Source organism: Conger conger, chromosome 9, assembly GCF_963514075.1.
Source record: "Conger conger chromosome 9, fConCon1.1, whole genome shotgun sequence".
In the NCBI taxonomy this organism is placed as follows: Eukaryota; Metazoa; Chordata; class Actinopteri; order Anguilliformes; family Congridae; genus Conger; species Conger conger.
Genome location: NC_083768.1, coordinates 55,499,169 through 55,643,347, shown reverse-complemented (window position 1 = coordinate 55,643,347; position 144,179 = coordinate 55,499,169). Strand labels below are relative to the sequence as shown.

The following is a 144,179-nucleotide window of genomic DNA, read 5'->3' as shown; positions in this document are numbered from 1 at the left end:
CTCCCTCAGTAACAAAGGCCCACTCATTTCTGATTTCATCACTGACAATAACATGGACTTTCTCTGTCTGACTGAGACCTGGCAGCAGCCCCAGGATTACTACCACCTAAATCTGGCTACTCCAGCTGGGTTGTCCTACTTGGACCAGCCTCGTCTCAGTGGCCATGGGGGTGGGATTGCTGTACTTTACCATTCCACTCTCAATTTCACTACTGTAACTCTACCTCAGCACACCTCCTTTGAACACCTTGTTGTTAAACTGCCTAGTTCTTGTCCATTAATGATTGTGTCAATCTATCGCCCACCCAAACCTCCTGTATTTCTCCCTGAGCTTTCTGAACTCCTGTCCACAGTCTGCACCATGTCTCCCAACGTGCTTGTCATAGGTGATTTTAACATTCCTATTAACCCCCGCCCGATCCACCTTCGCCACTGATTTCCTATCTCTACTGGACTGTCTAGACATTAAGCAACATGTTACCTTCCCCACCCATAACAAAGGCAACACACTCAACCTAGTCTGTTCCACCAGCCAAACTCCCATCAATCTCACTGACCTACTGCTCCCCACCTCTGGTCATGAAGCTGTCATGTTTGAGGTCCCTGCTCAGCTATATAGGAAAAAACCTCAATGCACCATCACATTTAGAAATATTAAAAACATTAACAATGCTGATCTCATCAGTCTGATCACCTCGCACCCCACCCCTGACCCACTCTCATCTACTGACGAACTGGTCACCCATTACAATGCCTGTCTCTCCTCCTCACTGGACACTTTAGCCCCTCTTAAGGCACGTACTGTCTCTTTTAACCACTCTGCGCCCTGGTTTACCCCTCAACTCCGCCTTCTAAAAACTGCAGGGCGCCATCTAGAGAGACTATCCAAGAGAACTGGTTTAACCGTCCACTCCCAAGCGTACTCTGACCATATTAACTTCTACAGAAATGCCCTCACAGTGGCCAAAAGCTCCTACTACTCCAATATCATCAACATCCATCCATCCATCCATTATCTGAACCCGCTTATCCTGATCAGGGTCGCAGGGGAGCTGGAGCCTATCCCAGCATACATTGGGCGAAAGGCAGGAATACACCCTGGACAGGTCGCCAGTCCATCGCAGGGCACACACACCATTCACTCACACACTCATACCTACGGGCAATTTAGACTCTCCAATCAGCCTAACGTGCATGTCTTTGGACTGTGGGAGGAAACCGGAGTACCCGGAGGAAACCCACGCAGACACGGGGAGAACATGCAAACTCCGCACAGAGAGGCCCCGGCCGACGGGGATTCGAACCCAGGACCTCCTTGCTGTGAGGCGGCAGTGCTACCCACTGCACCATCCGTGCCGCCATATCATCAACAGTGAGAGCCAATTCCAAAACCCTCTTCTCTACAGTGAAACACCTCCTTCAACCACCTGATAACTCCCCTGACAACACCTCCACTGACCTGTGCAATAAATTCCTGAGCTTCTTTCAAACTAAAATTGATGACATCCATAAACAGCTGTGCCTGTCAACCCCACCCACTGCCCTGCCCTCCTGGATGTCCACTCCCATGGACCCCCTATATCAAAGCTGTCTCTCCACCTTCACTCCAGTCACTGAGGAGACTATAACCAAAATGATTACCACAGCCAAGTCCTCCACCTGCCAGTTGGACCCTCTGGTTAAAGCTGCACTCCCTGCCCTCTCCCCACTGCTCACCCAGATTATAAACTCATCCCTGGTTTCTGGCTCTGTTCCTCCCTCACAACAATTGGCTGCCATTACACCAATACCCAAAACATCTGGTGTCGATTTTAACAATCTAAACAATTTCTGTCCCATTTCCAACCTCCCATTTGTGTCAAAAGTACTTCAACGTGTTGTGGCTGCCCAACTTCAAACTCACCTGGATTCAAATAACCTCCTTGAACCCTTCCATTCTGGCTTCCGACCTAAACATAGTATAGAGACTGCCCTTGTCAAGATCACAAACGACCTCCTCCGTGCTACAGACTCTGGACTTCTCACCATCCTCATCCTCCTCGACCTCAGCACTGCTTTTGACACCATCTCCCACCCACTCCTTCTGGAGCGCCTAGCAACCCTGGGGGTCACCGGTACTGTGCTAGCCTGGCTAACATCCTACCTGACGGGGAGACAACAGTTTGTCAAGCTAAAACACCATAGGTCCAGGTCAGCTGCGGTTACCCATGGTGTCCCTCAGGGGTCAGTGCTTGGTCCATTATTGTTCATCATTTACCTCCTCCCCCTTGGCCGTATCATGCGTTATCATCACCTCAACTTTCACTGTTATGCAGACGATACGCAACTCTATATCTCAACCAGGCCCTCTGTCCCCTTGCCCCCCCCCGTCCCTCCTCAGCTGTCTTCATGACATTAAAACCTGGATGACTACAAACCTCTTTCAACTCAATGGCAATAAAACTGAAATCATGCTCATTGGTTCAAAATCCACATTGTCCAAAACACTCAGCCAACCATTGATGGTTTCCCTGTCCCCCTGTCAACACACGTCATCCTGGACAATACTTTATCCTTTGGTCCCCACATAAAAAACATCTCAAGGACTGCCTTTGTTCACCTCTGCAATATCTTCCGACTCCGCCCCTCACTCTCCCACAGCTGTGCTTTGTCACCTCCCGGCTGGATTACTGCAACAGCATCCTCTCAGGACTCCCCACCAAACTCACCAACAAATTTCAAATTATACAAAATTCTGCTGCCCGAATCCCGACCCGCACAAAATCTCATGAACACATCACACCCATCCTCACTCAGCTACACTGGTTACCAGTTCAACAGCGCATTGATTTCAAGATCCTCCTACTCACATACAAGGCTTTGAACACCCTTGCACCCCCCTATCTCTCTGACCATCTTCACAACTACACCCCAACTTGCACTCTCCGCTCCTCCTCAGCTGGCCTCCTGTCTATCCCCACCACCTGACTCTCTACTATGGGTGCTCGAGCATTCAGCTCTACAGCACCCAGGCTCTGGAACTCTCTACCCATACACATGCTCCATGCAGAGTCACTGTCATCTTTCAAAAAACTTCTCAAAACTCATTTGTTTACTCTTGCATACCCCTGACTGTTTCCTTCCCTTTACATGTTGTTGTGTCTATCTCTGTCTGCTGTCTGTTTGTTTGATATTAATTGTATGTTCATTGTAAACTATTTTTAATTGGATATATTTTATCATGTTTTCTTTTTTGTTGATGATTTTAAATGGGATATTTCGTATCATGTTTTTACCATGTTTATTTTGTATTTTGCACAATGTAAGGTGACCTTGAGTGTCCAGAAAGGCACCACTTCAAATAAAATGTATTATTATTATTATTATTATTACGGGCAGATGTGAGCCCTCAGCGCCTAAAGCACGGCAGACAGGGGAAGTGAAATGAATTTAACAATGTATATCTAATCAGCTAACCTAAAAATGTGGTAGTACTTTGTGTTTGGTTGGTTTGGCTTTCTGTCCTTCAGGATGCAGTCCTTCTCAGGATAAGACCAGAATGTTTGATTATATCAAGTTTTAGCAATAATGCAAGCATTGGGCAGAATTTTAGGAAAATGTTCATAATTCCTGGGGGGCAAATAATTTTTGCCTCAACTGTATATGATCATTTATGTGTCATTTTAAGCCATTTTGGCCAGGACTCCCTTGCAAAAGAGATGTAAATCTAAATAAGACTATTCCCTGGTAAAATATAGGTTAAATAAAAAATGTAATTTAACCAACTGCGTTGATAAACTATGTTGATAAACATTCATTTGTCTCTATTGTCCCTTTCAATGCATTCAGAATAACAAAAAAAAGCATGCTGCTCTACCACACAGAACACATATCCAAGCCTACCTGACATCCTGCAGAATTCTTGTACAGGGTAAAAACCAGCTCCCAGACTGTCTGATGGCAAAATAGGCTTCTTGTATCCCAATTCACTCACCCTTGGCTTTATAGCCTCGAGTTTGAAAGTGAAAAACAACGGAGAGGAAATTACATCATTTAGCCACTTTGACAAGAAACCAGGATAATTCTTGTAAACTGAAACGAAAACCAAAATCAAAAAAGTGAGACCGCTTGTTACCCTGAAACTAGCAGTCTCACTTTTAAAACCAAATAGGACTACAACCAAAATTCATGAAACATTAGTAAATCTATGTGCAGATTTGCACATGGATGTCCACGCTACTAAAAACCTACTCCGGATTCATGAACGCCGCGGGAAACTCAGATTTGATCGTAAGTACATGTGTATGATCATGAATGCCAATCCATGATAAAGTGAAAGCGCGCTCCCGGTAATCAGCAATTAGCATTAATCTCCGCCCATGAATAGACAATGATTGCCATATAAGGAGGTGTAGACGCATCCAGTCGACCTGTCAGTCATCATGGCGCAAACAAGGAAAGAGAGAGAAAGAAAAAAAAAAACTTTTCCGAAGCGGAGATCGATATCATCTGGGGTGAAATATATTTTATTGGGTAAAAAATATTTTATTTTCTTCTATCAGTAGTGGTGTTGTGACAGGGACAGGCAAAGCGAAGGCCTGGGAGGAGGTGACAGATACTGTTAATGTTGCCTCTGTAGACAATAGCACCATATCCGAGGTTAAACGTAAATGGTTTGACATGAAACTGGAGGCAAAGAAACGCATAAGAACAAAAAAAACATGCATCAGCCACAGGAGGAGGAGGCTCACGGGCACAAATATCACCTGCTGACGAGCGCATCGCTGGCATTATTGGGGAGACCTCTCTGTCAGGAATTATACCTGGAGACAACATCAAACCCAGATGGTAAGGTGATAATTGTTGTATCATAATACATTCTGAAAACCATCACTGATAGCTTAGTGGTTAGTATAGTTTAACCTAGGTCGTACAGTCCCACCAAACAAACCGAACATTTGTGGGGGTTTCTCTTCGGATTGAATGAAGTGGAAACGGGAAACCAGTAATGTTATATTGTGCGATATGGTGCGTAATGGATATCAGTGTCGGAATGTAGAGCTATTTAACATTCATTTCAAGAAAGGATACGGATAACATATAGCCCACTGCAGTTTTGTATGCATCGTCTTCAAATTATTTGAATCTTAATTGCCTAAAGTTCTGTTTTATACTGCACAGCTCCAAACAACTCTTCAAGGGTTCTGAATTTCTGTATGTTTACACTAGGACTCGGAACTGTACTGTCCTCTCAGGTCCACTTTTGCACGTGTTCTTGTGTTTGATCTGCACTTTGTTGTACGTCGCTCTGGATAAGAGCGTCTGCTAAATGCCACGTAATGTAATGTAATGTAAAAATAAGTCAGTCTGCAGCCAACGTAAATTAAACATTTTTCAAATAAGATTTATTTAATGTTTCTTTCAAATGAAAAAAGAGCCACACATAAAACAAAAAAAAACAAACGTTGTCTCATATTTCTAGCTGGCGAGTGCTCCTCCCATGATGTGGCTCCACCACCTGCTGCCGCCGCTGCTGCTCCTGCTGCACCCAGGTACCGAGGCCGAAGAGGTGATCCGGCTGTCCTTACGGATGAGGTCCTGAGGAATCAAGAAAGTCTACTTACAGCAGTCAACCAAATCAACACGTCCCTCCAAGAAATTAACACCAGCTTGAAGGAAATCTGCAAGGCACTTTTGCGTCCAATAAAGTGTTATGTTGTCAGTATTGTGTGATGTCTGTGTTCATCCTGGGAAAACACTTATTTACTACAAGATAATCAAGCTACTCTCTTTTACTCTGATAATTAAATCTAGCCTATTTGTATACATTTTAAAGAGCATGAACTGAAAATGAACTGAGGTAGCCTACTGAAACAGGATGTTGTATATAAATATGAAACTAACTTTTTGCAAAGCTTGTCGGCCTAAAATGTGCGCAGCTTATTCAGTCTTAGCAACACTTACCTTAAAATTGCTCTACAAGTCGCTGGCGTGTCTGTATAGCAGCCGCATTTCGAGGCCCAAGAGCTGGTTCCAGAGGCAGTCGTTCCTCTGGATTGGGGACTTCAGGCAGGGGAAGGCCCTGTTTAATCGCCACATTGTGCAGGACACAGCAGGCTAATATTATTTTGCACACCTTCCCAGGTGCATAAAGAAGGGTACCACCTTTATTGTCCAGGCAGATCCATCTTGCCTTCAAGACCCCATTTGTGCGCTCCACAACGGCCTGAGTAGCAGCGTGTGCCTCACAGATCAGTTGCACATTAACGGAATGAAAGTTTTTCCGGTTTATGTAAGCAAATGCATCACAAAGAATTAAAGAACTAATTTAACTAAATGTGTTATATTTTTAATTGTTTGTCATGTTCATATCACGTGTTTCAAAGGCATCTGCGTATTGTTTACATAACAGAGCGTAATATGAATTAAAATGTAAATTTCCAATAGAGACAAGCATTATTTATGTGCATTCTTGAATTTACACAAGCACTACGCGTGGTCAGCAGCAGGTGTAGATTTTGTTAGTAGCTACGAAAAGATCGGAGCTACTAAAATATTGATGAATGCCAAAAACCCGTAAATTTCCCTCTACTCACATTTTACACACAAATTCGTTCTGCTCACGTTTCATGAATGAGACCCATTGTCTTTTTGACAATTTATGTGCAAGGGAAGGATGCAGGAATAGATTCCATGCATTTTGAAATATGGCAGGTGGTCTCTTATTTATGTTAACAATTGTACATTATAAACACCAGTACTTACCAAGATATTAAAATAAAACAATGCACCCAACCCCCCTTACAAGCTTACAAGATTTCCATTTTCATTTTAAAATTTTACTTTTGAATGCAATTCACTTATGATTATCTGCTTATATAAGTACGCAAGTCACATAATTAAGTGTTTATAGACAGGTTTGTACAGTTCAAAGCATTTTTAATCATGAAATAACAGGTTTAAGCAGGAGGTTTTAAAGTTGTGGCTCATCGGTGTATAAGGTAAAAATAAAGGATGCGCGTGCATCATTGGCTCTGTTACGACCCACTCAGCAGAAATAGCACAAGACAATGCAAATGCAATATTTACGTAAAAATGCAGATAGACGTTCACTCTGTTGACTGCTGGTCTCCATTCAGTGAGTGCTAAAAAGAACAGACTGAAGCCATGGGGACAGCTGATACTGCTGACAGAGTTCACTGATGATCCACGGACTTCAAACAGACAAGGCTGCCACGGCCTGTCTCAATCGTGTCTGAGTCAGCAGTTCACTGGTTGTCCTCTCTCCTGCCCCCCACGATGCTGAGTTTATTACTTTATGGCTTGAGAAGATTAGCTATAATCTCCGGGGGCCCACACCTCGGGCACAAGCCACATGAGACGCCCCAGGGGAAGTTAATTTTTGGAAGTTACTGGGCAAGGAAATGTGTTACTGGGCAAAAACCAACTACAGAAGTGCCTATGATGTCAGCCGTACAGTGTTGTGTGTGTGTGTGTGTGTGTGTATGTAATGTAATGTGTGTATGTGTATGTGTGTGTATGTATTGTGTGTATTGTGTGCAGGGCGGCCTGTAGCGTAGTGGTTAAGGTACATGATTGGGACACGCAAGGTCAGTGGTTCTAATCCCGGTGTAGCCACAATAAGATCTGCACAGCCGTTGGGCCCTTGAGCAAGGCCCTTAACCCTGCATTGCTCCAGGGGAGGATTGTCTCCTGCTTAGTCTAATCAACTGTATGTCGCTCTGGATAAGAGCGTCTGCCAAATGCCTGTAATGTTGTGTGTGTGTGTGTGTGTGTGTGTGTGTGTGTGTGTGTGTGTGTGTGTGTGTGTGTGTGTGTGTGTGTGTGTGTGTGTGTGTGTGTGTGTGTGTATTACATTATTGGCATTTGGCAGACGCTCTTATCCAGAGCGACGTACAACAAAGTGCATACCCATAACCAGGGATAAGTTCGCTGAAAGACCATAGAGGGAAGTACAACTGCTACCTGTACAGCAAAGATAAGATAAGGACCAGGGCCTATTTGATTTTTTTATTATTATTTATTTATTTTATTTTTTAAATCAACAAATAAACAAACAACAAAGCAAAAGTGACCAAACTTAACTATCCAAATACTGCTTACCTAGCCAACTAAAAATACCAAAACACTACGTAAATCACAAAGACAACAATTAAGGTTCACAGGGAGGTAGGGAGGGATGGGGAGAGGTGCTGCTTGAAGAGGTGCGTCTTCAGTTTGCGCTTGAAGGTGGGGAGAGATTCTACAGTTCTGACCTCAACGGGGAGTTCGTTCCACCACCGTGGAGCCAGAACAGACAGTAGTTGTGAGCGTGATGTGGAGGTTCGGAGAGGGGGAGGTGCCAAGCGGCCTGTAGAGGCTGAACGAGGTCTGGCAGGGGTGTAGGGTCTGATGATTTTTTGTAGGTAAGCTGGGGAAGACCCCTTAACTGCTTGGAAGGCTAGCACCAATGTTTTGAATTTGATGCAAGCCATGACAGGCAGCCAGTGGAGGGAAGTAAGCAGGGGGGTGACGTGTGAGTATTTGAGAAGGTTGAAGACCAGACGAGCTGCTGCGTTCTGGATAAGTTGGAGGGGTCTGATGGCGGACGCTGGGAGGCCAGCCAAGAGGGAATTGCGGTCGTCCAGGCGGGACAGAACCATTGCTTGGACCAGGAGCTGAGTCGAGTAGGGGGTGAGAAAGGGGCGGATTCTCCGTATGTTGTATAGGAAGAACCTGCATGACCTGGTCACCGCCGCAATGTTCTCGGAAAGGGACAGTCTGCTGTCCATCACCACGCACTGGGTGATGGCGTGAGTGTGGTATCCCCGAGGGAAGTGGAGAGATCCAGATGGGGAGAGGTATTGGCAGGGATGAATATCATTTCAGTCTTGCCTGGGTTGAGCTTTAGATGGTGGTTGTCCATCCAGCTCTGGATGTCACTCAGGCAAGCAGAGATACGGGCTGAAACCTGTGTATCAGACGGTGGGAACGAGAGGAAGAGTTGGGTATCATCCGCATAGCAGTGGTAGGATAGCCCATGTGCAGTGATCACAGGGCCAAGGGAACGAGTGTAAAGAGAAAAAAGAAGCGGGCCTAGGACTGAGCCCTGGGGAACTCCTGTGGCAAGGGGCCGAGGTGTCGATACCGTACCAGCCCAGGCAACCTGGAAGGAGTGACCAGAGAGGTAGGACTCAATCCAGTCCAGGGCTGTGCCACAGATGCCCGTTGCTGACAGGGCGGACAGGAGGATGGAGTGATCCACAGTGTCGAAGGCAGCAGAGAGATCTAGAAGAATGAGGACAGAGGAGAGGGAGGCTGCTCATGCGGCATGGAGTGACTCACTGACAGAGAGGAGTGCGGTGTCTGTCGAGTGGCCCGATCTGAAGCCAGACTGATGGGGGTCTAGCAGGTTGTTGTCAGAAAAGAAAGAAGAAAGTTGAGTAGAAGCGGCTTGTTCTATGGTTTTAGAGAGAAAAGGAAGAGGAGATACCGGGCGGTAGTTGTGGATGATGTATGTCTGTGTATGTGTATGCAATGTAATGTGTGTGTACATGTATGAGTGTGTGTGTGTGTGTGTGTGTGTGTTTGTGTGTATGTAATGTAATGTGTGTGTGTGTGTGTGTATGCATGCAGGTGTGTGTGTACTGTAATGTGTGTATATGTATGTGTGTGTATGTATTGTGTGTGTGTATGTAATGTAATGTGTGTGTATATGTATGAGTGTGTGTGTGTATATGTATATATGTGTGTGTGTATGCAATATAATGTAATGTGTGTGTATATGTATGTGTGTGCATGTAATGTGTGTGTGTGTGTGTTTATGTAATGTAATGTAATGTGTGTGTGTGTATATGTATGTGTGTATATGTATATGTATGTGTGTGTGTGTGTATGTGTTTGTATATGTGTGTATGTGTGTGTATATGTGTGTGTATAATGTGTATGTGTGTGTGTGTGTGCATGTAGTGTGTGTGTGTGTATATGTATATGTATGTGTGTGTATGTGTGTATGTGTGTGTATATGTTTGTGTGTGTAATGTGTATGTGTGTATGTGTGTGTGTGTGCATGTAATGTGTGTGTGTGTGTGTGTGTAATGTGTATGTGTGTGTGTGCATGTAATGTGTGTATATGTGTGTGTGTGTGTAATGTGTATGTGTGTGTGTATATGTGTGTGTGTATGTGTGTGTGTGTGTGTGTATATGTATATATGTGTGTGTGTGTAATGTGTATGTGTGTGTGTGCATGTAATGTGTGTATGTGTGTGTGTGTGTGTGTGTGTGTGTAATGTGTATGTGTGTGTGTGTATATGTGTGTGTGTATATGTATATATGTGTGTGTGTGTGTATGTGTCTCTCTACAGGATGGGACGTGGAGAAGGGCAGCTCAGGCTCTGATGGGATCCAGCCTGACCTGCTGGTCTCCCTGACCGCCCTTAAGAAGGCGGCTGTGCACTTCCGCGGGCGGTACCACTACCGGGGGTCCACTTTGTGCCCCCAGCCCTGGAGAAGAAGTACCAGCTCAACCTGCCTCCGTACCCAGGCACCGACTGCGTCTACCAGCTGCCCTAGGGCCTGAACCAGACCTCCATTACTGGGCCTTACCAGAGCAGAGCTGGCTTCAAATAGTATCTGCTTTGGATTCAAATACTAATACTACTACTAATAATTTGCTATTTAGCTGATGCTTTTATTCAAAGCAACTTACAGTTGATGTGTAGTGTGGGGTGAAGGCCCTTGCTCAATAGCTGTGTGGATAATATTGTGGCCACACCGAGGCTTGAACCTCCAACCTCCTGTGCCACATACCTTAGATTTACATCAGGATTATTTAATTAACACAGAAAAGCATTTGAATCCGGAACAAATACTGTTTTTAACCCAGCTATGCACCGTGACTGTTGGAGTGACTGTTGGAGCACCTATTTATGATGTCACAACCATTTGATCATGGGGACCCCATTACACCAGAGATGGGTGGACCTACCATACATTTTCATTTTCAGTGGCGGACTGCTTTGAGCCAATCACTGTATTCTGCTTTAACGAACAGTCTTGTAATTGGTTGAGATCAGTGATTGACAGCTGATTGTAGCTCCATTCATTACGGGTTCAGAACAAGCATATTCTTCAGTCAGCTTGCTGGGTTAATGTCTCTCTGATCTGTGGGGCTTGCAGTGGTTCTACAGTGCGTGGGTTAATGTCTCTCTGATCTGTGGGGCTTGCAGTGGTTCTATAGTGCGTGGGTTAATGTCTCTCTGATCTGTGGGGCTTGCAGTGGTTCTACAGTGTGTGGGTTAATGTCTCTCTGATCTGTGGGGCTTGCAGTGGTTCTACAGTGTGTGGGTTAATGTCTCTGCTCTGTGGGGCTTGCAGTGGTTCTATAGTTTGTCTGAAAGGGTGGAGAGAAGCGATCAGAAGATGCTAAAATGATAATAAAAAGGTGATTTAAAAAACTAGAGCTGCGACTTCTGGGAGGTTTATCGTCTCTATGGTTACTGAGTCGCAATCCCATTGGTCAGACTGCAGGTGTTCCACCCGTCATTCTGAATGTACTTATGGATGTTTATTTTCAAAGAGAATTTTCATGCAATAAAAGCAAAATATTAATATGCTAAATAATGTGATGAGGCAATGCATTGCCCTCCACAAAATGTCCTGACCCACAGCATGACAACATGAGTTAAATAAGTAACTAGGCTGTGTCCTTAAAAACTGTGTTTATGCATTACTTCAGTACGAAAGTTCAGCTTAGTAGGCTTTTGTTGAAACTTTGCCCTTAACAAACAGTAAAACTAGAACTGAAACTAAAACTAAGCATTTCCAAGAAGCAACATGATTTCTGAAAACCACTGGTGCCAAAATTATTGGCACCCCTAACAATTATTGTAGATGAAATCAAACAAATAAATACATATATTATTTTTTATTTATTTATTTTTTTGAAAAATCTATTTCCAAATATTCATTTTCCAAAAGATTTAAGTTTACAGAGACATTTTTGTATTTAATAAAAAATAACATTACTTATGCAATTGATTACTTTTTACATAAAAACTTGATCATGGCTGTCTGAGATCAGAAGCAACGAGTCAACCAAAGTCTGCAGAAGAACTATGGCAAGTTCTCCAACATTTTATTTAGCTAAAGCTTTTATCCAAAGTTACTTACAGTTGATTAGACTAAGCCGGGGACAATCCCCCCTGCAGCAATGCAGGGCTAAGGGGCCTTGCTCAAGGGCCCAACAGCTGTGCGGATCTTATGGTGGCTACACTGGGGATATAACCACCAACCTTCTAGGTCCCACTCATGCACCTTAACGACTAGGCTACAGGCTGCCCCGCATATTTGTGCTATATAAAAGTAGATTAAAAAATTTTTTTTTTATGAAATAGGAAATGCACTTACAATTTTTATTTCTGTAATTAAAAAGTTACAAAAAGCTACAAAAAGCAGAAGACAGCAGAAATGAAATAACATGAAGGACCACACGATGTGATGTCAGAAAGATGTGTGTCGTTCTTATAAGGACAGTCACATAATGGAGCATTCTACCTCAGATCCCAGCAGGGATATTGCAGGCTTTGGTCCAATTCTTACACCGGTGCCTAGAAACTTCGCCTCCACTCCATCCACACCAGCACTCACTCCAGTGTCGACCCCCAGGCCAGCCTTCACCTTCAGTGGGCCAGCGGTCGCCGAAGCGCTGGCCAACTCAGCTCTGGCCATTGCGTTTACCCCAGTCACAGATGCGCCAGCCCCCGCTGAAGCGTTTGGCCCATTCGCTTCCGCCTCGAACACGCTATACTCAGCCTTCGCGTGCCCCACTCCCGCATAAGCATAGACTCCAGCTTTCGGGATCCGTTGCATCGGCTTGTCGGTGAAACCTCCTTCTTCATAGCTGCCGGCTGAGGCATATAGACCTTCAGCTCTGGCATCCTCTGGTCTGTCAAATGTATCAATCATGTTTATGAGTCCTGATGGCGTTAGATCACCGTTTATCTTGGCTGTGGAAACAAAACGATTGATTTAATGGCATTATAGCATGGGGAGAAATCATCATTTCACCATAGGATGACAACAGTCGTAGTTTTGTGTCACTGAACAGGGCACACTTTTCACTCTTTGCTGTATTTCTCTGGCATAATTTGTGTTGGAATATTCTACCCGTTAGCAAATGAAAGGTTACATTTCTCAGTTATAAATACATGTGTGTGAATGTCCATGAATGTTTTACAAAAGTAGGTGATTAATGATTGAATTCATGTCATGTTGCGGAGGGTTGGTTGGCATATTTTATATACTGTGGAAAGAAGCACACATTTTAAAAGCCTGGAATAATTCACACTGTAGTCCAGGTGTGAGCCTACTTACCCTGTAAGGGTGGTTTTTTGGTCTTTGTGACTTTCTGCCAGTTGCCCCCTTGCCACACAAGAGAAACCATTTTCAACATTTAATTCAAATAAGAACCAGAAAGTACTGAATGGGATGATATAAATATATATAAATATATACAATATAGAATATAAAATAGTTTAATTTAAACAGTATTTTAACCACTAGAAATGCCATACATTACATTACATTATTGGCATTTGGCAGACGCTCTTATCCAGAGCAACGTACAGTTGATTAGACTAAGCAGGAGACAATCCTCCTCTGGAGCAATGCAGGGTAAGGGCCTTGCTCAAGGGACCAACAACTGTGCAGATCTTGTTGTGGCTACACTGGGATTAGAACCAACGACCTTGCGGGTCCCAGTCATTTACCTTAACCACTACGCTACAGGCCTACTAGTCTCTCCTTTTATCTTTCTCTCTTTCATAATTCAGATATGGTTTTTTTGTGTGTGTGTGTGTTAGTATAAAATAACACATTTGAGATTTCCAAATATTCATTTTCCAAAAGATTTAAGTTTACAGAGACATGTTTGTATTTAGTAAAAAAGTAACATATTACTGTAAGCAATTGATTGATTTTTACATAAAAACTTGATCAAGGCTGTCTGAGATCAGAAGAAATGAGCCAACCAAAGTCTGCAGAAGAACTGTGGCAAGTAATCTAACATGCTTGGTGTCTGTGGTTGAGGGACGGTTTCCCCGGTAACTGTATTTTGGTTTGCGTGTTTCTCCTGAGCTGCGACTCAAGGTTTTATTTTCGTGCCTAGTCTTTTGCTAGGTTGTACTTTTATTTTATCCCCGGTCCGGGGATTTCGGTGCTCAACTTAAGCACTTTTTTTGGTTGGGTAGTCGCCCTGTTTTTTTAAGGGTCGTTTTATTTTCTCATAGCCGTTTTGGGCTTTATATTCTGATTCGAACGGAGTTTTCATCCTTATTATTTTCTGTTCCTCTCTCTGTTCCGGGAGTATTCCCCATTTGTATTTGTATATCCCAGTTCCTTCTCTTCCAGGATTTTGTGGCGAACACGCCAGCGTTCCCTTCTAGGGGTTTATCTTCAGTCGCGTCTGGCTCTCCGCCCATCCTCGACATTACAGCCTGAGGGCAGCACAGGTGCCTGGGGGCAGCACAGCTTGGGCCCTAGGAGCTGTAGGGAATGTGGTGGGGACACAAAAAGTGATAATACAATCGTGAAACTGTTAAACGATTCGACTTTGAAAAAATGTGCTTATTGGGTGAAGGCATTGAATACGTGCACAGTGAACCCCGCATCACTCCTAGTGGAGGACACGCACACCTGTTTGTGGTAATCGATCAGTACATGAGGCACAGTTGATTAGACTAAGCAGGAGATAATCCTCCCCTGGAGCAATGCCGGGTTAAGGGCCTTGCTCAAGGGCCCAACGGCTGTGTGGATCTGGCTACACCAGGGATCGAACCACCGACCTTCCGGGTCCCAGTCATGTACCTTAACCACTACGCTACACTACAGGGAAAGTGATGAAGGAAGCAATGAAGACATGCCGTATCATCCCCAATCCGCCGGGGTGGTGGAACAAATGAACCAGACAATAAAAACAAAACTCACAGCTGCAATCAGAAGCACAGGAAAAGGATTCCATGGATTGCTTCCTGCCATCCTGTGGGGGACTGAGGGGCTGTGAATAAAGGACTTATCAAAAAGCGCTGAGCCGAGTGTCATAAGTAGCCAAAACATATTAATCTTTTGAGCTAATCAAAATGTACCTTTTGAGTGATCAAAATATGTAACCAATAAAGAAAGCTGTATGATTTAATTGTTTCTTTATTTTTCCTTTAAGATGGACATAAGTTATTTCACAAAAATGACCTCTGACCTGGAAACAGAGCAAGCCTGCACAGGCTGCATGCTCGGGCGAAGTGCTGAGCCAAGCGGACAAGGAGGGGGAATTGGTGCTTAATCTAGAGATGAGCCTCTGTTTGAACTTCTGCTTTTGTAAATTCGAATTTGTGCTTTGACAGGCCCTAGTATAAAAGATTGTTTTGGAAGAAGTACCGTGTGAACCGGAACCACTGTCAAATGTGAAGCGTACGTACATCAAAGGAAGAGATTGTCCTATGATTGAAACATGTATACCAAATAATAAGAATGTATTAACAGCAATTTGTGTTGACAATGATTTATATTATGGTTTATTGTACTAATGAATGATAGTATATAGCTAACATTACTGGACCAGAATATTATTGCAATAAAAACATATTATTCACCAGCCCTGGACTCTGACCCTTTTCACGAGAACCGACCTGTCATAGAACTTATAGATATAACTTACGAATGACATAGCGTTAAGAAGGCTTCAGAAAATGCAGCCCTGATATGTCTACCTCATTAAAAAGTTAGTAATTTTTCAGATGGTTAAACATAATAGATGAGTACAGTTCAAGAAAACAACCATTTTTGTGTTGATGACCTTCAAAGGACCAGAAAATAGCAGCCCCGGCCTCCCCTACTTTACAACCCTGAGGGCCGGCTGCATAGACGCAGATTAAGCCCATCCCAGTAAGTGCATCATTCTGACCAGGTGTTTAGTATCGCTGCGGACTTTCCTCTAGACGCGGTAACGTTGATTTTTAAATTGCTCATTTGAACAGCAAGGGTTAGGGCTTGAGCCAGTTTGTTTGTCTGTTACCTGTTAATCACTTCTACTGGTTGCATACCTATAGAGTGATTGAACATTTGTCTTAAATAGCTTAGATAGCTGTGGAATTTATCAGTAGATTACCTTTGATTTGGTATTGCTTGTGAGCAATTGTAGGCCATTCAAATAGGTGTGTCAGAGCGACGCTAGCATCGCTCCGTCCCAGTTTGTGATGTTATGTTTCACCCCATCCCAGTCTGCTCTCTCCCTCGAAGACGTGGGCGACGTGGGCCTCCACGGCGTCGGAACCCCTCCAACCTCAGATACCCCCCGCTGACCCCTTGTGAGGACTTTGGTGTCACAGGGGGGACTATGGAACTGCCAGTCTGCCACTCGGAAGGCTGACTTCATCCCTGCATATGCCTCCCTCCAGTCCCTACAATTCCTTGCCCTCACGGAGACCTGGATCACACCTGACAACACCGCCACTCCCGCTGCCCTCTCATCCTCCTTCTCGCACACTCCCCGGCCTTCCGGCCGTGGCGGTGGTACTGGTCTTTTAATTTCCCCCTCGTGGAAATTCTCTGTTCTCCCCCTCTCTGACCTGTCCATATCCACTTTTGAATTCCATTCTGTTGCAGTATCCTACCCTACTAACCTTTTCATTGCAGTTATCTACCGTCCTCCAGGGCCCCTGGGAAACTTCCTTGATGAGCTAGACACCCTTCTCAGCTCCTTCCCTGAGGATGGCACCCCACTGATTCTCCTTGGAGACTTCAACATCCACCTAGAAGCCTCCCAGGCTGCTGCCTTCCTACCGCTAATCCACTCCTTCGGCCTCTCCCTGCAACACTCTCCTCCAAACCACAAGGTGGGCAATGTCCTAGACCTTGTCTTTGTGAGGAACTGCTCATGCTCCGATTTCACGGTTACCCCTCTGCACACATCTGATCACCACTTCATCTCATTCCCCCTCCCTCTTCCTCCCCATCCTCCTCCCCCTCCTCCCACCCACACTTCCTCAGCCCGCCGTAACCTCCGCTCCCTCTCACCCTCTTCCTTCGCCAGCACCGTCATCGCCTCACTCCCCCCTCTTGAATCCTTCTTCAAACTCCCCACTGACTCTGCATCTGCCACCCTCCTTTCATCTCTCTCCTCTGCCTTTGACTCTCTCTGTCCGCCTGCCTCGCACATCCCCTCCCAGTCCTTGGATATCTGACACCCTCCGTACCTCCAGGGCCAGCCTCCGCGCAGCGGAGAGGAAGTGGGGAAAATCCAGAGACGCTTCAGAGCTCACGACTTACCAGTCTCTCCTGGCAGCATTCTCTTCCGCTGTCACTGCCGCCAAAGCAAAATACTTTCAAACACAAATTCAGAACTCCGGTTCTAACCCCCGGAAACTTTTCTCTATTTTCTCCTCTCTCCTCAATGCACCGCCTCCTCCTCCTCAGTCCTCCTTTGCTGCTGATGACTTTGCTGATTTCTTCGATGAGGTCACAGTCATCCATAGATCCTTTACAAGCACCGCCCCCCTCACTGTGCCCTTCCCCCCCTCTAGGCCCATCCCTTCCTTTTCCATTTTCTCCCCCCTTACAGACTCTGATGTTTCTCAACTCCTGCTCTGCCACCGCCCTACAACCTGTGCCCTTGACCCTATCCCCTCTTCTCTTCTCCAAACTATCACACCTGACATTCTCCCATTTGTCACCTCCCTTGTCAACTCCTCCCTGTCTTCCGGCTGTTTTCCGGCATCCTCCAAGAGGGCCCACATCACTCCGCTGCTAAAAAAGCCTACTCTGGATCCCTCCATCATCCAGAACTACCGCCTGGTATCTCTTCTTCCTTTCCTTTCTAAAACTATAGAATGAGCCGCTTCTACTCAACTTTCTTCTTTCTTTTCTAACAACAACCTGCTAGACCCCCATCTGTCTGGCTTCAGATCGGGCCACTCGACAGAGACTGCGCTCCTCTCCATCAGTGAGTCACTCCATGCCGCACGAGCAGCCTCCCTCTCCTCTGTCCTCATTCTTCTAGATCTCTCTGCTGCCTTCGATACTGTGGATCACTCCATCCTCCTGTCTGCCCTGTCAGCAACGGGCATCTGTGGCACAGCCCTGGACTGGATTGAGTCCTACCTCTCTGGTCGCTCCTTCCAGGTTGCCTGGGCTGGTTCGGTATCGACACCTCGGCCCCTCGCCACAGGAGTTCCCCAGGGCTCAGTCCTAGGCCCGCTTCTTTTTTCTCTTTACACTCGCTCCCTTGGCCCTGTGATCACTGCACATGGGCTATCCTACCACTGCTATGCGGACGATACCCAACTCTTCGTCTCGTTCCCGCCGTCTGATACGCAGGTTTCGGCCCGTATCTCTGCTTGCCTGAGGGACATCCAGAGCTGGATGGACAACCACCATCTAAAGCTCAACCCAGGCAAGACTGAAATGATATTCATCCCTGCTAAAACCTCAAAACATTGGTGCTAGCCTTCCAAGCAGTTAAAGGGTCTTCCCCAGCTTATCTACAAAAAATCATCAGACCCTACACCCCTGCCAGACCTCTTCGTTCAGCCTCCACAGGCCGCTTGGCACCTCCCCCTCTCCGAACCTCCACATCACGCTCACGACTACTGTCTGTTCTGGCTCCACGGTGGTGGAACGAACTCCCCGTTGAGGTCAGAACTGTAGAATCTCTCCCCACCTTCAAGCGCAAGCTGAAGACACACCTCTTCAAGCAGCACCTCTCCCCATCCCTCCCTACCTCCCTGTGAACCTTAATTGTTGTCTCTGTGACTTGCTTTGTGTATCGGTATTTTTAGTTGGCTAGGTAAGCAGTGTTTGGATAGTTAACTTTGGTCACTTTTGCTGTTTGTTTGTTTCTTTGTTCTCAAAAAAAAAAAAAAAAAAAAAAAAAAAAAAAAGGCCCTCGTCCTTATCTTTGTTGTACAGGTAGCAGTTGAAATTGTACTTCCCTCTAGGGTCTTTCAGCGAACTTATCCCTGGTTATGGGTATGCACTTTGTTGTACGTCGCTCTGGATAAGAGCGTCTGCCAAATGCCAAAAATGTAATGTAATGTAATGTAATCCCAGACTCAATTCAATTCAATTCTGAATGGAGAGCCTCCAGACTCTCCATTTAACTACAGCCTTAACTACAGCATCATTTATGTGTGTCATTCTAAGCCATTTTGGCCAGGACTCCCTTGCAAAAGAAATGTAAATCGAAATGGGACTATTCCCTGGTAAAATATAGGTGAAATAAAAAATGTAATTTAACCAACTGTGTTGATAAACTATGTTGATAGACATATTAATTTGTCTCTATTGTCCCTTTCAATGCATTCAGAGTAACAAAAAAAGCATGCTGCTCTACCACACAGAACACATATCCAAGCCTACCTGCCATCCTGCAGAATCCTGACTACTTGTACAGGGTAAAAACCAGCTCCCAGACTGTCTGATGGCAAAATGCGCTTCTTGTATTCCAATTCACTCCCCCTTGGCTTTATAGCCTCGAGTTTGAAAGTAATAAATAATTCATTTATAATGGAGAGGAAATTACTTGCCACTTTTGAATCTATGACAAGAAACCAAGGTCATTCTTGTAAACTGAAACTAAAACCAAAAAACCTAATGACAAATTGAAAAACAAATAAGAACTACCCTGAAACTAGCAGTCTCACTTTTAAAACCAACTAAAACAAGGGAAGGGTGTAGGAAAAGATCCCATGCATTTTGAAATATGGCAGGTGGTCTTTATTTATTTTTCATGTTAAAAATTGTCCTGGTGATCATAAACACCAGTACTTACCAAGATATTGAAATAAAACAATGCACCCAAACCACCTTACAAGATTTCCATTTTCATTTTAAAATGTTACTTTTGAATGCAATTCACTTATGATTATCTGCTTATATAAGTACACATGTCACATAATTAAGAGTGTATAGACAGGTTTAAACAGTTTCAAGCATTTTTAATCATGAAAAACATTGTGTTGTGTGTTAGAGACACTTAATTTCAGAATCTCTCATGAAAAGCTTAGCATAGTTAGATGCCATAGTACTATCCACTGCAGTCCCCTTAACTTGTAAAAATAAATCATTTTAGAATTCAAAGTAATTGTTCTGCAGTCCTGGGGCTAAATCTTTAAAAGAGCTGCAGTACTTGTTAAAAACCCTACTCACTGAGAAAGTAGACAGGAGTATAATGTACAGACCTCGCACATCAAGGGATACCAATAACCATTATTTGTCATTTTGCATTTGAATTAAGCTTGATTAAATATGGTAACAAGCCCAAAGCAATAGCATTATGAGGGATTTCAAATCACAAGATCAGATGGCAGAATTCATTTGGAACTAGAAAAAAAGAGGCTATGTCTCTATTTTGCAACGCCAAACAAACTGGCCGGAACATTTTACTTATTCAGTGCAACACAGTAGGCCTGTGTGTCCGTCTAGCTAAACTTGCTTCTTCCAAACTGGCGTACTGCACCTCCTGTGGAAAACAAAATGTCCGGTTAGGATAGGCTTTTCAACATTTGAGTGGGGTGCGTGGGGGGTTAGAGCCAAAATGCACGACTCAGACAGAGATGTCAAAGTCCTATCAGGGCTTTATTCAGGGAATGTCCAGTGAGCGTAGTCGAAAAACAAGCAAAGTTCATACACGTGAAATACAGCCAAAACCAAAGTAAGGTCCCGAGGGAGAAGGCAGTCTCGAAATCGGTAAACCATGCAAAAAATCCAGTAACCAGGAAAGCGGTCAGCGGGGCAGTAGTGCAGACAGACGGTAGGCAGGCTTGGGGGTCGATGATGGCGCAAGAATCAAAACCGAAGTCCGCTCCGCATAGCAAAAGCACAAAGTTTATGGTACAGGCTGGCAATGGCCAACAAAAGAGGAGTCAATAACAATGGTCAATAAGTAGGCATGGATCTTAACAGGTAGACACCAGCTTCTCAAAAAAGCTTAACCGTGCACTGACGAACAGGAGGCAATAATTTTGCCAAAGCATGACGTGGAACTGAGCTTATATGCAGGTGTAGACAGGTGCAGACAATTAGCTTGAGAGCAGCATGAGAATGGAAATCAGGTGTGGAGGATTGACAAGATAACGAGATAATTAGTAATCGTTACTAATAAACCTATCCTGCCTAGCGTTTGTGAATTAGTACATGACATGCACAAGAAACGTAAGGTAAACATGAACACATGGTTGCAATGTTACTATTACCCAATCCTGATCTAGCGTTAGTAGATTAGTAAATAGACAAGGGAAATAGGGGAATTAGGGAAGCGTGAGTGACAGAAAGGGAGAGCGAGAAAGCATGAAGGCAAGGTTTGCAGAAGGGAAGGTTTGCAGGAAGACACGAAAAAGTGTATGCTAAACAATGAACGGAACAACATAACATGAAACAACATAAATCGTGACATAAGTTTGCGAACTGCGACATGAATAAACTACATAACGTGACATGACAAGACTAACAATTAAATCGTAACAACTAAACATGAAACGTAACATGACATGAAAATGAAACGTAACAAGAAATACAACATAAAAACGTGGTCAGACTAGACTAATATAATACGTGACATGACAATAATATAACTCAGACAATAACTAAACATAAAACATGACGTGACAAGCATGACAATTTTATTTCCACTCATGTAACTCTCTACTTTGACAAGTCCAGTTAAAATACTACCAAAGGCCTACGTATGATTACCGAAAGGGAGTGTCAGTGGTTTTGGTAGAGTTAAAATATAGCCTGAGACCGTGCCGTAAGTTTTGGCAGTAAAGGACGCCTATACTTGCGTATACATACCGACATAGTCTGATCAATCGGCGATCCCCTTCGTTGCTTCCCTATGAATTTCAATAGTTAAGGTAAGACGTTTTTAAAAAGTTTTATTTTCGACATATCAAGAGACCATGAGAGAGAGAAAAAAACACATTAAACACAATGAAAAGTGTGTAGTTGCCACTTCAAAAAACTTAAAAAAATAAAATAAAATAAAACATTTCACCCTATCCATTCCTTCACGGGTCTTCCGCAACTTGTATGGCAAATGTTTGGCAATTTGAAAAGGTTTGCGACAAATAACCCTCACTAAAGGATGCCTTCGGTGATTCCACTAAATGTAAACAACATATCGGACGGAGGAACCTAATCAAAACAATACCTTCGCCGCCAGAATGATCTATTCGGACTAGTTTCACGTGGGGACTGTTTTTCCATGGCAAATTACTGTAGCTTAAAGAGGCCGCATTTCTTTACTGGCGCGGGCGCGCGCAGTCTGTAAAAGTCTGTAAAAACGGTGTCTTGGGACGGGACTAGAATTGTGTACTTTCTCTGGTAATGAAGTAGCCTACATGACTCTGTCTCCCGCTGTAAAACGAATTCCGTCCGAATAGGGCTTTGAAGTTAAAAAGTACATTATCAGAGATGACTTTACACCAAAAATTCGCACTGGACCACTATGCGATGGTTGTCTGTGGCTGTGATTTCATCCGGCACGAATTTTCCATGTCTGTAAATTTGTAAAGTAAAAATTCTACCGAAATTTAATTTGTCACGCGAGGTGCTGATGTAATAGGCTACTGGTCCAGTGCGATTATGGCATACGCATCCGTGCGTTTCGGAACATTTTTACAAACACGTCATTGGAATCTGATCATTTTATTGTAAATAACATTAAACAACCGCACTTACCAGAACGGTGTCTGGGCTCCAAGTTCGTGGTTCTTCTCTGTTCCCTGAAGTTGAGATAGAAAGCATATTACGCATTTTAACTTACTTGCATCGCTAGTTTTACGCGTTAAACACAAAAATAAAGGTCAAGAATCGAATACGAACCGTGAGTCTCCATCGCTTCTCACAGAACGACCTGAAAGATCAACAGAAAAGCGATAATAAGAGCCTATCTGGTTACATCCACATGCAATGCAATCAGAAATGGGCATCCTATGCTTTTTGAATTACACGACACATATTATATTATGCAGTGGTAAAATGAATCTCAAGTGGCGTTAATATTTAATATAGTTTACTGTAGTTTATTGTTTAAACTTGGAAACAATCCTCTCAGAGCCAAATGGAACCCTCCGATCAATACCACCGCTTATCACCCAAGCATGAGATCAGATCAGATTTTATATTAGATTTGATTTTCATCAAAGGGATACCTTTTCGGCTCTTTCGTCTTAAGGCCAAACCGCATTGCGTTCTAAACGCAGGCTCACTTATTAAAAGTATAAAGTTCTGCACGTTTAGACGCAAAGATGTATGAGCACGGCTGTTTACAGCTGTGTAATGTAATTTAAAGAGGCAATTAACAGTAGGCTGAGTGTGGAATCCAGGTGTCCTTAGTTACCGCGAAGTAAGGAGACAGAGATGCAGATCGCCACGATGACGGTGAGGGCCGCTCCAGCGAGAGCTCCGTAGAGGAGCACCGCGCATGCGTCAGGGTTCCCTGTAACGCAGACCTCAGAAAGTCAAATTTACCTGTGCCTTTGGGCTGGAAAGGGGCACTGCGTATTGGTCTTTTTAGAAAATGCAAAATACATACATTTCACAACAATTTAGCCTTTATTTAAATAAATAGTATGCAACGTATAGCCTGTATTTATCAATATATTGTCAAGTGTTTCAATATCGCTACTGTATATTGTGTCCCATAGGATTACCTTTGAGTCAGGCTTTATTGAGCTGGATCTTTCACTGCATGTTATCATGTTCATCTCAATTCCAGTATAACCAATATACGTTACAGTATGTGGTTGCCATTTCCCAATAAAAGGGGAACTCTTTTTTGTGCTATAACGATATGTTTTTTATAGATACCATATCATATCATGCCTATCTGAAAGATTAGGTTTTTCATGTTAATCTTATTATATTTTTTTAAAAACTGCATTTAGGCAAAATTACCTTAAAAACTAAAATGCTATTTAAAATTTGACCCTGAACTGAAATGTATTTTAAACCGATAGCAGATTAAATCTGTGGGCTGTCAAATAAAAGTATTATTATTATTATTATTATTATTATTATTATTATTATTATTATATAAATATTTATGTAAAGTTTTTTTTATTAATTTCGACTAAAAAATATTTGATATTATTCTAAGTTGCGTAAGAGTTTTTATTTTTTTACCCTTTCCTATGAAGAGTTATAGCAATTAAGATAAGTGACTGACATAGATCACTCAAACCACACAAACTCTTAAAAATAACAATTTAATGCATGCTTATCTCCTTATATTATTGTCAATGTTAATAGATATTATTATTATTGTTATTATTATTATTGTTATTGTTATTGTTATTGTTATTATTATTATTATTATTATTATTATTATTATTATTATTATTATGTGTGAAATTAACAATAAATATTAATCTAATAATAAAAATGTAATCAGATTTTAATGTTATATCCTGTGATTTCTGAAGAAATATTATTATTCAAAATCAGTTTTATATATTTTCATCAAACACAACATGAAAGGCTTGAATTGGTTTGGAACATGAAAACACCAAGCATTGTGTCTGTTTCAAAAATAAATGAACCTCACAGAAATAATTGGCCAATAACAATCAGGAATGTTGTTTTAATGTGCATGACAGATAGATTGGAAGGTATTTCTACTGTATACATTTCATACGTGTAAAATATTTATTTACTCATTTATTTGTTTGTTATATGTCCTGCAATGATATTGGAGTTTCATTTCATTCGTTTTTACAAACAAAAACACAAGCACGCACACACACACGTACACGCACACACACTCCAATATGGCAAACTCCATATTCTATTTTTCTCATTTTGCAGTACTGACCCGGGGAATCAATCTGGGTAGGGAATGAAAGGGATTGTGTAGCCAATCAGAGACAGTTTCATGGGTTTACACATCTATGTGATCTTTCGTCAAAGTCTCTTTTAAATTTAAGGTGACAGTGCTATTCCTAAAGATAGCCAAACTCACAAACTACAACCGAAGGTTCTTGTTCTCTTATATAACTAATACCGAAGCAATTCTTCAAATATATACACTCACTGAACAGTTTATTAAGCATTTATTAGACTTTTTTCTTTTCCTTTTTTTTACTTATTGGTCTTCTGCTGCTGTAGCCTACGTAAGCAAGCGATATTGAAAATGGATAGATGCTTGGGAATTTTGCCATGCTGTGTTTGAGCCAACTTTAAAACCACAATGTAATCAGTTGGATGAGTCCTACATGTGCTACATTGAGGTAATGCACAAATACAGGTACGGCGGTGACAAGTTCGGATCACTGTCCAATAAACGGGTCAATCAGACCTAATTCATAAAAAAAGCAATTATACCCCGCGCGGTGAAGCAACAGCGAAGATTGTGGAAAAAAAACTGATTTACCTTCATTTTGCAACGATGTTTGTCAAATATTTACCTCCATTTTGGACGCTTTTTGAAAAGTTCTTCCCGGCATACTCCACCACGCACGTGCACACGACTCCTCTCTCCCACTCCTCCGCAGGAACCAGAACCCGGTTTTGGGCGGACTCTACCACCTCCCCGCCGTCTTTTGTCCAAAACGACTCGGTAAACCCGCTGTCCTCTTCCCCATCTATGACCCAGAACACGCGAACTTCAGACGGGACGACTCCGGAGACCACACACAGGAGAGGGATGCGGGGTTGGGCGCTACGCGGCCAGAGAATGTCGACTGGAGGGGGCTCGGTTCTCTTTGCTGTGGCGAAAAGTCGTCAAACAGAGAAGCACACGGTTACAGTATAACTGAACGGCCGGTGTACAGATCATGTGCTCACCCACTTGTGTATATCGTATTAAGATATGTAACCCTAAGCGGTTTTGAAAAGCATTTATTAACACCCTTTCCAAATGTAAAACACCGATTCAGCAAGAAAATACGGAAGCCCCCATATCAGCAGCTAGCATTTAATTCATTCATTCATGTATTCATTCATGTATTTACTGATTCATTAATTTCCGTTGATTTATTTATTTACTCCGAGACTCGTTAGTAATGATATTGTCACCTTGTGTCACTATTACAATTGACCCGTTGCCGACGAAGGGCATCTTTTGCAATTCCACGGAGCAGTAGTAAGTCCCGGAGTCATTCACGTTTGCGTTTCTAATGACCTTAACCAATTCAGTCGCTTGTCCGTCACTGACGCAAGTATCGTTGGTATCATTTATCATGGTAATAAGCTTCTTGGTCCTGGGGTCTATTTTCGTCCAAACAAAGTTGTTGCAAAGTATAGTTTCCGTACGGCACAGTAACCTGACGGTACCACCATCCTCCACGTTCACCCACCCTGGATACTGGAAAACCTGGCCTGGAAAGAAATGTGAAATGAATGAATCAAAACACGCTTTTGAAAAGAGCCGTTTCCAAACTTTTACGATGGTAGGCCTCATATAGCCAATATATCCATTTAGAGGCAATACAGCGTAGTACAACTTTTTTAACTGGACGATAAGATATCTTTTTGTAATCTTGAAAAGAATGCATATAGTTTGACGTAGATTTCACAATATGTTTAATGCTTTATGAGAGTGGAATGACAATTTATTGAATGTGTTCAGATATTTTACAGATATGCAGGATATACATCATTATTATTATTGTTATTATTGTTATTATTGTTATTATTGTTATTATTGTTATATAATAATAATAATAATAATAATAATAATAATAATAATTATTATTATTATTATTATTATTATTATTATTATTATAATAATCATTATACAGGCTTTTGTGAAATGTATTATTGTTTCGCAGACGCAGATTAAGCCTAGTCCTAGACTAAATTCAATATTGAGTGGTGATTCTCCATACAAAACTCAATTTAATCTGTGTCCTTGAAACTGGCCCAGTAATTGTGGAGGTGGCATATTTTGAATGTGATCACGACAAGATGTTTTCTCAAAATGTTAACGGCTATTATGCACTTTAATGCATCCCATTTGCCCAGCTCTTGCAGGGTATTGTTTGTAATTATTGATATGATTACACTAATAATTTATACGTTACTGTATTTTACAGTTACCAATAGATTGCTTTCACGGAGTAAATTAAAAACGGAATCATAGACTGTAATGTAAATGCCTTCAGTAACTTTTCACGTACTCAATGAGTCTATGAAACTATTCCAAAGAGTTTTTTTCACGCGGAACCTAAATGTAGGCCTTTTAGCGAGGCTACTTTTCATTTACAAAGTAATCTCATCGACCCATTGAGTTACAGGACAATAATCTATGCATTGCATTGGGGAAAATGAACAGCTTCAACTGGAGTGATAATAAAGAATACATTTAATATAAAATATCGCCCGCGTCAAAGCATAAACGTAACAGAGCAGAAGTAACGTGACGCGCATTTTGAGAGTGTCTCTGAATTTGTTCCAGCCCATGTCCCCTGCCTGGAAACATTCCGTCAGAAAAAAACATTCTCTGAATATAGGCGCGAGCGTCTTGCCAGACCACAACAGCTAGACAGGAAATGAGGTGACCGACTCTAGCCTAGATTCAATATGCGTAAACACAGGTAAAGATGTTGGTTATTTTTCCAGCCATAGTTGCAATCGCAGAATTTTAAGAATTTATTCATTTTTCATCAATTAGGTGCTTTTCATATTTCGAGGAATTGTTTACCCTCGTAAGCCATTATGTCAGAAATAGACCCGTATTCATTTCCTATGGAATTTGGTACATAGCTGAGGGTCTCTTTGTTACCTCTTTTGAATGAACGAATCTACTCATTTGATATTCAAGGAATTTATTATTTATCGTGTTTGTGATGATCACAAGTCATCATATGTATTTTTCCTTTCTTAGGTTTCGAATAAAAATCATTTTTGTATTGCTACCGCAACCCGCAACCCGTATTGAATGTTACTTGATGTACACTCAGTGAGCACTTTATTAGGTATTTGGTAGACTTATTTTTTAGACTTCTACTGCTGTAGCCTGTCCACTTAGAGTTATAATGCGTGTTCAGATATGCTCTTATGCCTACCCCTGTTTTAATGTGTGGTTATAATTATTATTTTTTTAATGATCAAATCGGACCTGGACCTTATCTTTGTTGTGCAGGTAGCAGTTGAAATTGTACTTCCCTCTAGGGTCTTTCAGCGGTTCCACAGCTTCACAGCAAACGAAATGGAGATATTGTTAGAGGTGGCGCTGAAAAAAGAAACATTATTTTCCAGTTTTAGGACTACGGTGTCCAACAAAACCATGGTTAAATATCGCTCCAGCACACAGAGAGAGTGGGAAATCGTCAGTTTATGAATATCATTTAAAAGGCAATTAGGCAACATGTTCAATCAAGTGCAACATGCATCCTTCGCAATTTACAATTTTATTATTTGCATGAAAACTGTGCCATTAATGTGGTATTTTAGCAATATTATTGAGACGTAACAAAGAGCAACAGCTGATTTCAGAGGCTTACGGTCGTAACAGTGGTGGCCACTTGCGGAGTGAGCTGACAACATGGCTAAGGTATAGCTAAGGGTGGTCCAGACTAACCTTACGAATGTACGACGTACAGAAGGTATACTTAGCGAAGAACGCTTCGGGAAACACACTGAAACGTTAAGGTAGAGCTTAAGGTACAACTTACGAACGACGTAGCGTTAAGAAGGCTTCGGGAAACGTACCCCTGGCTTATTTGACGTCTCTCATTAACAAGGCTTTTCTGTCTGCAGAAATGCTGCTCACTTTTGCACAATTCTTTGCAAACTCTTGAAACTAGTGTGCCTGATAATCCCAGGAAATCAACAGTTTCTGAGATACTCAAACCACCCTGTCTGCCACCAACTATCATTCCACGATCAAAGTCACTTAGATCACATTTCTTTTCCAATTCTGATGGTTGAAGTGAACATTAACTGAAGCTCCTGACCCATATCTACATGATTGTATGCATTGCACTGCTGCCACACAATCGACTGATTAGAAAATCACATGAATAAGTAGGTGTAATAAAGTGCTTGGTGAGTGTATGGGTGAGTGGCTCTTTACTATATCTCTGAGAAAAATGATTTTCATGTAATTATACAGAAATTAATTGAATATCTTGTTTTGATCATTAAAAGTACTCTCGCCCAACAAAACAGCTCCTCAGCAGCTGTAACTGCACACAAGAGAATGGGACTGACCATCAACACCAAAAACACGGAGATAAGGCCTTCAAATACTGAGCTTTTCAAAGCATAATATCTGACTAAAAACTGCATAATGGATGATGAGTGCCAAGACCGCCTCAAACAAGCCTCAGCGTCTTTTGGTCGTCTTAGGAGAAGAGTTTTCCTGAACAGCAACCGCAAAATTCCGTAGGAAATTAATACGGGTTCATTTTGACCCATGTCGTACGGCCTAGGGGTTGTCATACGAAAACACTTCTAAAACTAAACAAACAAAAAATATATATATTTAAATATATATAATGTATAAATAAATATAATGTATTTCATGATATATATGCAAAAAGAAAAAAGAAAAAGAAGAGCTTTGAAAATTACAAATAAACTCGCCCGGGTCTATTTGGACCCATGTTGTGCATTCTAGATTTAAACACTGCGACTTAATTCTACGGGCTCGTGGTTACAAGACGCCTGACAGGAAGTGGTCTCGCGGATGCGCACAACCTCCGCAGATGGCTGGAACGCGCCACGCCGTGACATTTCGCTGAAGTCAAAGGTCCGGAAACTGCGCCCATATTTTCCACGCCAAGACTTCAAAACGGCACCTGGGAGGTAGGCCTAAAAGGCCCCTGAAAGGTCTATGACACTTCCTCGTACGTCTCTGGATAAGAGCGTCTGCCTAAATGCCTGTAATGTAATGCAATGCCAGGCTGAGCAGTTCTGAAATTGACAAAGACTCTTCTCCGACATTACACAACTTTAACAAATGACCTTTATCGGATGTTGTGTTTAGACAACAATGCCTGCATGCACATTTTCTGTATAAGAACACATTGTCAGTCTTGGTCATTGTAGATAGACAGACAGACAGACAGACAGACAGACACACACAATATTTACATGACATTTTTGTCATTTGGCAGACGCTTTTAATCCAAAGCGACAAACAAGTGCATAGGTTCTTCCACAAGTTAAAGCACACAATTTAATGATTTGATGATTTTGTTATACGTCTAACCTGCAAATGTGTTTTACCGCCACAAGTCGTGATTATTATTATTATTTTTTAGCAAAGTCTTATTTGTGAGCCTGCCAGTGATTTTCTTGCTTTTTCACGGCTCTCCAAACCGCTGTACTTGATGCATCCAGTCCTGTGGAGTCTTCATTTTACAGATGAGTTATTTCTCAGCCGTAGTCAGTCTTCTGGTCTTCACAGTGGTCCATGCCTACGTACTCCAAATCCAATCGCCACACATAAGGCTGGACCCAAGACTAGACACACACTGCTCTTTTCTGTGTGAACAATTCATGCGAAAGGGAACACTTGGGAAAGAGTTAACACCTGTCAGTCATCCGTCATCTTACAGTGCCCTGAAAAAGTATTCGCCCCTCTTACGGATTTCCTCTGTTGCATATTTGCCACACTGAATGGTTTCTGATCTTTAGACAAAATGTAATATTAGGCATATGAGAACCTGAGTAAACACAAGACACATTTTAAAGGTTATTAGTTTGTTTATTTAATGAGATGTAAAAAAAAAAAAAAAAAGCAATTGCCCCCTTACACTAGTTGCAGCACATTTAGCAGCAAGAACTGCCACCATGCACCTATAATTTTATATCACACCTTCTAAGCCCTGTGGTTGGATTTTAGCCAACTGTTCTTATTTTTTTCAGTCAGAGAAATTGATTGGTTTTCGAGCACAAACTTCCCATTGCAGGTCCTGCCACAGCATTTCTATTGGGTTCGTGTCAGGCCAAGTAAGTGTTGGAATTACTGAGATGTGCAATTGCTGTTGTGTTCTTTATCATTGTCTTGCAGCAACGCGGAGTGAAGTGAGTCGACTGACATTTACGTTGTATGTGGAGACTATTGCGCATATCCCCACTAGAGGGAGCAATTGCCTATTTTTTGACTGTCAGCGTTGACAAAAAAAAACCGAGCGGTGGCTGAAATATCTGAAAACGAGAGCAAATGTATGAATTATTTTGTATAATAGCCTTTAGTCATTTCGTCTTATGTCATTTTCATAAAGAAAAAAAGCATCAGCGGTTGTTTTTTTTTTTGTTTGTTTTTCAAGAAGTTCCAAACAGTTCTTGAACAGGAGATGATCGTGTTCCTTGGTGATTTATCATAAGTCATTTCAGCAGTCAATGGAAAGGAAGCAGAATTTTGAATGAAAGAAAGAGCGCCGTACCTCGTGGTTTTAGGTGTCTAATCTGTCATAAATATGTGTCATATTCATACTTGGCTGCTAAACTCGCCTGCTGATATCCATTATATCGTAACGCTAGACAGATAGATGTTCGTTCTGTTGACTGCTGGTCTCCATTCAGTGAGTGCTAAAAAGAACAGACTGAAGCCACGGGGAACAGCTGATACTGCTGACAGAGTTCACTGATGATCCACGGACTTCAAACAGACAAGGCTGCCACGGCCTGTCTCAGTCGTGTCTGAGGCAGCTCATTTCGTCAGACAAATTAAGACCTGGGTTTACAGTAACATCGCTGTGCAACACACGTGAAGACATAACCCATATCACAACAGGAATATTACTTTGAATACAATTTTTACGTGTATGAATACACTTGTAAATGTATCTCAATATAGATGTATAATAATTGAAACACGCACAGTTACCACGAAAGCATGACAGAATAATCAGCAAAATCCAGAAACAATTAAAGTGAGACAAAAGCGTGGAATGATACTAATGACTTCCAGCGGCACAGACTGCATTGGCACCTTAATACCGTTATACATACAGGCTAATTAAAACACACAAACACTACAACCATTTGCCGTACGTTTGTGTGTGCCTGTCTTTGCCTGATCCTGTTGGGCCCGGGTACACTATTGAGGACTATAAACGTGATTTTCATTCAGATTATTGATGTACTACTGAAAAAGACAAGAAACTCTGTGCCTGTCTGGATACGAAAAAAAAGGAATCACGGTATGTTCACCAGATAGTTCTGTGCGGGAGGCTGAGGCAAACATTGTGTTGTGTGTTAGACACACTTATTTTCAGAATCTCTCATGAAAAGCTTAGCGTAGTTAGATGCCATAGTACTATCCACTGCAGTCCCCTTAACTTGTAAAAAGAAATCATTTTAGAATTCTTTAAAAGAGCTGCAGTACTTGTTAAAAACCCCGAGAGGGCGCTGCTACTCACTGAGAAAGTAGACAGAGTATAATGTACAGACCTTCCACATCAAGGGATACCAATAATCGTTACTTTGTTATTTCGGATTTGAATTTGGGTTGATTAAATGTTGTAACAAGCCCTTATAAATAACATTATGTGGGCTTCATCAAAAGATCAGACGGCAGAATTCATTTGGAACTGGAAAAAATAGGCTGTAACCCATTTTCCAATGCCCGCCCCAAACCACTGTGGTGCTGCCAGATATGCAGGAGATACTACAAGAATTGTTTCTCATTGAGTTCAACAGGAAAATGCGTGAAGAGAAACCATTATTGTTGCATCTACTGCATATCTGGCAGCAGCGTGATGGTTTGAGGCTCATTTGTTAAAATCGAACCGGGTGGCCTGTAGCGTAGTGGTTACGGTACATGACTGGGACACGCAAGGTCGCTGGTTCTAATCCCAGTATAGCCACAATAAGATCCGCACAGCCGTTGGGCCCTTGAGCAAGGCCCTTAACCCTGCATTGCTCCAGGAGGATTGTCTCCTGCTTAGTCTAATCAACTGTACGTCGCTCTGGATGAGAGCGTCTGCCAAAATGCCAATAATGTAATGTAATGAACCCTTGATGACTCAAAGCCAACAAATGTGTCCCGTACTGTATCAACATAATTTGCATCTGAATCTAGTCCCAACCCCCAATTCCCATAGAGATCCGTTCACATGCAAAGAGTATCTACAGACAGATCCCATAATGACTAACCTCTTCCGTAAAGCCATACGGGAGGGGATGTCACAAGAAGTGGGGCGCCGCCTCGATGACATAACATTACATTATTGGCATTTGGCAGATGCTCTTATCCAGAGCGACATTTGATTAGACTAAGCAGGGGACAATCCCTCCTGCAGCAATGCAGGGTTAAGGGGCCTTGCTCAAGGGCCCAACGGCTGTGCGGATCTTATTGTGGCTACACTGGGGATATAACCACCAACCTTCCAGGTCCCACTCATGCACCTTAACCACTAGGCTACAGGCTGCCCCGCATATTTAAAAAAAAATAAATGCAATGCACTTGCCATTTTTATTTCTGTAATACATGGAATGTACATGGAGTTTTTTTTAAAAGAGTTAAAAAAGAGTGGAAAAAGTTACAAAAAGCAGAAGACAGCAGAAATGAAACCGCACACGATGTGATGTTGTCGTGTCTAGGAAACGACAGTCCAAATCTTCAATTTGTCAAAAAACATCTTCACGAGGGAAAAGACGACACCAGCAGCAAGTTCTTCAGGAAAATCAGACTTTATTAGCAGAAGCGCATAAAGCCGGATCAGTTCTGGTGAAACTGAACCCCCATTTTTACACCCATTTTATACACAGTTACGTGTATAAATGACATCATGTAGCCACTTTTGAATCTAAACAAGGTTATACGTGAACTGCTTGGTCCCTCATCTATGAGCACAACTTCTTGCTTCACAAATGTTTCATCTGGAATAACAGAAATATATTATATAAAAATAAGTCCTTATTTTATAATAAATGGTTCACACATAATATTTACTTGGTGAGTAAGTTGTTTAATAATGAGGGACATTTTGTTAGCTACTCAGAATTCCTTACTAAATTTGGTATACCTGTAAAAAAAATACGCAGTGGTCATGGATGCAATCCCTTCTGGGGTCATAACGCTAATAAAAGATGTAACGGAACTAGGACCTGTATTACCAATTCCGAATCCAGTCAATACTCCTGTGGGTCAGATATGCCTCTTGTCTACTAAAAACAACAACAAAGGTATACGCAGTTTATTTCAAAATGTTATTTCCATTCCCTATGTTGTTACATACTGGAACAGCTTTGTAAATGACTTTAACAGGAAAAGTGTTTGGAATTGACCCTATTTATGGACTAATAAAATAAGGGAAGTCTCCTTTAAAATTATACACAGATATTACCCAGCAAATCATTATCTTGTAAAGTTGAAAAAGGTCATCAATATAAATTGTCCATTTTGTGAAGTGCTCCCAGAAAATCCTTCCTCATCTGTTCTGGCATTGTACTCATACCAAAAGACTATGGAAGGACATAAGTAGATTTATTAGAATATTGACTCTGATTTCACAGTATGCCGAGAAAACATTTTGTTTGGTTTCAATAAAAGTAAAAAAAATAAAATAAAATAATGTTATGTTATTAACCTAATCATTATCTTAGCGAAATTTCATCATCATCCACAATTCCAGTTTGTACAGTTTAAAGCATTTTAAATCATGAAAAACAGGTTTGAGGTTTTAATGTTGTGGCTCATCGGTGTACAAGGTAAAAATAAAGGATGCGTGGGCGTCATCGGCTCCGTTCCGACCCACTCAGCAGAAATTGTGAATTGTACATCTGTCGAGGACCTGGCCCTAGGCCCGCCTGATGAGAGATTGACAGAAGATGGGTTAGGCAGAAATGCGTTATTAACCCCTAGCACACGCCATTGAGGTGGCAGTAAGAACGCCCGTAAGAGGAGGAATATGTGGCTCAGAGCAAATGTACAACCGTTTATAGACACTGAGGAGTCTGAGGCCAGGCAGAGAATGTGTTCCAGCATGGAGGAGGTTCAACATGCTGAGCGAGCAGTCGGGGAATACCCCAACCCTACAGGGGAGGAGCATAAGGCCTGGTTAGAGCAGAGAGAAGAGGTCAGGGAGAATGGCGCAAGTTTCTTATCAATATAGGTACAAACTGTCCCAGTTTCTTGTCAATATATGTACAAACTGCACCAGATTCTCATCAGTATAGGTACGACTTGTGTCAGTTTCTTGTCAATATATGTACAATGTGTACCAGCACAGCCACAGTGATGCTGGGCAGAGGTGGGCTCCCTGTCGTCGTCCTCAGGTGGAAAGTGGAAAGGTGTGTCTTCCCCAGGTGTCCGAGCAGGGGCGCAACTGCCTACTTTCTGAGGGGTATGCAGCCACATTATTTAAAAAAATTAAAATAAATTTATTTATTTTTTTATGTGCACTTTATGTAACAATGTTGCCACTAAATTGTTACATGTCGTGCCTTTGCACTCGCCCATTTGTCAAGAATGGCATCAAATGAAATAAACCGTGCCACACTGGCTAAAAAAAACGTCAATGGACATCAGCAGCAGAATTGATAGCACTCACTAAGGCATGTCAGCTGGCTAAAGGTCAGCGAGCAAACATCTACACTGACTCTCAATATGCACATTCCACTTGTCATGTTTTTGCTGGGCAGTGGCGTAACAGGGGCATGGTGCAGCTACTGCAAGCACTTCAATTGCCTAAAGAATTGGCCATTATCAAAGTGCAGGCTCATACAAAAAATGTTGATCCTATCAGTTTGGCTAATGCCTTTGCAGACAAAGAAGCCAAGGCGGCATCCAAACGCACTCTTGTATCACTCCAATCTGATGACTCAATTTCACAGAATTTGCTGCGAGCGGAGTAGGATGCCACTCCCCCACAAGAAAAACGATACACTGATGATGGGTGGATTGGTCTCGATAATAAGCCTATCTTGCCGAAATCTCTTTTCCATATTGCTGCTACAAATGCAATTACAGTAGCTAAATGTCTGAGTAGAGAAATCATTCCTAGGTGGGGTATTCCAAAGGCATTATATAGTGATAATGGGCCAGAATTTAGGAATGAAGTCTTGACCCGCCTAGGAGCAAAACTGGGAATAGAGTTAAAAGAACATTGCGCATAACATCCACAGTCAGCAGGACTGGTGGAAAGAACTAATGGGACTACATGTCTACCACTGGCATTAACTAGCATGAGAATAACACCACAGCGTGGATTGGGGTTGTCACCTTATGAAATAATACATGGGAAATCATTTGAATTACCACATTTATTGCAGAGAACACAAGTGGAAATACTCCTGGCAGAATATATGAATAGAATGTTAACTAATAAAAATGAGATTCGAAATGTGCTTCCTCCCAGATTGCCAGCGGAGCTGCCACCAGGAGAGATTAAGCCTGGAGATTGGATCCTGGTGCGAAGTGTTGGTAAAAAGAAAAAGTGGAGTGAACCGACGTGGAAGGGTCCATATCAAGTGTTCCTGACCACACCTACTGCAGTGAGAATCCAGGAGAGAGAGACGTGGATACATCAGTCACACTGTAAGGTAGTATCGCCTCCAGTTGCTGGTGTGTAGGTGCATCTCAATATTATTAAAAGGTCAGGATAGACTTGGAGGGAGTCCAGCTACAAAGGGGGGCGTGGCATATAGAGCTTGTCTGTCTCAAACCTGGTGAAGAACTTATTTACGCTCCAAGTCAGGAGAGACTCCAGACCGGTTCCCAGAGATGCCTCTCTCCTCCCTGTTTCTGTTGATCACAGGGACATGCATGGTAAGTGCAAGGTCATATGCCAACCTCGCCTAAGGCTAGAAGATATCTGGGGGCGAATGATTACCTAGCTGAACCAGGAAATCCTGCACACATATATGCTACTAACTCATGGTGGAGATATGCAAATAGATCAGCACATTCTGCAAACCGCACTGAATGTTATGTGTGCACACAATTGCCGGCCTCTATATCTACACCCAGGGTAGAGGTGATACAAGTCGCAGCGCCTACGCTAAGTGTGAATGATACAGTAAAGTGCGCTATTGCGGTATCCACTGCTCGTAGTACATTAACATCAATGGATCCCAGTACACCCCCACTCGACCTGATAATGGATTCTGGTTTAAAATATTGTACCGATAAATATAGATAACTGAAATTGGGGAATATGACTTCTAACATTCCACTCATGGTAGTCCAGTATAAATCGGGGCAGATGTTTTGGCGTTGTGTCAAGGGAAATGGCACTGAATTTGTGGGAGTAACCCAGGGGTGAAATTACTGATTTTCTGTGGATATCCGCTCGTAACCGAACAGTCCTTTTTCACCGGTAAAGAGAACAGTCCAAATGGCACGCTATGTAACCCATCGGCACCACATTGGAATGGGACGAGAGCTGTGGACAGTTGGTATTGGTTGTGTGGACATCGGATATATGTGGCATTACCACCGAACTGGGGAGGGATATGTATAGATCAGGCTTTGCAGCGCTTGAAAGACCTGTCGGATGCACAACAAAACGACTATGTATATGATAACTCCTGGTGGCAGTGGCTCATTTCTGGGGGGAGGAAAGCAGCAATAACATCTGTACTGACCCTCATAGTAACAGGATTTGCAGTACTGTTCTTCTGCAGCTGCTGTGGGGTTCCCATAATTAAAGGATTGATATCAAAAATGTTGAGTGCTAACCCGCAATATCAGATGTTTGTGTTACAGGACGTCAATTAAGTGACCGCTCCGTCTGACACGTCGGAGAAATCATACCAAGATGTGACCTGTTTCAACAATAAAGTTTTCCTGTGAATGAAACACATGTAGAAAATCGAGAGAAGTGGCATGTTAGCGGATAATCAATTAAAAAGAGAAGGGAAATGTTGTTGAAATTATATATTCATGTGATTATTTCATTATTAATTGCTTATCATATTATGAATTGCTTATCCTTCACTAATTGCTTATACTATTATTGGTTGCTTATGCTGGAGTGATCCAGAGCATACACACTTATTGAAGTATCGTAACTTGCTTTGTGCTAATGAATATTATTTTCTGTAACTGTGTGAGTTGAGATGTCTCTCCCTTTCTGTACTGTGGGCCTCCAAGGCTACGGCAAAACTGTGTGTTCTGCATTATCTCGTCTTGGTGCCTGAGAGCCTACGGTAGGAAAAAAAAAGTCCTCGCCATGGAGGCTACCGTGGAGATTGTCCTCCCCCTAGACATCGGGAGTTAAAACAAGATAAGATACATTTCTCACGTGTAGGGAATGCGCAGGTGCGCAGGCCCCTGCGTATCCATCGTGGGCACGTTTTTGAGGACACATATCTGCATAAGCAGTACCTTGAAGGGGGGAGATATGAATAAACTAACTGTTGTAAGGAGAAGAGTGGTGGATTGTCTTTGAATATTGATTATTGGAAATACTCAATGAATACTAATGAAGGGTGTACATTTGCTGCGCTCTGAGCATACATATATCCAGACAAAGGTCCTGGAACCTTTGTCCTTGTTTTTGCATGTAACTTGGACCCTATGCGCATAGTAAAGAGTGTTTTCTTACAGGAATAAATTAAAATTCCCACCACACACTGTGAATGTTTAATGGATGGGTCCAATAAAGACATGAAATATTATAATTGTTTGTGTGGTATTTGGTTAAGCACATTGAGTTTGTCTATACTTGGGACTTAGATGTAGATCAGATCACATTTTATGACCAATTAATGCAGAAAACCAAGTAATTCCAAAGGGTTCACATACTTTTTCTTGCCACTGTATATTGAGATACATTTAGCTGTCATGTTACAAGTGTTTTCATACATGTAAAAATTGTATTCAAAGTAATATTCCTGTTGTGATATGGGTTATGTCTTCACATTTGTTGCACAGCGATGTTACTGTAAACCCAGGTGTTAATTTGTCTGAAGAAGTGAGCTGACTCAGACACGTGGCAGCCTTGTCTGTTTGAAGTCCGTGGATCATCAGTGAACTCTGTCAGCAGTATCAGCTGTCCCCGTGGCTTCAGTCTGTTCTTTGTAGCACTCACTGAACGGAGACCAACAGTCAACAGAACAGTGTGTCGGAACGGAGCCAATGATGCACGAGCATCCTTTATTTTTACCTTATACACCGATGAGCCACAACTATCAGGGTGGGGTTTGAGCGGAGGACCAAGTGCGACAGAATAAAAACCCTCCTAGATCCCAGGGGCAGTGTACAGGGATAAGTGGGACAAAAAATGAGAATAACTCCCGTAACAGGGGGGAGAAAGAAAAACAAACCTGAAGGCGATTCTTAATAGGGAAAACAGAAAAGGAGCCCAAAATGGCTGAAGAAAATAAAACGACCCTTTGAAAACAGGGCGAGTGTACCGACCAGTAACTAGCACAGAGAGTGCCCAATCAGGGGCAATGAAATAAAAATACAACCTAGCCAAAAACAGCGTAGGCTAAACAAAAACCATGAGGCGCAGCTCAGGAATAAACACAAACCAAAATACATTTACCGGGGACAACGTCCCTCACACGAGCCCAAAATAAAAGATGAAAATAAACCCTTAGGGAAGAAGTCGGTGAAACCACACCAAACGCCTTCCTACCTTTTCGAATAACTTGTTAGAAAGTTTGGATAAGTGAACACACACCTGCACAGTACCTGACTCAAACCTCGAGTCTACCGTGTGCATATACCGGCTTGGTGTTAGAGCGAACAGTAACACAAAAGCACTGAGGCTCATACAAACTGGCCTTAAATACTCTGCTGGGAGGTCATTTCCCTAATGCAAATGAGGAACAGGTGATGACAATGATCCTAGGCCCTCTAGCGGTCACCACGGGAATAACCTCCCACCATGACAGGACCCCCCCACTAAGGAGCGGCCCCAGACGCTCCCTCAGCCCCCTGCCTGTGGAACTCCTGAATCAGTTCCAGGTCCAAGATGTCCCTAGAGGAGACCCAACAGCGCTCCTCCGGACCGAAACCCTCCCAGTCAATGAGGTACTGCCTGCCTCTGCCTCTGCGGCGCTCTGCCAAAATGCGGCGCACGGTGTAGACTGGGCCCCCGTCGATCAGCCGTGGAGGTGGTGGAGGAACCTCCGCCGGGGCCAGCACACTAGTACACACCGGTTTGAGGCGAGAGACATGGAAGGTGGGGTGGATCTTCATGGACCTGGGTAACTGGAGGCGCACCGTGACCGGGTTGATTCTCCTAATGATCTTAAAAGGCCCCACATAGCGAGGAGCGAGCTTACGTGATTCGACCCGCAATGGCAAATCACGTGTGGACAACCATACCTGCTGCCCTACCCTGTAGGATGGTGCCGCCCGACGACGCCTATCGGCCAGCCTTTTCTGGGTGGCGGTGGCCCGTAAGAGCGCGGCTCGCACCTTACTCCAGGTGGCCCGACACCGCCGTACAAAAGCCTCCGCAGAAGGAACAGCGGTGAGGCGTACCCAAATTGTGCCTCGAAAGGCGAGAGACCCGTGGAGGCATTGCATAGTGTGTTATAAGCGTATTCGGCCCACGTGAGCTGTCGACTCCAGGATGTGGGGTTGGTCGCGGCCAGACACCGGAGCTTGTTCTCCAGAGTCTGGTTGGTACGTTCTGTCTGCCCGTTGGTCTCTGCCCGGGTGAAAACCTGACGAGAGACTCGCCGAGGCGCCTACCAGGGAGCAGAACGCACGCCAGAAACGGGAAGCAAAACGGCGGTCCGCGGTCAGACACCACATCCTGGGGAAGGCCGTGTATCCTAAACACGTGGTCGACTACTAGCCGCGCAGTTTCCGCTGCCGACGGTAACTTGGGCAGCGCCACAAAATGCGCTGCCTTAGAGAAGCGATCAACCACCACCAGCATGACCGTCTTGCCTTCGGAAGGGTGGTAATCCCGTGATGAAATCCAAAGCGATATGGCTCCATGGTCTTCCCGGGATGGGTAGCGGCCGTAATAGCCCTGAGGGAGCCTGGTGGGAGTTCTTATTGCGAGCGCAAACCGGACAGGCAGCCACAAACTCCCGGACATCCTTCTCCATACCGGGCCTCCAGAACCGTCGGGACAAAAAGTATTTTGTGCGGTGCGCCCCTGGGTGCCCCGCCAGCCGTGAGGCATGTCCCCACTGTAGCACCTGAGACCGAACTCTAGCGGGCACAAAGAGACAGTGAGACGGCCCCCCCCTGGGTCTGGCTCATGGCGTATCGCTTTCTGCACCGCCGACTCAATATCCCAACTGACTGGCGCCACAATCTGTGCTTTGGCAATAATGGGCTCCGGAGTGTGCTCCCTGTCCGATTTGTCAAAGGCTCGTGAAAGGGCGTCAGGTTTTACATTTTTGGAACCTGGCCGGTAAGTCACGATGAACGAAAAGCGGGCAAAGAACAACGCCTGGCGCGAATTGCGTGTCTTTGCAGTCTGGATGTATTCCAGGTTTTTATGATCCGTCCACACAGTAAAAGGATGTTCCGCCCCTTCCAGCCAATGACGCCACTCCTCTAAGGCTAATTTTACAGCCAATAATTCCTTGTCCCCAACGTCATAATTCCTCTCGGCCTGGGACAGCGACCGGGAGAAATACGCGCAGGGATGAACCTTTTGGTCGCTTGGTGACCGCTGTGAGAGAATGGCCCCCACTCCCAGCTCAGAAGCGTCTACTTCAACAATGAAGGGCAGTGACGGGTTAAGTGTTATAAGTATAGGTTCTGAACAGAACCTCCTTTTCAATTCCACAAACGCTGCCTCTGCCCGCGGAGTCCACACAAATCGCGCCGTCGCACTCTTCTTAGTGAGCCTGGAAATGGGGGCGACCACAGTACTAAAATTACCAATGAAACGGCGGTAAAAATGAGCAAACCCCAGGAATCTCTGCACCTGCTTAACCGACTCCGGGGTTGGCCAGTTTTTTACGGCGTCAATTTTCTGTGGGTCCATCTCCGTTTTATCGGCCGACACAATGAACCCCAGGAAAGAAATGGAATTTGCATGAAAAACGCACTTCTCCGCCTTCACAAACAGTCGAGCCTCTAACAAGCGTGTCAAGACCAGTTTTACATGACGAATGTGCTCAGAGAGAGTGGCAGAGAAGATCAGAATATCGTCTAGATAGACGAACACAAACTTCTCTAGCATCTCCCTGAGCACATCGTTGACAAACGCCTGGAATACCGCGGGGGCGTTGGTGAGGCCAAACGGCATCACTAAGTATTCGTAGTGTCCCGAATGAGTATTAAAAGCAGTTTTCCACTCATCACCCTCCTTTATACGCACTAAGTTGTACGCATTCCGGAGGTCCAGCTTAGTGAATACCGACGCCGTTTGTAAGCGCTCGAATGCGGAGTTCATAAGTGGCAGGGGATATCTATTTTTTATAGTGATAGCATTAAGCCCTAGATAGTCAATGCAGGGCCTTAAGCTCCCGCTGGTGACGAGGATGGTCTTATAAACCCGCTGGCTAAAGCCTCATGAATGTACTCCTTCATGGCTCTGCTTTCTGGCACAGACAGTGAATAAAGTGAACCACGAGGTGGGACTGTCCCTGGATACAGGTCGATCGCACAGTCGTACGACCGGTTTGGAGGTAGTGTGGTCGCCCTCTGTTTACTGAATACCTCAGATAACCTGTTATATTCCCTTGGGACGTTATTGGGCAATGGGAACTCAATAGCCCCTACCATCCGACTCTCACCCTCACTGCCTGTAGTCTGGAAAAGGCTCTGTGTGTCCCAGTCAATTCCCTCACTGCCCTCCCATTCGTCAATAGGACGCTCCCAATCATAGACTGAGTCCCATTCTAGACTCGCCTCCTGCTCCTCCGGGCCACTGGAATTAGGACCCAGGGGCTCTCCAGCCTCCTCCTCGTCCAAATTGGACCCTACGTCAGTCTCTCTGGGAGGAGTCGAGGAAGGATGCCTCTGATCAGAATGAGTGGTGCAGTGCGGACCCCACCGAGAGACCGGATGCCTCCGATTACCCCAGTTGATGGATGGCTGATGTTTTACGAGCCATACATGCCCTAAGACTACCGGATAAGCTGGAGATTCAACCAGATAAAAATAAATCCGCTCCTGGTGGCCCCTGGTGGCCCCACCATGACAACAACATTAAAACCACCTGCTTAAACCAGTTATTTCATGATTAAAAATGCTTTAAACTGTTTAAACCTGTCTATAAACACTTAATTATGTGACATGTGTACTTATATAAGCAGATAATCATAAGTGAATTGCATTCAAAAGTAACATTTTAAAATGAAAATGGAAATCTTGTAAGCTTGTTGGGTGCATTGTTTTATTTTAATATCTTGGTACGTACTGGTGTTTATAATCACCAGGACATGTACAATTATTAACATAAAAAATAAAGACCACCTGCCTTATTTCAAAATGCATGGGATCTATTCCTACATCCTTCCCTTGCACATAAATTATCAAAAAGACAAAATCTTTTTGGTGTGGACCTATTTTTACGTTGTTTTAATGGGTTTTAAAAGTGAGACTGCTAGTTTCAGGGTAGTTCAAATTTGTGTATCAATTTGTTTTTTTGTTTTTGTTTCAGTTTATAAGAATTACCTTGGTTTCTTGTCAAAGTGGCTACCTGGTGTCATTTCCTCTCCATTCTTTTTCATCTTCAAACTCGAGGCTATACAGCCAAGGGTGAGTGAATTGGGATACAAGAAGCGTATTTTACCATCAGACAGTCTGGGAGCTGGTTTTTAACGCTGCACAAGTAGTCAGGATTCTGCAGGATGGCAGGTAGGCTTGGATATGTGTTCTGTGTGGTAGAGCAGCATGCTTTTTTTGTTACTCTGAATGCATTGAAAGGGACAATAGAGACATTCAGAATTGAATTGAATTGAGTCTGGGATGGGCTTAATCTGCGTCTATGCAGCCGGCCCTCAGGGTTGTGAAGTAGGCGAGGCTGGGGCTGCTATTTTCTGGTCCTTTGAAGGTCATCGACACAAAAATGGTTGTTTTCTTGAACTGTACTCATCTATTATGTTTAAACATCTGACAAATTTCTCACTTTTTAATGAGGTAAACATATCAGGGCTGCGTTTCCTGAAGCCTTCTTAACGCTATGTAATTCGTAAGTTATATCTATAAGTTCTATAACAGGTTCTCGGGAAAAGGGTCAGAGTCCAGGGCTGGGGAATAATATGTTTTTATTGCAATAATATTCTGGTCCAGTAGAGCAAAGCACAAGACATAACGTAACACGTTACGCAACGTGCTAAACATCTCTTGGTCGTTCCAATATTTATACATTTTTTCAAAACTCGTCTTAGGAAGGGGGGCTATTCTGTCGAAGGTCACAAGATGCTGGATTATGCCAGCAGGCCCCCCCAAACACTCTCTTGTTCTGAGTTATGCTGAGAAATTGATAAATTGGTACGTTTCTTTGCACGGTGTATTTATTCTTCAGTAAGCAATTACTTCTTGTTAATGTTAGCTACATACTATCATTCATTAGTACAATAAACCATAATATAAATCATTGTTATTAATACATTCTTATTATTTGGTATTTATTATATTATGTTTCAACATAAATTTCAATACTAGGACAATGTCTTCCTTTGATGTATGTACGCTTCACATTTGACAGTGGTTCCGGTTCACACGGTACTTCTTCCAAAACAATCTTTTATACTAGGGCCTGTCAAAGCACAAATTCGAATTTACAAAAGCAGAAGTTCAAACAGAGGCTCATCTCTAGACTAAGCACCAATTTCTCCTCCTTGTCCGCTTGACTCAGCACTTCGAAAGAGGTCAAGAGGCCAGAGCATGCAGCCCGTGCAGGCTTGCTCTGTTTCCAGGTTAGAGGCCATTTTTGTGAAATCTTAAAGGAAAAATAAAGAAACAATTAAATCATACAGCTTTCTTTACTGGGTTCATATTTTGATCGCTCAAAAGCTACATGTTGATTAGCTCAAAAGATTAATATGTTTTAGCTCAAAATATATATATATATGTTTTACTTATCACACTCGGCTCAGGGGTGTCTTCCCCAGGTGTCCAAAGACACATATGCGCATGGAGGACCATTTATCGTACCACGCCCGTAGTGGTCTTATCCTGAGAAGGACTGCATCCTGAAGGACAGAAAGCAAAAACCAACTAAACACAAATACTACCACATTTTTAGGTTAGCTGATTAGATATGCATTGTTAAATTCATTTCACTTCCCCTGTCTGCTGTGCTTTAGGCGATGAGGGCTCACATCTGCCCGCAGGTTTCACCCTTCCGGTTGAAACACGGCCCTGCAGCATACGCTTATCTCCCACAGGACGGCAGGAAGCAATCCGTGGCATGCTTTTCCTGTGTTTTTGATTGCAGCAATGAGTCTTGTTTTTATTGTGTGGTTCATTTGTTCCACAATCCCGGCAGATTGGGGATGATACGGCATGCAAACTTTTGTTTTGCTTCCTTCATCGCTTTCCCTGTAGTGTAGTGTAGTGGTTAAGGTACATGACTGGGACCCGCAAGGTCGGTGGTTCGATTCCCGGTGTAGCCAGATCCGCACAGCCATTTGGCCCTTGAGCAAGGCCCTTAACCCGGCATTGCTCCAGGGGAGGATTGTCTCCTGCCTAGTCTAATTAACTGTGCCTTGCTCTGGATAAGAGCGTCTGCCAAATGCCATTAATGTAATGTAATGTAATGATTTGGTAGGCAAGCCCCATCTTGGAAAGATTTCTGTGGCTAGTAGTCTTGCTGCAGTGGCAGCTGTGCAGTTCCTTGTTGGAAAAACTTCCACCCATCAGGTGTACTGATCGATTACCACAAACAGGTGTGCGTGTCCTCCACTAGGAGTGCACATATTCAATGCCTTCACCCAATAAGCAAATTTTTTCAAAGTGCAGTCGTTTAACAGTTTCACGATTGTATTATCACTTTTTGTGTCCCCACCACATTTCCTACAGCTCCTAAGGCCCAAGCTGTGCTGCCCTCAGGCACCTGTGCTGTCCCCAGGCACCTGTGCTGTCCCCAGGTACCTGCGCTGTCCCCAGGTACCTGCGCTGTCCCCAGGTACCTGTGCTGTCCCCAGGCACCTTTGCTGTCCAGTCATGGTAGCTGAAAGAGGGGTGGAGTAGTACCTCACCATTCCGGTTTTTCCATCCGCTTTCTTCTGCCCCAAGGCGCAGCTGAAGGTGTGATCGCCCTCCCAGAACCACGAGTGGAACAGCCAGCGCTGTCCTGCAGCTCTATAAGACAGTCAGCAGGGAGGCTGTTCCAAGCATGTTAGATTACTTGCCACAGTTCTTCTGCAGACTTTGGTTGGCTCATTTCTTCTGATCTCAGACAGCCTTGATCAAGTTTTTATGTAAAAATCAATCAACTGCTTACAGTAATATGTTACTTTTTAAAATTAAATACAAAAATGTCTCTGTAAACTTAAATCTTTTGGAAAATGAACATTTGGAAATCTCAAATGTGTTCTTTTATACTAACACACGAACACAAAAAAAATATATATCTGAATTCTGAAAGAGAGAAAGATAAAAGGAGAGACTAGTAGGCCTGTAGCGTAGTGGTTAAATGACTGGGACCCGCAAGGTCGGGAGTTTGAATCCCATTGTAGCCACAATAAGATCCTCACAGCCGTTGGGCCCTTGAGCGAGGCCCTCAATGGGTTGCCGGTTCGATCCCCCGCCCGGGCTGTGTCGAAGTGTCCCTGAGCAAGACACCTAACCCCCAAATGCTCCTGGCGAGCTGGTCGGTGCCTTGCATGGCAGCCAATCGCCGTTGGTGTGTGAGTGTGTGTATGAATGGGTGAATGGAGAAGCATCAATTGTACAGCGCTTTGAATAAAGGCGCTATATAAATGCCTGCCATTTACCATTCATGACTAACTGGTAGATAGGTTCCCTAACCGTTGATGTTGCATGGAACTGAACAACCCTGGAGCATGCAACTAACTTCCCATACACCTTCTGTTCCCAGGCACTAATTAATCTAAACCTACAGTTGTGCTCAAGAAAATAGCAGTACAACTTCAGTAACCAGATGAACCACTGTTAGTAGTAATGATATTTCTGCATGGCAAATACTTTACTTGTAGATATAGTAGTGTAATAGAAAATCAACAAACCCAACTGTCATACATGCTGCTTGTTCTGAGTAATTGACTCATTCATTGAAAGGGTCGTGTGCAAAATAATAGCAGTGTGGAGATTCATTTGAGTTTTATTCATTCTGTCAAAAAACAGGTGTCATTAATTGTCCTTTCTTAAGGAAGAAGGGAAGAAAATGTTTCACATATTGTTATAAAATATATTGTGGCGGCCCGATCAGGGATCAGTACACCACGGGAGTGAGACTACACGTGCGCCAACAACAAATTCTCGGGAAAGTCATTAACAACGTGTATTTCCCGAGTTCGTATTTTGACAGGTCAGCACCGTGGAGAGAGCCGGCGGAGAGTCAGCACCAAGGCCAGCAACACCGGAGGAAAGGCTCGTGGGGAATGCGGGCAACTCTAACGCTTCTGATTCGACAGGCGCAGCTGGGACGAGTCCGAGAGAGAGAAGCCCTACAAAAGGCCGGGCACAAACACCGAACGGGGCTGAATACTGTGAAGCCAATACGTGAGAGAACCAGCCAACCACAGAAAGACGGGCGACAAGGCGGAGACGTGGATCTCTCACTACCAGGAAAGGCGCGAGTTGAACGGTCCCGCCACATATACCGACGGGCCAACACGGTCGTGTAACTCGAAAGAACCGGTGTTCCTAATTTTTTGATTTGTGATTTTTTTCCCCCTTTTTTTTGCCATTTGCCACCAAATATGTTAATGGTGTGTATGGCCACAATGTTCAATTTTGGTCTCATCTGACCATAGCACTCTCTTCCCGTCATAATTCCAATGCGGCTTGCCAAACTCAAGATGCTTGGTTTTGCTTATAGTGCTCAGTAAGGGCTGTCTTTGTGCCACCCTTTCAAAGACTTTACTGGTATGGATGTTTCTTTTTTTCTTTCTTTTTTTTGGTGAGCTCAAGACACAACCAATCTCTGCAATTCTTAAACTGTGACCCTTGGGTTACTTATGGCCTCCCGCACCATCTTCCTTACCGTCCGTGGGGATAATATGCACTTGCATCCTCTTCCTGGCAAGTTTGCAACCATTCATATGTTTTATGCCTTTTTATTATTGCCCTTAAAGTGGTATGTTTAATTTTAATGAATGTATTTTTGTACCCATTATCCGACTTGTGATGGTCAATTACTATCTTTGGCTTCTGCGTTAACAGTTCTTTGGCTTTTCCCATGCTGCTGGTTGGCAAATGGATTTTTCATGCTTGTTTATACTCTAGTGAATAGGGAAGTGATGGAATGACACAATATTTCCAGACAGAGATTAACTGAATTAAAGTAAAACTGTATTGCCAATTTCAGTATGTTTGATTTTATCATCAATAATCTTTCAGGGTACGAAGAAAAAATATGGTTACTAAATTAAAAAAACATAGAATCATGTAAATGTATTAAAATAAAACGTATAGTTTCCCCGTATGTTTGAACAGAAAATACAGATCATAATCCATGTTTTATTAAATGCAGCCTTTTTCTCAATTTATATTAAGGGTGCCAATAATTCTGGAGCCCACTATATGTAAACAACTCTCTGGCTCTGCTCAGTACTCCCACACGTCTCCCCTTCTTGTGTGTGTATGTGTGTATGCAAGAGAGGGAAAGCAAAAGATAATGTGGTTTACAAAGAATCTCAACCCTGTGAGTGAGTGAGTCTTAGAATTACCTAAATACTGTAAATTGAGTCTGATTCAGAATGAGTTCTACCTGGATTATGGAGGAGGAAATCCTGGAAAATCTTACCCAGTTAGCATATTGCAGAGTTCATAATGGCATGAGACATAGGCAGGTGGAATATAATTAACTTTTATTGTCACAGAAAACAATAAGGCTTTTACAAAGGCTTCTGTCTAAATCAATTACATTAAACACTTAAGGATTATACAAGTCAAACTATCAAATACTTAAAAAGTGTACATTGCTTCTCTATCATCTATGAATCTTGTTCCTCTACTAATGTAAGCAAGCAAGCATTTATTCATCCCTATTTTCTTCTATAAGGAGGTTCCTTTGCATGGTTGCTAGTTGTCTATGGTTATGTTATAATGTAAAATGGGTATTAATTAATATACCATTAAATTAATTAAATTCACACAATATTAAAGTACAAAATCTATAAGAAAATTTGACTTAGAATTAGACTAAAAAACAGAATGGCCTTAGGAACCAAAAGACTCGGGATAACGTACAAATAGGCGCAAAACCAAGTAGAGCACAGGGGAAACAAATTAATGACAGCGAAATAACTGACAAACTACGGTGAGCACAGAGGGTAACAAGGAATGAAGATGCTAAGAAAACTTTGACAAAAACAGATAAAGAAAAACACAGAACCTGACAGCTGCTGTTAGGTTAGGCTAGCTGTCAGATCATTGTTCTTTCTGGGTTTTATGTTTTCAAACAAATTTTTATTTAATTACAATGTAATGAAAGCTGATGCGTTTCAAAATATGTTTTAGATCATTTCTTTAGCTTTTCATGGCTTAATCTCATTTTATAAACAAATTTAAACATGACTTCTCATACTCCCTCTCCTTCTTTCACCTCTAGTGGAACAGTTACATTAGCAGATTATTCTAATAAAAACATTCACTTTAGAATCTCCATTGCATAAATTTTAATGCGCTCATCATGAGCATGTGTGCTCATTCTCAGTTATTTTAATTGTTCCAAAGCAGATTGTTTTGTGATTTTTTTTCCATTCAACTGGGATTTCACCTTTACCAACAAATTGATATTCATATTTATCCTGTAATTGTTTCTGAAATCGACAGATGAACCATTTCCAGTAGTGCTGCACACTGCCATCGGGAGTAATGTTCCATCTACTGTAAGGCTCTCCAGCTTCTCTGTATTTCTTGTAGGGGACTGCCTTATCATTGTCATGATTTGGTATGAATTCTCCATCGCTGCTGACTGCTGTGGTGCAGAAATTGATTGAAAAAATATCTGTGCCTCTGAAGTGCCAGCCAGCAAGAGCATCACATCGATGGAACTGCACCATGTGTTCTTCATGATGGTCAGGGATGGTGTTTGTGCAGATGGCTTTGCAGAAAGGACATTGTGCCCAACACCCCTGGAGCTGCTGAAAAAGATATTTTGTGGGTTTTTCTCTTAAAGTTCCCACATCAATCACCATTTTATCGTTCAGCATCTCATCCAAAACCTTTGCCATCATATCTTTGACAAACTGCCAGTCTTCAATGACTTCATTTTCAATGTCACGCAGTTCATTTCTGTTTATTACCATGTGCTCCCCTGCTGCTTCACAGAAGCCATCAAGCCACATGGATGCATCTCCTTTCTTATCTTCTACTTCTGTAGTTGCTCATTTTTGAGAGTTTCAAGCTTTTCCTGGTTAATCAGATGCTGTTTTTTGGTATCACGGCAAAAGTCATCTACCTTTTCTTGGATAAACCTTTCAAAGTAACTCTCTGGAAAGTCAATGTATTCCTGAAATGAGCTGAAGTCCTCCTCAGTTGCCAAATGTTTCAGTATATGATTCTCAAGATTTGACCTATTGCTGTTGAAAGCTGGATTCTTGTGCTTCATTTCCCCTGCAATGTGCTGAGTGGTTTTATCATTCACTGCAGCCAGAACTTTTGGCTTGATGTGTTCACAGAGAAAATCAACAAATATTGTGACAGAATTAGCTCCTTTGCAATAATTTCTGAATGCTTGAAAATAGTTTTCTCTTTGGCTTTCCAGATATGTCAGTGGATGCTTTGCTCTCTTAAAGTCTTTCTGCATCCTCTGAAACCTTGAGACATATTTCAGGCAAAGATGAATAGAAAGGTCCACTTTGAATTCATATGTGAACCGTATGAGATTATTTTTGGACTCAAATTCAGCAATGGTCTTCTCAATCGTTGCCAATATCCCATAAATGAAGCTGTCATTAAAATCCTCCTTGTTGTTTTCTTTTTCGGTGACATATTTTTGAACAGAGTGACTCATTTGTTGAATTATTTTATCAAAATCCGTCATCAATGTTCTCACCTTCTCAATAAAACCTTGAGAAACATGTTTTTTCTTGTTCAACTCAAACTTTCCATTTTCCCTTTTTATTTTCTCATTGATATTTTTCTGTTTTTCAAACTGTTTTTGGAGGATTCTGCAGACTATCGCTTTGACATCCACATCCTCTGTTGGGATATGACATTTGGTCACTTCAGCTGTCCAGTGATCCCACAGTTTGTCAAATTCTTTTGTGATTTCCCTTTCATCAAGGCGCTGTTGTTTTAGATTGGATGCTAGATTTTTGCTCTGCTTGGTTAACTCAGCTGTATATTCAGTTTTCTTCTGGTCTAGCGCTGATCTGTTTTTCTTGGAAGTAAATTGTTCTTTACATTTCTTTCTTGTCTCATCAATGAGTTCATTCTTTAGGTTCATGAAACGTTTGTCAATGTTCACCCTCCACATTACTAGAATCTCTTCATTTCTGTCTTCTTTGAAATACTTCTCTATCTCACATTGCAGTGGATTGTAGACTTTGTCAAAATTTGCTGTCAGATCTACTACATTTACCTCCTTAATCAAATCACTCCCGATTTGGTTGCACAACTTGGTTTGAATCTCCAAAGCATGTTCTCTCAGTTTCCATGACCATGCTGCATATTTTTCTTCCAGATAACTGTACACCATGTTTCTGAAACTGAAAACAAAGTTCTCCTGTAAAAGTGCTGTCCACAGATCATGAACCCGTAATTTGAATTCTGAAAATGACGAAAATTTGCACTCTGTATTCCACTCTGCAATTGTTAGCAGTTTGGTCTTTAGCTCTTGCACATTCTGACTGTAGGATGGGTTTGGTGGGGCCATGGGAGGATCTCCCTCCAGAAGGTTCTTGAAATAGAACACTTGGGTTTCAATGTCAAACTGTATTACATCACTGAACCCATTAATTCCTTCAATATTTTTGTCCCTTGCTGCTATGGTAGCCATATCATCCAGTTTCTGCTGAAGACGTCTTCTCCCTTCCATTGCCTTTTCTCCAGCAGATGCATCAGAAACATTCTGATGTACAAAAACGCAACTTGGTGCAATTTTAACAAGTTTCATCCGCAAAAAAGCCTGCACACAAATCTGAAGGATGTCATGCATCTCGGCTGGGTTTTCCCCCATAATATTAATGACAGTTAAGTCACCAATTCCAATGATGAATGTGGCAAGCTCATTGTCATGGCTTACTGATCGCTTTGCACTGAGCTCAGGTGATCGGAGTCCCTCTGTGTCCACAATGAGGATAAAGTCATATCCAAGTTTATTTCTGATGCTGGAGTCCACCGGTATCAGCTGCATGAAGGCTCCACGAGTGCACCTTCCTACACTCACTGAAAATTGAACACCAAACATTGTGTTCAGTAGTGTGGATTTCCCAGAGCTTTGAAGCCCTAGGATGGACAGAACAAATAACTTTTTGTCTCCAAGAGCTTTAACAAGTTCACCAATAACAGCTTCAATCCATGTTAAAGGCACATGGGCAGCATCTCCATCCATTAATTCAAGTGGACAACCATAAATCAGCATATCTGCCCCTATTTTAGGCAGCTTAGTTCTGGCAGATTCACTGGTTCGAATTCCTGCTTTTGTCGTTGTTTGAATGGTCTCATATAGTTGACCGACCTCTCTCATAAGATGCTGAAGGCCAATTGTTGTAGTGGCCATTTTGTCTGATATGCTGTTGAGTTTTGATTGCATTTCACTGACATGTGATGCTTTTACTGTACTCACTGGTATTTCTCTCATTTTTCTCCAGGTTGAGTGATAGTCCTCTTCAAGCTCGGCAAATACATCAGTGGTAAGATCCTCCAGGAAAACAGCGAGCCACTGCACCATGGACAGTTTTGTGTCTTTGGAATTACTGGGTGCAGTTAAGCACTCCAGGAATGTTCTTACAAATTCATTAAGAGGAGTGGCCTTACATTTTTGCCTATGTCTGATTATGTCCTTCGTAGCTGTGATTTCACTTAGTTGCTGTTCAATGCTTTCCCTTTCTTTGAATTGTAGGCGAAACTGCTCTTTGTTTTTCTTACACCATTCATGCCACAATTCACCTTGCAGTGGCAAAAGTTTCTCCTTCAGAGTGGATGGGTTTTCCTTTGCCAAAAGACTAATTAAGGTCTGAGCCAGTTCATAACCTTCTTGATATGCTTTCTGAATGTCATTCACTTTGAACTGTTGCTGAACCGCAACTTGGTAGCACATGTCAATGCTTTTTGTCTGTTTATTTTCACCAATACACTGTTTGATATTTGAAATCAGTTCTTCCGTAAGCTCAGCGTGATTCCTGTTCTTTGCAGCTAGTCTGAGTTTTGTTGGATTTTTTGACTGCTGAATGTGCTCCTTCCCTGAGAACAAGCATATCAAGGGGACAGTAGATGTGGAGAATTTCTGGGAAATCCTTTTTTCGGCTTCACTCAGCAGATGCTCTGAAAGTAGAAGCACATTGACAGTACTTACTGCCTGAATAAACTCAAGTTGTTTTGGATGCTCTGCTGCATTACCACAAAGGTTCAGAAAGGCCACACAGTCATCAAATATGTCATCTTCCTTACCCCCAGGACAGTACCATGCAATCTCCACAACTCCCTTCATGAGCAAGCTGTCTGGAGTGCTACCCTTGCAATGGCGGTTGAAAAAAACACTGTGCCTCTGTTTGCTAATGACACCATTCAATATGTCGGACTTGGAGTTGGAATTGGACATGCCTAGTCTTACAAAGGAAACGACTGGCACTGGTGTACTGGATATTTTTCTGCTCTTGTACTTTCCAGGTTTGTCAGCTGTAGAATTTGTTTTGCTTTGCCATGATTTACTGATGTGCCTCAGGACCCAGAAGGGGAATTCAACCTCCTCTGTACATGGATCGGGTACTAAGAAGGGAATGGCAAATTGGCAAGTGGAGAGTTTTCTGAAAATGTACTGTCGCAAAAAGTCATCGGCACAATGGAAAACTGCCATGTGAACATCCATTGGATGAATGTGTGCCTGTTTGCTGTTCACATTCAGCTGTGTTTTGTCTTCAAAATCAAAAAAGTCATCATTGTCAAACGTTGCTCCATCTTGCTCTGAATCCAGGCTGTGTTTGTCTTGTTTTATAAACATGTACCTGGCTCTGTAGTCCAACATCATGAGTTTGTAGAGATAGTGGGAGCTCAGCTCTTTCTCCATACTGGGTTGACTTACACTAAGAGATACAATGTCAACAAGAAGAACATTCTCTTGTGTCATCATTTTGGGGTAAGAGTCTCTAAGGCCTAGCTTTTGAAGCAAATTCATAAAGCTGTCCCCTTTTTTACACACAGTGTTATTTTCTGCTGTATTTTCGTCTTCTGTTCCCTTATCATGAAATAATAATGGCACTTGCTTCAGTGGCAAATTATCCTGCTGGTAGACAATATCCTGCGGCTTTGTACTTATGTCTTTCACCTGCATGCCCATGATTATGGACTTTAGTGCACTCTCTAGCAATTGCCAATCACCGTCACTGTTTTCAAGTGCTGATATAATGGCAATTGAAAGCTTGTCCTGCAATTGTGACTTAATGAACTCTAATTGTTCTCTTTTTTCTTTTGATGAGGCCTTCGTGTCTCCAACCGTGGATGTTGTCAATGCTGTCTGTAACAGGTAGGCCTGAGCCCTTGTGGCACAATGTTCTTTCAGAGAAGAGTACTGCCTAAATGCATTCTGCAATTTTGTCTGCAACCAGTCGATTTCCTTACAATCCAGATGATGATTAAATTTGCTGTATTTCCTGCTATATCCTAAGACATTGATAATGGAAAGTACCAACAGTTCAGCTTCAACTTGGTCATTCTCACTCCATGTCTTACACAGTGAATTCAATGCAGAGGTTACAGTCTGTGTGGCTTGTATTTTGGCACTGTCTGTTTTTTCAGCAGAACTGTAAGTGTCGCTGCAGTGTAACAGTTCTTCTTTGGCAAGCTCCAGAATATTGGTAAGCTCTGAGAATGTACTAACAGAACCAGCATTGTTTGCATCTTCTTGAGTTTCATTGATCCATGCCATTATTCTTTTTAGGTCTGGGAATGTCTTAACAAAGATTACATGAGGATTCAAAAGAGAGTCCACCAATGCTCTTACAGCTGGGGAAGAGCGGTTTACTCTGGCCACATCTAACAGGTAATTTTGAACCTCCTGGTTAGAGAGGCATATATGAATCCATATCTCATGGGATCCTGTTTTCTTATGAAGCTGGGATTTTAATTTCTGTAACGCTTCCAAGTGAGGTTCACATTCTGAGGCTGACCACTTCATTGCTGAATTAATCTCAATTTTTGCTCTGTTCACCTCATAATGGTCTTCCAACTCATTTTCCACATTTACCTTACTCTGTGTGAATTCTTCCATTAATATTCTGCTCAAATTCAAAGCATCTTTGAAGTCACTTTTATGAGCAGTTATGAGTATTTCCCAGACAGGAATCAGGGTTGTTCCTCTATCAATAACACTCCAGGTTCTTTTACTAGTCACAAGATGAGATTTCCACTGAAAGTGATTATCAAGCTCAGCAGGACCACCAGTTTTACTGACTGACAGTTCAACTTGACTCATCAGGGCTTCATGAGATCTTCCACTGGAAGACCCTTTCAGCTGTGAAGAGGATGCGTTTCCTCTGGTTGGTAATTTTTGAGGAAGCCCATTATATCCAGCACCAACAAAATTATTCAAGGCCTCTGATGTTAAATTCATAATATCACTGAGATCATCACCACTGAGGACTGCAGCAGAGGCTCTCCACCAGAAAATCCCTCCAAAGTGTATAGGGCCCTGGTTTACATGTGAACCAAATCTATCATAAAATTTGCAGATTCTAAAAGTTAAAATGTTGCTGTTTTTCTTGCGTACAATGACTGCTTCAATGTTTTGAAGTGCATGTATGGCTTCAGAGGAAAGCTTGAGTTGATCTCTCTCAATAAAGGTGGATGCCAGTGGGATGTAGTTGTACTTTGTGTTGAAGATGCCTGTCTGTTCATATGCTTGTGAACTTTTTTCCTTTTTTGTCTCACATAATCTGAGTTCCTCTTCTGTACTTCCAAAGCCAATGCCCTGGGATCCTGCCTTCAGTAAGGAGCCTAAGCTTATGCCCAGTTTCTCTATGACTTCCTGATAAAGACTTTGAGATTTTTGGGATGAAAACTCTTTCTGCTCGTACATGACACCCTGTGTCAGACCATTAATTGAAAAGGCATCTGGAAGCTCAATGAGCTGCTCTCTTTTTACCAGCAAGTCCTCCAGAATGCTGGTTTTGTAAATGCCTTCTAAAGCTAGACCACCAGATGCATTCTTTAAGACATGTTCATCTGAAATTATTTTGGGTGAGAGCGGGAGACTCTGTAATGTATCCAACAGTTCATAAATGTTTTTTATGAGACCCTTCAGAGAATGACTAGCAGGAAACCAGCATTCCTTTGGTACAGTCAAAGCAATGCGTATGTTGTCCTCTATTACTTTTACAGGATCATCATTTCGGACCTTGCCCTCCTCATCCAAATTTTGAAGTTTTGTAAGTTCCTGTCTCAACAGATTTTGTAAGAACTCCATCCTCTAAAGTATCAGTTCAAAGGACTGTTATTTTCTTCTTCTGATGTCAGAGCATTTTTCCATCCTTTTTTAATTTTCCATGCATTCATATTTTTTTTCAATGGTTGGATAACATTTTCACATTCAGCATTGGCAAGTAGTCCAAGTGTATCCAAGTGTTTCAGATGTCAGTAATCAATTATACAAGTCTGTCCCAAGATCGTCCAACACTTTTGGATCCTCAGTCATTTTCCTTCCCATGAAACAAGCCTAGTGAAACAAAATAAATGCATTGTAATTAAGAAGTAACACATTTACATACATTTTAAAGGCACACATTTCTTAAACAGTATTTTTGTTCCTTCCTATTATTTATTTGAGAAGAGTTCATTTCAAAGAATGGGGCTCATATAGTATCCATGTCTTTAAATGTAATACATAGGTATGAGGTAGCTAGCAAATGATGTTTAAAGTTTTGACTTCCTAGCATGTACAGGGCTGCCAATTTTTGTCTGCCGGAAAGCGCAAGATTCATATCGCAAGACAAATGGGCTCAATCAAACAATTACCGCCTGCAACCCGCTGCCTTTTTCTAGGTATATTTTACTTTTAATATAGCTAGGTTTCTACATTATATTCTATATTCTATATTAATATAGCCGGTTTGATGAAGAAAATAATTAACCAAGTTAAAGTAATTCTCTGAATATTACAAGATAAAAATTCTCACTGCCTGTTTACAGTAGCTTGTAGTAGTCCATATGAAAGCAAAAACACATTTTAAATTATTCAATCTTTAAATAATTTATTTTCTTTTCTTTTCTAGATGGGCTACTTATCACTTTGATATTAATTTTCTTTTTAACTGACAGTAGGCTAATTAGATTCCACATATGGTCAGACAAAGCCAGCTCAGTAACACAATATGGTGTTGTCAATATGGTCGTGCAGGTGTGTTCAGGGCGGGTCACTTATGAAGCAGGAGAAATTAGGTGCAGATTGGACAAAGTATGCTGACGTCCAGCAACGTCCTGTTTCATGACGAGATATGAGAATTGGCCGTGTCGTCACGGCAACCAGAAATAACATAGTGAAAAGCTTTTGATAACTTCTCATCTCCAATGTCTGAAGATGAGTGTGAGCAAATTTGGTGTGATAAAATCCCTAGGACTAGTTTGTTGAAATATCATGTGTGAAAATGGCGAGAAATCGGTCATTTGATTCAAGATGGCCGACTTCCTGTTGCATTGTGGGTATGGGTCCAAGAGGCTTTTTTGTGCACCTGGACATGATGGACATGATGAATGTGCCCACCAAATTTCATTCACGTAGGTATTGTGATATTGTGGTGGATTTTTTAGATTGCTGTAATGTTAATGCAGGTAGCTAGCTAGTGAGTTAGCATTAACGGTCTGAGGACCTGGACGGGAGTATGGTCACTGGTCATACAAGTGTTTGTGATTCATGGTATGTTATTAGAGTGATTTTTATCTGCACTATTTTATTTATGTAACAAACTGTGATGGATGTGTTGCTTAAGTGTATAGTTCTTTAGGATAACGTGGGCGAGTATTTAAAGGGCGAGTGTAATGGCAACGCGATAGCCAAAAGTGTTGCTTGTAAAATTGTTCACGCACACACATCATTTTATATAGACAGTTTTGGTTTTTAATTTATGCTAAGAATAACCAGATAAAGATTTAATGGAGATTTTCCTGCATAATCTCCTGCAAATAGGGATGTGACAAATCAACAGTTTTTGTAACCATTACATTACATTATTGGCATTTGGCAGACGCTCTTATCCAGAGCAACATACAACAAAGTGCATATCCATAACCAGGGATAAGTTCGCTGAAAGACCCTAGAGGGAAGTACAATTTGAACTGCTACCTGTACAACAAAGATAAGGACGAGGGGCAATTTTTTTTTTTTTTTTAAACAAGGAACAAACAAACAGAGCAAAAGTGACCAAAGTTAACTATCAAAACACTGCTTACCTAGCCAACTAAAAAATACCGATACACAAAGCAAGTCAGAGACAACAATTAAGGTTCACAGGGAGGTAGGGAGGGACTGGCTCAAGCCCTAACCTCAGATTGTTCAAATTAGCAATAACGAAATTACACTTTACCGTATCTAGTGGACAGTCGGCAGCAATACCACACACCTGGTTACAATGATGCACTAATGACGAAGGACTACTACCGCGAGGCTAATATATGCTGGCGTCGCTCTGAAGACGCCTATTTAAAGCACCTACAAATCGCTCACAAGCAGTATCAAATCAGCGCTAATCTCCTGACAAACTCAGCAATTTCAAACAAACGTTCAATCACTCATACTGGTTGCATACCTATAGAGTGATTAACAATACAACAGACAGCAATACAACAAACAGACTGGCTCAAGCCCTAACCTCAGATTGTTCAAATTAGCAATAACGAAATTACACTTTACCGTATCTAGTGGACGGTCCGCAGCAATACCACACACCTGGTTACAATGATGCACTAATGACGATGGAGTACTACCGCGAGGCTAATATACGCTGGCGTCGCTCTGAAGACGCCTATTTAAAGCACCTACAAATCGCTCACAAGCAGTATCAAATCAGCGCTAATCTCCTGACAAACTCAGCAATTTCAAACAAACGTTCAATCACTCTACAGGTATGCAACCAGTATGAGTGATTAACAATACAACAGACAGCAATACAACAAACAGACTGGCTCAAGCCCTAACCTCAGATTGTTCAAATTAGCAATAACGAAATTACACTTTACCGTATCGAGTGGACGGTCCGCAGCAATACCACACACCTGGTTACAATGATGCACTAATGACGAAGGACTACTACCGCGAGGCTAATATACGCTGGCGTCGCTCTGAAGACGCCTATTTAAAGCACCTACAAATGGCTCACAAGCAGTATCAAATCAGCGCTAATCTCCTGACAAACTCCTGACAAACTCAGCAATTTCAAACAAACGTTCAATCACTCTACAGGTATGCAACCAGTATGAGTGATTAACAATACAACAGACAGCAATACAACAAACAGACTGGCTCAAGCCCTAACCTCAGATTGTTCAAATTAGCAATAACGAAATTACACTTTACCGTATCGAGTGGACGGTCCGCAGCAATACCACACACCTGGTTACAATGATGCACTAATGACGAAGGACTACTACCGCGAGGCTAATATACGCTGGCGTCGCTCTGAAGACGCCTATTTAAAGCACCTACAAATCGCTCACAAGTAGTATCAAATCAGCGCTAATCTCCTGACAAACTCATATTTATGTACCAGCCTTCGCTTTTTCGCTTACTAGCGAACTAGCTGAGCTAACCATGCTACACATGCGTGGCCAGGAAATCAGAACACATGATATGACGTTTGATTGAAAAGCAGGCTACATATTCCTGATTGCTTATCATAGCTTACTCTTGCTTTTCTGATATCTTCATTTCTGAGGCTTTGATGTTTCACATTTTGTTTTAGCGCAAAGGCAGGATACCACAAGCACAGGTGTATTACTGGAATACGGACCCAGACAAAGGAAAGGGTAAGTGGAGCTATCTAATCTTGGATTACAGTATGTACAATATTTAAAATATAACGAAAAAGACAGTGACATTCAACACAACTAAGGTCAGGGATTTTTTATGTTTACCTCATTAAAAAGTGAGTAATTTTTCAGATGTTTAAACATAATAGATGAGTACAGTTCAAGAAAACAACCATTTTTGTGTCGATGAGCTTCAAAGGACCAGAAAATAGCACCCCCGGCCTCCCCTACTTCACAACCCTGAGGGCCGGCTGCACAGACACGGATTAAGCCTATCCCAATTCTGAACAGAGAGCCTCCAGACTCTCCATTTAACTACAGCCAGCCTATTTAACTACAACCTGCGATGCCTGAACTCATAAGATCATTTATATGTGTCATTCGAAGCCATTTTGGCCAGGACTCCCTTGCAAAAGAGATGTAAATCTAAATGGGACTATTCCCTGGTAAAATGTAGGTTAAATAAAAAATGTAATTTAACCAACTGCGTTGATAAACTATGTTGATAAACGTACTCTATTGTCCCTTTCAATGCATTGCAAGCATGCTGCTCTACCACACAGAACACATATACAAGCCTACCTGCCATCCTGCAGAATCCTGTACAGCGTAAAAACAAGCTCCCAGACCATCTGATGGCAAAATATGCTTCTTGTATCCCAATTCACTCGCCCTTGGCTTTATGGCCTCGAGTTTGAAAGTGAAAGATAATTTAGAAGGGAGGGGCAATGACATCATGTCGCCACTTTGATGAGAAAACAAGGTAATTCTTGTAAACTAAAACCAATAAACCTTATGACAAATTGGTCTACACCAAAAAGATTTTGTCTTTTTGATCATTTATGTGCAAGGGAAGGATGTAGGAATAGATCCCATGCATTTTGAAATATGGCAGGTGGTCTTTATTTTTATTTTTTTAATATTAGAAATTGTACATGTCCTGGTGATTATAAACACCAGTACTTACCAAGATGTTAAAACAAAACAATGCACCCAACCCCCCTTACAAGCTTACAAGATTTGGTGTAGTTTTTGGATAGTTTGGATAGTTAAGTTCGGTCACTTTTGCTCTGTTGTTTGTTTGTTAAAAAAAAAATTTCTTTATTAAAAATTTAAAATTGGCCCTGGTCCTTATCTTGAGAGAGAGAGAGCTGACCGCCCATTTCGTAGGAATGCAAACAAACCAGTTTATCAGGGAGGGTCAGCAGGTCATTCAGAAGGTATTCTAATCTCATGAATACAGTATTGTGTTCACCGTCATTCTGATTTGTACACATTTCCTATGAACACAGTTGACTTCTGAAGACTGAGAAATGTTTTTTTTTGTCTTAAGTTTGAGTTTAAAGCTGTGATTCATACATATTGGCAAGGTTGAGTTCCATACATATGTATTTTAATACTTTTGTTTTTAGTCTATTCGGTATTAGCAGGCATGAATATCATTTCAGTCTTGCCTGGGTTGAGCTTTAGATGGTGGTTGTCCATCCAGCTCTGTATGTCACTCAGGCAAGCAGAGATACGGGCTGAAACCTGTGCATCAGACAGTGGGAACGGGATGAAGAGTTGGGTATCGTCCACATAACAGTGGTAGGTTAGCCCATGTGCAGTGATCACAGGGCCAAGGGGACGAGGGTAAAGAGAAAAAAGAAGCGGGCCTAGGACGGAGTCCTGGGGAACTCCTGTGGCAAGGGGCCGAGGTGTCGATACTGTACCAGCCCAGGCAACCTGGAAGGAGCGACCAGAGAGGTAGGACTCAATCCAGTCCAGGGCTGAGCCACAGATGCACGTTGCTAACTTATGTTGAAACATGTGTGTCAGTGTGAGAGAGAGAGAGAGAGCGAGAGAGAGAGAGAGCTGACCGCCCATTTCGTAGGAATGCAAACAAACCAGTTTATCAGGGAGGGTCAGCAGGTCATTCAGAAGGTATTCGAATCTCATGAATACAGTATTGTGTTCACCGTCATTCTGATTTGTACACATTCCCTATGAACACAGTTGACCTCTGAAGACTGAGAAGTATTATTTTTTTGTCTTAAATTTGAGTTTAAAGCTGTGATTCATACATATTGGCAAGGTTGAGTTCCATACATATGTATTTTAATACTTTTGTTTTTAGTCTATTCTGTTGCCATAAAGACGTTTCTCTTAAAGTGTTGGATTGTTTTTGAGAGTATTGAGAACACTGAAAACCAGAGTGCTTTAAGGGTCATAATATAGTTTTAGGTACTGTCCATGTTCCAATAAAGGCTCAATGGCATAGCGCCTCCATCTGGCAACAGGAAGTGGCCTTAATTTCACTCCACATCTTCCGATATGGCTGAAAATGTAGAAATATTTTTATTATTGGACTGTAATTAAATCCATATGCCAAAAATGGCTCAATGTTATAGCGCCACCATCTGGTAACAGGAAGTGGCTTTAATTTTACTCGACATCTTCCAATTTGGCTGAAAAGGTACAAATATGTTAATTATTGGACTGTAATCAAATCCATAAACCATACACGACTCAATATTATAGCGCCACCATCTGGCAATAGGAAGTGAGGCTTATATCATTGATGCATTCCAATAGCAGCAGCAACATCTTCATTGATCAAAGGGGAATTCCTGTGCACACTAAGTTGTCCAGGAAGGTGATTATTTCCAAAGTGTGTACATATGGTTAAACATCTCATTGGCACAACTATGCCAGACCAGACCAGAATAGAATCGGACCAGAACCGGACCGGACCAGAACCGGACCAGACCAGACCACAACCAGAACCGGACCCAGACCAGACCAAACCAGACCAGACCAGACCAGACCAGACCAGAACCGGACCAGAACCGGACAACATCCGGACAAGATCCGGACAAGAACCGGACCAGAACCGGACTAGAACCAGACCAGACCGGACCAGACCAGACCGGACCAGACCAGACCAGACCAGAACCAGACCAGAACCAGACCCAGGACTTTACCAGACCCGGACCAGAACCGGACCAGACTCGGACCAGACCACAACCAGAACCAGACCCAGACCAGACCAGACCAGACTCGGACCAGACCCGGATCAGACCCGGACCAGTTTCACCGGACCAGACCAGAACCAGACCCAGACCGGACCAGACCTAACCAGAACCGGACCCAGAACCAGACCCAGACCAGACCCAGAACCGGACCAGACCAGACCAGAACCAGACCAGAACCAGACCCAGAACCATAGTTGAATAGTGGAAAGAATTACAGCAAAACTACTCACAGGAATTTATTTAACCCATAGAAAAATCAGCAGGTTCCCCCTGCAATGTATAGTCAGATGGGAATTGATGTATAGAGCCTTTGAAAGAAATGGAAAATAGAAGCTGTTCTACCTTTATACTCAAGACAGTATTTTATTTTGAAGGAAAAGCCATAATGTAAAAGCTAATTAACATACAAATTGACACAAGGAACATGAATTTGACACAAATAAGTAGGAATTCTCCAGAGACAGGTCCCTTTGGATCTCTGATCAGTTTTCTTTCCCCAAAATCCCAAAATCAGTTATTTGGAGCTTTCAGTAGTCATGAATGTTGATGCCAAATATGAAAAGAAGTTATTATCCATTCAAAAATTGCAAAACAAGTACATTCAGTTCCCTCTAACAACAAAAAAATCACATTATCTTCATTGTATTTGGCACCATCTTAATTTTCATTTCGCAATACTGTGCCACATAAAAGAAAATTATCTCTGCAAGGTCAGGAAATATTGCTACACACATTTTAAAAGAACACATTCATGTATGAACTCAGGGTCCAAAAGAACAGTGAGTGCCTCATGCTGGAACAGGTGAGCAGGTGCAGGTGGCAACGGCTTCTTCATGCTTCTACAGCTTGCGATTAAGGCCACAGACACTGTTAAGCAATGATAAGCAGACCGAAAAGCCTATCCTGGGATGGGTGAAGTCCGGGGGAGGGGGGGCTTAGAAGCACTACATTTTCTCAATTCTCTTTGTCAACTTTGAAAGAAATGCCAAAACTTGATCAATGTCCATGCTCCCCTCAGAAGCAAAACTCTTCTATCGCTGCGGATATTCAAAATGGATAACACTGCTTTCCTGTTTCCTTTTGCTTGCATCATTTCAATCTGGTAGTTTTAGTCTTTGTGGGTTTTCTCTTTGGGCTTCTTATCGAAAGAAACTCCATATTCATTGACTCTGCTCTTGTCTACAGGATAAAGCCTATAAAGAGAAAAGTCAGTCAAAAGTCAGTCTAGATGCTTTAAATAGACATCAGCAAATGTGTTCTTTTATGACATACAATAGAACAACAAAAAATATTTAAGGATTCTGTATTATTCAAAAGACTGCTACACCACTTGTATATGCCGAACAGTATTTTTAAAACAGATGGCTGTTTTACAGCACTACAACACACTGACGTTGACCTCCATACTAACAACTACAGCATTTATCATGGTGATAAATAACAAATAAACTGTTGTTTGACTGACCATCTCTGGTACAGGTAAACAAGGAACACAACGTCATCTCGGAAGCAGGCCAGACGGTGAGAGGTGGGCATGGTGATGATGAAGGCAAACACATCGTCAATGAAGGTATTGAATGCCTAGGAGACATGAGGGACAGTTAATGCCACCAGATTCCAGAATCATCACCACTGTTTTGTATTCCATGCTGTATAAATATGGTAATGACAGTGATTGTAGTATTTAGCAAAACCAAAAGGACCTCATGCTTTTGCTAAATACTACAATCACTGAATCATTACCATATTTATGCAGATCTGTACTTACTTTGTACATGAATGCCTTCCAGGGTAAATGGGCCACTGACTTCAACTGTTCAAATGAGAGAATAATTAATGTTAAAAACCACCACTACAAGTTCAGTTTTTCACCTGTACAATGTTTGGTTTATGGAAAAACCCACCTTGTAGTTCACAAAAAGTTGAGGTAGCATAAAGAGGAATCCAAATGCATAAACTCCTGTTAGCAATGAGAGAGAATACATGAATAATCATTCAAACCTTTATTTTGAGAACATTCTGAAACTACTTTTGATTTATTTTATGGTGACCACAGTAGTGACAATACAACCAGTCTTACCATTGACCAAACTGTTGATCAACCAGGAGTACCAACTGTTGATGAAACAAAGAAGCTTTCAAATAAACTGACAAGGGCAGCTTTATGAATCAATAAAACCACATACAGGAGTACTTACTAACCTTTTGTATTTTACATAAATCAGAGAGTATACAGCTCCTGCGATACACATGGGGTACAGCAGGTATGACAGGTATTTCATTGCCTGCAAAAAAAAGAAGTTTTTTTTAACATTTTTTGTAAATGTGCCAGCTTATGTGATGAGTCACTTTTTAATGTTACACAAGCAGAATAAAAAACAAGGGAATCTTCGCTGTAATTGTAAACTAGGATGAGGATCACACAATACCCACGGGTAGCTGTACTGTATATAGAGATTGACTGTTTGCCTCAAACCGTTTGTTTCACCCCCTTTTCCTTTTTTCCTTCCTCACCAGTGTATCATATTCCTCCGTTCTCCTCTCAGATTCATCTGATTTTCCAAACTGTGGAGAGAACGCACATTAGGACACGTAATGAATATGAAAATAGGGAGCTTTTTAGACCTTTTCACATTAAAGTGCCAAACTCCAGCCACAAATCATTGTTTTTCACCTTAATTAATCTCTTTGAGTCACTAAAACGTCAGTCGACAACAAACAAAGTGCAGAACCCCACCCCAAGCAATGATGTTGCCCAGATTCCTTTTCCCTCATTGTACTGACTTGTTTCTGAAATTTTAGCAAAGGCTACAGATGACTAACAATACAAACCTCTAAATCTCTTACATTCAAAACACCCCTAAACACTAAAAAATTATAGAGGAGTTATCTTAATGGCATCCTCACTTCAAATCAGAGATTGGTAATATTTAAATTACATGCATTTGAAATACGCATTTCACAGATTGTAAGCTTGTAAAAACATTTATATGACATGGACCGTAATCTATCCATATATTCAAAATAATCCAAATACATCCTGGCCTCCCTCTAATAATTGTTTTATATTTAAACAAAGCCTATTTTATATTTAAACAAAGCCTATCTTTTACTTCATCTGCTTCCATAGATTCCAGCGTTTTTCAGTTTGTGTATTGTGGGACTGTGTGCTGCCGCACTTGTTTCTGTCTCCCCTACAGGTAGAGAAGATGATGTCACTGTCCAATTTGGAGATTAACAGTTGTGTTCAAGAAAATAGCAGTACAATATCAGTATCCTGATGAACCACTGTTATTAGTAGTAGTGATATTTCTGCATGGCAAATAATTTACTTGTACACTGTACACTGCTTGTTCTGAGTAATTGACTCATTCATTGAAAGCGTGTTCAAAACAATAGCAGGAGTTTAATTAGAGAATTCATTCATTCTGTTAAAAAACAGGTGTCATTAATAGTCCTTTATTAAAGAAGGGAAGCAAATGTTTCACACATTGTTATAAAATGATTTCCTTCTGAATTGCTAAGTAAAATGGGCCATTCCAAACATTGTTCGGAGGAAAAATCAAATATTGATTTGATTCAGATTTTCCTTCTGTTCATTCACTTCTTCTGTTCATGCATTTTGTTAATTGATAAAAATAAACTATTAACATTTCTGTTTTTTAAAGCATTCTAATTTTACAGCATTTTTTCACACCTGCCTAAAATTTTTGTACAGTACTGTAATTTGTTCATCCTGGGCTGAATGACCTGTTTCTAGGTGCCAGAAGTTGGTTGACTCAACGCAGATGTGCAGCAGTTTTCAAAAACAATGGTTATGCAACTAAATATTAGTTCATTCATTTAAAGTGAAGTTAAATCTTGAAAAAACTTCTTCAGTTTATACAGTAAGAGTTTGAAGATAAAAATGTCGACACTGCCATTTTTTTGAACAGATTAATATTACTTTTCTTTGCTTCCTGTAAAAGAATAACGCAGACTTGATCAAATTTGTTAATGCTTTGATTTGGAATTGAATGTATAATGTTTCCACTACATTTGAAATATGGAACTTAAAAGCTATTAAAAAATATTTGCACTTTATTCACTTTTTCTAATGCACTGCTATTTATTTGAACACAACTGTACGTTGGGGGACGCTCTCCAGATGCACAGAGCTGCATGACGAGCCTTCCATTGGAGATTGGGTTGTTAAATTGTCCCAAAACATTTATTGTCCGATCGGCCATTGTTATTCTGGACTTTTTCACCTTTCATTACGGTTTTGGAGACTTGTAGTGATGCAGAACAATGGCTTTTCAATGCCACGTCTAAAAAAGGTTCAGTCCACGTGCATTTATTTACAATCATAACAGAAACAAACAAAATCATACAAGATTGAAGTTATTTAACCAAACGAGATCCCACAGGTAATTACAGGAACAGTCAAAGACATGTTCCATGCATGTCTTCAATACACTTTACACAGGGCAGGGTAAATTGTCAAAAAGTGTTTTCCCTTCCCCTTTACAGAGCCACTGGTTACTCTGACCTAAATGAGTAATATAAGTTTGATGTTGACTTGGTATGAAATCATTTTTTTAATTATAACCTCTTATAATTTACGGAGTAATATATTCCTGTACTTTATCCTGTCCATTATTTTTTGTATCTCCGCTTGCCGAAAAAGGAGTGCACGTCAATCTAATGAAATATATAGTAAAATTAAAAAAAAATTGCAGTCTTTTTAGTAGGAGACCAATACTATCAATGTGTTGAATGACCCTTAAGATACACAGTGCTCTTTTTCTGGCAATAAAAAGAGCCCAAAAAAAAAGAAGAAGAAAAAAAGGAAAAAAGAAATCACTATGGCAATCGCCACCTAGGCATGAATCGACAATTTGCGGAGTCGATCATCGTTTCATCCATACATGCAGGATCGTCAGTACAACCCTTTAAGTGATGCCTGTTTTGAAAAAGCGGGACTGTAGCGGAGCGCTGCTTTAAAAAAGATGCAGACCTATAAATATTTAAGTGCATCTTTTTATGTCAGTCTACGTCCGACTTCCGACCAATATTTGGACTGGAATGAAAGAAAACTCCAAGCGGACTGTCATATGGATTTTACTCAAGAGTGGCTTCCGTCCAGCCACTTTACCATAAAGGCCTGATTAATGGAGTGCTGCTGACATGGTTGTCCTTCTGGCAGGTTCTCCCATTCCTCAAGAATCCAACTTTTAAATATGAAAGCAACTGAGCCTAATCCTAAAAAGCTTGCATCTCTGTTGGGATGGAAAGAACAATTAACTCACCAGGAATGTTGGTTTTACTCCGTTCCACAGAACTTGTATTTTGAAGGCCTTCTTCACCTTCCACACCTGTGGAGGGTTACAGTGGAACAAAAAAAAAAGTCCTGACAATAATCAAACTGGGAAAAAGAAAAAATATTTAAGTTATGAAAATAACAAAAAACAGCTTCTGATGCGTGCGTAGTCATATAGGCTTTGTTGTGCCATCTGCATACTGTACCTCAATGACTGATCCTACTCCAGCAGGGACAAGCACTAGTAAGCTAGTTTGTTCATCCACCAGGTACAAGAAAATCACAATTGTGCTGAAACACCGCCATAGCACTGAGAGACAGGTGAAACAAGAAAATTAAGCCTTTCCAGCTGGCGTAAGTAAACATATCAAGAAAAAATTGATAATGGACCATTGCATTTTATCTTGAGAAGGGGCAATGTATTGGATTAATTAAAAACACTCTTTAGAAATGAAAACCTTTCTGTGCTTAAGGTATTATAACTTAAACAGCATTTGAAGGACATTTCCGTCATTAGTAAATATGATTTAACTGCTTGAGGCCACTTGACTTACCTGCCTTGCTAGACATTCCCACCATACTTTTCTTTTTTTTCCAAAAACTGATGTCATTTTTGAAGGCAAGGAAATCAAACAAGAGCTGCAAAACAACCAGATTTATTAATATCCATATTAATATACGTGGTACAATTTCTGTTCTTGTTTTTGTGTCTTTTAAAAAAAATTTTTTTAATCAGATTTTTTCCCTTTTTCTCCCAATTCGGTAGCCAATTGGACCCCGTCTGATTCAATTAGAGCTAGTATTAGATACACCGCCCACACCCCGTCCCTCAGCGGCCGGCAGGAGAGCGACACGCCTTCTTCAAGCCGTCTCGTCTCACAAGTCGTGACCGTGATTCTGAGGCGTTCGAGGTGCTTGTTTGTGCGGCGATCTACTAACCCTGCCAAGTCCCACCCTCTGGAGCAGCCAATTATTGCTGCTCCACGTGAGCCGGCCAAACTTGGCTTTTGGCAAGACCAAGAATCGAACCCCGGTCCCCGGTGTGCAACTGCAGCAAACTGCAACCGCAAGATGACCATTAGCCTGTTGTGCCACCTTTCTGTTCTTCTGGCTTCTCAGCCTTTTCTGATTAGACTGGTGCATTTGATCGCTTCATTAGTGCAGGCATAAGAAAGCTTTCAAAACTAGTCCTGAATCTAGGCTTTTGGTTCCCTTTGGAGACACTAGCGTATTTCAACATGAGGACTGTCATTTGACAGGAGCTGGGCAAATGACAGTCAAGGAAGCCATTATGAGGCTGAGAAATAAGGAAGAAAAAAGAAACGGGCAACGTTGAGAACCGTAGATGCAGTGGTCGGCCAAGGAAACTTAGTGCAGCAGATGAAAGACACATCATGCTTACTTCCCTTCGCAATCAGAAGATGTCCAGCAGTGCCACGAGCTCAAAATTGGCAGAAACCAATGGGACCCAGGTGCACCCATCTATAGTGCGGAGAAGTCTGGTCAGAAGTGGTCTTCATGGAAGAATTGCGGTCAAAAAGCCATACCTCTGACATGGCCAAACTCAACTATGCACGAAAACACAGGAACTGGGGTGCAGAAAAAAGGCAGCAGGTTCTCTGGACTGATGAGTCAAAATCTGAAATATTTTGCTGTAGCAGAAGGCAGTTTGTGCAAATGGAGAAGTACATGCAGATATTTATCCAATATGCAATACCATCAAGGAGGCAACTGATTGGCCCCAAATTTATTCCGCAGCAGGACAACGACCGCAAATATACAGCCAATGCCATTAAGAACTATCTTCAGCATAAAGAAGAACAAGGAGTCCTGGAAGTGATGGTATGGCGGAGTTCCTTCAAAAACTGTGTGCAAGTACAGTACTGTGCAAAAGTTTTAGGCAGGTGTGAAAATATGCCGTAAAATAAGAATGCTTTCAAAAATAGAAATGTTAATAGTTTATTTTCATCAATGAACAAAATGCATGAACAGAAGAAGTGAATGAACAGAAGAAAAATCTAAAATCAAATCAATATTTGGTGTGACCACCCCTTGCCTTCAAAACAGCATCAATTCTTCGAGGTATATTTGCACAGTTTTTGCACCACTCATTCTTGCACCGCTCTCCAGCCCTTCGGCGAACAAACTGCCTTCTGCTACAGCCAAATATTTCACATTTTGTCGTTTAGCCTTGTTTCCACGTCGGAGCTATGCTTTTTGGCCGCAACTCTTCCATGAAGACCACTTCTGACCAGACTTCTCCGCACTATAGATGGGTGTGCACAAGTTTCCTTGGCCGACCACTGTGACAACGGTCCTCAACATTGGCCATTTCTTTGTGCTTCTTCAACAGAGCTTGGACAGCACATCTGGAAACCCCTGTCTGCCTTGAAATTTCAGCTTGGGAGAGACCTTGCTGATGCAGTATGACTACCTTGTGTCGTGTTGCTGTGCTCAGTCTTGCCATGGTGTATGACTTCAAACATTAAGCTTCAGCAACCTCACCTTGGAAGCAGAGTTCTTCACCCAGTTTTAACCCTCCTACACAGCTGTTTCTGTTTCAGTTAACGATTGTGTTTCAACTTACATATTAAATTGATGATCATTAGCTCCTGCTTGGCATAATTGGTTAATTAAAGACCTGACTATATGCCAACAAAATCCCTGACTTTGTGCAATTGTACCTAGAAGAATTGATGCTGGTTTGAAGGCAAAGGGTGGTCACACCAAATATTGATTCCAATTAGATTTTTCTTCTGTTCACTCACTTTGCATTTATTTAATTGATAAAAATGAACTATTAACATTTAAATCTTTGAAAACATTCTTACTTTACAGCATTTTTTCCACACCTGCCTAAAACTTTTGCACAGTACTGGATACCATGAAGAATTGATGCTGTTTGGAAGGCAAAGGGTGGTCACACCAAATTTTGATTTGATTTAGATTTTAATTCTGTTAATTCACTTCTTCTGTTCATGCATTTTGTTAATTGATAAAAAATAAACAATTAACATTTCTATTTTTGAAAGCATTCATATTTTACAGCATTTTTTCACACTTGCCTAAAACTTTTGCACAGTACTGTAGGCTAAACAATAGGCTTTCCAAGAATCAACTGTGTGGAACATCATTACGAAGGAAGAAAACATTGATGAGCTCAGTAATTGCAATGGGGTTGGTAGGCTATGAAAGACCTGTACAGTTGATGACTACATAATTCTCTCCATAATGAATAAAAACCCCAAACACCTGTCTGACAAATCAGAAACACTCTTCAGGAGGCAGGCATGAATATTCCAGTGACTACCCTCCACAGAATACTTCAGAAGTAGATCTACAGAGGCTAACCACTAGTTAGCTCAAAAATAAGGTGAACAGGTTAGTTTGCTAAGTAGTACCGAGTATAAGAGCCTGGAAAAAGCTTGTTGACAAATGAGACCAACATTGACTTCAGAGTAATGGAATGAGCAATCTGTGCCTGGGTGGAGTGTTATAGTTCAGGCATGAATGGCTGCCACAGATGCTGGTTCACAGGCCTTGAAGTAACTGTGGATATCACCAGAAGAATGAATTCTGAACTGTACAGAAGCATGTTATCGCTCAAGTTCAACCAAATGCCTCCAAACTCCATCCAAAACCAAGGCAATGTTCCTGAACATACACCAGTGCTCTTTTCTTAATGATGTTCCAAAGAGTTTGTTTCGATAAGCCTGTTGTTCGGCCTACATTTCCGACTGTTTCTTTCTCAGCCTCATAATGGCTTCCTTGACTTTCACTGGCACAACTCTGGTTATCTTGGCCGCCAAATAAATTTTACACTACAAAACCGGGGTGCCGATTAATGTAGGGTAGCAGTATAACTGCAATAAGTAATCAGTCTCATAAAACTACTGTTATCAGAAATATCTAACCACAAATTTAGTAATTTAATTAAAATAACCAATATCAATTGGTTTTGAATTGTCCAGTGGGATTGTGGGAAATGTGGTTCCTACACCAATAACAAACTCCAATGCCAATCAAAAGCCTAGAATCAAGAATAGATGCTGAAAGCCTTCTTATACCTGCATTAAGGAAGCAACTGAATACACCTGACTACTGGTAATCAGAAACAGCTCAAAAGCCAACTATTCAATAACTTTTTGTCCACTAAAACGGGGGGACTATATCCCACAGTGTGCCAAAGTATCCCTGAGCAAGAAATCTAACGCCCAATTGCTCACAACAAGCTGGTTGGTGCGTTAGTATGTGAGTGTGTGTGTGAATGAGAGGCCTGAATTGTAAACCGCTTTGGATAAAAGCGATACAAAAATTCTGTCCATTTACCACAAAAAGGCATGTAACCCTCAAATTAAAGGTGATAGTTGGCACTTGTTTCATTTCAAATCCAATTTACTGGAGTACAGATCCAAAAGAGCATAAATTATATAACTTATGGACTGCACTGTATACACTCAACAATCACTTTATTAGGTATTTATTAGACTTATTTTTTAAGCGTGAGGTGGATGTTCGGAGAGGGGGAGGTGCCAAGCGGCCTGTGGAGGCTGAACAAAGAGGTCTGGCAGAGGTGTAGGGTCTGATGATTTTTTGTAGGTAAGCTAGGGAAGACCCCTTAACTGCTTAGAAGGCTAGTACCAATGTTTTGAATTTGATGCGAGCCATGACAGGCAGCCAGTGGAGGGAAGTAAGCAGGGGGGTGACGTGTGAGTATTTGGGAAGGTTGAAGACCAGACGAGCTGCTGCATTCTGGATAAGTTGGAGGGGTCTGATGGCGGACGCTGGGAGGCCAGCCAAGAGGGAATTGCAGTAGTCCAGGCGGGACAGAACCATCGCTTGGACCAGGAGCTGGGTCGAGATATTTGCGTTACTGTTACCTTCCTGTCAGCTTTGATCAGTCTGGCCATTCTCCTTTGACGTCTATCATTAACAAGGCATTTCTGTCTTCAGAACTGCTGCCCACTGGATTTTTAGTTTTTTGCACCATTCTTTGCAAACTCTAGAGACTAGTGTGCGTGAAAATCCCAGGAGATAAGCAGTTTCTGAGATACTCAAACCACCCTGTCAGCCACCAACAATAATTCCACAGTCAAATTCATTTAGATAACATTCTTTCCCCATTCTGATGGTTGATGTGAACATTAACTGAAGCACCCGACCTGTATCTACATGATTGTACGCATTGCACTGCTGCCACACAATTGGCTGATTAGATAATTGCATGAATATGTAGGTGTAATAAAGTAAAAATGTTCCTAATAAACTGTTTGCTGAGTGTATATGCATGTTTATTAATTATAATAACATTTTTATTTTTTGACAGAGAAAAACAAGTTCTAGCAGGATGAGTACAAATATGCTAATATTTGTACTCATCTTTTTAATAAAAACTGCCAAATGGATTTTTATGAGATTTTCCCTTCCCTTTCCCTTCCCAAAAGATTTTTCATGTATATTGCACCGTACAAGGGCGGCCTGTAGCATAGTGGTTAAGGTAAACGACTGGGACCCGCAAGGTCGGTAGTTCGATCCCCGGTGTAACCAATATAAGATCAGCACAGCTGTTGGGCCCTTGAGCAAAGCCATTAAGCCTGCATTTCTCCATGGGAGGATTGTCTCCTGCTTAGTCTAATCAACTGTACATTGCTCTGGATAAGAGCTTCTGCCAAATGCCATTAATGTAATGTATACAGGTCCCAGAACAGCAAAACTGGCAATTTTTGTGTTTTGGATGCAAGTGTGGTTCGGACATTATCTAACACGACTGTGCCTCAGTTAATACAGGTCCCAAAAACAGGCAAAAGTGTCCAAAACTTTTGTAAAGCAATGTACATACACAGTTTACAATGAAAACAGCATAAAGTGTGCCAGACCAAGCCATTTACATGATGTAGGAGTCAATACATAAGGTCCAGCAGGAAGTATTCAAGGGAAAAATGACAAGCACTTACATGAAAAGCAGCCACAAAGAATGTCAGTGCCAGGAAGTACAGGTTGGTGTCAACAAAAATACCCTTTATTTCATCTGCATCCTTTTCAGTGAAGCCTAAAGAAAGAAAATTTATCAAACTGTTGCACAGACGGCATTTCAACCGTTTGTCCTTATCAATTTCAAGGTAATCCAAAGCTAAACCTTGCAAAAATAAAATAAAATAAAAAGGTTGTTCCTGCAACCCAGTTTTCTCTTTCATAATTTCACCAGACAAACACTCCCATACTAACAACAAATTAACTAAAAATGTATCACCAGTCTCAATCTCACAATGTACCATATTATCGTTCCACATACATAATTGTGACTCAAGAGCATGTTTCGACTGTGACTTTGTGAACCAAATGCAGCACAATTTGCAGCCTAGCGAGGGTAGGTTGGAATATATATAGTAAATAAGACATCAATTTCACACAGACTAAGACTACAACTAATTATGCTATCAATGAATGGGACTACCTACTAATTGCATTCTGTGCATGAAGCGGAGCTAAAATGCGCTGTTCGAAAATGCTCCATTTAGTGCATCGAAAATCTTCACTGGATGTGGGGAAATTGATGCATCTCCAGGAGCAGATATAGGAGCATATCTAGCACTATAGACAGCACATGATACAATTCTGATTGTGATAGTCCAAGATGTCGCAAGGATATTCTGTGAAAGGCAAGACATCATACTCGTACTGTGATGGACAATGTCAATTGAAATAGTGTGATTCTTGTTGTAAAGATTCTCTCAATGCATCTTTGATGCCTATTACGGGATAAAAGGCTCAGTACATCTGGCCCATCGTGTGCAAAGGGTAAACTTTTATTTAGTGAATGCATATAGCTCACCAAATTGCTGTAGGGAGTACACTGCATCTTGCATGTGGATCCAAAAGCGGAGTTTTCCCAGGGAAATTGTGTCATAGGACACAGTGAGGGGAAGTTCAGTTGTACTGCTGTTGAATTCCTGCAACATATCACAAAAGCAAAAACCGTATTAAAGGTAATATTCATGAAAACTTCAGACAAATGTGAGCTTCTACATTTGTAGCTATGCTGGAACATCGAACATTTTTCAGAACACAAATTTAACATACCATCAGGTCTTTAACTCGGTTGCTAAGCTCATCAACAAACAGCAGAGGGAGATACATCATTTTCTTTCCACTCTGAAACCTGTGGCAAACACAAACAAGTATATACTGAACACATCGATCACACACATATACACACAGACCAATTCATTTTTTGGGGTTTCAACAAAGATTTCCTACAGATTAAAATTGTGGCTTTGCATACATTTAAAACACCAACTCCCTTTAATACCTGCTCTACTTTAAAGTGTACTTTTGCATACATTTAGGGAAGGCAGGGCTCAGGGGACATGGCTCCTTCTGTATGTGAACATGTAGTCAGCATATCCAGTATCTCTGTATGACTGCAAGAAACGAATAACACTAATAACATTGTGCATGGCGTGCCAGTTGAAGACCTACACTCGAAGGTAGCGATGCACATCACTGGGCAGGGCCTCCCTGTCAAAGGTGAAGTCCTCTGTCACGATGTTCAAAGTGAGACGGGATCGCCAATGTGACACTGGCCTCTTGGTTGGAGTGTCACCAGTGGCCCTCTGCTGATCCGACTAATGCAGAGATAGTGTACGATGACAAGCAAGTATTCAGACCCCTTCACTTTTTGCACACTTTATGGTGCTGTAGATTTAAATGGATACAATTACCATTTACCAATTACCAATTACCATCAATCTATACTCAATACCCCATAATGACAAAGTAAAAATATGTTTTTAGAAATGTTTGCAAATTTATTGAAAATCTGAAACTAAAGTCTCTCATTTACAGACCATTTGCTGTGGCAAACAAAGACCATTTCAGCAGCACTCCATCAATTAGTGGCCTTTACGGTTGAGTGGCTAGACGGAAGCCACTTATGAGTAAAAAGCACATGAAAGCCCACTTGGAGTTAGCCAAAGGGCATTTAAAGGACTGAGAGCATGAGAAAAAAAAATCTATCAAATGGTAGACATGGACCCAAAAAAACAATTTTTATTAAATATTTACCCTGTGTACTAACAATAAGACCTAAACTTTACTGGACATGGTATATTTGTGGCCTCTCATATTTTTCATGTGGTTCCCACAAATAAGTGCCACTTAAACATCATCACAAACAATGGAATTGCCAATATTTTGAAAGGCCTTCAGTATCAAAGTTTTTCTTTGAGATTAAAGTAAATTGATTACTTTACCATAGTTACCATCTGTCAAGAGAAACTTTGCATTATGTTTTTCCAGTACATTGCCCCAAAGATTGGTCTAGTCCACATGTAATGTCAGTCACGAAAAACATACATGTATTTTATTGCATAGCCTTCCATCATGTTTTTTTTGTGCCTTTCATAATTATCTTACTAGAGGATATAAGTAACTTGCCCATATCAAACAAAACCCCAGGTGAACTATGTGCTGACAAGGCAGGTGTTGAAATATGCAACGTCAGTCACATGTAACGTCAGTCATGCAATTTATTTGAAGTTGGTAAAAAATTTGTTTTGATAACTTTTTAAAATTTCCGTAAGATGTCGAAATGTTCTGTCATGTTAATACTGCTTGTCAACGTCAGCTAGTTTGTCAATCTAGAGACAATCGGTCGAGTCATACACAAAATGTTCTTTTTCTACCTCAATAATAAGGCGCTCGTCATCCATTTGTGCTTGATGTTTTGGCAGGGAGAAAATGTGTTAGAGGCTGACGACACCTGTAGTACATGCACGTTCATGTAGCCGACGTGAAAAAGAAAAAAACAGGCAGAACAACTACATTTCTCATTAAAATCAATTCACTATATGGGAATGAATGTGCGCATCAACCATCGATTGGATGCCATTTAGATCTCTTATACTTAACTCGACCAACCAAAGCTGCAAAACAGAGATATTCAACCCAAAAACTATGTTTTAAAGAAGAGATGATGATTAATACCAGTTACGGGTACTGTAAATATGGTGGACTACTTCAAACAAGATGTACCACTGGGCAGGCTGCTGAGGATTCAAAGAAATATTCTCTTTGAATCAACAACCAAATAGATTCTTTTCAATTATGTGTTTTGTTACTTTCTAGTAACGAATGCTTAATCAATGCTGAACCCAGGTACGACTGAAATTATCTTCATTCCTGCCCTTACCTCCCCCCATTAGGATATCTCCATTTCCCTAGGGCAGGGGTCGGCAACCCTGGTCCTGGAGAGCCATGTGCTGGCTTTCGTTGTTACTTGGCATTAATTGATCAATGAAAGCCATTGATTACACAGTTAACTCACCTCACCTGGTTTCTTGGGTCTGAATCGGTTGCTTATTTTAAGGTGGAGACGAAAGCCAGCACAGGGTTGCCGACCCCTGCCCTAGGGGATACCTCAATGACGCCATCACCCTATACAAGGAACCTCAGCGTGGTCATGGGCAACAGACTGTCCCTCTCTTGAGAAAATTGCGGCAGTGACCTATACAACATCCAGAGAATCCACCCCTTTCTCACCCCCTACTCGACCCAGTGCCTGGTCCAAGCGATGGTTTTGTCCCGATTGGACTACTGCAACTCTCTCCTAGCTGGCCTCCCAGCATCCACCGTCAGATTCCTCCAATTTATCCAGAATGCAGCAGCTCGTCTGGTCTTCCCAAATACTCTCATGTTAGCTCCCTGCTTACTTCCCTCCACTAGCAGCCTGTCATGACTCGCATCAAATTCAAAACATTGGTGCTAGCCTTCCAAGCAGTAACGGGTCAGCTCCAGCTTACCTCCAAAAGATCATCAGACCCTACACGCCTGCCAGACCTCTTTGTTCGACCACCACAGGACGCCTGGCGCCTCCCCCTCTCCGCACTTCCACCTCCCGCTCATGACTACGGTCTGTTCTGGCTCCACAGTGGTGGAACGAAGCTGCACCACTCCCCGTCCCTCCCTACCTCCATGTAAACCTTAACTGTTGTCTTTACCTGTGTAAAAAATTCTAATGATCAAACAGGCCCTAGTCCTTATCTCTGCTGTACAGGTAGCAGTTGAAATTGTACTTCCGTCGAGGGTCTTCTAGTGCACTTATCCCTAGTTATGGGTATGTACTTTGTTGTACGTCGCTCTGGATAAGAGTGTCTGTGATCATGCCAAATTCATACTGTGTGTCTATTTTACAAAAAAAAGGCTATATTATATAAACTATTCAACAAAATAACTTGTGGCAGGCTAATTAATTTGGTGTTGGTATTATTTTCTGATATGCAAAGAGTGCTGCTGGGAAATGGGTTTTTTGTGAAATATCTTGATCATGTGTTGGTAGCTAGTCTAATGCATAAAATATTAAGCAACTAAATATGTAGCTGCCTGGTTTGAGCAAGTATGTTTCTAATTTCATGCTCAGCAGACTTTATGATTTTTCAAAATTCAGAAGATAGAGGCAAATTGTAAATGGTAAATGTCCGCCTTTATATAGTGCCTTTATCCAAAGGGCTGTACAAATGATGCTTCTCACTCATTCTCTTCTCATTCAGTCACATTCAATTGATGCTTCTCATTCACTTCCCATTCACATATACACTCACACCAACAGTGATTGGCTACCATGCAAGGCACCAACCAGCTCGTCAGGAGCAATTGGGGGTCAGGAATCTTTTATCTACGGTCTAAATCTGTATCCAAACATCAATTATTGACACTAAACTGCTAAATCCACCTTTCTTGATTGATTTTTGACTAATGCTCCACACAAACTCAGCTACGGCAGTATTTCCAAATGATGTCAGTGATCACTGCGTCATTGCCACAGTAAGAAATATGAAATCCCAAAATTGAAACCATACGTCATCCACAAACGGAATGTTAAAGGATTTGTTGTTCAAGCCTTTTTAACAGATTTATATGAAGATGATTGGGAAAAGGTTATTTCAATTACCAATGTTGAAAATGCATGGTCCTATTTTCAGTCTCTCTTTCTAGAAATATCCAACGTTCCTTTCCGCAAAATACAGAATCAAATGTAGAGATAATCCTTGGTTTTCTGATGACCTTTCAGAACTTCTTCATAGGAGAGATTTGGCCTGGGCAGCTGCTAGGAGGTCTCAGAGCACACGTGACTGTAATAATTTTAGGTGCCTGAGAAATCAGTGTACTTCCATAAATGTATAAAAGTTAATTTCAGACTCCTAACGGACAAGAGAGGAATTGCAGCAACAAAATTTCCACAACAAAAACCACAACACTGTTCCCACAGTCTATGAATATAACGTGTAAGCATTATTATACAGTTCAGTGTTCTCATGCACTGTTTTTGAAAGCTGACTGACAAACGCAACAGAGTCGGTCGTCTTTTCATCGTGTTCTATTAAGAAAATGTTCGCCGAACAGGTGACTTTATGAAATCTTGACTTTGGTGTGCTACACAACACTATTATATTTTTTGACTTCTTGAAGTTCACTTTAGCTAACCAACTATATTATGAGCAAGCAACTTATTTGGCTATGTAACAAACGATGCAACTGTAACTTACAGTTTGAGCTAAACATGGATGATTGAACACGTAAAGAGATAAAAGGAACGTGTAGTTTCCCAAATTGCACTTCAGACAAGCGATCACTGAAACTCTGTATACTACTGCTTATCTAGTTAGAAAACAATACCAGTTCGCTATCAGTAACAACAAGCAAATTATCTATTACTAGTTAGCTTCCCAAATTTACAAATATCCACCTTAGGTACAACACTTGTGCCTATATTCTATCGCAAGTGGATATTTGTAAATTTGTCAAGCTAACTACAGCTAATTTGCTTGTTGCTACTGATAGCAAATTGTTTAATAACTAGATATGTAGTCTTTGCATGGATAATAAGCAATAGTATACAGAGTTTCAGTGATCGCTTGTCTGGAGTGCAATTTGGGCAGCTACACAAACAATCAGAATAAGCTTTATCCAAAGCGCTGTACAATTGATGCTTCTCCATTCACCCATTCATACACACGCTCACACACCGACGGCGATTGGCTGCCATGCAAGGCCCCGACCAGCTCGTCAGGAGCATTTGGGGATTAGGTGTCTTGCTCAGGGACACTTCGACACAGCCCGGGCGGGGGATCGAACCGGCAACCCCCCAACTGCCAGACGACTGCTCTTACTGCCTGAGCCATGTCGCCCCCAGGATGGGGATCATTCAGGATGACTTGTGCAATTTGGAACTGGTTTTGAATGCAAATAAGACTGAGTTAAAAGTATTTTCTAAAGCTAGGATTCACCCAACTAAGTAAATTAATAGAGCAGGTAAATACATACAAGTACTTCAGATTTCATTTGGACTGCCAACTTTCTTTCACAAGTCATGTCAAAAAACTTAAAATGAAATTGGGTTTATTTTATAGAAACAAAGCATGTTTTTCTTTTATGCTAAAAACAACTTGTAATGGCCTTAGCCCATATCATTGCTGAATTTATACAGCTGTCCTAAGTCAGCTCCCACTGTATTTCAGTTCTTTGCTAGAGTGGACAAACACACATTTATACACATTGAGATCACATGACTTCCAAAAGTATGTACTGTCTTTGGTTAATATAACTTAATATAGATAGATACCTTTAGAAAATATTAAACGGCTTATTGGCGACACTGTGCACTGTATGCATATTCTCTATGTTCTTCAGTGTCATGCTGCTTTGTCTGTTTTATTTGTTCTATTTTAAGCCATTTTGGCCAGGACTCCCTTGTAAAAGAGAAGTGAATCTCAATAGGACTATTTCCTGGTAAAAAAGAAAAAGAAAAAGTCACATAAAAAAAAAAATATATATATACATATATATATACATACACACACACACACAGACAGGTCCATAAATACTGGGACATCGACACAATTATCCTCTTTTTGGCTCTATACACCACCACAATGGATTTGAAATGAAATGAACAAGGTATGCTTTAACTGCAGACTTTCAGCTTTAATTTGAGGGTATTTACATCCAAATCAGATGAACGGTGTAGAAATTACAACAGTTTCTATATATGCCTCACACTTTTTAAGGGACCAAAGGTAATGGGACAATTGGCTGCTCAGCTGTTCCATGGCCAGGTGTGTGTTATTCCCTCATTATCTCATTTACAAGCAGCAGATAAAAGGTCTAGAGTTCATTTCAAGTGTGATATTTGCATTTGGAATCTGTTGCTGTCAACTCTCAATATGAGATCCAAAGAGATGTCACTATCAGTGAAGCAAGCCATCATTAGGCTGAGAAATCAAAACAAACCCATCAGAGAGATAGCAAAAACATTAGGTGTGGCCAAATCAACTGTTTGGAACATTCTTAAAAAGAAAGAACGCACCGGTGAGCTCAGCAACACCAAAAGACCTGGAAGACCACGGAAAACAACTGTGGTGGATGACAGAATAGTTATTTCCCTGGTGAAGAAAAACCCCTTCACAACAGTTGGATCAAGAACACTCTTCAGGAGGTAGGTGTATGTGTGTCAAACAATCAAGAGAAGACTTCACCAGAGTGAATAGAGAGGGTTCACCACAAGATGTAAACCACTGGTGAGCCTCAAAAACAGGAAGACCAGATTAGAGTTTGCCAAACAACATCTACAAAAGCCTAAACAGTTCTCGAACAAAATCCTATGGACAGATGAGACAAAGATCAACTTGTACCAGAATGATGGGAAGAGAAGAGTATGGAGAAGGAAAGGAACTGCTCATGATCCAAAACATACCACCTCATCAGTGAAGCATGGTGGTGGTAGTGTCATGGCGTGGGCATGTATGGCTGCCAATGGAACTGGTTCCCTTGTATTTATTGATGATGTGACTGCTGACAAAAGCAGCAGGATGAATTCTGAAGTGTTTTGGGCAATATTATCTGCTCATATTCAGCCAAATGCTTCAGAACTCATTGGACGGCGCTTCACAGTGCAGATGGACAATGACCCGAAGCATACCGCGAAAGCAACCAAAGAGTTTTTTAAGGCAAAGAAGTGGAATGTTATGCAATGGCCAAGTCAATCACTTGACCTGAATCCGATTGAACATGCATTTCACTTGCTGAAGACAAAACTGAAGGGAAAATGCCCCAAGAACAAGCAGGAACTGAAGACAGTTGCAGTAGAGGCCTGGCAGTGCATCACCAGGGATGAAACCCAGCGTCTGGTGATGGCAATGCGTTCCAGACTTCAGGCTGTAATTGACTGCAAAGGATTTGCAACCAAGTACTAAAAAGTGAAAGTTTGATTTATGATTGTTAGTTTGTCCCATTACTTTTGGTCCCTTAAAAAGTGGGAGGCACATATACAAACACCGTTCACCTGATTTGGATGTAAATACCCTCAAATTAAAGTTGAAAGTCTGCAGTTAAAGCATATCTTGTTCGTTTAATTTCAAATCCATTGTGGTGGTGTATAGAGCCAAAAAGAGAAGAATGGTGTCGATGTCCCAATATTTATGGACCTGACTGTATGTATGTATACATATATATATATCCTAAATCCACAGAAGAACTGTGACTAGTTCTCCAAGATGTTTGGAACAGTCTACCTGCCGAGTTCCTTCAGAAACTGTGTGCAAGTGTACCTAGAGGAATTGATGCTGTTAATATTTACATCTAGATAAAAAACACACCTTTACAATCAGGCTTATAATCAGTTATTGCTTAGAGGGGTGACATCATAAGTAGTGTTTCATTCATTCATGGTTGCCAGATAAGGCTAGTAGTTATTTAGAAATCCATATGGAACCGGTGGCACTGAGCATGCATCAACGGTGCCAGTAGGGTTAGCTACAACCTTAGTCAGGTAGGTATGTGGGATACATGCATTCTGCCCTGTACATGAGAAAATGTTATTCTATGAACTGCCACACCCCCAACCCTCCTGGAGCTCATGGACCACTCCAACCGGACCCTCACTCTGAGGTTGAAGACAGCTGCTTTTTTCCTCATTTACCTCATATGCTATTAGGGGGCTTAGGGCTTCTGTCACTCTGTAAAGTGTCTTTGTGACAGTCTTCTGTGAAGCCTAATTTAATTTAATTTGAGTCGAGTTCACAGACGCTTCCCATCCAATCTGACGGAGCTTGAGAGGGGCTTCTACAAAGTACTGAATTAAGTCTGAATACTTAAAAAATCAGAGATTTCAGTTTTTAGTTTATATTTATTTTATTTATTTTATAAATTTGCTAAAATTTCTAAACTTGCTTTTTTCCCCCCACCATTATGGGTTATTGAATGTAGATTTGTGGGCAAAAATGGCAATTTTATGAATGAAAAATCTGCAACACAATAAAGTGTGCAAAAAGTGAATGGGTCTGAAAACTTTCTGAAGCCACTTTATAATACATTTTACATACTTGTTAATATAAATTGATTGCTGGCCAGAACAAAGTGTGGACAGGAAACAAGCATTTAAAGGAATAACATCCACATTTATTGCAAAAACACAGGAAGACACAAGTAAGCAATATGTATCAAATAGAGGCAATAGCAGAAGAGAAGTGCATTTTTTCCACTAGGCGTGTGTAGTTGTTGAAGACCTGCAGAGAGCTTAAGTATTGTTTCTGTTTTTTGCCTGTGAGCATTAGCTATTAAGGAAACCTTGTGGGTTTATCAGCTGTCGTAGATTTGTTAGTCAAACTGCCGTGTTAGACCAGGTGTGTTGCATTTTGTTATTAGTTAGCGAATCTAGTGGGTTTTCCAGCAGCCGCCGGCAGTTTAGCTCGTTTCTGTTATTCTGATTAGGTGATCAGAATCAGTTAGATACTTTGGACGCTGCAATTGTTAGGATAATTATTCCTTCACTCCTTTGACCTCTCCCTGCAGCACTCTCCCCCAACTCACAAGGCTGGAAACCTTCTCGACCTGACCTTTCTGAGAACTGCTCCTCTTCTAACCCCACTGTTACCCCTTTACACATGTCCGATCACCACTTAATTTCCTTCTCTATCCCCCTTGCTCCCCTGCCTCCATCCCCTTCTCTCACCCCCACTGTCTCTGTCCGCTGTAACCTCCGCTCTCTATCACCCTCCCACTTGCCCCCAGAGTCACCGCTTCTCTCCCTCCTCTTGAATCCTTCTCCAAACTACCCACCGTTTCTATATCTTCCGCCCTGCTTTCCTCTCTCTCCTCAGCCCTTGACTCTCTCTGTCCTCTTGTCTCCAGGCCTGCTCGATCCTCCCCTCCCAGCCTATGGGTTTCCGACCGTCTACGTTCCTCCAGGCCCAGCCTACGTGCAGCTGAGAGGAAGTGGAGGAAATCAAAAGACCCATCAGACCTGTCCTCCTACCAATCTCTCCTGGCGGCATTCTGTGCCTGCCCCCTGTTTTCTCCTCTTTCTGTCCCCTTACAGATGCTGATGTGTCTCATCTCCTGCTCTCCCACTGCCCTACTACTTGTGCCCTGGACCCCATCCCCTCAAACCTCTTTCAGGCAATGACGCCTGACATCCTCCCGTTTGTCAGCTCCCTTGTTAACTCCTCTGTCCTCTGGCTGCTTTCCCTCATCATTTAAGAGGGCCTACATTACCCCACTCTAGTCCCCTCCTGCATTCAAAACTGCATCCTCCTGCATCCTCTCCCCGTCCCTCCCTACCTCCCTGTGAACCTTAATTGTTGTCTTTCTGTGATTTACTTTCTTGAGTATTGTGCATTTCTAGTTGGCTAGGTAAGCAGTGTTTGGCTAGTTTGGTCACTTTTGCTTTGTTGTTTGTTTATTTAAAAAAAAAAAAATTTTCAAATAGGCCCTGGTCCTTATCTTTGTTGTACAGGTAGCACTTGAAATTGTACGTCGCTTGTACGTCGCTCTGGATAAGAGCGTCTGCCAAATTCCATTAATGTAATGTCTCCTTCCTTTTCTATCCAAATCCATTGAACGAGCTGCCTCCAACCAACTCTCTTCCTTCCTCTCACAGAATAACCTGCTGGACCACCTTCCAGTCCGGCTTCGGACCTGGCCACTCAACGGAGACTGCACTCCTCTCCGTCAATGAGTCCCTTCAGGCTGCACGAGCAACCTCCCTCTCCTCTGTCCTGATCCTTCTTGACCTTTCTGCGGCGTTCGACACGGTCAACCACTCCATCCTCTTAGCCTCCCTGGCATCTACAGGGATCTGTGGCACAGCCTTAGAGTGGATTAAATCTTATCTCTCTGGCCGGTCCTCCCAGGTGTCCTGGGCTGGAAGAGTGTCAACCCTTCGCCCCCTTGTTACAGGCGTCCCCCAGGGCTCAGTCCTCGGACCCCTCCTCTTCTCCATTTACACAAGATCCCTTGGCCCTGTTATCTCTGCTTATGGCATCTCATATCATTGTTATGCCGATGACACCCAAGTCTTTCTCTCTTTTCCCCCATCAGACACACAGGTATCTACCCGTATCTCTGCCTGCCTGAGAGACTTCCAGAGCTGGATGGGCAACCACCAGACGGAGGTAATCTTCATCCCTGCTCTAACCTCTCCCTTCTCAGATTTTTCCATCTCACTAGCGGATACCAGAGCGACCTCATCCGCTAGTGCAAGAAACCTTGGAGTGGTGATAGACCACAGGCTGTCCTTCTCCGAAAGCATCGCTACAGTGACCCAGGCGTACAGGTTCTTCCTGTACAACATCCGGAGAATCCGACCCCTTCTCACCACCTACTCCACTCAGCTCCTTGTACAAGCAATGGTCCTGTTCCGCCTGGACTATTGCAATTCTCTGCTGGCTGGCCTTCCAGCATCTGCCATCAGACCCCTACAACTGATCCAGAATGCTGCAGCCTGTCTGGTATTCAATGTTCCCAGACATTCACATGTCACCCCCCTACTCAGCAACCTCCACTGGCTGCCTGTTATGGCTCGCATCAAATTTAAAACTTTGGTGCTCACGTACCAGGCAGTTAAGGGATCAGCCCTTGTATATATTCAATCACTCATCAAGACCTATACACCAGCAAGACCCCTCCGTTCTGCCACTTTGTGCCGTCTGGCGCCTCCCCCTCTCCACACCTGCACTTCCCGCTCATGACTGCTGTCTGTCCTGGTCCCACGGTGGTGGAATGACCTCCCGGTGGATGTCAGAACGGCAGAGTCTCTGACCTCTTTCAAGCGCAGACTGAAGACTCATCTCTTCAGGCTGCACCTTTCCCTCCCTAACTCACCACCATGATTAGCCTTATATATGCCATAGACTGTAATGGCACTTACATAGTTATATAGATGGTGTTTTTTGTATTAGTTATTGTATTGTTGTACTCAGGGTATTCTAGCTGCCAACTGTGGTATGCTAGTTTGATGTATTCTTCAAGGGTTCCGACTGTATCTCTATGGTTACACAAGGACTCGGAACTGTACTGTCCTCTCAGGTCCTCTTCGCACTTGTACTTGTGTTTGATCTGCACTTCGTTGTACATCGCTCTGGATAAGAGCGTCTGCTAAATGCCATGTAATGTAATGTAATGTAAAAAGACAAAAATGAGTCAAACAAACTCTCTGAACTGGGTATACACATGATATCCATAAAACTGTATAAAATTCCAGAGGTAATTTGGTTGTAAAAGGCATATCAATCACCCTTACCACAGAGATCTCTGGGTAGAAAAACGGGCTTGGGAATAGACCAATCCTACATAGAAACTGGTGCAAACTCACCTGTGGGGCATCCTGGCCAGAGATGAGGCTGACTTCTGGAGGTTTGGGCAGCATGGATGTGGTAAGCTGGGCCACCAGGTGCACCTGTCGGGTGTCCTGCCATGGTGACACACCTGCCTGATGTACAAACACCAGGGCGTACAGTGTCCCATTGTTCCGCGTTTTCCTTGGCAAGGATACATTCACCTCCCTTTAACAGAGAATCAACAGGAATCAATGAGAAATAAATAATTTGCCACTGAACAGCACATCTTACACAGCTACTGAAGGCAGAATACGTGGTGGTGCTGATTCAAACGGCTTATTAAGAGGTTTGGTGTAATTACTGTATCCGAGATGTGGCTTAATGATGAGAGAGCTACTGATTACATTAATTACATTAATGGCATTTGGCAGACGCTCTTATCCAGAGTGATGTACAGTTGATTAGACTAATCAGGAGACAATCCTCCGCTGGAGCAATGCAGGGGTAAGGCCTTGCTCAAGGGCCCAACGGCTGTGCAGATCTTATTGTGGCTACACCGGGGATTGAACCACTGACCTTGCGGGTCCCAGTCATGTACCTTAACCACTACGCTACAGGCTGCCTACTGATGTTGAACTGGAGGGATATGAGATGTTATGAAATAGAAATTATAAATTGTATCGCTTAACAAAGAGGAAGCGACCAAATAGTTTTATCCGTTTTATCAACTGGAGGAGGAGTTACGTCCATAATAAAAATAAGGACCTGCAATAAATATAAATATACTGTTAACTTTTAAAATAATCAATCAATCAAATGTATTTCTAAAGCACATTTAAAAATCACAATATACAGCAATGAACGGGCCCAAGCACCATGGGCGCAACCGCCTTGGTGGCATAGTTGTGCCAATGACATGTTTAACAATATGTACACACTTTGGAAATAATCACCTTCCTGGACAACGTATAGTGTGCACAGGAAATCCCCTTTGATCAATGAAGATGTTGGTGCTGCGATTGGAATGCATCAATGATATAAGCCTCACTTCTTGTTGCCAGATGGTGGCGCTATCATATTGAGCCGTGTATGGTTTTTGAATTTGATTACACTCCAATAATAAACCTATTTCTAAATTCTAAGCCACATCGGAACAAGTCGAGTGAAATTAAGGCCACTTCCTGTTGCCAGTAGGTGGCGCTATGACATTGAGCATTTATTGGAACATGGATGTGATTATAATCCAACATGGAACATATCTCTAAAGCGTCAGCAAAATCAGCCGATGTGAAATGAAATTAAGCCACACTTCCTGTTGCCAGCAGGTGGCGCTATGCCATTGAGCCTTTATTTGGATATGGATGAGATTACACTCCAAAAATGTGTGAAGTTTCAGCCACATCAGACAATGTAAAATGAAACAAAAATAACTTCTGGCTTGCACATTGTGATAACATGCTACAGTCCTGTATGGAGAGCAGAGATTCATTCATTTCCATCGTTTTTACACGGGGAGGCACAATTTACGCTTGAAAAGTCATTTGGCGATAAATATGCACTCAAAATGAAAACAATTAGCTCAATGAAACTATTCAATTTTCGCACCGGGGATCGTACCGCTGAACTTGCGTATCTTAGTCCACAGGCTTAACCATTACGCTACACTGCCCTCTTATATACGGGTACCATCTATTGGCCAAAAGTTGTATGTTTCCTTTTATCTTCGAAATGTCGGATAATATTGCATTAAACGTCTAGTTAGCCAGCATCATTCTTTTCCATTTCACCGGTAATTATGCTGCCTGAAACGCATTTGTTCAGCCAAATCTAAAGGAGATGCCAACTCTCTGCCCTCAATCCGGTATTTTCATACTAAGTTACCATTCCTAGCGAAATTGTATGTTCTCTTAATTCGTGTTTAATGACAAGCCTAATAAACTAACATAGCTGGCGATTTAACTGAAGGTTTTCTATTCATGTAAACCAACGTAGCTGACCTGTTTTTTGACTCACACAGACAGTGGACAGGCTGGCTGCTGTTAGCCCGTGCGTGTCATCTCGCATCGACCTGTATGCACCGTTGTTGAACATAACGGTCTCATGTTAACACAGCGTTCGAGCAGAGACACCTCAAACGCTAACGTTTCTTTTTGACTTCATGTATTCATCTTTTAAATATATGATACTCTCCTGCCAGTTAAAGCCTGTCTTTAAGTCTTTAAATGTCTTTAATATTTATTTTAGTTATTCAATTCATAGAATGAAAATAGATGCAAAGAAGCGTTGGGCTGGGTGTTGTCATTACATTTCGTCACGTAGGCTGCAGCTGTAAATCATACATCGTTATGCATACTGGCTCGCTATAAAAAAAATTTAAAAAACCTATCGTTGAAAAATCACTTGAAGGAAGAAAAATATAAAAGTACCACATTCTGCCAATAAATGGAATCCCCGTATCAGAAATGGGGGGAAGTTACAGCTGTGAGTCTGTGAGTAGAATAGATTGTGTAGACAACTTCACTGTTTCCACAAGGGAGCTTAAAATATGCTTTTTAACGGTACTTGGTCAGTGTAATGATATAAATGCTAGCATTCGATTATGGTCAACGGTACCGAAAATGCCCGTTGCACCAGCCATCATAACAAAAGTCCCAATATAGGATCGATTTAAACCTCTAGATATTTTTATTTCACGTTGACAGTGTAGGCTATTATGTGTATTCCGACGCAAATTACATTTAATTGGGTTACGGCATTCACTTCAATCGAATGAAGTCAAATGGAAACGGCTCGAATTCCTTAATAAGGATTCTTGGTTTTCAAGCTAACTTTCCGAACAGCTGATTTGTATTTAGTCCTTAAAAGGCTACAATATGTTTTTAACAAAATACCATTTAACGTCAATGCAAGATATGCATTATATGTGTTAATCTTTTAAATATATGATACTTTCCTGCCAGTAAAAGCCTGTCTTTTATTTTAGTTATTCAATCCATATAATTAAGGTAGATGAGAAAAAACTTTGCTGTGGGCTGGGTGTTGTCAGTACATTTTGTCATGTAGGCTGCCGCTGTTATTCATACATCGTTATGCTTACTGGCTCGCAAAAAGAAACAAAACCTGTCGTTGAGAAATCACTCCATCCAAGAAAACGAGAAACAATACCTTTTTCTGCCAATAGATGGCAGTCACGTATCAGTTGCGACATGCGTTGAAGTTTCAAGACTGGATATAATGAGTCTCCAGCGGAAAATAGTGAACCATTACTGGTTAATGGATGTGATGACACTCCAACAATGAACATATGTGAAAAGTTGTAGCCTCAAAATGTAGAATTTAATACCTTTTTGAAATTATTTAATTCATAATTTTCCTGTTTGGGCAGGAACATGTTCATTTTAAGGTTGACCATAGCCATACCATTCCAAGATATAAAAAAATCAGTTCATAGTTGTGTGTCAGGGCTATAATATCATGCTGGCCACATTTTGTGTGAATGTGATGAACCCCCTAGGAAGAGTTCAAAGTTTGGTACGTGAAAAAACACTTAAAAACACACAAAATCCAAAATAGCTCACTTCCTGTTGGGAAAGGTTAAGGGATGCAAATGAGAAATGTGTGTGTCTTGAGGAGACCCATATGCCTACCAGATGTGGTGCATTTACATGAAAGTATATGTCCACAATATTAGAAAAGAGCCATAGGGGGCTTTGATCAATGAAGACGTTGGTGCTGCTATTGGAATGCATCAATGATATAAGCCTCACTTCCTGTTGCCAGATGGTGGCACTATAATATTGAGCCGTGTATGGTTTTTGAATTTGATTACACTCCAAAAATAAACATATTTGTACATTTTCAGTCACATCGGAAAATGTTCAGCGAAATTAAGGTCAATTCCTGTTTCCAGATGGTGGCGCTATAACATTGAGTCGTTTTTGGAATATGGATGTGATTACAGTCCAACAACGAACATATCTGTGTAATATCAGGCAGATCAGATGATCTACACTGAAATTACGACCACTTCCTGTTGGCGCGGCGAGACCTAAAATTGTGCGCCTCGCCCTTGCCATACCGTTTGAGATATCAAAAAATCTTTTTGTAATTTAGGGTCAGGACTATCCTAAGATCATGCTGACTACATTTGGTGTGAATGTGATGAATGTCCTAGCAGGAACGCATACAAACATGATAAAAACCTCACTTCCTGTTGCCAGATGGTGGCGCTATAACATTGACTTCTTCTTGGTATATGGATGTGATTACACTCTAACATTGAACATATTTGTAAAATATCAGCCAGATCAGACAATGTCGACCATGAATTTATGGCTACTTCCTGTTGGCGCGGCGTGACATGTAAATTGTACGCCTCGCCATGACCATACCTTTTGAGATATCAAAAATATCCTTCGGATTTAGTATCATGACTATCCTGAGACCACTTTGACCCCATTTGGTGTGAATGCAATGAACCCCCAAGGAGGAGTACTTAAACTTTGTAGTACGTGTAAAACGCACAAAATCCAAAATGGCTGACTTCCTGTTCACATATTTGATTCGATGCGACTGAGAAATATGTTTGTCCAGAGGAGCCCCACATGCATACCAAATTAGGTGCAGGTAGCTCAAAGTGCCTGCCCACAATAGAAGACAATGCGATAGGGGGCGCTGTGGAGTCCCTCGGCCACGCCCAGGTCTGAGCATCTAATAGATCCTGAGGTCCTCATTTCTGATGTGTATGCAAAATTCCCAGACTTTTTATGGATGGCAAATACCTCAAAAATGCCCATTTGCATATAGAAAAAAAATAAAATAATAAAAAATAATAATCATAACAATAATAATAATAATCCTTCCAATAACAATAGGGTCCTTCGCACCCTACGGTGCTTGGGCCCTAATAATAATCCTTCCAATAACAATAGGGTCCTTCGCACCCTATGGTGCTTGGGCCCTAATAATAATCTTTACAATAACAATAGGGTCCTTCGCACCCTACGGTGCTTGGGCCCTAATAATAATAATAATAATAATCCTTCCAATAACAATAGGGTCCTTTGCACCCTACGGTGCTTGGGCCCTAATAATAATAATAATAATAATAATCCTTCCAATAACAATAGGGTCCTTCGCACCCTACGGTGCTTGGGCCCTAATAATCCTTCCAATAACAATAGGGTCCTTCGCACCCTACGGTGCTTGGGCCCTAATAATAATAATAATAATAATAATAATAATAATAATAATCCTTCCAATAACAATAGGGTCCTTCGCACCCTACGGTGCTTGGGCCCTAATAATAATAATAATAATAATAATAATAATAATAATAATAATAATAATCCTTCCAATAACAATAGGGTCCTTCGCACCCTACGGTGCTTGGGCCCTAATGACAAGTTGAAAGATAAAACAAAAGCTAAGAAAGTAGCAGATTTTCATATATTCATTCATATTTTATTGTAAAAAATGCATTCTGTGAATTTATTGTGTTGCGCTTTTCCTCTGATACTGACACATGACACATAAGCTTTAGTTATGTAAACTATTGTTAGTTGATTTGTTGATTTGATTCTATGACCCTCCACGTTGGTCCATGGTTCTGACTTGATTAATACAAATGTCCCAATAAAGTCCCAAAGTTACTCCTGAGCCAAATAAAATCCAAAGTATTGTCTGTAAAATATCTGTCTAATGGTGCTGTATGTGCGTGTGTGTGTGCCTGCATCTTGGTTGGAATTTTTAGTCAGAGGAATGGCCCATAACTAAAATCTTGCACCGGGGCCCATCCTAATTAGCTGCCACCACTGTTACTTGAAGACAAAGTAGTTGGAGGACTACTCATAAATTATATTAGCGACCACTTTCCAGTTTTTGCATCTTTTCACAGAATGCATTTAAGGCTTACTTAATGAATCATGATTAGAAATAGGTGTATTTTGATGATACATACCAAACCTATGAGGCATTTCTGACTACACTGGGTGCATTCTATGAGAAAAACTGGGAAATTAAAATATAGGGAATAGCCTTGAATAGGGGCTGCAGAATGCATGCAAAAAGAAAAACTCACTATAGAGGGAATTTCTAAAAAGCAGAACAGAAGAAGCAGAAAATACAAATAAGATAGTCAGGTCCATAAGCATTTGCATTCAATCACTGCCTGAAGTCTGGATCCCATGGGCATTACCAAATGCTGAGTTTCCCCCCTTGAGATGCTTTGCCAGGGCTTTACTGCAGCCGCCTTCAGTTCTTGCTTGTTTGTGGGTTTTCCTGCCTTCAGTTTTGTCTTTAGTAAATTAAAAGCATGCTCAATCGGGTTGAGGTCAGGTGACTCGACCATTGAAAAATATTCAATTTCTTTGCCTTGAGAAGCACGTGGGTTGCGTTCGCATTATGTTTTGGGTCATTATCCACCTGTACTGAAGCGCTGTCCAATCAGTTTTGCAGAATTTGGCTTAATCTGAGCAAATAGTATAGCCTTATACTCAGAATTGCTGAGTACAAGGCTATACTAGCCTGCTACTTTTATCAGCAGTTACATCAACAATAAATACCATACATGCCCAAGCCATAACACTGCCTCCACCATCTTTGACAGATGATGGTGGTATGCTTCGGATCATGAGCCGTTCCTTCTCCATACTCTTCTCTTCCCATCATTCTGGAACAAGTTAATCTTGGTTTCAACTGTCCAAAAAATCTTGTCCCATATCTGGCAGGCTTTTAGATGTGTTCTGGCAAAATCTAATCTGGCCTTTCTGCTCGTGAGTGTTAGCAGTGGTTTGCACCTTGTGGTAAACCTTCTGTATTTACATTCATGAAGGTGTCTCTCGATGGTAGACTTTGACAATGATATACCAACCTCCTGGAGAGTGTTCTTGACTTGGTTAGATGTTGGAAAGGGCTTTTTCTTCACAAGGGAAATAATTCTGTGATCATCCACTTTAGTTGTCTTCCGTGGTCTTTCAGGCCTTTTGATGTTGCTGAGCTCACCAGTGCATTCCATATTTTAAGGAATGTACCAAATTGTTTATTTGCCCACTCCTAAAATCTGTCTGGTAAAGAGAATGAGAGAATCAATAGAAATACTTTTTCCATGTTTCTTGAGTTGGTTGATTTATATCGTTAAAAAGTTTTAAGAATGAGAAGTCGACTGATTGGAATGCAATTGATATGCCACTAGTAAAAAGTATAATTGAGGGTGTTTGCGAGTACTCTTACTTTAAAAGAATAATTAGCCAGGTAAAAATTGTCATCCAGAAAACTACCTGAAAAAGAGTAAGAAAGTATCTACTGAAAAAGGTACTGAAGTACTTTAGGCTGTAGGGGTCCTCGCACGGGCTCCAAAATATGTAGGGGTCCTCGCACGGGGCTCCAAATTATGTAGGGTCCTCGCACGGGCCGCCAAATAACATAGGGATTTTACTCTCTACGAAACCGGGGTGCCAGTTAATGTTATGTAGCAGTATAACTGCAAAAAGTAATCAGTCTCATAAAATTACTGTTATCAGAAATATCCAACCACAAATTTAGTATTTCAATTAATAATTAAAATAACCAATATTAATGATTGAACACACCGTTAACCTGAAGGTTGGAAGTTCTTCGAAAGACTGCTTTAACTCAGCTCTCATGTCTTTGTAATTCCAAAACGGACACCGGGGTTTAATAAAATATATTTAAACAACGTACAAACACAGAACAGATAAACTAACGGGAATTGGTAGGGGAAGTTAGGGTGTGTGTGCGTGTGTGTCGCTTGAACAAAGGAAAGGTAAAAGTAGCTAGCTTGAGTAAGCTAGAGTTCTAGGTGTGGTAATGAGTTAGCTGTGAGAAGGGACTACTTGCATAGTTTTACTCTATATATGCGCAAAAGACGGCAAATCAATTCACGTACATATATATGTAGCTAACCAAACAGATTACAATGGTAGGATGGTAAATATTGAAACACAGATTCACAAAAACAGTTAAGACTAAACTAAACACTGGCTATGCCTGAATGTTTGTTCTCTTACTGAGTCCATAAGCATTGGATCCAAAAGAGGTGCTGTCCTTATAGGAGCCGCGATGGTGCTGTGAATGCATGTCCTGGAGAGATGCGCAGGCTGGGGCGTCTTAGCCGCGCGTTGTCGTCTGGTCCACTCGGTTGCTGGAAGGATGTTCGTTGCAGTTGTTCTTTGGTGAGCTTTGCAGGGATAAACCGATGTAGTGTTCCGCGTACACCAGTTTCCACTCGCTATAGGCCACGAAGTTACCGCGAGGTAACTGGGTGTGTCCGTAGGCCTGGTAGTGCGCTGTGCAGCATTCAGCATCTGTCCGAGTCTCGGAGCAGATGAGCTGAAGCGAATGGCCAAAAAGGGTGCGTCGAAGAGAAGAAGCAGAAGAAAAAGAAGCAGAAGAGAGATACCGAGAGCGCGTTTTGCTCTTATACGGGAAAGTTTATTGCTCCCGCCATTACGGGATTGGCTGAACCAAGTTAAACGTCATTCGTGGTGGATGTCGCAGAATTTTCCTGTGGGAATGTGGAAATTGTAGTCCCTACAAGGCTATATGATGTGATACTGATAAAATAAGATACAATATGTGATGTAATATTCAATAGAACAAGCAGTGCAATAGCCATTGCAGAATCACAGCTTGATATAGCATACCTACAGCAAGATTAACAAAATTAACCCTTTCAGTCTCAAGATTGCCATATAGCACTCAAGCATAACTTCCGTAAAATTCCACAACCTTAGACCTTTTCAACCTATCAAATTGGCTGCTATACTATTGGTTTGAACTACTATTAAAAGCCTACTACATTTTTTCAACCAAAGCCAATACCCCTAGGGATTTGGGTGGAGCCACTTCAGATTGGGCTTGGGACTGAAAGTCCTGAAAATATCGAAAATATAACATTTCTAAATGCACTTCCAATAAAATAATAATAAACAAAATATAAAATCATATAATGAGAACAGGCGACGCCTTTTCCTACCACTAAAATGTACCTATTGCTTTGTTTGCCTAAAAGCTAAATAGTTTATCACAATTTCCACAATACCCTGCTTAGATAACTTCCCTCCTTCTACTCTTTGTGTTCTATTCCTTAACCAGTTCCTAATTTTGACAATGAGTTTGTCATGCCGTACCTTGTCAAATGCTTTTTGGAAATGTAAATATACAATATCATAAGCCTTGCTTACCAAAACACTTAGTACAGTCCACACAGTGTTCGTCAGGCATGACCTACCCTTACTAATAATGTGCAAATTAAAATATGGCCTAAATCAAATACCATTATAATAAAACAATACACAACAATAAATTAAATATTTATCCATCAAAAGCCATTAGAAACACTATCGTAGACGCCCCAACCTGTTCTTCAATAACTTCAAAAGGTATCAGTGACGTCAATGGCTTGAATCTCCAGCCTGTGTTACCCAGAAGGTAACAGGCGCTCAGACTCCACCATTGAACACGAGACTGGTTTATAGACGGTCACCCGTACAAATACAAATATCATGGAACCTAACTCTGACTTCATCGAGTTAGCGGAAGAGCGTTTTGATTTTAACAAAGAAATGAAACCTTATCGTTCTGAGCCGGAATATACAGAGAAAGATTTGCGTGAGCGAGAGACAGACAGTGAAGGACGAGGTAACCAAAGCTTTTTAGCAGCTCTGGCCGCTATATGAATGAGTACTCCATGGCGAGCGACTGGGGAGAGGTGTAAAGGCCCGGACACACCAAACCGACGGTCGGACGTCGGACGTCGGTGGCGCCCTGTCGGCCGAGTCTTTCCGGTGTGTCCCGCACGCCGACACTCCGTCGGCATGTTTTGGAGCCCCCGGAGCCGTCGATGAGAGAGAGCTCTCTGATTGGCCGTCCAGCTCGCGAATCAGTGCACGAGAAGAGAAACGGAAGCGACGAAAGCAAGCCATTCCAAAGTTACTATCACTACCAGACATAATTTTCTATTAGTATTACTAAATAGCGAGAGAACAAGGAAATTGCTGCAAACTGTTTGTTGTGAGCGAGACAATGGCTGCTTCTAGGTCCAACGCAATGCAAACGCTTTCCCCGGTCTTCCGGTTTCCATTTTTTGAAAGACAAATACAGACTACCGCCACCTGCTGGTGTGGAGAGTTATTACCTCTCACGCAGGCGCAGAACGTACGTGCAACTCGGCCGTCGGCGGACCGTCGTTGCGGTGTGTTCGGCACAGCCAACATTAACGACGCGTATCGACGCGAGGCGATCTTTGTCGACGCTCTGCGGCCGACTGTCGGTTTGGTGTGTCCGGGCCTTAAGAGTTGTTCTGCCATCGTGTGTAGCCTCTGCAGCACACAAAGATACCCTTCTCCCAATGGTCAATATATTAAGATTTCTGGACTTAACGATAAGCTGTCAGAGCTGCTAGAAAACTGTTAGCTTCAGCTGCCTCATCCTCCACTGCCTGTCTCTCTCGCTCACGCAAATCTTCCTCTGTATACTCGGGCTCAAAACTGTAAGGTTGTATTTCTTTGTTAAAATCGAAACGCTCGTCCTCTAATGGCATGTCTCCACTCCAGCAATCAATGTCAGCAAACCACTGTAATTAATGACTAATGTAGCCATCGTATCACATTCGATGGCAGCGTCAAAGTGAAATAATCGCCAAGGTTCATTTCTCGATGGTTGACACAGGCCTTCATTCATTGTCTTCATTGTTTTTTCTTAGTTAACTCCATACAAATTATAAAGTGGACGGCTATTCACCACAGTCTGTAATTTAGCTAGCTAAATAGTGGTCTCAGCGGTAATCATTTCTCACGGGATTATTCGTTCTTAATACAAGTTGCAAATCATCCACTATGTTGGAGGACAACGTGTCCACACAATGGCATGTGCACCAACGTTACAAGGACTGATAACACATTTTCTTTCGTGGTGATTATAGTTAGCTAGCTAACATTAATAGGAAAATGAAAAAACTGCTTTGCCTAGCAGCAACTACAGCAATGTTGTCCTCCACATTTTTCATCTTTACTTTCTTCACCCATCCTTCTAGAAATTGGCTTAAAGCTTGGAGGCTTGTTCGCTCTTCAAATCCTCCGGATTATAAGGGCTTGCAGTAAAAAGCAAATAGTTCACAATGTCTGGATAAGATATCCTGGGGTATTTGTCAGCGTTTGATGTCCACTCATGCTTTGTTGAGCATGAATCTAAACTATCAATAAGTTGGATCTTTTTATTATATCCTTCTTTGGCTTTATCCTCTAATTTGATTATATTTTTTATTGATGCCATGGCCAAGTTTGACCAATGTGTTTGACCACTAAAATGAACAGGTTGCTACGGCCGCTTGTCCTTCAACATGGCAGAGCATCTCATCATCAAGAATATTGTCACGTGATTAAGAACAATTCATGAAAAACTCTGTGAACCAAACAGAAATAAAAGGATTTGTGAGTAAAAGCCCAGGATTTGAAACCCTGAAAGATAAGTGTTTTTCTACCAAGCCGTGTCAGCTGTGTTTGCCTAGGCTGCTCCCTAGTGTAGAGGGTTTTTTTGTTGAACATTAGTTGAACAAGAGCTGATCGGGCCTTGGTACTGCATCTCCTGTCTTATGTGCCCTCCAGCACCTCAACATACTCTCTTAAAAAGGGTTTTGTCACAATTTGTTAAACAACTAAGAACATATCACCTTTTGTATCAGACCACCCATTTTTTAGGTGAGTAGAAGTATTGGAACATGTGACTGACAGGTGTTGCCCAGATGTGTCCGGTCAGATTGATTGATAAAACAATAAAAAGTTCTGAATGTCTACTCTTGGTTTTAGCCTTGGGTTTTGCCTGTGAAGACTGCATTTGTGTAAGAAAAGACCAACATGAAGACCAGATAACTGTCTTTGGGAGAAAAGAAAGCCATTTTGAAGATTAGAAAAAAGGGGAAATTGCATAAACATTGGGGGCAACTTGTACAACAACTTAGAATGTCCTGAGAAAGAAAGAAACCGCATCGAACAGGGTAACCAAGAAAAACAACTGCAGTTGATGCAGAAACATTGTGAGAGCTGTGGAGAGGACCCCCAAAACAGTCAGTCAGTGACATCACAAACAATCTCCACAGGGCAGGGGTGAAGGTCTCTCAATCATCCATTCGAAAAAGACTTACAGAGCAGCAATATAGATACCACAAGCTGTAAACCACTCATCAGTAGGCAGAATTGGAAGGCGAGATTACAATTTGCAAAGAAGTTCAGACATGAGCCACAAAAGATCTGGAACAAAGTTTTATGGACTGATGGGACCAAGATTAACCTTGACCAAAGGCCAAAGAGTGGAGAAAGAAGGAATCTGCTCATGTTCCAAAACATACAAGCTCACGGTGGAGCCACGGTGGTCACGTCTTGGCTTGAGTTTGCATGGCTTCTTCGGCAGTGGGCTCACTAATCTTTACTGATGATGTAACTCATGATGGTAGCAGCAGGATTAATTAAAAAGTCTACATTCTGTCTACCAATTTACAGAGAAATGCATCCACTAACTTGACCATGCAGGAAGACAACGACCCAAAGCACACAGCCAACAAACAAAGGGCTTCATTAGGAAGAGAAAGTGGAAGGTTTCAGACTGGCCAAGTCAATCACCAGACCTAAACCAAATTGAGCATGCCTTTCACATTCTGAAGAGGAGATTGTTTGGAGGGGTTGTCCCTACAAACAACAACTGAAAGATGCTGCAGTAAAAGCCTGGAAAAGCATCACAAAAGAAGAATGCAAGAGTTTGGTGATGTCAATGGGTTGCAAGCTTGATGCAGTTATTGCTCAGAAATATTAAGTGTTATTTACTTTCATTTACTTAAATACCCTCTGTTCCAATACTTATGCTCATCTAAAAAATTGGTGGTCTGATACCAAAGGTGCTATGTTCTAAGTAGTTTAACACATCTAGGTGTAAACACCAGAAAATAAAAGCTGAAAGTCTGAACTTGTGACCCCAAATGTATTCAGTGTATTGCACAAATGAAGGCATTGGCCTTGCTGTTCCAATACTTTTAGAGCGGACTGTATTTAAAACCATTCCTTTTTTCAGAAATGATTCAAATATCTCAAAAATATTGGAAAAATAATTTGTCCAAAGAAATCGAATACAGTCAATCAATAAGAGTGTAGATCATTAACTGTTCTGGAAACCACACAAATGATGTAAAACCTAAAATGTCACAGTATAGTGCTATTTTACACAAATCCAAGGATCTTTTGAATCAAACTTTTCTTTACATTTTGTACTGTTCACTGATAGTTCCTTACAAGGCTTACGATGTGCAGGAAAGGGGAAATGTGTATAAATCCAATAAAAATCCAATTTGTATACTTCAGAAGAATAAGAATTGTTAATAGGGCAGATTATACTAAACCAACAAACTTACTGTTCATAAATGCACATGCTTTAAAATGTACTGACCTGTTTGACATCAAAACTGCACATATTATGTATAAAGGTAAAAAATAAAATGCTTCCTGACTGCATACAGGGTTGTTTTCAAGAGGCCAGCTTTTGTGAAGGAAATGTGTTTTTCTTTCCAGCTACTTGTTTCACCAATTGATATGAAGTTGCCCCATAGTGATATTTTCACTCAAAAAGCCTATTTTCCCATTGGACTAAAAAATATTTCCGCTCATATACTGATGTTCAATCTATGCTACAAATATACGTGACCACTTCATTAGGTTGACCTGTACACCAGCTAGTTAATGCAAATATTTAAATCGGCCAATCAAAGTAATTGCAACTAATGAAATGAATGAAACTAATGAAAGTGGTTCAGCTTTTTTTTCAGACCAAATGACAGAATGGGGAAGAAATGTGATCCAAGTGACTTTGACCGTGGAATGATTGTTGGTGCCAGACAGGGTGGTTTGAGTATCTCAGAAACTGCTGAGCTCCTGGGATTTTCATGCAGAACATTCTCTAGAGTTTGCAAATAATGGTGTGAAAAACAAAAAGGAACAGGAAGGTGAAAGTAATGCAAATAACCACACATTAAAACAATGGAATGCAGAAGAGCATCTCTGAACACAAGGCATCAAACATCAAAGTGGATAGGCTTCTGCAGCAGAAGACCAATAAGTCTGAAAAATAAGTCTACGAAACACCTAAGTGCTCATTGAGTGTGTGCGTCTGTGTGTGTCTGTGTGTGTGTGTGTGTGTGAATCACTTTTTCCCACAGGGCCATGTAGGTTTGGATTTCTTTTCTCCCTTAATAAAAACCTTCATTTAAAAACTGCATTTTGTGTTTACTTGTGTTGTCTTTGACTGATATTTAAATTTGTTTGATGATCTGAAACATTGAAGTGTGACAAACATGCAAAAAAATAAGAAATCAGGAAGGGGTACATTTGTTTATATTGTTACTATTGACTTTAGTGACTGAAACAGATAGATAAATAAATAATAGAATGGGACACAGTAAGATTCTATTCTGTGATACTGTCCCTAAACTAAGTTATTTTGTTAGATACCATTTTTGAAGGTTCAATCTTCTCTTTACTGCACTGTTTACCTCTAGCTGCTCTATTTTTTCTGTTGCTATAAAAGGGACTGTAGAAGAATAAATGAAACGCTTACTTCTCAATCCGGGAATATACATCAAATTCGTCCACCTTGAGAATGAGGCTATGGCCACCTTCGCCGCTTGATGTTAGGGCTGTGTAGATGCTAAGCTGTTTAAAAGAGCCATCAAACAAAAAACACATAATGTCACTGTGCATCCCACGAAACCAGCTCTGCCCAACCCTGTTCCAACCATCCTGTAGGTTTTCATTCCAACCCTAACAAAGCACACTCATTCAACAACGAGACCTCCTTGAGCTTCCAATGAGTATAATCACGGTTGAAATTAAAACCTACAAGACGGTGGATCTCCAGGAACACGATTGGGCCAACCTGCACTAAGCCAAATACAATACAAAAATTACATTTCCAGATACTGATGTGCAAATCCCCTCTACATTACATAGAACCATAATAACAAAACAATTATATAGGGCAGTGGTTCCTAACCTCGATCCTGGGGACCCTCTATGTAAGCTGGTTCCATTCCAACCTCTCCGTTGAAATTCCAGAATTTCAACAAGCTGTTTATTTTTATTAATTAGGTTCTTTTCATGTCTAGAGGGATTATTTACCCTCTTAAGCCACATTATATCAGAAATAACAAAGCATTCCATGAAGAATAACAGTCATAACAGTCATCATTTAACTGGTCAAAGTAAAGGATATGGTGAATCAATTCACCAACAAAATGATGAAAGTGTGGAGACATAGTCATAAATCAATTTTATAGAGGATAATAATAATAATACAGTTTATTTATAAAGCACATTTAAAACAACCATGGTTGACCAAAGTGCTGTACAAAACCAGGCAATAAAATTAAAGATAAAAAGAAATAAAATTAGATGAAAAGAAAAGAATAGAATAGAATAGAAAAGAATAGAAAAGAATAGAAATGAAATGAAATGAAATGAAATGAAATGAAATGCATGTACATTATCTGGATTCCCCATTTATGTCTGACATAAAGGCCTCACTAAAAAGGTGGATTTTTAACAAGGATTTAAAAACATCTATGTTTTGGGCAGATTTAATATGTGGCGGTAGGCTGTTCCACAACTTGGGGCCAGCTACCTCAAAGGCCCGGTCACCCCTCCTAGCTCTCCTCGACATAGGGACATCCAAAAGTTGCTGATTGCATGATCTAAGTGATCTAGCTGGGGTATACATATTGAGGAGTTCAGACAAGTACGTAGGTGCTAGACCATTCATTGCCTTAAAAACAAATAATAACATTTTAAAATGTATTCTGTACCGGACAGGAAGCCAATGTAGGGATGACAGTGCTGGTGTAATATGTTCCCGTTTCTTTTTGCCAGTCAGAAGACGGGCAGCAGCGTTCTGCACTAGCTGCAGACGGCAGAGAGAGGACTGGTCTAAGCCTATATATAGAGAATTGCAGTAGTCCAGCCGAGATGTTATAAAAGCATGGACCACTCTTTCCAAATCTTTTTGAGAAAGATAGGCCTTGACCTTGGCTATTTGTCTTAACTGAAAAAAGGCAGCTTTGATAACAGCACTAATTTGCTTCTCAAGTTTAAAGGCACTGTCAAAGGTGAAACCAAGGCTTTTCGCAGCAGGAACATTTTTGGGGGCCAGGGGGCCCAAAGCACCAACAATATCCTCCAATTGAGCTGGATGTCCAAACATAATGACCTCTGTCTTATTTTCATTTAAATGCAGGAAGTTAGCATCCATCCAGTTTTTTAAGTCTTTAAGACATGCAAGTAAAAGCTGCAGTGATTTCTTGCATTGAGATTTTACAGGTAAGTAAATCTGTACATCATCAGCATAGCAATGGAAAGAAAGGTTATGCTTCCTGAAAATTGACCCCAGGGGCAGCATATATAAAGAAAATAATATAGGACCTAGAATAGAGCCCTGGGGGACTAATCTCCCACATGGACAGAGAAACTCCTGTCCAATAGGTACGACCGAAACCACTCCAAGGCAGCCCCCTTAATACCCACACAGTGTTCAAGGCAAGATAAAAGAATCTCATGATTCACTGTGTCAAATGCCGCTGTCAAGGTTAAGAGCACCAGGATAGCAGGCTCACCAGTCTGTAGTTATTATCAGATCATTAAAAACTCGTAAAAGGGCAGTTTCAGTACTGTGCCGAGGTTTAAAACCAGACTGAAACTTTTCACAGATGTCATTTTTATCTAAAAATGATTGTAACTGAATAAAAACTGCTTTCTCCAATACTTTAGACAAAAAAGGTAACTTGGAGATAGGCCTAAAGTTAGAGAGAACCGAGGGGTCAAGATTTTTCTTTTTGAGCAGTGCTTGCACTACAGCATGTTTGAATGCAGCTGGGACACATCCTGAACTGAGACAGGTATTGATTAGCAATAATACGCTAGCACCAACTGAATCAAAAACTTCTTTGAGAAGACGAGAGGGGATGCTGTCTGAGGGGCAATATGTAGGCCGCAGATGCTTAATTATATCTGAGAGTGAAGGGAGGGATATAGGCTCAAACTGGTCAAAAATGGCAGAGCACAGAGATGGAGCAGGGTCAATGGTAACACTCAATGTGTTAACACTCGTGTGGGCTAGCCTAAGAATTAAAGAAAATTTTCACAGAGCGTGGGTGAAGATATGATGGGGGATACATCACGGGGGTTAATAAGGGAATTAAAAACATTAAAAAGAACCCGAGGCTTGTGGGTGTTTTTGGAGACTAAGGGAGATATATACTCTGTTTTGGCAGTTTTAACAGCTCTCTGGTATTCTGATAGGCAACTACGCAGAATTTCTAGAGAGACATGGAGTTTATCCTTTTTCCACTTTCTCTCAGCGCGCCTGCAAGCGCGCCTGAGAGAACGAGTGGAATCATTAAGCCATGGCTCTGAAAGTGCTTTGGTGCGTCTAAGCCTAAAAGGAGCAACAGAATCCAGTATTTCAGAACATGTAAAATCAAACATGGAGATAAGCTCCTCAGCACTGAGAGCACAGTTCGCATCCAGCGCACAAATCGAGGAGACGCTGAAAATATCAGAGAACTGTGATGCGGTCGACTGGTTGATCGAGCGCAAACGGCGTGCAGAGGCGCGTGATTTGATTCCCGAGCAAGGGATAGAAGATGTAAACAGGACAGGTAAATGGTCTGAGATACATGCTGTTGTACAGATTTCATTTACAGAAACAGATAGACCAAACGATAAAACAAGATCCAATGTGTGTCCCTTTTCATGTGTCGGGCCAGATACAGATTGGATGAGATTAAAAGAATCAGTTAAGTGCAGAAATTCCCTGGTTAAAGGTCTTGATTCACAGCACACAAGGACATTAAAATCACCTAAAATTAAAATATGGTCAAATTTAACCATGATCCCCGACAAAAAGTCAGCAAAATCATTCATGGAGTCCGTGTTACATTTTGGCGGACGATAAGCAACAGCGCAGAGCACCGTGGAGGACAGGTTCATTTCAAAGAGCTGCAACTCAAAACTAGAGTAACTAGGTGTGGAATGACACAGTCGGCACATGAGATTAGATCTAAACACTGAGGCTATGCCTCCACCGTTACCAGTGGTGCGACGGGAGCTGAGGAATGAACAGTCAGGGGGAAGGAGTTCAGAGAAAGGTGCATATTCGTCAGCATGGAGCCAGGTTTCCGTAATAAACATAAAATCCAATCCCCGGGAGATAAAAAAGTAATTTAATAAAAATGTTTTATTTACTATTGACCTTGCATTTATTAGAGCCATGCGAAGGTTTACCTGTTGAGTAACAGCCGAATCGACACTGGGGGAGGGAGAATTTAAGATATGTGCAACTGGACAGAGCACTCGCATACCACGGCAAGCCTGACTATCACGACGGTAGGGGTCAGACAATCTAGGCCTATTGGTCACACGAACAGGAATAGGGATACCTGCAGTAAACACATTTACAGAAGGGGGGGATCACATCAATAGGTTGTGTTTTGACCCTGGAAGGGAAAGGATTGTCCCGATTTGATTGTCAGTCACGTGGGGCATAATCATTGGCACAATGCACAGCATGTAGAATGTTTGCAGCAAGCACACGTGAGCCCAGCTTGTTTGGATGGATTCCGTCCGCCGTAAAAAAGGAGAACCGATTCCAAAATAGGTTAAAATTGTCGATAAAACCTATGTTATTTGTTCTGCAAGCGGACTGGAGCCAGGTATTAAGACCGAGGATTCGGCTGAAACGTTCTGCTCTCCCTCCTAGCATAGGCAAAGGACCAGATATAAAGACGGACTTTCCACAGTCATTTAAAAACTTAAAAAGGTCCTTGACCTTTTTTCGTTAGCTGTGACTGTTGGCGAGTGGTGTCATTTGTCCCAACGTGTACAATAATCCGGCTAATAGATGACGGGAGCGATAGCATCAGGCCCGGTAGCTTGCCCGGGATGATGGGGACCGTTGCTCCAGGAAAGCAGTGTGTAGCTGCATTCGCAAACCAAAGTTTCCGGGTAATCGAATCACCCACTATAAGGGTTGTTGGAGAGAAAAGGGGACGAGGTTGAGAAGGGACAGGCTCCTTCATAGGCCTGCAATGGGAAGTACAGATCATCTCCCCGAGAGAGGGGCACTGACGAGATGAAGGGGCGAGGGATCTACGCGATCGCGGCGGCGACCCCGGGGAGCATGTCCGGGCAGGCAGAGGCTGCGGCAGGGCCGCAACATCAGACCTGGGAGGACTCCGCATTGGACCAGGGTCAGGAGAACCACCAGAGCGGCTGATCACCGCCTCCTTGAGGATCCTTCGTTGGGAAGCAGAGGTCGCTGCCTGGTGTGAAGACCGCCGGTCTGGTGGAGGGGAGTGTCACTCGAGCGGAGCCAGGCTCGCTCAAACCGCGAGCAACATGAAGGTTGGAAGGTGTTCGTCAGCCGCAACTCTTCTGGGACTGGGGGTAAGGAGGTGCGCCTTCCTTGTCGGCTGCCCGTCGGGACAGTAATCCAAGCAGCATTAGCTGTGGAAGCTGGAGTGCTGCAGTTCTTTGGCTTAGCCCCTAGCTGTGACCAATCCTTCGAAGCCGCCCCCGCCACGGGGAGCTCGGCCTCGGGGCGAAGCAGCGAAACAGCAGCATCAGTTCCACGGGGTTCCATAAATGAATCAGCTCGTCGTCTTTAATGGAGTGCAAGACGGAGATCCGTCCTTCCAGAACTGCAATCCTCTCATTTAAACTTTTACAACTTTCGCAGTGTAAAGAGGTCAGGATTGACATTTTATTATTCTGTAATACGGTAATACGTCTCTCACCGTGGGGTAGGCCGCCCGAGCCTCGGACTGGAGTACCGAAGGCCTTTTTGGAGCAAGAAGGTTGGTGGAAAATAAACTTGTGTGTCCGTGCTCTTCTGCTGGTAGTTTCTGCCGGAACTTCTCCGATGTTGTGTTGCCCCTTACAAATTTACTTTGTAATCCTTGTGATTGTGTGAATCATAAAGTCAGGAGAAACACTGACCTGTAGCCAGGAGCTGCTGTAACTTTTCAGGTGTTGTATCTTACTGTCTGTGTGTTACCGCTAGGATGACGAGCTTAACCTGCATTGTGATAAGTTTTTAAAAAATTATCGGTTTAAACGTTTTGTTACCTTTTTTTGTTTTCAATATAGCACAATAAGCACAATGTGAAAACACAATTGGGTCATTCTGTGAAAAATCTGTGAAAAAAGGTGTGGGGGTGCCCACTTGGGTGCCCAAGTGGGGAGAGAGTGAGATAAATGTACCTGATCACATTACCATTTCTATCTGGTCAATTTACTAGTTCAACTGACATAATGGTTGTGCTCCCCATATTATCATTCTATAGTATTCCTATAAGCACGTACATAATAAGGTCCTTGGACAGAGGGGAGAAGGATGAGAGAGAGATATTCCCTAATGGCAGAGGCAAGGCCTGCCCATGTTGCTGACGTCAGTTTGTAAGCTCACAAAGCATATGTTGGCATACTTTTTGCTGAAGGCCTGGTCGTCTGAAAAGAGATGGCGTCGACCCCACACACGGGGGTGCATCTCTTACCTCCAAAAACGTATACAGATAGTGTAAAACACTTCAAACCCTGACTGGTCAGGGCTAAAACTAAGCAGTAGTATGTGCTACACCAATTTCTGCTGAATCTTCCAAACTTTAGGGTGAAGTTTACTTGTGGAAGCTGTGCTTCAGAATATGGGATTCACAATGGTATATATGCGAAAGCTCCAGAATCTAGCCAGAATATATTTCCCGTAATGAGACTGTGTCTGTTCCTTGCAGAAATGCTAAATGTAAAGCTAACCGTTGATTTCAACATACATGTTGATAAACATGGTGATCCACCTCTTACTGACTGTTAGTTCTGTACTGAATGTTTGTGTGCCCACTCACTACCTACCTTACATCTAGTGCTATCATATGGTAACAGAGTTTTTTTAAGTTACTAATGACCTATTACTGTCAGCTGACTGTAACTCTGTGTCAGTTCTTGTGTAATTCTTGACCTGAGTACAGATCATGAGATTGGACTCCAGAAATCGGTCTTCAAGGACAGGCACTTGACTGGTTTAGATCATACTTGTATGATAGGAAACCGTTAAGTCCATATACTCTGTGATGAAATGTGGTATTCCACGGGGTTCAGTGCTAGGGCCATTACTCTTCTCTTCATATATGCTACCCCTTGGCTGTTATGCGGACAACACACAAATATACCTGCTGAAGCACTACCAATCTCTCAGTTAGAGGCTTGTATTGTAGATACGAAGGCCTTCATACTTTCTGCTTCTGAACTCAGAAACTAAATTTTGATGGTTGTTTTGTTAAATCAAATATTTTAGTGAAGGACCTTGGTGTTACTATTGACCCAGACATAACCACATAAAAACATATCCACAGTGGCTTTCTTTCAGTCATGGAACATAGCCTAGATAAAATTAGGCACTTTTTATCAGCAGGTGATGCAGAGAAACTGCATCATGCATCAACAGTGCCAGTGGGGTTAGCTACAACCTTAGTCACTGGGTAGGTATGTGTGGTACATTCTGTTCTGTGTATGAGGAAATCTTATGCTATGTACTGATACATTTTTGTGCATAACATCCTCCTTTGTTTCTTTTTCCTGCCACAGCCCCAACCCCCTGGAGCTATGGACCACTCCAACCGGACCCCCGGACCCCGCACTAAGGTCGTGGATAGCTGCAGCCCTTCGACACACCCTGGAGCTACTAAATCCCTCCATATGGACTTTCTAGATTACAGTGGTTTTGTGTTTCATTTGGCGGTTTGCCTTTGTGGTAAGAATTTTGGCAGATAATTATGAAGTTCTGACCTGGAATAGGCAGCAAAGCAATTTGTAGTAAGATTGCCCATAATCCATAGTGGTTTAGGGTTTGCTCTTCACATACCCTCACATTTGACACCTGGTGGTGTATATCGTGTATATCTTCCACCACATTACTTCGTTAGCGCTGGCATCTCTTATATAACTTTTATATAACATTCCCTGTGTAAGTTTGTGCCACAGTCTGCCCTAAATCAAAGTATACTTCTGAATAAAATCGTAAATCCATAACCACTTGTACACGGTAAATTGCAAGTGGTTAACCTCACAAGACATTTGGGAACGCTATGGAAATATTTATTTGTTTGTAATTATGCACTGAAGCCTATGTTGCGTTTATGTATGAAACAAGAGCACAAAAAAAGTTCATTTTATTAATCACTGGAGGTAACTGATTCCCTCACGACTAAATCGGAGGTGCTCATAATGATAACATTAAAAGGTCTTGTTGTTCTGGCTCTTTCGACGACAAGAAGCTGGCTTACAACATCTGAGCTAATTTCAGCTGTCTGAGTGTGATTTCACCAGGTGGTTCATGTAAACTATGTAGGCTACATGTCATCCTCCGAAATTAACGTTAAACCTATATTTTTGCAAGTTTTTGCTTTTTTGTTTTAATATTTTCCACCAGGGTTGTTTGAGACATTCTGAGACAACCGTTACAAATTTTTAAACAATCCATGTTTCAAACTTTTTGTTAATCCAAGTTGTGTATAAACAGAAACAAAACATGACCATGATTCAAATGTCTGTTTCCCTCTGGCAGGTATTTCGGTACTGTTGGTTATTTCTGCCAATGTTATTGTAGAGATATGACAATTTTTCTCTACAAAGCATTAGCCTCATTAATTTGTCGTTATCAAGATATTGGCTCTTTTTTGGGTGGTACCCAAAAGTCACTAGCAAGTGGAAATTCGAGTTTGTGTTGATTTTGGAACATCATATCATTCCCGGCATTAAACAAGGAAAAAACCTGATAATGTGTAGCTCTACACAATTATTGTCTACTTCCAGATTATGAACTCTGAACTTTATGAACTTTCACATTAGCACCACTTGGTGTATGACTTTCAAACTTCTAAGACTTGTAGATATTTTGGTTAAGAACAGAAGTAGATTGATCATAGTGCCAGAATACATGTTTTGAGGTTTTCCCCTGATGCTCCAAGATGCTCCAAAATTGACACAAACCCCAATTTTCACTCGCAAGCTACTTTTTTGCGAGCCACCATCTCTAGAACGACAAATCCAATATTAATATGTTTTGAATGTTTTCTCTTCAATATATTAAAGAACATTTAGACAAAGTTTGAGCAAAATTGGAGTGCAACCCCCTGGTTGATTTTTCACTGAATGGCCCGCCCATATGAAATATGAACACCCAATGAAGAACATTTTGTTGAAATTCGGATATTGCAACTCTGGTTGGAACAAAAACCAGCATACACAGGTGGTCCCCAGGACCGGGGACGGGAACCACTGGTATAGTGAACCACTGGTATAGGGTCACCACCCTGACAACTGCGACATCCATTCAACGGCTAATATACTGTACATGCCGCAGGACTAAAAATAGCAGAATGAAGTATGGAAAAGGCAATAAAATGAGAACTTCGCCAAAACGCCACTAACCTGTAGTCGAGGTTTTTCTGCGAGATAAGGAATGATGCAATTTTCGCCTTTGGGGTTCTCACAAGGCTTGGTGTATACGATGCCATACATCACCCAGCAGGTGTGCAACACGTAAACCACAAATACCCCAACAATTAGGGTCGTGAAAGAAGTCTTCTGAAACATGCTGTCCAGCGAGTCAACTAGCTAGTTTAAGTAGTGGGCATTGTGCATAAATGCTAAAAGATGAACTGTACATCAACATGTAAACACGACGATTTATCATTTACAAAAGATTCGTGTAACGTTAACAAAGGTCGATACTGGTTTCAAGAAAAAGTGTGCAAGGCTTTCTCGTAACTACCCCAGCATTCATGGTTTGCAGACTTAGCTAAAAAAAAAAAAAACACGCTTGACGTTTCACTGCATGAGAAGATACATTTCTACATGGAGTTGCGCGGCGATAGTTTCATAAATCCAGTAATTTCTTTCGTAACTACAACAGTGCGACTGGCCTTAAGAGCTTTTTCAGACTTCCTGGATGGACATGATGGCGGAAGTAGTTGGTTTCCGTGTTGTGCCCGCAATGCATTGTGGTCCATAACGCTGTCAAATCCCACCAGAAGCACTCAATTGAGTGCTGTGTATTTAGCTATAGTAGTTGACTGTATTTAAGACAGATGGACAGACAGAACACGTCTCATACATAGCTCAATAATTATCACGTTGTTTACATGCAAGGAAAATTAAGGTGGGATTGTGATGTGAACATTTATTCATTGCATGATATTGTTTGATTAGCGAAGTAATCTTAGCTCCCACAATTCTCTAGTTGTTAGCCAGCTGCCAGTTCGGTCAAGCAACTTGTACGACTTTCGCCGACTCAACATAACAATGGGATGATATTTTTATGTGATATTTATCAAGTCGTCTTTCTACTCTTGCGTTCAGCGAGCAAGCTTACAGGATCTCTTCAAGGTTACCAAAACTTTTTGTGGAAGACGTCACTTTTATTTATTTTTTTGTTCACTAACCCAAGGTTACCAAAACTTTTTGTGGAAGACGTCACTTTTATTTATTTTTTTGTTCACTAACCAAAGATTTAAGACTGGCTTCAAACACCAAAAAAGGAAATGGAGGTCTGCTTCAGACTGCTGTCTCAAGGTGGTCTATGGAGGACTCTGGAACAAAAAGCCGGCATGTTCCCTGCCCTCCTCTCCCACTGTTTAACTTGTAGACATGTGCGTAGGTCAAGTCATTTTGTCTGTCGGCCTCCTCCTCATCATTCCTTGGAGATATCTGCAATTGGTGGTTGCCGGGGTTTGCTGTTGCAAACGTCAAGTAGGAACTGTACGTGTTGTTTTTGGTATCCACATTAAGGTGTCCGTGGAGGTTAAATAAATATAATAAAATTGATTTATTCTGAACACACGCCATCAGTGATGTAGAATGTATTATAGAAGTTCTTCTTGTTTTATTACGAATTTCCTCATAAATTACTCACAGCTATTATTCCTAGCTTTATCTGTTAGTGAAGCGTGGAATTTAGCTAGTTGTGTTACTGTCTGATTTCTTTTTTTCATGCAGCATTTTCATGGCATATCCATCGGCACAGAGTAACAGAGACCTCCCAAGCATCCCTTTCTAGTGTGGTACCAGTATTTGTAGTGGTAAGGTGCACAGCTTATATACACACACACACACACACACACACACACATTATATTCAACCATTTTTTCATGTAATATTACTCACAAGACAAGAGTGCATATCAGATGTTATATGTATAACCTCTGCTTGCTACACAGATGAAATTTGACAAGGAAGGTAACGTGACCTCTTTTGGTAAGTGTAGGAAGAGAATCTGTGTTTCAGTAAGTGAATCTGCACAATTCATTATATACCATATCATTTACAGTAGCTGTAAAGTTATTATGTTTTTTTACCCATCACGCTTTGGTGAATCATTTTACAGCTAGTCTTTGGAATGCAGGCATGCAGGCAGCTCAGAATCTGAGAATGACCAACTGCTTTTCCTCTAGAGAGAAAAAAGACAGAGCTGTACCAGGAGTTGTGTCTGCAGGCTCGTGACCTGAGGTTCCAGCACGTCACCAGCATCATGGCTCGGAATAACTGTATCATTATCCGTATGGAGGTATAGATCCATTGCCACTTTGATATTGCAGGCCGAGCGGTTTTAGGCCACTGGCTACTACACAGACAATACAATAGCTCGAAGCACTACAAAGGCAATTCCCTGTATCTTTTTGCTGCAGAACATTTGGAAGCATTTTTTTTTTTCAAGTGGCTCAGTCTGTAAAAGTGCACACTGAAGGTCCTATCATCAGCCTTGGCTTCTGTTGTTTCATAGCTGACTGGGATGATTGGCCTTTTCCTGCCATGGGTTGTGCAGGCTTATGGACAGGATTTCTGCTCCATTCATTTCTCCCAATAACACCTGTTGGCTGTCATCCTCATCTGTTATATCTCTTCCGTAATACTGCACAGGCTGTAGGGCGTAATGTAGTCACTAGTTGGAGGACCACATGCACTTGAGCTGAAGGGCTTCTGATGTGCAGCTGGTATTGTGGTAACAGGAGAAGCACAATTGACAATTCTAAATTTGTGTGTGTGTGTGGTGGATGAGGCAGTTTGGCAAATACAATGTGAAACGTAATTTTTTGTTCATTCTAGTCTCTTAAAGCGGTGGTGACGCCACAGTGCCTGCTGATCTTGGATTTCCGCGGTATGGGGCTAGAACGGTGGCTGGTCCGGGAACTTGGGCCTCAGCTGGCTGGGGATGGAGCCCTGGCCACCTACTCATTGCCATTTGAATTCAGAGCCATTGAAGCTATCCTGCAACACAGGGTCAGAAATTAATTGTAGACAGTAGTGCACAATGTGTTTCGTAATGTCAAATATAAACTGTGATTTACAAAGGAACTGTAAATTATTTCTAAATATAATATACTAAAGCTATTAGCAAATTTCCAATTCAGGGCAGGTCCAAATGAATGTGGTCAGTATATGAACTGTGAGAAATGTATTGCTGATAGTAATAGTGCACGTACTAGTGCAGTAAGTGGCAGTGCTGTTGGGGAAATGGTTAGTGTGTACTGGGGGTAGATGTTGTCCAATGGCATAAGTTCTCAGTAGTGATACTAAATAACATCTAGTCATGGTGGTTCTGGGTAAATGCTCAGTAAACAGTGGAGGAAGGTCTACTGTAGTTCTGGGGGAATACTCAGTACCTGGTAATGGTAAATGCTCTTCCTCAGGTATGTGGTATGCACATGTCTCTGCAGGTGAATATACTGCAGGCCAGGCTGAACGAGGTGCAGCCTCAGATCCTGGACACGCTAGAGTCCCTGGTTGACCCAAAGCTTCTCTCTGCAGACCGTAGTAAACTACATATCCTCCTGCAGAACAGCAAGAGGCGAGTGAGCTCCTGCTTCCTGTCTGTCCATCCATCACACCTCAGCCAGGGAGTCAAATAACAAAGAGGGAACATAGCAAATCTTTTATGTATTGTTAAAGGGGAAGTTCACACCAAAGTAAAATTTAAGTATGTTTCTACTTACCCAGAGTACTACTGTACCTATCCATCCTGATAGTTTTGCTGCAATGTCACACATTTTCTTAATGCTACATGTGTGCTCTTTAGCCAATAGTTTTGGAAGTGTGTACAATGACACCATGAGGAAAATTGTTGTAACATCGGTCACATGCCTCTGAAGTCACATGGTCAGGGATTTCTATGGGCCTAAAATGTCATAAATATGTGTTAGTACTGCAAAAGTTAGAATTACTAGACCATCTTCTAGTATCTTACATGAAGCAAAAGAACAAAGTCCACAGGAATTAAGTGGTGTCAAAGCTGTAACGTGCTAACAAAATGTCTATGTGGAGGTAAAATATTTTCCCTTTATCAGAACAATTTATTGTGTGTAGCTTGTTAAACAGAAGAAAGATAACTAAACAAGCACAGTCTCCTTATAAGAAGAATAAGATTTGTGCAATCAGGGACATGTACTGTAGTTCTCATACTTGTAACTGTCATGTTACAACTGTCTGTCATGTTAAATACAGGGGCGGCCTGTAGTGTAGTGGATAAGGTAAATGACTGGGACACACAAGGTCGGTGGTTCTAATCCCGGTGTAGCCAATAAGATACGCACAGCTGTTGAGCAAGGCCCTTAACCCTGCATTGCTCCAGGGGAGGATTGTCTCCTGCTTAGTCTAATCAACTGTACGTCGCTCTGGAAAAGAGCGTCTGCCAAATGCCAATAATGTAATGTAATGTAATGTAATTTTGCTCAGTTTATCAGAACTGGAAACGGACATCAAAGTCTTCAAAGAGTCTCTGTTGAAGATCCTGGACGAGGAGGAGCTTGTTGATGAGCTATGTCTCACTAAATGGACGGACCCACAAGTGTTGTAGGTGATATTCTGCATGGCCTCATTTTTGTAAAGTGTGTCTAGATATACACTCAGTGAGCATTTTATTAAGTATTTATTTATCTGCTGCTGTAGCCCATCCACTTAAGAGATTTGACACATTGTGTGTCAAAATTCCTCTCTTGACCGTTAGGAGTCCAAAATTACCTAATGTACCTTTAAAGGAGCACTGTCACACTTGTTTCAGTTGAGATTATTTGGATTAGTGGAAAGTGTGTTGGCCTTTTTAAAATCACTGTCAGTGTAGCCGTTTCCTAAATATAGGGCAAAACGTCTAAGGGCAAAGTGGACATTTGATTTTAATCTCCAGCCTGTGTTTCCCAGAAGGTAATGGGCATTCAAACTCCACCCTTGAACGCAGAGACTGGTTTATGGTCGGGCACCCATTCAAGCTATCACATGAAAACTCTGATATTTGTTAGCATACAAGTATCAGATAACCTAACTTGGTTAGCCTGAGTGATATGGCAGACTTCACTGAGTTAGAGGACAAGCTAAAAAAAATTACAACCTTACAGTTTTGAATTGGAATTTACAGAGGAAGAATTGCATGAGTGAGAGAGACAGACAGTGGAGGATGAGGCAGCCAAAGCTAACCAAGAGCAGAGAAGTTGGAACAGAAATTGATGTCGGTTTGGGAACTGTGAACCCATGCCTACCAAGACGGAGAGCCGTTGCCGCCACGAAAAGGATCGAGGGCAACAGATGTTGGCAGAAACCAAACACAGAGCTTGTATCACTGCCAATAATAACTTAGAACCCTTTATTCCACTTATACCATGGCTACTAACCAAATAAATAATTCTGTGCTTATTTTAAATTCCTAATTAATTATTTTGAGAAAAGAGTATTACAGTTATACATTCACTGAGCACTGAGAATTATATGGCTTCCTTCCATGCCCTCCTATCATCTTTCTATTACTCTGTCTCTCTAGCAAAATCTTCCAACTTTCACCCTTGGAAGGCGACTCAGGCAGTAAGAGCAGTCGTCTGGCAGTCGGAGGGTTGCCGGTTCGATCCCCCGCCTGGGCTGTGTCAAAGTGTCCCTGAGCAAGACACCTAACCCCCAAATGCTTAAAATGTACCAATTATGTGTATTGTTACTTGCTAGTAATTAATGCTCTGTAAAATAAACTAAAAGAGGTAACAGACGCCAGGTTTAATAATATATGTATTAAACAGACTTACAAGCACAGAACTTATATGGGGTTGAGCTAACGGGAAGTAGGTAGGACAAGGTATGCTAGGTGTGTCTGTGCATGTGTGCTAGCGCACGTAAGCACACTAGTAGCTAGCTTGGGTGGAGAATTGTTAGCTGTGAGAAAAGATACTACTGCGTAGTTTAAGTCTATACATACACAAAAAATCAGCCAGAAAGTGCATACTCCTTAACCCCATTACCACCCTCCACCAATCCGTGCCCCGATCTTTATGGACTCCCTCCCTGCACTGTCCCATTTTCAAAGTGTAGGAACAAAATGGCTACTCCGCCCTCCTCCACTCCCTCAGCGTAGTGTACAATGTATGTTCCAGCGGAAGCCTTTTCACATTTCTAGGTGACATGTTCATGCTCACACCTACATACTATGAAAAGAAAGTGCAGATAGCAGGGAACTTGAATTCCCCCAATTAGACGATGTTTTGAGCGCAAAGGGAGGCCCTACCCAGTATTAGTATAGTGTTCCTAATAAAGTGGTCACCGAGTGTATCTTTTAAATGCAATATATTTTGGAAATGCAACATGCTATTGATACTGCCCCTTCCTGATTATTATTATTATTTTTATTTTTGCATGTTTGTCACACTTAAATGTTTCAGATCATCAAACAAATTTAAATATTATTCAAAGACAACACAAGTAAACACAAAATGCAGTTTTTAAATGAAGGTTTTTATTATTAAGGGAGAAAAAAAATCCAAACCTACATGGCCGTGTGGCCCCCTAAACCTAATAACAGGTTGGGCCACCCTTAGCAGCAACAACTGCAATCAAGCATTTGCGATAACTTGCAATGAGTCCCTTACAGCGCTGTGGAGGAATTTTGGCCCACTCATCTTTGCAGAATTGTTGTAATTCAGCCACATTGGAGGGTTTTTGAGCATGAACCGCCTTTTTAAGGTCATGCCACAGCATCTCAATAGGATTCAGGTCAGGACTTTGACTAGGCCACTCCAAAGTCTTCATCTTGTTTTTCTCCAGCCATTCAGAGGTGGACTTGCTGGTGTGTTTTGGATCATTGTCCTGCTGCAGAACCCAAGTTCATTTCAGCTTGAGGTCACGAACAGACGGCCGGACATTCTCCTTCAGGATTTTTTGGTAGACAGCAGAATTCATGGTTCCATTTCACTTTTTCACACAGGGCCATGTAGGTTTGGAATTTTTCTCCCTTAATAATAAAAACCTAAATCATTTTAAAATAATTTAAAAACTGCATTTTGTGTTTACTTGTGTTGTCTTTGAATAATATTTAAATTTGTTTGATGATCTGAAACATTTAAGTGTGACAAACATGCAAAAAATAAAAATAAAAATAAATCTGGAAGGGGGCAAACACTTTTTCACACCACTGTATAATCTGGCATCCGCTTTTACTCTGTCTAGCTAATGTACAGGCTACATTGAAGTTGTTTAATTCCCAATTCCTTTCTACCAAAAAATCTACCCAGGTCATTTACTGCAATATGCAAACAAGCTTGTATGTAATTCAAAGGCATACTTTACTATCTCGATGGGCGACAACCAAGCTAGACCTGGTCCGTACTGCAATGTATGTACTAGAGATGTGGATGTTGTTAACATTAGCTTATCAGTACAAACATTAACTGAATATTAAAGTAAACAAATATTTGTTATACAACTAGCTGAAGTCAGCTGTCCCTGGTGTTAAATCCAGCGACGACCAGCTTGAGATAGGCTAAATTACCCATCTGTAACACAGCCTGAGCTGGTCAAACCATGTTGAGTATGGAGCTGGTCTAACTGGTCAAGCAGCTGTTTCAAAACCTAGCTTAAGCAGGGGTTCATATTCAAAGCTTTCAAAGCTGGACAGGGATGTAATGTTACAACGTTAAATGACAGGGATGTAACGTTATGACATTAAGTGACACAGAAACCACTGCCTGCTATTCACATTCCTCCACCTCAGTAGGCAGCAGACTGCCGTTAAGCGCTTTGCTGTTGTGACGTCACGCTAATTTGTCATTCTGCCATTTTGGCTCCATATGGCTCAGGCAATGTATAATCGTTTGTTCCATGTGTCACAATGCTTGCAGTTGCATCACGTCTTAAATTAGAGTCACTGGCTAGCAGACGAGTTAACTTCACTGTTCATTTTCAATGGCGCCACGTTTTAGAGAATATCAATTTTAATAGCAACTGTAGCACAGTTATACTCACTTTATACAATACTCTTGTTGGACCAAATTGGAGAACTGTGTGCAGTTCTGGGGAATCCACTATAAGAAGGACATAGAGCCACTGGAATAGTTTCAGAGAAGCGCAACCATATTGATTCCATGCATAAAAGATAAGTTACAAAGATAGACTGAGGATGCTTAATCTCTTTCATTTCAGTAAAAGGAAGCTTTGGGAGGTTTTGTATGAGGTTCTTAAATTCATGATGAGTTCATGTTGAGTTCATGTTGAGTTCGGTTAGCAGAATGAGAGGGCACAAATGGAAATTGGCAAAGAAGAAATTCCGTACAGATATTACGGAGTATTTTTTCACACAGCGAGTGGTCAATTGGTTGTTAGATTCTATTTAGCTTTTCGGCAAATTAGGCAGTAGATACACTTAGTGGTAGGAAAAGCCGATGATTGCTGAGCTGAATGGCCTGTTCTCGCCATTACCATATGTTATGTTATGTTATGTTATGTTATAACATGAAAACCTGCTTTTTGGAAAATGCACTAGTCCGTTTAAATGTAGGATGTGTTCTAACTGGGTGGGAAACTGTATAACACTGTAAAAAGTTTGTTGAAGAGCGTGCCATGCCTCTGTTAATCCACATCCATTTACATCCATTGCTCCAATTTAACCCCCTGTCACTAACTAGAGTTCAGCTGATGTTAACCATGCAGTGTCCATCTTAGTTAATGTTAATTTATCTAATGTTAACATCAATGTTAGCGACCCTGTCCGTCGTCTTTAATGTAGCCTATATATGTGGAAACTATGACTAGACCACATCACATTCATTTGTTGAAACCAAACTGTTTCTATAGTGATATGGAAAAAAACAGCATCTTAAACAAGGGATACAGGAGACCGGCCATTTACTTTTTGTTCTTGTTTTGGTGGGCGAGAATTTCTTTAAAGGGAAAACATTATCCAGTCCTAGCGCTGGGTCTCATCAAGACAGGCATTTTGACAGACCACTTTTCACTGGAATATCCGGCAGGTTATCGGTCATAATAATTATAGTATCTAGACGTGCTAAAAAGACAAAAGGTTTTGGAGAATCCTTTGTTTTTAGATGGCAATACAATTTTGTTGACGGTTAACACGTTGTTATGTTGTTGTTGCTAGATAACGTTGACTGAATTGATGCCGTTATGTTCAGTTGTGAATGGAATCTTAAATTGTGTTGGATGACCTTGTGTATTCATTTTGAACGGTGATGAGGCCACTTTCACTGCAAGTACTTCATAGCTGTGGATTATTACCGTGCATTTACTGGGGAATATTGCACACCTCTCCAGCCAACCAGAAACGAGTATTTAACCATGCCAACCAAAGAGCCAACCTTAACAAAGCCATGATATAATAACCTATTATTCACAATGGTCCTGTTCACACAAAAAATGGGTATTGGAATTCTTATTTATCCTTTGTATCAGCGGGAAAGTTCATTAAAAGACATATTTCTGAATTAAGTAGTCATCTTTATTGTCTTTATTGTTAGTTAACACAAGCCTAAAACAACCTTAAGATAGAATTAAAAGCAGATGGCTGAATAAGAGCCATCAAGTAATTGTGCGATTCATAATCCAAATATTCAAATATTAGTTTCAATAATCGATAGATTATTCGACTATCAAAACAATTGCAAGCCTCAAACGTCTGTCACAAGCACGTCCATGTAGGCAATCAGGAAAATCGGCTTTCGTTCTCATCTGCCTGCTTACTTTTGGTTAGGTGTAGACGCCAGTAAAGGGTATCCAAAGAGTGGAAAATGTATCTTGCATCAGATTTAAAAAATATTTAGCTACGTTGTGAAATAAAACAATTTTTCTACCATTTTAATGGTTTGTTTTATTTGAACTGTTATGTCAACCTGGTACACCTAATATCATGGCCTACACTTTATAGTAATGTTAGCTGTTTTGGTATTTGTAATATCCAAATTAATTTATTTAACCCAGTTCATTTAACCACAGAGTCGTATAGCATACTCTGTAAGTGGCATCACATAGGCTACGACTTTTTTACCGAGTGGTAGCCTACCCATTTCTACACAGAAACGTGTGCATTCTCAGTCAGTGCATTGATGGGAATTTGTAAACTACCAATTGCACAAAGGACTGTTGGGAAACCAAGTAGTGTGAAATTTCACGTGACTAGCCTACTGTGTTGGGCTTGGATAACCGAATTGAGTTTTAACACGTTGGTGCTTTACAGACGTATCTGGACGGAATGTGCTTACTCCATTGCCTGAAACCCCTAAGAAAACAGTTGCTCGGAGTCATCAACCATTACTAAAAAGATTTCAAGGAATATTTCTGAACAAAATACCAGAGAGTAGAGGCTATTTAAAATACACGTTTGTTGAACTTTCCAGAAGTAAATGGTTTAAAAAGAATTAAAGTATAACCTACCACTTTAGCATGCAGATCTTAGAATAAATTGTATTCTTCCTGGACCTTCTGCAATCTAGCTGCACTATCAGAGGAAATTGCATATTTCTGAGGGAGAAAGTTAGTTTTGTGAGAGGTATGTAGTCGCCGCAGGTTTATTTTTGTGATTCGCAAGTGACAAATTTTCATGAAGCGCGCTTTGATAATATATTGCGATCTGCAAGTGAAAATTCTTGCAAATTGCTTTCGTGAAATGAGCCCCAGGAGGGCAACGAGTGAGTAAATATCTAGTTAACAAGCTGTATCAAAATCTTGGTTGTGGATAAATAAATCTTGGTTCCAATTAACAGCCATTGCCCTCGATCCCATTCGAGGCAGCAAAGTCTCTCCGTCTCGGTAGGCATGGGTTCTCAGTTCCCACACTGACATCAATTTCTATTCCCACTACTCTGCTCTCTTTTAGCTTCAGCTGCAATGTCCTCTGCTGTCTGTCTCTCTCGCTCACGCAATTATTCTTCTGTAAATTCCGGTTCAAAACTGTAAGGTTATATTACTTCATCAAAATCGAAATGCTTGTCCTCTAACTCGGCAAAGTGATAGCTGTCCGTTATATCGTTCAGGCAAGTTAGATTACTTGATATTTGTTTGCTAACGTTACTGTATTTTTGTAGGAGTTTCATGATTGCCTGGATGGGTGCCTGCCCATAAACCAGTTGAGGCAAGAGATTCAAGCCAAACATGTTTGCCCTTAGAAGTTTGGCCCCATATTGAGGAAACGGCTACACTGACGATGATTTTAAAAAGGGTTACACACAGACTTTAAGCATTTTATCCAAATTATTTTAACTGAAACAAGCGTGACAGTGCTCCTTTAACAACATGTTTTAACCCGCAGAACTGCTGCTCACTGGATGTTTTTTGTGCGATTCTCTGCAAACTCTAGAGATGTGTTGTGCGTGAAAATCCCAGGAGATCAGCAGTTTCTGAGATGCTCAAACCACCCTGTCTGGCATCAAAAATCAGTGCACGGTCAAAGTCACTTAGATCACATTTATTCCCCATTCTGACATTTGGTCTGAAAAAGCTTTTAGTTGCTGCCTCATGATTGGCTGATTAAATATTTGCATTAACAAGCTGGTGTACGGGTCTACCTAATAAGTGGTCAATGAGTATATGTGAAGCTTTTACAATCAAGAGATGTATGCCGATACTATGTAATTTATTGTTGTCTTTTTGATTTATATTATATTTTGATGTCATTACATTACATGCCATGTCACCTCAACTAACTGCTTGACAACTGCTTCAGAAAAAACTAATAACTCCAACATCATGATTTCTACCTCAGATGTGGCCAAATCTTTTCTCCAAATTATCACACACCTACTGGAGAGGGCAGATCCGTACACTGGGCTTGCCTTCACACATTTGATTAGGGAATTATTGGGCTCCAGAATTATTGACGCCCCTGACTAGTAATGATCAAAAACTGCTTCAACACTTAAAAATAAACAATATCATTATTGAGATAAACATGAAAATACTGTACTTTATTAATGTTTCAATGGAACCAACGAAAATATACAGCGCATTTTGGCTGACAATCTGGTTGCCACAAGGCTAAGTCTAAGGCTGTAGATGGACTTTCCAGCAAGACCACATACCAGTACTCTCTTTCTTAATGATGTTCAACACAGTTTGTTTTCACAGTTTTTTTCTGATTTCTCTGCCTCCTAATGGCTTACTTGACTTTCAGTGACAAATGCCAATAACAGCCTCCAAAGGCAATTAAAAGCCTGGAATCAAGACTAGATACTGAATAGCTTATAGCTTTACTAAGATAGCGATTGAATACACCTGACTAATCAGAAACAGCTGAGAAGCCTTAGAATTACTTTTGGTCCCCTAAAATGGGGGGACTGTATAAAAAGGTATGTAATTCCTCCACGGATCACCCAATATGGATGTGAAATCCCTCAAATTAAAGGTGACTGTATGCACTTTGACCTTTGTATTCATTGTTTTATTTCAAATCCAATGCGTTTCTTTTCAAATCCAAAAATCTGTGGTGGCTAGGATGTAGCGAACCATGCCTGTTGCAGTTCAGTTGGGTCTGTTGCAGTTTGGTTCGTGTCCGTTGCACACCGAGGACCGGGGTTTGATTCCCCGTACTGCCAAAGGCTGAGTTTGGCTGGCTCATATGGAGCGGCATAATTGGCTCACAGAAGGGGGGAGGACTTAGCAGGGGGAGGCTTGGAGATGGTGTGTCGCTCTTTGGATTATTATATCCATTCATGCTGCTGGGGGATATGGTCGTATGTATGTGGTGTATCCTAGATAGCAAGGGTAATTGGTATAGATAGGGTAAAAATTGGGAGAAAGAAACTGGAGAAATCTGGAAAAAAAATTAAAAATAAAATCCAATGAGCCAAAAGAACAGAAATTGTACCACTGTCCAAATACCTATGGACTGCCATGAGTTTTTCTGACATGACACATCAAACCCTTGGAAGATTTTATGCTTTAATGTTCATATTTAGATTACATTTTAGATTCGTATTATTATACTCACAAAATGAAAGAAATTGATAAATGGGCATGTTTCATCCAATGGTTTTCCTATAGTTGGCTGTTTGTCTGACTTATGCAGTTATGCATAAAGCTATATGTGTGTGTGGAGGCAGTGAGGAGAGCAGCCTCGGAATAGATCACGCAGAGGAGATGGAGCTGCTGCTGGAGAACTACTTCATGCAGGCGGAGGACCTAGGCAACAAGACACGAGAGCTCAAGGGCCTCATTGATGACTCGGAGAGTGTCATCTTCATCAACCTGGACAGGTATGCAAATTCATGTTTCTACCAGCTCCTCAACTGCCATTTACTCATCACTGCTAAGTAAAATGTGGGAAGCAGCCATTTCAAATGGATGACCAGCAGATTGGGTGCAAGATTTCAGTTTGTGTGTTCAGTAGCAAATAGTCATATGCTCATTTAATACACTGACACTAAATTTTTATTCTGTAAATTGTGAGTCCTTTACATTGTACCGATGGCCGTAATCCTTGTAGAATCATTTCTATTCTTTTGTGATATTTCCCATTTAGCCACCGGAATGTGATGATGCGGCTGAATTTGCAGCTAACCATGGGAACCTTCTCAGTCTCTCTCTTCGGGCTGATGGGTGTGGCCTTTGGAATGAACCTGGAGTCCTCATTTGAAGAGGTGAAATGATAATTGTGTATGTCACTGTGGCAAGAAAGAAGTATTACATTTCAATAACCCAACGCAAAGGCTCAATGAGAGTTAGGGGATTCATGGCAGAGTTACAGTCTGTAGTGTCGGGTCATCTATGTGTTGGCGGACCAAGGACTGAATCCTTGGCAACACTTTTAGAAAGGTTATTGTGAGTTCCTTGTGTAAAACCACCAAAACCTCACCTCCGTCCAACCCTGTGGAAGTTGGAAGCAAGCCAGTTGAGAGAGATGGAAATTAGAAAATACTTTGCTGATTTTAATCAGTTAATTCAGTTCAGTACAAAGATTCTAGTGATTAACTATGTGATTCATTCACGCATCTGCACAAATATTCCAAGTAGCACGTTCAGTTCACAAAAAGTAAAAGCATCTTACCTCATATAAACCTTTTGTATTTTTCCTTGTAGTTCGTTTTCTGGCACATGCTACTGTATACATTTTGGTTTCACCATGTAGAAATTACAGCAGTGTTTATACATAGTCCCCCCATTTCAGGGCACCGTAATGTTTGAGACACAGCAATGTTATGTAAATTAAAGTAGTCATGTTTAGTATTTTGTTGCATATCCTTTGCCTGCCATGACTTTCTGATGTCTGTGACCTATCAACATCATCGTTCTGGATATCTTATTTTCAGGTTGGCCTACAAGCGATATCTCTACAAGAATTGGGGGGGTGGAACTAGATTAAACCGTTAAATTATGCTAATGCAGTAAAGAACACATTTGTTGGCTAAATAGTTTTAAGTTATCAATGTATCAACTGAGCCTCAAACCACTGTGCTGTTGACACATATGCAGTAGATACGAAAATAATGGTTTCTCCTGACACATTTTCCTGTTGAACTCAATGTAAAAAATATTCAGGAGAATAGATATATATATTTTAATAAAGGTTCATCTGTAATGTCCAATATTCTGCAGCTGTAGCCACATGCTCCCACAGCCAACTTGGCAGAGTAGAGACCTCCTCTTACAGAGTGGAGTCAGAAGAGGACCTGTAATATCTAAACTCTATCTGAGGCTCATTCATAGACCACAGGAGTCCAATTGTTTTGTTTATTTATTTATTTATTTATTAATTTTTGGGGGGTATTCCATTCTTTCTCTAATTTTGGACCTTAAAAAGCATTTTTTGAAAGTTTTATTCTTTGCATCTGTCAATTTGGAATCCTGAATTGATTTGTATGAGATCCTCTATAAAATCCCTTGGCCATCTGGGAGTGCAACAACAAGCACTCCTCTGAAATGCATTTACTGCTACTTTTTCTTTTCACTTTGCAGTCAGCTGAGCTGTGCAGTCATGGAGGTGTATACTTATTGTGCAGTTGGTACATGCAGACAATGGTTTGTCTTATTAAAATTAGACTACAGCTCATTATACAGCACCCTATGGCTGTCAGCACTGGAATTGTTAGGATTGGGAGCCAGCCAAGGATTGTGAGGCTCAATAACATAAGAGAGGTGACAAAGAGGACATATGGTTTTTTTCAACAAAAAAGAAAGAAAGGAAATAAAGCTTTTTTTTCAGTAAAAAAGTTGCATCAAACATTCTTAAAGTACTGATTTGTTTCATAATCATTTCAAAGTGCACAGTAGCCTGATGACCTATTGGCAGAGAAAGCCCATTCTGAAAATATATTTAACTGGTTATGGGCGTGTTGATCCCAATATATTTTGAGACCAATGGAAATCACTATTGGCCATTTGTAAAATGCATGCAACTTCTGCATTGAGAAAAGCATTGACTAATTCTTCTGTCTGTGGATATTGTGTTGGCAGGATCCACGTGTGTTCTGGCTGGTGACAGGGTTCATGTTCCTGGGAAGCGGCCTCATCTGGAGGCGCCTGCTTTCCTTCCTGGGTCGCCATTTGGAGCCATCCTCGCCACCCCCGGTACCACACCCCACCTTTTGACTGGCAGAATTCTCCCTCATTAATAGTTTATAACTGGACATTTATGTACTTTAATTTTATCTGGTTTTCTGTTTAAAACCATTCTTTCTACAAACAAGCGGTGTCAACAAGCGGCAGATGGGTTCCCCTACTGAGTCAGGTTCTTCTTTGCCACTGTTGCCCGAGGCGTACTCTTGGGGCCCGGTTTCTCTGTAACGCTGCTTTGCGACAAAGGCCCTTTGTAAAAAGCGCTATACAAATAAAATTGAATTGAATTGAATTAATAGCGTTGTTATGGTCTTGTCTGCATTCGGCTGTGGTTCATCTGACAGCTTTTTCTCTTTCCTGTATTGCTGTAGATCGCATCAGTGTGGAAGAAGGGTCCGATAAACAGCCTGAGGCCACTGGAAAGTAAGGGTGGAGGGAGATGAGGGTATAACCCCCCCAAAACAGTAAGAAGTAACTAGCATCAAGTAGGATTCCCTGCAACCACCTGCATTTCCACCTGCAAGCTAAATCTGTACCACTGAAAGTTGTTTTAACTGTGTAAAAATTGTTTTTATTTTTCAGCAATGAAAAATAACCAGTTTATTATGTATATGTTACTTCATATTACATGTAGCATAATGATTCTTTTTTTTGTATTATTTCATTCTACTGTTATAGTAAAAGCATCATACAAAACTACATAACTTGCTGAATCTCAGTCCTGTAGTCCTGTAATTCTATATATTACTGTGGATGGAAGGGGAAGGGAATATAGTCTGGGAATATATAGGGCAAGATTTACGCATATGAAAGTCGCAGCGGAAGCCTGGGTATGTTGGTGCGGTCACGGTCTGCCTTAAAGTAACATATTATTTACAAAGGCTACAGCTCATTACGCAATCAGGAGCAGAAAAATGCATAAAACATTGGTTAAACATTAAACTTGCTGTAAGCGCTGTAAAGGCAATAATAAAAATGCGTAAAATGTATAGAATGGTTGCAAACTTGCCAGGAAGAGGATGCAAATGTATATTATCCCCACGGATGGCAAGGAAGATGGGAAGAGAGGACATAAGTAACCCAAGGATCACAGCTTTAAGAATTGCAGAGATTGGCTGCTTCTTGGGGTCACCAAGTCTAAAAAAAGTATATAAAATGGTACCTCCATGGAAGGGTGGCACAAAGGGAACCCTTAACTGAGCACAATAAATAAAACCAAGCATCTGGAGTTTGCCAAATATCATTGGAATTATGAATGGAAGAGGTCAGATGAGACAAAATAAAACAATGTAGCCATACACACCATCAACATGTTTGACAGCAAAATGGGATGCATACAAGGAGCACCACATACCTACTGTCAGTTATGCCAGTGGATCATTGATGTTTTGCTGCCGGTGGTCCAGGGGCACCATTTAAGATCAATGGCACAATTAATTCAACAGACAACTGCAGTTCCAGGCAGCAGTTAGTTTACAGCACTTTTTGTGCATGTTTGTCAAGGGTGCCAATAATTCTGGAGCCGATATGTATACTTGTATGAGTTGTAAAGGTCTGGTTAAATTTCCCTTTTTGAGGAATTTTTAGGACAATTTGGGAACTTATACTAATTAATATTTTTTCATAAATCATTTGTTTATCTTTGGCATTTTATTTATTGGACTTATTTGAGGAGTTAGTGAAAATACTTATTAATTATCACATATGTCGCACTGAATGGTTTCAGATCATTAGAAAAATGAACCCAAGTAAACACAAAACACAGTTTTAAAACAATCTTAGCATTTACTTAATGAAAAGAATGATCAAACAATGAATCACCCCTGTGAAAAAGTAATTGCCCCTTTAAACACAATGACTGGTTTCACTACCTGTAGCAATAAATTATATTTTTCAATATGGTTCTTTATGTGGTTTGAATAAAGGGAATGGTGGAAACAGTAGAAGAGAGTGGAATCATTGAACAAAATCAGAATAATAAAATACGAAGACTTAAAAATGTTGATGCAGTTCAGCATAATGACATGTAATGACTGCTGGGGCCCTGACCGTTGTTTGGCTTGTAGTGGGGCATGAGTTCTACGTATTTGAAATACATGTGGGTGATTCCATGATTGGGGTGCCATTTGTGTCCCACTGATATTAAATGTAAAAAAACTGCAAAGGTTTTAGGCAGGTGTGAAAAAATGCTGTAAAATAAGAATGCTTTCAAAAATAGAAAAATTAATAGTGTATTTTTATCAATTAACAAAATGCATCAACAGAATAAGTGAATGAACAGAAGAAAAATCTAAATCAAATCAATATTTGGTGTGACCACCCTTTGCCTTCAAAACAGCATCAATTCTTCTTGGTATACTTGCACACAGTTTTTGAAGGAACTCGGCAGGTAGGCTGTTCCAAACGTCTTGGAGAACAAGCCAAATTTCTTCTGTGGATTTAGGCAGCCTCAAATGCTTCTGTCTTTTCATGTAATCCCAGACAGACTCAATGATGTTGAGATCAGGGCTCTGTGGGGGCCATACCATCACTTCCTGGACATTCTTGTACTGCTCTCCAGCCCTTCGGTGAACAAACTGCCTTCTGCTACAGCCAAATATTTTAATATTTTGACTCATCAGTCCAGAGAACCCGCTGCCATTTTTCTGCACCCCAGTTCCTGTGTTTTCATGCATAGTTGAGTTGGTTGGCCTTGTTTCTACGTTGGAGGTATGGTTTTTGGCTGCAATTCTTCCATGAAGACTACTTCTGACCAGACTTCAGACTGGTTTCTGCCAGTTCTGAGAAGAATTACTATTAACATTAATATTTTTGAAAGCATTCTTACTTTATATCATTTTTTCACACCTGCCTAAAACCTTTCCACAGTACTGTATATGTTCAAACATGTAAAGTAAAAATACTTTTTACACTTACAAGTAAAGTGTCCTTTATAGCAACCTAAATGTACATTTCAGAGAAACAGCTTAAAACATTACTTAAACCTACCTACAACACATAGAAAGCTATACTATAGCCCACTATATCTAAAGTTAGAATGATATATAATAATTCAAATCCATAATGAATATGTAGTCTTCATGGAAGAATTGCAGCCAAAAACCATACCTCCAATGTAGAAACAAGGCCAACCAACTCAACTATGCATGAAAACACAGGAACTGGGGTGCAGAAAAATGGCAGCGGGTTCTCTGGACTGATGAGTCAAAATATTAAAAGACTCATAGTAAGCATTTAATTCTGAAAGTGATCTAATACTAATAAGGATTATCACTAAAAGGTTATTTGTAATCACGTGATTTTCTTTATGTTAACACACATTGTCAATTAAGAATCAATTAAGACAATTACCCTTACAATATGTACTAATTATATGCTTAAAACTCAACCCTGTTACCTTCAACCATTACCCTATCAATTGTGTTGGTACAAATATCACTTATTTTGACATTTATTAAAAATAGAAATGTTATTGTTCATTTTATTGGAGAAAATGAAGGATTTAACATGCTTTTAAAAAATTACATTCACTCAATTGCATACATTTTGGTAACAGGGTTGAGCAAAATGCAGCCATCGTCAGCAAAGAAACCTTGTAAAAAATGGGATATACGTGAGATGGGTAATCACATTGTGTGGATACAGTGTTGAAAAATAAAAAAATGAAGTTACAATTCATAAGATGTTCAACAGAAAGGTACATGAGAAGTTTCAGAGCCAGAAACATCACCTCAGCACCTGAAAGTCCAGTGCATCACTAATTTAACTATCTGAGTTGTATGGCATATTTTTTTATATGAGAGATCTTTATCTCCATAATTGCATGAGTCAAGTGTCCTTGGGCTGATTTAGATTCACAACATCAAGTTCACGACACCAAGTGACATTGTGTGTTATGCCACCGTTAGCCTATTATCCTAAATAATCGCTTTATAACCCTTTATAACATTTTTGTCACGTTTCAGGTCTGTTTTGCCATGTTTTATGTTTATTCATTTTGTCTTAATCTCGTATTGTCTTATCACGCATTATGTTAGTCTAGGTTCATCATGTTGTTTAGTTTATTTCTTGTTACGATTTATTGTCTAGTTATGTTTCGTTACGATTATATTACCTTGTTATGTTGAGTGGTTATCGTCTTAGTTTCGTTTTGTGTTATGTTTTGATTTATGTTTATTGTTACGTAGACTGGTTACTGTTTAAACATACACTTTTACATGTCTTTCCGCAAACCTTGCGTTCCGCCTTTTCTCTCTCTCTCTTTCTGTCATTCACACCCTAATTGTTTCCATTTGTCTATTTACTAAAACTACTAACGCTAGATCAGGATTGGGTAGAACTAACAAACTAATCATGTGTTCATGTTACCTTATGTTTCTCGTGCATGTCATTTACTAATTTACTAATGCTAGGGCAGGATAGGTTTATTACTAACAATTACTAATTACCTTGTTAGAATTGTCATCCATCGCACCTGTTTTCTATTTCCTTGCTGCGCTCGAACTAATTGTCTACACCTGCATTTATATTCCAGTCGCGCTACTGTTTGTTGCGAAATTGTCTGCCTCTTGTTTACAACGCAACTCTTGAGCATTATTGACTGTTTGATTCACGTTACGATCCAAGCCTGTTTTACTGACCATTGTTTATTGATTTCTGTTTCGTTGACCATCGTTTGTTTTTTGACCACGTCTTCACCTACCGTTTTTGTACCTTTGCCTCGCTGATTGTTTCATGGTTTCGACTTCCGCATCGCCCTCGACTACGACTCTGCCTGCCGTCCGCCTGTACTTCTGCCCCGCTGACGGCTCTCCTGCTACCGGACCTTCCTGCACCTCTGCCGACTACGAGTTTGCCTCTTCCCTCGGCACCGTGCTTTTTGTTTGTTTAGTGTTTGTTTGGCTGGATCTACGTGTATGGACTTTGCTTGTTTTGACTACGCTCCTGGGATTCGTCCCGAATAAAGGCCTGACGGGACTTTATCTAACTATTGTTTCTGAGTCGTGCATTTTGGGTCCAACCCCCACACACCCGTCTCAATTTTGCCTTTAGCCAGGTAACATTCTTGGTTATGTCATATTTGGTATAACGTGTTATGTCTCCATTTATGAAGTATGACATTTGCTTACAGTTGTGTTCAAATAAATAGCAGTGCATTAAAAAAAGTGAATAAAGTGAATAATAGCTTTTAGTTCAATATTTCAAATGTGGAAACATTACACATTCAATTCCAAATCAAAGCATTAGTGTCGATATGGCCCCGGATGAACAAACTACATTCCACAGTTCCTGTGAATTTTTGGGTTTTGCTTCTGGAACTGCATTTTTAATGTCACCCCACAAGTTTAAAATGGGGTTGAGGTCGGGGGATTGAGCTGGCCACTCCATTACCTCAATCCTTTTTGTCTGGAACCAAGATGTTGCTCGCTTACTTGTGTGTTTGCGGTCATTGTCTTGTTGAAACACCCATTTCAGGGGCATTTCCTCTTCGGTATATGAGATAATGGTAGTGGGGGGAGATGTAAAGTATCTGATATGCCAAACATTGATGGAATTTGCATCACTTCAAGTGCTGTCATCAAAGACCTTGGTGTTACATTTGATCCAGATCTTGCGTTTGATGCATATATTAAAAATATCTCTCGGGTTGCTTTTTATCACTTGAGGAATATCTCCAAAATTCGGAAAATACTGTAAGCCAGTCATAAGTAACATTTGGTCTCATGCGCTGGTCAGCTTGCTGACTTCCCCCTCCTGGAGCATACATTGTTAGCCCCCACCGTTGGCACACATGCCTGTGGGGGAGAGCTAGAGAAGGATTCTTAGAGGCGCCTTGTTGGGCCCTGTGGGCCCCCTTTTCTCACATTCCTGACAGGTTAGAGAACAGGAATATTGGAGATGGTATAAAGATGTTTCATGATAATCCCAGGTCAGAATATAGTAATGTTTGGTGTTATTCTGATTGGTTCAGTGCGACTGGTGTAATGGTCTAGTTTTTGTAACAGCCTACCTTTGATAGCATAACCATTCAGGAGCCGAGGGGAAACTGGGCAAAAGCTGTCTCTGTAGAAGCCATGTGTTTTAGCCCCCTACCTGGTGGGCCTGGCTGTAAATTATAGATGGGTGACTCACTTTTAGGGTCAAGAACTAAGGCCTGGATTTCGGAGATAAGGAGAAGAAACCAAACAGTCTGGGATGTCTCCTTTCCTTTCATTCACTGTAGCATAGTGGTTAAGGTCAGGAATGGCTGCCATTTGTGAGGGGCATGGGAGCTGGGGTTTCAATGTTGTTTAGACTACCTGTTGGGGAGTTAAGATGTATGAGTGGTCCAAGGCCAGTTGGGTCATGGGAAAAGAATCCTCCCGAACATTGGTGACCTCCCTGTGACCCCATACCTGGTCACTTCCAAGGGGGAAGACTCCGGACAATGCCACAGTGCCCTCATTTGGGCACTGCTGTCATTACACCGGTGACTGCTCTCCTAGATTACATATTCAAAACTGCTATTAAGATAGTAAATAGACCCGGTAACACCTTGAAAACATTGCCCATGTGATCCTTGTATTATTGCATTAAGTCTTATGTAATGGTAACAGGAATTGCATGTAAAATGGATAATCAGGAGGGAAGTTTCATGATAACTGCATCATAATAAAACATAAGGGTAATCTGTTTGGTATGGATGTGATCTGATAAAATCAAGGAATCGGATGAGATACATTTCATACCAAATGGAATTTAATAAACTATAGTTTCAGTAACTCAAGGGAAAACCTGCATGTTCTCTCTTGGTAATCATCTCATTTTCCCTACTTAACAACCCCCACCCTGGTGGGGGTCTAAATTCTAGATTTGACCACCCCTCCAGGTTGATTTATGGCACTGCCGTAAGATCGTATTCAACTTCCCACACAGCATATTGTACGTTTATGTAAGTATCAGGAAGATCGTATTCGACTTCCCACACAACATGTCTTATGTATGTATGTATGTATGTATGTATGTATGTATGTGTAGCAGCGGAAGATCGTATTCAACTTTCCACAAGGCATATTCTATACTCTGTGTTTGTGTGTAGTCCAAGCAGGCTAGGTATGGTTATTTAATCTATCTCTATTCTTAATTTGTGTATTTTGTACTTGATTGTGATATTCTAAAGCTAATAACCTACCTGTCTGCGAATAAACTATTTTGTTTGTAACTTGCGTGATCTTCATGACTCTAATTCATCTTGTACCTTTTCAGCCTAAATTACAGCTGAATACTCAGGGGGAAATGGTGACCGATCGGCGGTGCGGTACACCTGTGGTAGTCCTAAAACTGTGAGGCCATCTTCCCGTTAAAGGGTCGTTGACGCACGGCTCTTGTGATTTGATGCGAAGGGAACCCACGGGCGTTACACCGCTGGTTCCTGTCAAATTAGCTTTAAGGAGCCCAGACAATGCTACGCCGACCTGGGCTCTAACCTGCCAACTATCATGGCAGGTTTGTATGTATTGTGTTGACTGGACCCTCAGCCTCTGAGTTCTCCACCGAACTGAGATTTCAGCAGTAATGCTAATCCCGGGAGCATATATTGAGTAATGGTGGCGCAGGTACAAGTCGAATGTAATCACTCCCGAGGTCCGCGTAAGTTGCAAACCCAAATTTCTAAATTATATTTTAAATGGAGTCAGATAAACGAGTAAAACTATAGTAACCACTAAGCGTACAATACGGCCCCGTTTGAGAACGGAGAATAGTAAGAATTGTACTGATCCGTTTCTGGCCAGCTGTAAGCGGGATATGGGGCAGGTCAATCCATATCCGACCCATGGCAACGGACCCAGTATATTCTTAAACGTAATTGTGCTCTGTTCTTGTACTGAGGATAATAATTAACCCTACTAATGTTCTCCCAGCAACGCCAGAAGGACAAGCACGCAAAACCCCCTTCTGCCCCCGCTAAATTCCGTCATTGTGTTAGCGTGGGGTTTTACAATACTGTCCCTAAATGATGCAGAAAAGCTAGTGCATGCTTTTGTTACCTCAAGATTACTGCAATGGATGTGCACATTCCTCTCTGAAAGGGCTCCAGCTAATTCAAAATGCAGCAGCTCATATTCTTACTAGAACAAGTTGTAAGTGCCAGCTATTGTTATTGTAGTATTTTCGTATTAAGTTTCTTTGCATGCTGTGTATAAGGTCACTTACAAGGATGTGAGTCACGTGGTGTTGGTGGTACGTCAGCAGCACTATAGTAAAGTCAGCTGCTCTTCACCGGGTATTTCTTATGAATTAACTGAGAGGGTGAAGGGGGAAGTCTCACTTTTGCTGACCGCTTTGAACGCTTTTTAACGCTTTTGATTGCTCAACACTAACAAATGAATTGTTTTCTAAACTTTGGGAAGTTGTTTCACTGTGTGTTTTTATCAGCAATAAATATGTAAAACGCAACATCTTTGGAGCGAAGATTTATTGACAGCGCGTCCGGCAGGTAAAGTTTTCCCCTGCTTAGCCTCTCGGCGACTATAGTTTTACTTTTTTTCAATAGTCGCTCTACATTGTCAGCAAAAACAAGACAAATTGAGTTGAATTGGAGCCACGAGCGACTCATCAAGCCACGGTTTGGACGCGGAGCAAATGGATGGAAATTGAATGATTGATCCCAGCCATGGCGCATCGCATCAGCCGGGCAACATCGCATGGTGATTAGCGGTATGTAACCTGTTTGAGTTCTGCTGTTATGTTGGTTTGTTGGAAACAGTTTGAACTGGTTGCTGCCGAATGGAAATTGGCACGTTGTCCCGGTCTGTTGATTGTCGCGATGAGAGGTTGATGCAGTGTTTGGACTGTTGTCGAGGACCCGGCCCTAGGCCCCCCTGATGAGAGATTGACAGGGATGGGTTAGGCAGGAATGCGAGGTGTGCGAGGGTGGTAGTAAGCACGCCCGTAAGAGGAAAAATATGTGGTAAGAGATAATGAGCAGCCCTACTTGATGGTGGCAGGCACTAACTTCTGGCTTGCATGAGGTCAAGGTGTGGAGAAAGTCAAGGAGATACTATGAAATTGAGACAGACACCAGTGATGAATAGGTTCCTTAAAAAAATACAAAAGAGCTAGTGTTTTTCCACTCGTATATTGAGATGGTGGACTCCCAAACGGAGGGGCACATGAGATAAAGTATTGGGGAAACTTCCTTTGAGGTATAAGAAAATGACAGTGAGACAAACAAAAGTGATGAATATGTTCATTAAAAAAGTTGCATAAGAGATAAATGTCTTCCCACTCGGTATACTGGGGACATTTCTTATCAAAAAAAGGTACACTTTTATACGAGTTAAGGATATATAAGGAGTGAGCTTTTAGACGTGAAAAAAGGCAGAAAAAAGAAGAAAAAGAAGCAAAGAAGTATCTTAGTATTTCGCTGTTGAAGGCTATGGGCTGTTGAAGAGAGAGCAACGCAGGACAGCTGTAGTCAAGCTGGAGTGGCACGCTCCCTCTGCGCGCCACTCCAGGATATGGATATAGAACAACTATAATCAAGCTTGAGTGGTAATTATAATCTATATTACTTGTAGAAGTAGGAAAAGTAGCACATAGAAGTTCAACTTTATAAGTTTCCTTTTATTTTTATGTCTTATTTTTCATTAAGATACTACATAAGGTAGAAAAATGTAGAGAAGTTTTTAGAGTTTAGATGAACATAATATTCTAGGAATAGTTTCTTTCAAACGTCCAGAAGGGGGAGCTATAGGATAAGGCTAAGGCCAAAGAGGATGGGTATTTGAGGGGTGTACCTTGAATTTAACATCTTGGTGGAAAGGTAAATTAGAAAGAGCTAAAGGGGTATATGGAACTTGCATGTGATTAGCAAACTGAAAGATGATGTATAACCTGTCAGCTGTATAACTCTATTCTTTTGATTGATTATAATAAAGGTTATTTTAGAGGAATACAGTGAATACAGGAAATCGTATACCAGATTTGCATCACACCCTTCACTTCGAGACTGGGCTGGAAGTTCAGTAGAACTTACCAGGGCTCCAGGACGTTCGGAGTACTGAAAGGAAAAGAGAGTTCGTCCCCGAGACATCTCCTGGTGAGGTACTGCTCGTGGGAACGTGAGGTCTGAGCTCGGCAAGGGGTCCGTGGCTCACGACACTGTGATGTCCGGCTAGTACAGCGCTGGATTTCATGAAGTTATGAGCAACTTCGGTGGCTGTTTGTATTGCTGGTTTTGCATCGGATTCTCTTCGTGATCTTTTTTCTGTGCATGCAAAATGAGTGTTACAAATGCTGGTTCAACTGTTGGCAAACCTGAAGAGAAAAGAAAAATAATTCTCACGGAAAAGGCCATGATGAATAAAATTGAATCAATTCAAAAGGAGCGTAAAAGGAAAGTGGATGAAATTAAACTTCAGATTTTGTCTCTCAAAGAGCTCATGAGGGATGAAAAAAATGTTTCACTGGTCAAATCTTAGTTTGATGTCTTGATGCAATTATCTGATGATGCTACTGCATACATGAATCACTGATGCTGTTCCCACTGATGAACAACAAAAACGAAATGAATGGTTTTCAAAGGTCAATAAACATAAGGAAGGATGCATTAAGGATGTTGAAGCATGGTTTAAAATAACCAACATACCTCCGTGTAAACCCTTGTCGGAAACTCACATGTCTGGAAGGGAGGCCTCAGCAGTGGAAAAGGAAGCACAGGAGGATGTGGAAAATGGAAAAGAGCTTCAATTTCACCAAAATCCGCAAAATGATGATCGGGATGAAATAACGCCATTTGACAGCATTTCAAATAAAGGCAGCATGAAACATGGCACAAGGTCTAATGTGTCATCTCCTGCATCTGCATGCTCAGAGCTGAGGCTGAAACGGCTGCTTTACTAGCTCGGCAAAGGTTGCTCAAGGAAAAACATGCTCTTGAAGAGCAGGAAGAGCAAATAAGGAAACGAAAAGAACAGCTTCAACTTGAAGCAGACAGAGCTGCATCCATGGCAAAAGTAACTGTTTTGAGAACTGCTGGATCGAGTAGGATGAGTGCTTCTAAGAAACTGGATGGCATGGAGTCTTATTTTGAGAAGGGACTTAATATCCATGCAGAGCCTTTTGTACAATGTGAAGATGAAAAGGATGGAAGAGAACCATATATATTTGGAGAATTTGAAGAAGCTGTCAAGACCCAGCAGGGGTCCACAATGCCAATAAAACCACAGATCACAGCTATAAATGATGCAGCGCCCCGAGTGTCACATCTCAAAGATGCAAATGTGCCCTCTTCTAGGAACCTCAACAGTGAACATAACATGATGTCTATAATGGAAAAACAAAATGAAAATATAGCTGCAAGCAGCAATGAACGGGCCCAAGCACCATGGGCGCAACCGCCTTGGTTTCACAATATGTACACACTTTGGAAATAATCACCTTCCTTGGCAATGTATAGTGTGCACAGGAATTCCCCTTTGATCAATGAAGATGTTGGTGTTGCTATTGGAATGCATCAATGATATGAGACTCACTTCCTGTTGCCAGATGGTGGCGCTATGATATTGAGCCGTGTATGGTTTTTGAATTTGATTACACTCCAATAATAAACCTATTTCAAAATTTTCAGCCACATCGGAAGATGTTGAGTGAAATTAAGGTCAATTCAATGTTCTAGTTTCCAGATGGTGGCGCTATAACATTGAGTCGTTTTTGGAATATGGATTTAATTACACTCCAACAATATACATATTTCTAAATTTTCGGCCACATCGGAAGATGTCAAGTAAAATTAAAGCCACTTCCTGTTGCCAGATGGTGGCGCTATAACATTGAGTCACTTTTGGGATATGGATGAGATTACACTCCCACAACGAACATATCTGTGTAATATCAACCAGATCAGACCATCTAGAATGAAATTACGACCACTTCCTGTTGCCGCGGCGAGACCTCAAATTGTACGCCTCGCCATAGCCGTACCGTTTGACATATCAGAAATATCCTTTCAATTTAGCATCAGGATTATCCTGAGACCATTCTCACCACATTTGGTGTGAATGTGATGAACCCCCTAGGAGGAGTATTTCAGAGTTTGGTACGTGTAAAAACACTTAAACACACAAAATCCACAATAGCTCACTTCCTGTTTGGAAAAGTTAAGGGATGCAAATGAGAAATGTGTGGGTCTTGAGGAGACCCATATGCATACCATATTCGGTGAATTTACGTGAAAGTATATGTCCACAATATTAGAAAAGAACCATAGAGGGCGCTGCGTAGCCACGCCCAGATGTATGTGGATATGGATGTGATTGCACTCCAACAGTGAATATATCTGTAAAATATCAGCCCAATCAGATGATGTAGAACGGAATTAAGCCCACTTCCTGTTTTCGCTCGTAACGTGTGTATTGTACGCCTCGCCATTGCCAAACCGTTTGAGATATCAAAAATCCTTTCGTCATTTAGGGTCAGGACTATTCTAAGATCATGATGACTACATTTGGTGTGAATGTGATGAATACCCTAGCAGGAACGCATACAAACATGATAAAAACCTCACTTCCGTTGCCAGATGGTGGCGCTATAACATTGATTTCTTCTTGGTATATGGATGTGATTACACTCTAACAGTGAACATATTTGTAAAATATCAGCCAGATCAGACAATGTAAACCACAAAATTATGGCCACTTCCTTTTGGCGCGGCGTGACATAAAAATTGTACGCCTCGCCATGACCATACCGTTTGAGATATCAAAAAAATCCTGGCAATTTAGAATCATAACTATCTTGACACCATTCTTACCACATTTGGTGTGAATGCGATGAACCGCTTAGGAGGAGTACTTAAAAGTGTAGTACATGTGAAAACGCACAAAATTCAAAATGGCTGACTTCCTGTTCGCATATTTGCATCAATGCGAAAGAGAAATGTGTTTCAATTGAGAAGCCACACATGCGTACCAAATTAGGTTCATGTAGCTCAAAGTGCCTGCCCACAATAGACAACAATGCAATGGGGGGGGGGGGTCAGCGCAATAGGGGGCGCTGTGGAGTCCCTCGGCCACAGCCAGGTCTGAGCATCTGATAGATCCTGACGGCCACCACTTCTGATGTGTGTGCAAAATTTCAAGACTTTTTAGCCATGGCAAAGCCCTCAAAAATGCCCATTTGACGGAAGAGAAAGAATAATAATAATAATAATAATAATAATAATAATAAATATAGCTGCAAGCAGCAATGAACGGGCCCAAGCACCATGGGCGCAACCGCCTTGGTGGCATAGTTGTGCCAATGACATGTTTAACAATATGTACACACTTTGGAAATAATCACCTTCCTTGGCAATGTATAGTGTGCACAGGAATTCCCCTTTGATCAATGAAGATGTTGGTGTTGCTATTGGAATGCATCAATGATATGAGACTCACTTCCTGTTGCCAGATGGTGGCGCTATGATATTGAGCCGTGTAAGGTTTTTGAATTTGATTACACTCCAATAATAAACCTATTTCAAAATTTTCAGCCACATCGGAAGATGTTGAGTGAAATTAAGGTCAATTCAATGTTCTAGTTTCCAGATGGTGGCGCTATAACATTGAGTCGTTTTTGGAACATGGATTTAATTACACTCCAACAATATACATATTTCTAAATTTTCGGCCACATCGGAAGATGTCAAGTAAAATTAAAGCCACTTCCTGTTGCCAGATGGTGGCGCTATAACATTGAGTCATTTTTGGGATATGGATGTGATTACACTCCCACAACGAACATATCTGTGTAATATCAACCAGATCAGACCACCTAGAATGAAATTACGACCACTTCCTGTTGCCGCGGCGAGACCTCAAATTGTACGCCTCGCCATAGCCGTACCGTTTGACATATCAGAAATATCCTTTCAATTTAGCATCAGGATTATCCTGAGACCATTCTCACCACATTTGGTGTGAATGTGATGAACCCCCTAGGAAGAGTATTTCAAAGTTTGGTACGTGAAAAAACACTTAAAAACACACAAAATCCAAAATAGCTCACTTCCTGTTGGGAAAAGTTAAGGGATGCAAATGAGAAATATGTCTGTCTTCAGGAGACCCTTATGCCTACCAGACGTGGTGCATTTACGTGAAAGTATATGTCCACAATATTAGAAAAAAGCCATAGGGGGCGCTGTGTAGCCACGCCCAGATGAATGTGGATATGGATGTGATTGCACTCCAAAAGTGAATATATTTGTAAAATATCAGCCCGATCAGATGATGTAGAACGGAATTAAGCCCACTTCCTGTTTTTGGGCGTAACGTGTGTATTATACGCCTCGCCATTGCCAAACCGTTTGAGATATCAAATATCCTTTCGTCACTTAGGGTCAGGACTATTCTAAGATCATGATGACTACATTTGGTGTGAATGTGATGAATACCCTAGCAGAAACGCATACAAACATGATAAAAACCTCATGTCCGTTGCCAGATGGTGGCGCTATAACATTGATTTCTTCTTGGTATATGGATGTGATTACACTCTAACAGTGAACATATTTGTAAAATATCAGCCAGATCAGACAATGTAGACCATGAATTTATGGCTACTTCCTGTTGGCGCGGCGTGACATGAAAATTGTACGCCTCGCCATGACCATACCGTTTGAGATATCAAAAATATCCTTCGGAATTAGTATCAAGACTATCCTGAGACCAATTTGACCTCATATCGTGTGAATGCAATGAACCCCCTAGGAGGAGTACTTAAAAGTGTAGTACGTGTAAAATGCACAAAATTCAAAATGGCTGACTTCCTGTTCACATATTTGATTTGATGCGAATGAGAAATGTGTTTGTCCAGAGGAGGCCCACATGCATACCAAATTAGCTGAAGGTAGCTCAAAGTGCCTGTCCACAATAGAAGACAAAGCATTAGGGGGCGCTGTGGAGTCCCTCGGCCACACCCAGGTCTGAGCATCTGATACATCGATGTCATTTTTTTGCACGCAATATGTGTACTGTACGACTCGCCATTTCCATACCGTTTGAGATATCAAAAATCCCTTCACAACTTAGCGTAAGGACTATCTTAAGATCATGCTGACCACATTTCGTGTGAATGGGCTGAATGCCCTAGCAGGAATGCATACAAATATGTTAAAGACCTCACTTCCTATTGCCAGATGGTGGCGCTATAACATTGACCTGTTCTTGGGATATGGATGTGATTACACTCCAACAATAAACAAATTTCTAAAATATCAGCCAGATCAGACAATGTAGACCATGAAATTATGGCCACTTCCTGTTGGCGCGGCGTGACATAAAAATTGTACTCCTCCCCATGACCGTCCCGTTTGAGCTATCAAAAATATCCTGGCAATTTAGCATCATGACTATCCTGAGACCATTCTGACCACAGTTGGTGTGAATGCGATGAACCCCCTAGGAGGAGTACTTAAAAGTGTAGTACGTGTAAAACTCAGAAAATCCAAAATGGCTGACTTCCTGTTTGGATATTTGATTAGATCCGAATGAGAAATGTGTTTGGACCGAGGAGCGCTATATGGCCACCAAATAAGGTGTAGGTAGCTCAAAGTGCCTGCCCACAATAGAAGACAATGCGATAGGGGGCGCTGTGGAGTCCCTCGGCCACACCCAGGTCTGAGCATCTGAGAGCTCCTGACAGCAACCACTTCTGATGTGTGTGCAAAATGTCAAGACTTTTTACGCATGGCAAGCCCATTTGCCTGAAGAAAAAGAATAAATATAGCTGCAAGCAGCAATGAACGGGCCCAAGCACCATGGGCGCAACCGCCTTGGTGGCATAGTTGTGCCAATGACATGTTTGACAATATGTACACACTTTGGAAATAATCACCTTCCTTGGCAATGTATAGTGTGCACAGGAATTCCCCTTTTATCAATGAAGATGTTGGTGTTGCTATTGGAATGCATCAATGATATAAGACTCACTTCCTGTTGCCAGATGGTGGCGCTATAATATTGAGCCGTGTATGGTTTTTTAATTTGATTACACTCCAATAATAAATCTATTTCAAAATTTTCAGCCGCATCGGAAGATGTTGAGTGAAATTAAGGTCAATTCAATGTTCTAGTTTCCAGATGGTGGCGCTATAACATTGAGTCATTTTTGGAATATGGATTTAATTACACTCCAACAATATACATATTTCTAAATTTTCGGCCACATCGGAAGATGTCGAGTAAAATTAAAGCCACTTCCTGTTGCCAGATGGTGGCGCTATAACATTGAGTCATTTCTGGGATATGGATGTGATTACACTCCCACAACGAACATATCTGTGTAATATCAACCAGATCAGACCATCTAGAATGAAATTACGAACACTTCCTGTTGCCGCGGCGAGACCTCAAATTGTACGCCTCGCCATAGCCGTACCGTTTGACATATCAGAAATATCCTTTCAATTTAGCATCAGGATTATCCTGAGACCATTCTCACCACATTTGGTGTGAATGTGATGAACTCCCTAGGAGGAGTATTTCAGAGTTTGGTACGTGTAAAAACACTTAAAAACACACAAAATCCAGAATAGCTCACTTCCTGTTTGGAAAAGTTAAGGGATGCAAATGAGAAATGTGTGTGTCTTGAGGAGACCCATATGCATACCATATTCGGTGAATTTACGTGAAAGTATATGTCCACAATATTAGAAAAGAACCATAGGGGGCGCTGCGTAGCCACGCCCAGATGTATGTGGATATGGATGTGATTGCACTCCAACAGTGAATATATCTGTAAAATTTCAGCCCAATCAGACAATGTGGAACGGAATTAAGCCCACTTCCTGTTTTCGCTCGTAACGTGTGTATTGTACGCCTCGCCATTGCCAAACCATTTGAGATATCAAAAATCCGTTTGGCTTTTAGGGTCAGGACTATCCTAAGATCATGCTGACTTCATTTGGTGTGAATGTGATGAATACCCTAGCAGGAACACATACAAATATGATAAAAACCTCACTTCCTGTTGCCAGATGGTGGCGCTATAACATTGACTCCTTCTTGGGACATGGATGTGAGTATATTCATACAATGAACATATTTGTGAAATATCAGCCAGATCAGACGATGTAAACCACAAAATTATGGCCACTTCTTTTTGGCGCGGCGTGACATAAAAATTGTACGCCTCGCCATGACCATACCGTTTGAGATATCAAAAATATCCTGCCAATTTAGAATCATGACTATCTTGAGACCATTCTTACCACATTTGGTGTGAATGCGATGAACCGCCTAGGAGGAGTACTTAAAAGTGTAGTACATGTGAAAACGCACAAAATTCAAAATGGCTGACTTCCTGTTCGCATATTTGCATCAATGCGAATTAGAAATGTGTTTGGTCCGAGGAGTGCTATATGCGTACTATATTTGGTGAAGGTAGCTCAAAGTGCCTGCCCACAATAGACAACAATGCAGGGAAGGGGGGGATCAGCGCAATAGGGGGCGCTGTGGAGTCACTCGGCCAAACCCAGGTCTGAGCATCTGATACATCCTGACGGCCACCACTTCTGATGTGTCTGCAAAATTTCAAGACTTTTTAGCCAGGGCAAGGCCCTCAAAAATGCCCATTTGACGGAAGAGAAAGAATAAATATAGCTGCAAGCAGCAATGAACGGGCCCAAGCACCATGGGCGCAACCGCCTTGGTGGCACAGTTGTGCCAATGACATGTTTCACAATATGTTCACACTTTGGAAATAATCACCTTCCTGGACAACGAATAGTGTGCACAGGAATTCCCCTTTGATCAATGAAGATGTTGCTGCTGCTATTGGAATGCATTAATGATATAAGCCTCACTTCCTGTTGCCAGATGGTGGCGCTATAATATTGAGCTGTGTATGGTTTATGGATTTGATTACACTCCAATTATTAACATATTTGTACATTTTCAGCCAAATTGGAAGATGTCAATAAAATTAAAGCCACTTCCTTTTGCCAGATGGTGGCGCTATGCCATTGAGCCTTTCTTGGTATATGGATGAGATTACACTCCAAAAATGAACATGTGTGAAGTTTCTGCCACATCAGACAATGTAGAATGAAACAAAAATTACTTCTTGCTTGCACATTGTAATAATATGCTCCAGTCCTGTATGGAGAGCACAGATGAATTAATTTCCATAGATTTTACAGCGGGAGGCAAAATTTACGCTTGAGAAGTCATTCGGTTATAAATATGCACTCAAAATAAAACCATTGGCGTA

The 144,179-nt window shown here is 41.4% G+C and overlaps 4 protein-coding genes and 1 long non-coding RNA gene across 8 annotated transcripts in view; 1 reads left to right on the top strand and 4 right to left on the bottom strand.

The window, feature by feature from the left end:
* Positions 1 to 3,987, bottom strand: part of LOC133136581 (uncharacterized) — a 6,489-nt gene extending 2,502 nt beyond the window's left edge. The window contains exon 1 of the long non-coding RNA XR_009709544.1: positions 3,883 to 3,987. This is a non-coding gene — a long non-coding RNA (uncharacterized LOC133136581). The remainder of the gene's footprint in view (positions 1 to 3,882) is intronic.
* Positions 3,988 to 20,331: 16,344 nt separating this feature from the next.
* Positions 20,332 to 26,089, bottom strand: LOC133137708 (RLA class I histocompatibility antigen, alpha chain 11/11-like). Its single transcript, XM_061256039.1, has 7 exons — positions 26,047 to 26,089; positions 25,437 to 25,736; positions 23,372 to 23,470; positions 22,855 to 22,885; positions 22,711 to 22,754; positions 21,823 to 21,863; positions 20,332 to 20,491 (listed from the first exon to the last, which is right to left on the bottom strand). Exons 1-7 carry the CDS (start codon positions 26,087 to 26,089, stop codon positions 20,420 to 20,422), a joined length of 630 nt encoding a protein of 209 aa, XP_061112023.1. The 3' UTR covers positions 20,332 to 20,419.
* Positions 26,090 to 50,247: 24,158 nt separating this feature from the next.
* Positions 50,248 to 54,233, bottom strand: LOC133137707 (interferon-induced very large GTPase 1-like). The gene is made up of 2 exons (XM_061256038.1): positions 51,120 to 54,233; positions 50,248 to 50,996 (listed from the first exon to the last, which is right to left on the bottom strand). The coding sequence occupies exons 1-2, from the start codon at positions 54,231 to 54,233 to the stop codon at positions 50,310 to 50,312; spliced, it is 3,801 nt and encodes a 1,266-aa protein (XP_061112022.1). The 3' UTR covers positions 50,248 to 50,309.
* Positions 54,234 to 63,468: 9,235 nt separating this feature from the next.
* On the bottom strand, positions 63,469 to 111,131 carry LOC133136297 (lipid scramblase CLPTM1L). The gene is made up of 17 exons (XM_061253651.1): positions 110,577 to 111,131; positions 101,662 to 101,756; positions 87,081 to 87,270; positions 75,914 to 76,059; positions 75,515 to 75,593; positions 75,267 to 75,384; positions 74,389 to 74,483; positions 68,989 to 69,073; positions 68,641 to 68,744; positions 68,424 to 68,489; positions 65,647 to 65,697; positions 65,335 to 65,417; positions 65,213 to 65,247; positions 65,037 to 65,092; positions 64,901 to 64,945; positions 64,598 to 64,713; positions 63,469 to 64,325 (listed from the first exon to the last, which is right to left on the bottom strand). Exons 1-17 carry the CDS (start codon positions 110,739 to 110,741, stop codon positions 64,241 to 64,243), a joined length of 1,614 nt encoding a protein of 537 aa, XP_061109635.1. The 5' UTR covers positions 110,742 to 111,131; the 3' UTR covers positions 63,469 to 64,240.
* Positions 111,124 to 126,592, top strand: mrs2 (magnesium transporter MRS2). 4 transcript variants are annotated; one of them, XM_061253653.1, is made up of 11 exons: positions 111,129 to 111,752; positions 112,143 to 112,225; positions 112,364 to 112,400; positions 112,598 to 112,710; positions 113,250 to 113,423; positions 113,861 to 113,991; positions 114,876 to 114,992; positions 123,497 to 123,649; positions 123,916 to 124,033; positions 125,847 to 125,960; positions 126,320 to 126,592. In XM_061253653.1, the coding sequence occupies exons 1-11, from the start codon at positions 111,689 to 111,691 to the stop codon at positions 126,389 to 126,391; spliced, it is 1,176 nt and encodes a 391-aa protein (XP_061109637.1). In that variant the 5' UTR covers positions 111,129 to 111,688; the 3' UTR covers positions 126,392 to 126,592. The 4 variants fall into 4 exon arrangements, with proteins under 4 accessions (XP_061109639.1, XP_061109637.1, XP_061109636.1 ...); XM_061253652.1 differs by having other exon boundaries at positions 111,129 to 111,905; XM_061253654.1 differs by having other exon boundaries at positions 111,131 to 111,796.
* Positions 126,593 to 144,179: the final 17,587 nt, after the last annotated feature.

Excerpts from the sequence above, each read along its gene's own strand:
- LOC133137708 (XM_061256039.1), bottom strand. The coding sequence starts at position 26,089 with ATGCCCTTCGTCGGCAACGGGTCAATTGTAATAGTGACACAAG. Across the intron at positions 25,737-26,046 it reads AATTGTAATAGTGACACAAG|CAAAGAGAACCGAGCCCCCT; the intron begins GTGACAATATCA and ends TTTTCGCCACAG. Across the intron at positions 20,492-21,822 it reads CGATTGATCAGACTATGTCG|GAGGTGCAGTACGCCAGTTT; the intron begins GTATGTATACGC and ends TGTTTTCCACAG.
- LOC133137707 (XM_061256038.1), bottom strand. The coding sequence starts at position 54,233 with ATGATGACACAAGAGAATGTTCTTCTTGTTGACATTGTATCTCTTAGT. Across the intron at positions 50,997-51,119 it reads ATGTGGATGTCAAAGCGATA|GTGAGAACATTGATGACGGA; the intron begins GTCTGCAGAATC and ends TTTATTGAGAAG.
- LOC133136297 (XM_061253651.1), bottom strand. The coding sequence starts at position 110,741 with ATGTTTCAGAAGACTTCTTTCACGACCCTAATTGTTGGGGTATTTGTG. Across the intron at positions 75,594-75,913 it reads GTGCATCGCTACCTTCGAGT|GTTTCAGAGTGGAAAGAAAA; the intron begins GTAGGTCTTCAA and ends TGTTTGCCACAG. Across the intron at positions 65,093-65,212 it reads GATCAACAGTTTGGTCAATG|GAGTTTATGCATTTGGATTC; the intron begins GTAAGACTGGTT and ends CATTGCTAACAG.
- mrs2 (XM_061253652.1), top strand. The coding sequence starts at position 111,689 with ATGGAGGTCTGCTTCAGACTGCTGTCTCAAGGTGGTCTATGGAGGACT. Across the intron at positions 114,993-123,496 it reads TGGACGGACCCACAAGTGTT|TGAGGAGAGCAGCCTCGGAA; the intron begins GTAGGTGATATT and ends GTGTGGAGGCAG. Across the intron at positions 123,650-123,915 it reads ATCTTCATCAACCTGGACAG|CCACCGGAATGTGATGATGC; the intron begins GTATGCAAATTC and ends TTTCCCATTTAG.